The sequence below is a fragment of the Bos taurus genome, chromosome 22 (assembly GCF_002263795.3).
Source record: "Bos taurus isolate L1 Dominette 01449 registration number 42190680 breed Hereford chromosome 22, ARS-UCD2.0, whole genome shotgun sequence".
Classification (NCBI taxonomy): domain Eukaryota; kingdom Metazoa; phylum Chordata; class Mammalia; order Artiodactyla; family Bovidae; genus Bos; species Bos taurus.
The window spans coordinates 57,990,638-58,131,745 of record NC_037349.1 but is presented as its reverse complement, the minus strand read 5'-3'; the positions used below and the strand labels follow the sequence as shown (position 1 = coordinate 58,131,745).

Genomic DNA, 141,108 nt, shown 5'->3' with positions numbered 1-141,108 from the left:
TGGCCACCTCATGCGAAGAGTTGACTCATTGGAAAAGACTCTGATGCTGGGAGGGATTGGGAGCAGGAGGAGAAGGGGACGACAGAGGATGAGATGGCTGGATGGCATCACTGACTCGATGGACGTGAGTCTGAGTGAACTCTGGGAGTTGGTGATGGACAGGGAGGCCTGGCGTGCTGCGATTCATGGGGTCGCAAAGAGTCGAACACGACTGAGTGACTGAACTGAACTGAATGCGTGTATATGGAATTTAGAAAGATGGTAACGATAACCCTGTATGCAAGAGAGCAAAAGAGACACAGATGTATAGAACAGTCTTTTGGACTCTGTGGGAAAGGGTGAGGGTGGGATGATTTGGGAGAATGGCACTGAAACATGTATATTATCATATGTGAAATGAGTCGCCAGTCCAGGTTCGATGCATGATATAGGGTGCTCGGGGCTTGTGCACTGGGATGACCCAGAGGGATGGGATGGGGAGGCAGGTGGGAGGGGGAGTTCAGGATGGGGAACACATGTACACCCATGGCGGATTTATGTCAATGTATGGCAAAAACCAATACAATATTGTAAAGTAAAATAAATAAAACTGAAAAAAAACAAAAAGAAAAAAAAGACTTACTGTCTTAACAGCAGTCAAATTGCAATATAGCATTATTAACTATAGTCACCATGCTCTACATTATATCCCCAGGACTTATTTGTTTTATAACTGGAAGTTTATGCCCTTTGACCCCCTTCACCCACTTTGTCCCCCAACCCTCACTTCTAGTAATCACGTCTGTTCTCTGTAGAGAGCTGAGGTGTTGGGGGTTTTTTTGTTTCTTTCATTTTTCTTTTTTGGTTCCACATATAAGTGAAACTACACAGCATTTGTACAATCCTTCTCTGACTTATTTTACTTAGCATAACGCCATCAATGTCCATCTATGGCACAAAGACTAGATTTCATTCCTTATTATGACTGGATAATATTTCATTGTATATATTTCATATATATATCACATTTTAAAAATCTATTCATCCATAGATGGATACAGGTTTTTTCCCCATATCTTGGCTATTGTAAATAATGCTGCAGTGGACATGGACGTACAGATATCTTTTAAAATTACTGTTTTTTGTTTTCTTTGAGTGAATACCCAGAAGTGGAATTGCTGGATCATATGGTAGTTCTGTTTTTAATTTTTTGAGGGACCTCCTTACTGTTTTCCATAATGGCTGAATTTTTTTTTACCACTTGAGCCACCTGGGAAGCCACACTACCCTTACTAATGTACGAAATTCATCAGAATGTGTGCAAGCCCCTAAGTTCCTTATCATGCAAGAACTCATGCATGTGAGTACAAAATAGGTGAGATACATTTAAGTGGAAAAACCAGTCTGGGAAAATCATCTGGAAATGAAACCTCTTTGTTCATCACTAAATTTCTGTTGTGTACAAACCTAATTATTTTATTAATTTGGAAAATGTGAAACTCATATAAACATATTCAAAAGTTGGTATTGTTTGATACCAAACTAAAGATAAAAACTTATAAGACCATAAGCCTTCAGGATAAAGTTTATAATTTTTTCCATGTTAAATAATTCGGGTAACAGTGTAAAAATTCCATATATTTGAATGGAATAGGAATATACTAGGATATAACTTCAGTTATATTTTTCAGTTATAACTGGAAGTTATAACTTTCAGTATCTTACTTCACTTTTAAACAACAAATTTAAAAATATGTATTTTTATGAGGGTCATGTACCACATATCAAACTAGAATTGTTACATATTTTAAGAAGTAACATTATTTTATGTATCACTGCTGCTGCTGCTGCTAAGTCGCTTCAGTCGTGTCTGACTCCGTGCGATCCCATAGATGGCAGCCCACCAGGCTCCCCCATCCCTGGGATTCTCTAGGCAAGAGTACTGGAGTGGGGTGCCATTTCCTTCTCCAATGCGTGAAAGTGAAAAGTGAAAGTGAAGTCGCTCAGCCATGTTGGACTCTTAACAGACCCCATGGACTGCAGCCTACCAGGCCCCTCCACCTAGGGGATTCTCCAGGCAAGAGTACTGGAGTGGGGTGCCATTGCCAGAATTCTCCGTATGTATCATTAAGACTTTTAAAAAAAAATTTCCCAATCAAGCTGTGTCAGTTCAATGTTTGTAAGATCCAACATGAATCAGAGATGTTGAGATGTGGGTCATAAGTGAGTTGTAGAGCTGCTCATCTACATGGCAATTCAGTAATATTTCCTTACGTATAGAGAGAAAGAGCATTGAATTTGAACCCTAAACAAAATGAAGTCTGTCTCATTCTACCAAAAATCTGAAATAATGCTGAAATATGAATTGGACTTCTTTCTGTAATTTTGTGCTTTTCATTAAATCCAATTTTGAAGTCTGATCTTCTGATGTAACAAATGTCTAATATTTTCAGCATCTGTGTGGTGAAGGTTTGGCATCCATTGATCCTGTTTATCCCTTAAAATTGGTCACATTATCCTGATTCTTTGTATAGTGAATAACTTTAAATTGTATTTGGACATTTTGAATGTTGTATTATGTTTCAGCCCTGTTCTCTCCCTTTTGAGATCTTTTGCTGTGGAAGGCCGTTAGCCTGGTGTGGTTCAGCCTGTGTGTCTAGATCCGCTTCCGTGTGTTGGACCCACGAGCTCTTCTTGTGGGTGTAAGCTGGGTGTGTTCGGGGTTAGGCTGAGACACCTGCAGGCACACACGTGGAATTAGGACCCCTCTGTAGGTTTTCCCCTCTGGAATTCCCTCCCACACTCTCTGGCCCTCAAAGGCATCTCTTCTGGATCCTCCATCCAGATGGCTACAGTTCCTATTACTACTGCCAGGCCAATTCATGGGTGAAAAAAAAATCCATGAGAGAGAAGAAATAGGAACCTTATTTTTTAAATGTATTTTTAAAGTCTTTAGACCTCTGCTCATGTTTAAATTCCCATACTTGCTTCTTTAATGTTTTTATGCTTATGTTACATACTTGATCGTTACAGGATCTGTATTTTTAGAGATACATAGTTCTTTCCTCTTTAATTTCAACAGATACTTGATTTTTCAGTGTATGAAAAATTTAGGGGTTTTTTTGCTCATATATAGCTCATCTTCCTCTGGAGAATGTTTTATGATTGAATTGTTATTTGCTTCTTTCTTGCTCTGGAGGACTAACAACTAGAGAATATATATTCTTTATCGCATATGTTTGTTAATCTGAAGTCAAAACTAACATGAAGGAAATTCATAATCTCATAATTCTAGAAATTAAATGAAAAAGTAAACTGAAGTGAAAATGCAGTGGAAATGTTTCAATTGTGCTATGGTGAGACCCATTGCTCTTGCTGATTGCACATAAAATCTTTGGACAAAGTATAAAAGACAACTCTGAAGATCTCTGAAAAGTAAACAAAAGTGGGCCAGTTATGGAAGGAGCATTTTGGAGATGGACACTGCATGAGGGTGAGTTTCCCGTTTCTTTTCTCAGAAACCGTGTTGTTTTGACAAAGAGCAAACAGGAGGAGGGGCCTCTGAGAGTCGGAAGGAAATTGTGATTCCTGCTGCAGTGAGGATGAGCCTTGAGGACATTGTGCTGAGTGACATAAGAACAAATACTGAATGATTCCACTTACATGAGGACCTAGAATAGTGAGTGTCATAGAGACAGGAAGCACTGATAGGATGGTGGGTGCCAGGAGTTGGGGAAGTGGCTGGGAAGTTGTGTGTAATGGGGACAGAGCTTCAGTTATTCCAAGTGCAGAGAGTTCTTTCGATGGGTGGTGTGTATGCTTGCACAGCCTCTGTACTATACTATACATTTAAACATGGTGAACATGTTACATTTTTTGTTTTCTGTATTTTATCCCAGTTTTTAAAAAGTAAATGCATTGACCCTATGTTTATTTTACCTGACATTAAAGAGAAACTCCTCCTGCTCACTCTCTATGTGGTGTCTGTCTCACTCTGTATTAAGGTGTTCCTATCTTAGGATACAGCTAATATGGACTTCCAAAAATCATTCTCCATCTTTGCATTTATTTGGATGCTTTAGATGATTTTAACATTTTGGGATCTATCATGTTTTATGTTTTTTCTATTTTTCTCCTCTGTTTATTTTTCTCTCGCCTTTGCTTTCTTTTGAATTATTTGAATAATATATGCCTTTAATTTTTATTTTTTTGGGTGCACTGTGTGCATGTGGCATCTTAGTTCCCTGACCAGGAACCAAACCTCTGCCCCCTGCATGGAAAGCACAGAGTGCTAACCACTGGATCGCCAGGGAAGTCCCTATTTGAATAATATTAATATTCTGTTAACAAATGACATTTTGGCAATATGTCTTTGAACATTTTTATTTGCTGTAGCCCAGGGCATTACAATATGCATTTTTAATTTTTCCAGTCAGTTTAGAATTAACATAGTAGCACTTCGTGTAATTTCTCAGACCCTCAGTACCCTATAGGTTTATCACAGCACCATCGCTGTTACATTTATTACATATAATGAAACTCCCACTAGTCCATGTTACACGTTTTGCTTTAAACTGTTCTGTGTATTTGAATGAAAATCTGAGAAGAGATAAAAATAATCTTTCCTAGGCACCCAGCTGTTTACCATTTCTGGGCTCTCCTTTAATTTCTGAGGTACCGTGTTTCCCTTCGGCATGAAGTTGTTCAGCCTTCCTCCAGGAGCCAATTGGTTGGCAAATCCTCTCCAGTTGTACTTTGAGAATTAATTCATTTTACTGTTTTTCCTGAAATATATTGTTTCTGGGTATAAAACAGAGTTTTTGGTCTTCTTTTTTTCCCTTCTGGCTCTTAAAAATATCTTCCACTGTCTTTTGATGTCTGTTATTGCTGAGGAGAAATCTATGGTCATATGAATCATTGTTTCCCAATATGTATCTATGATTTTTATCTTTAGTTTAATCATGATCTGCCCAGGGATGGTTTTCTTTTAATTTTTCCTGTTTGAAGTTTGCTGAAATCCACGTTTGTAATCACATTTGGGTAGTTTTATGACGATCATCTATTTATTTTTTAAAATATAGTAAGTTATTTATTATGTTTACTCTTTACATTTTGGAAGTCTTCCAATATCTTTTCTTTTCTTTTGGTTTTATTGAGATATAATCAACACACAGCACTGTAAAAATTTAAGGTGTACAGCAAATGATTTCAGTTATATACATCATGAAATGATGACCACAGTAAGTTTAGTGAACATCCATCATTTCATACAGTACAAAGTTAAAGAAATGGAAAAAACGTTTCCCTTGTGATGGGAACTCTTCTTACTCTCTTAACAACTTTCCTATGTAACATGCAGCAGCTGCATCTCAGGTACTTCCCTGTCTTATAATTGAAATGTTGTACCTTTTAAGCACCATCACCCCGTTCACACTTCCTCTCCCCCCACTCTCCTCTGGGCACCACAGAGCTCCTCTCCTGTCCATGAGTCTGCTTGTTCAGTCCTGAAGTGCAGTCGGCCCGCAGCACTGTGTTAGTTCCAGACGCGCAGCACAAGGACTTGATATTCCCATACGTTTCAAAAGGATCACCACAGAAATCTCGTTACCATCTGTCAACATTCCAAGATGTCACGTAATTATTGACTATAATCCCTACACTGTGCATTTCATCCCTATGACTCATTTATTTTGTAACTGCAAGCTTGTACCTCTTATTTCCCTCACTATTTCTCTCTTTTCCCCCACCTCTTCCCCTCTGGCAAGCACCTGTTTGTTCCCTGTGTCTATGACTCTGCTTCTGTTTTGTTAGGTTTGTTCATCTGTTTTGTTTTTTAGGTTCCACGTATAACTAAAATCATACAGTATTTGATTTTCTCTGTCTGATTTATTTCACCTATACCCTCTTGGTACAACCATGCCTTGTAAATGGCAAGATTTCCACTGTTGTGTATATATAAACCACATGGACACTTAGGTTACTTCCATATCTTGGTTATTATAAAAATAACTGCACTGAACATAAAGTGCATATGTCTTTTCTAATTAGTCTTTGTGTCTTCTTTGGATAAATGTCTCAGAGTAGAATTGCTGGGTCCTATGGCAGTTGTCTTTTTAGTTTTTTGAGGAACCTGCATACTGTTTTCCACAGTGGCTACAGCAATTTACGTTCCCACCATGAGGGTTCCCTTTTCTACACATCATCACCAACACTTGTTTTTTGTGTTTTTCACAATAGCCAGGTGTGAGATGATATCTTATGGTTTTGATCTGCTTTTGTCTGACAATGAGGATGTTGAGCATCTTTCATTGTGCCTGTTGGCCATCTGTACGTCTTCTTTGGGAAAATGTCTATTCAGTTCCTCTGCCCACTTTTTAACTGGGTTGTTTATTTTTTGATGTTGAGTTGTATGAGTTCTTTGTATATTTTGGGTATTAACCTCTTATCTGATATGGCACTGGCAAATATTTCATCCTATTCAATAAACGGTCTTTTTGCACAGGGTATTTTTAGTTTGTAGTCCTCTTTGTTTACTTTTGCTTTAGTTTCCCTTAACTGAGGAGAAATGTAATTTTTTTTTTTCTGCTAAGGCCAATATCAAAGAGTATACTGCTTGTGTTTTCTTCTAGAAGTTTTGTGATTTCAGGTTTTATATTTAAGTCTATAATCCATTTTGAGTTTACTTTTGTATATGTTGTGAGAAAATGTTCCAGTTTCATTCTTTTACATGTAGCTGTCCAGTTTCCCCAGCACCATTTATTGAAGAGACTGTCTTTTCCCCATTGAGTATTCTTGCCTCCTTGTCCTAGGCTAATTGACTATAGGTATATGGGTTTATTTCTGAGCTCTCTACGATCTGTATGTCTGTTTTTCTACCTGTACCAGGCAGTTTTGATTACTACAGCTTTGTAGTATAGTCTGAAGTCAGGGGGCATGATATCTCCAGCTTTCTTCTTTTCCCCAAGTTTGCTTTGGCTATGTAGGGTCTTTTGTGGTTCAGTATACATTAAAATCCTAAAGGCTTACTTGTTTTAATTCTTCAAAAAATATCATGAGTATTTTGATAAGAATGGTATTAAATCTGTAGATTCTTTTGGGTAGTATGGACATTTTAACAATATTATTCCTTCCAATTTGTTAAGACAGAATATCTCTCCACTTCTTCGTATCATCTTCAGTTTCCTTCATCAGTGTTTTACAGTTGCCAAAGTATATGTGTTTCACCTCCTTAGTTAAGTTTATTCCTAGGTATTTTTTTCTTTTTGATGTAATTTTAAACAGCATTGTTTTCTTGCTTTCTCTTCCTATAGTTCATTATTGTGTATAGAAAAATAACAGATTTCTGTATGTTAATTTGTATCCTGCAACTTTACCAATTCTTTCATTAGTTGTAATAGTTTTTTGATGGAAACTCTAGTGTGTTCTCTAGATAGTATCATGTCATCAGAAAATAGTGGCTTTTTTCTTCTTCCCTTCTAATCTGAGCGCTTTTTATTTCTTGTCTGATTGCTGTGGCTAGGACTTCTAACACTATGTTAAATACAAGTGGCAGGTGTGGGCATCCTTGTCTTGTTTCTAATTTTAGAGAAAAAGATTTCAGCTTTTCACCATTGAGTATGCTGTTAACTATGGGTTTGTCATAACTTTTATTTTATTGACGTTTGTTCCCTCTATATCCAGTTTGATAGAGTTTATTATGAATGGATGTTGAATTTTGTCTACTGATTTTTCTGCATCTATTGAGATGATTGTGTGATTTGTTTTTCCTGTCCTTTTGTTAATATGGTGTCCTACATTGATTGATTTCTGGAATATCGAACCATCCTTACATCCCTGGGGAAAAAAATCCTACTTGATCATGGTGTGTGACTTTTTTTTTAATGTAATGTTGAATTTGGTTTGCTAATATTTTGTTGAGAATTTTTACGTCTATATTTACCAGAAATATTGGTCTATAATTTTCTTTCTTTTTTTTTAATCCCTTTGTCTGCTTTTGGTAACAAGGTAATAATCGTGGCCTCGTAGAATGAATTTGGGAGTGTTCCCTCCTCCCACATACTTTCGAATCATTTGAAAAGAATAGGTAGTAGCTCATTAAAAGTTCAGTGGAAGTTCCCTGTGAAGCATCCTGGTCTCAGACATTGTTAGTTTTTTGATTACTATAATTACTATCTAATATCAATCAGCCTTTTCAGATTGTCTATTTGTCCTGATTCAGTGTTGGGAGATTATCTGTTTCTAGGAATCTGTTTCTTTTTGGTTGTCCAACTTATTGTCATATGACTATTTATAGAGTTCTCTTATGACTCTTTGTGTCTCTGTGATATTAGTTATAACTTTTCCTTTATCATGTATTATTCCATTTATTTGTGTCCTCCCTCTTTTTTTTAAATGAAGGTGTCTAAAAACTTACCAATCCCAAAGAACAGCAATGCCAAAGAATGTTCAGACTACTGCACAATTACATTCATCTCACATACTAGTAAAGTAATGCTCAAAATTTTCCAAGCCAGGCTTCAGTAGAATGTGAACCATGAACTTCCAGATGTTCAAGCTGGTTTTAGAAAAGGCAGAGGAACCAGAGATCAAATTGCCAACATCTATTGGATCATCGAAAAAGCAAGAGAGTTCCAGAAAGACATCTGCTTCTGCTTTATTGATTATGCCAAAGCATTTGTCTGTGTAGATCACAACAAACTGTGGAAAATTCTTAAAGAGATGGTAATACCAGACCACCTTACCTGGCTCCTGAGAAATCTGTATGTAGGTCAAGAAGCAACAGTTAGAACTGGACATGGAACAACAGACTGGCTCCAAATCGGGAAAGGAAAACATCAAGGCTGTATACTGTCACCCTGCTTATTTAACTTATATGCAGAGCACATCATGTGAAATGCTGGGCTGAATGAAGCACAAGCTGGAATCAAGGTTGCCGGGAGAAATACCAATAACCTCAGATACACAGATGACACCACCTTTCTGGCAGAAAGTGAAGAGGAACTAAAGAGCTTCTTGATGAAAATGAAAGAAGAGAGTGAAAAAGCTGCCTTAAAGCTCAACATTCAAAAAACGAAGATCAGGGCATCCGGTCCTATTACTCCATGGCAAATAGATGGAGAGACAATGGAAACAGTGACAGACTTTATTTTGGGGGGCTTCAAAATCACTGCAGGTGGTGACTGCGACCATGAAATTTAAAGATGCTTGCTCCTTGTAAGAAGAGCTATGACCAACCTAAACAGCATATTGAAAAGCAGAGACATTACTTTGCCAACAAAGATTCATCTAGTCAAAGCTATGGTTTTTCCAGTAGTCATATATGGATGTGAGAGTTTGACTAAAAAGAAAGTTGAGCACCGAAGAATTGATGCTGTGGTGTTGGAGAAGACTCTTGAGAATCCCTTGGACAGCAAGGAGATCCAACCAGTCCATCCTAAAGGAAATCAGTCCTGAATATTCATTGGAAGGACTGATGCTGAAGCTGACTCTACAATATTTGGCGACCTGATATGAAGAACTGATTCATTAGAAAAGACCCCAGTGCTGGGAAAGATTGAAGGCAGGAGGAGAAGGGGATGATAGAGGATGAGAGGGTTGGATGGCATCACTGACTCAATGGACTTGAGTTTGAACAAGCTCTGGGAGTTGGTGATGAACAGGGAGGCTTGGTGTGCTGCAGTCCATGGGGTCACAAAGAGTCAGACATGACTGAGTGACTGAACTGAACTGAAAAGCTTACCAATTTTGTTTATCTTTTAAAAAAGAGCTTTTGGTTTCATTGAACTTTTCTCTCCTTTTTTTTTTCTGTCTCTATTTCTGCCTGATCTTTATGACTTCTTTCCTTGTGCTGTCTTTGGTCTTCTTTAACTTTGTTGTTTAACACCTTGTTTGATTTATCTGATATATAGTAAACTGTATGAATTTGAAGCATGCCAATGGATTCTATGGATGTGAGAATTGGACTGTGAAGAAAGCTGAACGCTGAAGAATTGATGTTTTTGAACTGTGGTGTTGGAGAAGACTCTTGAGAGTCCCTTGGACAGCAAGGAGATCCAACCAGTCCATCCTAAAGGAGACCAATCCTGGGTGTTCATTGGAAGGACTGATGCCGAGGCTGAAACTCCAATACTTTGGCCACCTCATACAAAGAGTTGACTCATTGGAAAAGACCCTGATGCTGGGAGGGATTGGGGGCAGGAGGAGAAGGGGACGACAGAGGATGAGACGGCTGGATGGCATCACCGACTCGATGCACATGAGTTTGCGTGAACTCCGGGAGTTGGTGATGGACAGGGCGGCCTGGCGTGCTGCGATTCATGGGGTCGCAAAGAGTTGGACACGACTGAGCGACTGAAATGAACTGAACTGAATGGATTCTTTTCAATGTGTATTAAACATGTAAAACAACTGTCACAATCCCCCAAATTTTCTTCACGCCATTTGTAAATCTTACTCTGCTTTTCTTTTTTCCCCTCATGCATTCCCAGACAGTCATTGATATCCTTTCTATCCCTTTACAGTTTGTTACTGGGTAAGAGGTTTAGATCTTAAGACTGGGATTCGAGTGAAACTCATGAATTATCTCAAACAGATATGCTGTTAAATGACCTTCCATGTGTTTGTGAGCTACATGTATCAAAGTGAAGAGACTTAACAGACAAAGCCTAAGCCATATATTTCAGTTAACCCAGAGAGCACAGGCTGCACACTGTGATTAATAATTTTGAAGTCAGTACCTTACATCATCTTTTAAACGGCTCATTCATTGCAGAATGGGCTTCCCAGGTGGCACCAGTGGTAAAGAATCTGCCTTCAGTGCAGTAGATCCATGTTCAATCCCTTGGTTAGGAAGATCCTCTGGCGAAGGAAATGGGTACCACTCTAGTATTCTTGTCTGGAGAATCACATGGACAGAGGAGCCTGGTGGGCTACAGTCCATGGGGTTGTAACAAGTCGGACATGACTTAGCAACTCTCACTTCCGTTGCAGAATAATTACATATTTAATGCCATTTCACCATATGTATTTTAAGACCTTGATTATTCGTTTTTCAGCACTGATTAGCACCAAAGGACTGATGCTAGCATAGCCGTTTCCCACGAGCATCTGGACACACATATGCACAGAGTCAATATCCCACAACTTTCTTGAGAACCAAGAGACAGTTATGTCCAAAAAGTACATGACCACAAAGAAACTCATGAGCAACAGAATGGTCTGAGTGGCCCTTTCTTCTGGGGGTGCTTTTGGAGAAAGCTTGGTGCTCTGAAGATGCTGGGTCTGCCTCTTATGCCTGTACAAGAGAGTCACCATGTATCCACTTGAGAGGGCCATGAGCCCCAACAAGCAGACGTCTTGGAAGGTCCTCAGTACAAAGTGTACGTACCTAAGGAAGTGAATCACGGGGCAAAGTGAGCAGGATTCAGTGACATGTAGAAGATGGGCTGAGGTCACACTGGGGGTGGCGACAGTGGACACTAAGAAGTAACCACTGATGAACATGTTGAAGACCCACAGGAAGAGAGTGCAGTACAGGTTGTGATGGGATGAGTGAGGTTTGAACTTTGCCAGACGGGAGTTTCTGGGGCTGAGGGTGATGGCCCGGAGGACACTCAGCAGGCAGGTGGCGCAAATGGAGAGGCCCCTCATCGAACTGTACAGGTGGACAACCAACTTACATTGGATGTCATCCCAGGTTTTCTGAGACCCAAAGGTGTCTGTAGCCATAAATGCCACGGTTAGTAGCATGACTATGTGGATTAGGGCCAAGTGACCAATGGTCAGGTCAGTGGACTTGGGTCTGTGCTCAAGAAGGAAGTTGTGGGCATGGAAGAGAAGAAGGATGGTGTTGGCCAAGATCCCAATGGCAACTTCGGAGAAAAAGGCATTTCTTATGTCAATGAAACTGGAAAGTCTATTTTTATTCATCTTTGTGGAGGAAAATAAGCATGTAGTGAGTACCTGTGGAGAAACTCAAGGAAAACTCTTTATCTTTAACTCTTTATAATATGACCAATATCAACAACCTCAGCTGGCACTATTGCCACTGTCTGAATAGGTGGCTTGGACTCCCCTGGTGGTCCATTGGCTAAGACTCTGAGCTCCCAAGGCAGGGGGCCCGGGTTCTATCCCTGGTCGGGGAACTAGACCCCACGTGCCACAACTAAGGCCAGGTGCAGCTCCATAAATGAGTGGACACTAAAAAGGAGCAGGTGGGCTGACCCCAGTCTACGCTTCACCACTATTCAGTGCACAAGACTGCTTTACCTATCCCCTGCCCCAACACCATCCCCAGTATTCCTCTAGCCTGACTACTTCCCAGTCTTCACTGGCTTGTGTATGTCATTGCTGGACTTGCATAGTACCTGAGACTTCCTCTATAGTGAGAAATAGTTTGCCTTTCATCTGCAGAAACGTGATGTAAGGCTACATGTGTAAAAAGAGCTCTATCGCTTTTGTTGAATTAGAATGAGGAGAAATGCCTACGGGTGGACCGCAGGTCCTCTTAAACAAAGGGTGTCAACTAGATGGCCACGCACAGAGTTGTTTTATCTCGGTTCTCTCTTTCCTCTAGCTTATTGATTGTCAGACCAAATATACAAAGACTAAATGTTGACAGGCACAGTCCCTGAGAGGCAGCTTGAGATTAAATGTGTGAGTGGACACCGAGTGCAAGTGTGGCTCCAGCAGCCACTTTACGTCTGAGCCTCAACTGTTTATCTCTTGTGTAGAACACGGTAAACACATTACCTCTATGCTAAAGATATTATGAAAATAAACAGATTAAGCGTGCATAATATAACAGAAGAGTGTATGATGCATATAAGTCTCTATAGAATTATAGAATTTAGTATTATCTAGTTCCTCATACATGTGACTTGGGAGAGTTGGTGCAGTTCTCTTAATAATTCCTTAGCCCTGCTCCTGCCTCAGGTGAGAGGGGAATCACTACGAAAACTGGGGACCATTTAAAAAATCTCTGTACATCGTGCCCTGATGGAGTGTTGCTCTTTTCTTGGAATCCTCCAAGGTAACTTCACATCCTACATATATTTCATTATCTAACCTGAAAACACTACTTTATGACTCTGAGTTGTCAGTCATTAGCAGGAACAGATTTCTTTTCTCTCCGCCCCTTGACGTGTGGTACCAGGGTGGTAAATATAACAGCAGTTTAAATAGATTATGGATTGTTTTCTTTGCAGGTTTTAATTAGAAAACTGGTGTTCACCCCACCCTGAAGGAGGTTTCTTTCATAGGGCTTCAGTACAGGACTTCAAGCCGGCAGGTGTCCTTCAAGCAAGCACTGCTATCTCGCTAGTCAGGAGGACCGAGCACACAGTTCATACTCAAGAGTTTGGTGATAGCCTATTGGGATATCTTATCTGTGCGATGCATGTATTTACTTTAAGTCAAGCCTTATAAATATGAGGTACCTAGCATCATAAAATGGCTTTAGACATTTTCACAGATCTGTTATCTGTAAATCAAGAGTATAGGGCTATGATATTTTCACAGGTACTTAGCAAGAAGTTCTATTGCTTAGTTGCTCTGAACATGCTGTGCTGTGCGTAGTTGCTCAGTCATGTCCAGCTCTTTGCGACCCTGTGGATAGTCCACTAGACTCCACTGTCCGTGGGATTCTCCAGGCAAGAATACTGGAGTGGGTTGTCATTCCTTTCTTCAGGGGATCTTCCCGACGCCGGGATCAAACCCAGATATCCCATGTTGCAGACAGATTCTTTACCAGCTGAGCCTCCAGGGAAGCCCATGAATACTGGAGTGGGTAGCCTATCGCTTCCCCTGAAGATCTTCCCGACTCAGGAATTGACCTGGAGTCTCCGGCATGGCAGGCAAATTCTTTACCAGCAGAGCTACCAGGGAAGCCCCAAATTATCTCTAGGTTACTTACAATACTTAAAACAATGTAATGCTGTGTAACTAGTTGCCAGCATGTGGCAAATTCAAGTGTTGGTTTTTGGAATTTTCTGGAATTACAAAAAATATTTTCCACCCTGGTTGGTTGACTCTGTGGATATGAAACCCACACATACAGAGAACTGACTGCATTATGAAGATATGTGGCCATTTCTGTGCTAACATAGTGTTTTTATTAGAAAACATCCTGGAGGATTTGAATATTTCATAGACACCAGGAGAAGAGAAGAAAGGACGTGTGCGCTTTTTCATCTGCAACAGGATCATAACAATGCACACTTATTAGGGTGGAGGTAATGTGTAAATAATGTTTAATGTCAGCACTTAGGAATTGGCCTGAGATGTGAAAGAGCATGTATATTGGTTTCTCATTATCTTATAGGTCAGCTTCATCTTTGCTGTTACATTTGTCATCCATAAATCAAGTTAAAATGGTCCAGAGGCATTTATAAGATGCAGTTGATCATGTACCACTCTAGTGGGTTTGGGGCTGCGGGTATATTGGGTATATTCTCCACCTACCTTGAAGCACAACTGTTGCTGGAAAACTGCGAAGAGAACTGCAGGGAACTGTCTAGCACTCTCAGGAAAGCCCAAGCATCAGCCAGATGTCAGTGCGGCGTGCAGAGCACTGGTGACGTGTGTAAACCCCAGAGGGACGAGGAAGACAAACATGGGGAGTATGTGAGTTGATGGATGGCAGCTATTTCCCAGAAAACATGGGCGAGAATTATCTATTGATTTTCCTAAGTGAAAGGATTGTGAAGTCCAATCTCAGGTGCTCATTTGAACCACAGTATTTATAGTGTAAATATGTTTTATCTATAGTGAGAAGAGTAATTATTTTTTCCAATTAAAGGAACAGTAAAACCCCAGAGGCTCTACATGTCACAAATATTAAGTTGTCAAACCTCGAGAATACAGAGTCCTGTGTGAGAGTTGGTTTCCCTAATCAACCAACGGCAAAATAAGAGCAGAAAGGCTTTCTTGCTAAACTGCTTTCACTTTCATTTATCATCACAGTCTTGGTATTTTAGTAACAAGAAGGGAGATTGGTTAACATCTATCTGTTTATTATTATAAATGCATGATAAGATATAGTTTGAAAAGTAAAATGTAGTTCTCACCACGGGAAAAAAAAATTCTGTAAACATTTACAGTGAGCATGTTAACGAGACTGATTGTGGTGGTCATTTTACCACACATACAACTATCAAATCATTATGTTGTGCATCTGAAATTACTGATATGATGTGTGTCAATTATGCCTCAACTGAAAAATCACAAAGAAAGGAAAAAGAAAATGCAAAACCCAAGCACAGAGATAAGGGTTATAATTTTCTTCCTAATGAAATTTGTTCTGGCATATCCATACCAATGGAAATCTTTTAATGAATATGAAATAATATATGGATTAAAGATAAACAAATGGACCCAAATAGTCTTTCTCCTCACAGATTTCTGGGAGATAATATCCTTAGACAAGCATAGGAAATCTCTATCATCATCATCACTTTATTTTCTTAATTTTTAATGTAATTGCAGCCTCATTTTCACTGTTCTGTGATTTGAGGTTTTGTAGCTGCTAAAACGTAGGTTTAAGTGCTGACACCATTAAAATTTGTGGTATTAAAACCAAGACAAAAAAGGTTTTCATGAAAAAATACTGTAGATATTTTATAGTTATGCAAAGTTAAAGTCTCTTTATGAAACAGTTTTTTGAACAAAGAACCTAATTTCCTCATAAGGAATCTAAATTTTTAAAACTATACCAACTACAGAAGACACAATAAATATAATAGTTTTAGTTGCTTTGTGGAGAGAACTAAATTGAGTATATTTAATTAAAAACCAGAGCTAAAATTTACCCTTTCATGATGAGTATACATATGAATTAGTAAAATTTCAGTCTAAAATGAGTAGATAATATAATCATATGTAACTTGAGAACTGATACAATTAATAAATGAAAGTAATTTTATTCAGAGAAATTGAATGGGTACCTAAAATTAATTGACTACTCATTTGAGAATCAAATAATTTTTATGAGTCATGAAATTAAATGATAAGCATATTTAGAATGTTCATATTGCCTTGTAGACAAAGCAGTCCTCTGAGCTATGGTAGATGGCTTAGCTGGATGCCTAATCTGAGGCTACCAAAAAGCCTCACCGTAGACCCCATTTCCTCCTTCCGTGCCCTGTCTAGACCCTACCCACGCACTATTCTGTGTGTGTGGAATAGAGAGGCACTTACCCAGATGGACGTGTGGGGTGACCTGTGCACGTGAGAAGGGCCCGCACAGTTTTAAGGCAAGGATGTCATTACCTCATCTCTCTGCAGGCCTGTAATTTTAGTGTCTGTAGAAATGTGACAAGATCTGGCTGGGGACAACAGAACCATCCTGTCCCCAGTGGAATGTTTTACTTGTCCCTTGACTTTATTTTCTCTTGGAAAATAACAAGCTGGGAAGATTTGAGCTCAAAACTTTTCCACCCATTCCCTTGCCATAGCTGTGTGGAGGGGCGAAAGGTCACAGTACCAAGTGCTCTCATTTTCGTCCTGAGATCACATTAGTGTTATCTCACTCCACACTCTGTCATGTCACTCTCGGGGGTGAAAGATTTCCGGTGCCTCACATGCGTTCACAGAGGCTGTGTGTGTGCTGTCCCCACAACATGTGATGGGCACCCTCTTCCTGGGGTTGGTTCTCAGGACAGCACGTGGTTTCTGGGTGTTATTGTCCTTCTATTCCATGATTCCTATCCTATCAGTTTCAGACTGAGTCGGTTGCTAAGTTGTGTCCAATTCTTGTGATCCCATGGACTGTAGTCCACCAGGGTCCTCTGTCCATGGAATTCTCCAGGCAAGAATATAGACTGGGTAGCTGTTTCCTTCTCCAGGGGATCTTCCCAACCCAGGCATCAAACTTGGGTCTCCTGCACTGCACGCAATTCTTTACCAACTGAGCCACCAGGGAAGCCCAGTTTCAGATTAAATAAGATATTAAAGTATCCCTATGGCCATAGGTGAAGACAGCAGACACCCCTTGGAGCCAATTTCTTTTCATTTTCCACAATTTCCTAAAGTAGCCCCGTAATGTGATATAAAGACTCATCCCCTATATGTTAATGGCCCTTTCTAAGATGGAATACACATTCTGAAAAGATCTGGGAATCTTTTGCATTCTGTGACCAAGGCACTGAGAAGCCCAGCTCCTGATTCTTCTAGGGCAACAAGCAAGAACTATATTGTTATGGCCCAGTGCGGAGCTGTCCGTAGATTCTGGCAGTAGAAGTGCCTCGGAATTCAGTGACATAGTTTGTAAAAGCAAAAATCCCACACAGTTGGATCTTGAGTGATTCTTAGCTTTTCTTTTCCAATTCATTAGAAAGGGAACCAGAAAAAAAGACCAGTTTCTGCCCATTCAAAGCAGTTAAAAAAGAAAATTAAAATGCTCAGGAAAAAAATTACTATATACCTACAGAATGTAGAGTCTGCCTGCAGTGTGCGAGACCCGGGTTCAATCCCTGGGTCGGGAAGATCCCCTGGAGAAGGAAATGGCACCCCACTCCAGTACTCTTGCCTGGAAAATCTCACGGATGGAGGAGCCTGGCAGGCTACAGTCCATGGGGTTGCAAAGAGTTGGGCATGACTGAGCGACTTCACTTTCACTTTACCTAGACTAAATACACACCACTGATATTTGATCAACTGAGTCTTCATAAAAAAGGACCCTAAACCATCTCATGTCTTCCAGTGCTATGGGCTAACCCACACCATGACGTGTGAGGTCCATCACATAGATCTGCACTTGCTGTCTCTGTTCAGAAATGTGGAAGCTTTATCTGTGGTTGCTAATCAGACATACTGAACAACAAGGAGAAACCATGAAAGGGAGTGGGAGTGGTAACCACACATACAAAAGCAGTGACGTTCTCTCCCCCAACCGTGTCAACCAGACACCACCTAGAAGACAGATCAGTCAGCTACGTTTGGCTTTTTCTTGTGCACCGTCAGTAAGGAAGTAATTAAAATCATGAGAAGCCTACTTTTTGCTTCTTTTCCAAAGTTTGAGCAAAAAAAAAAAAAAAAAGCTTGTCTCACTTTTTGACATTGACCAAGACAATTCCAAAGATCTGATCTAGAAATGAAAAAACTCATTCTCGGTTTTTTCTTTATTATTCTTGCGTTCCAGTGTTGATGTTATTTTAACAGTTTATCATACATGATTTAAAATGTAAAGCCTGCAGAATAATTCAATGAACGCTTATTAACAGCTTTGGTAGTTATGGTCTTTCTGTCATTCGCATCTTCGTCCACTGCACACCAGCCCATCATTCATCACCACTTACGGTTCATTTAGAGGTTTCAATTTATTGTTTAAATGTACAAACCTTACCCATACAATTTTGACAAATGGAGGCACTTGTGAAACCTCCAAGCAGACAATATAGAGTATCTCCACTTTCCCAGAAGACTTGCTCAGGTGCCTGCACAGTCAGCCCCTCCACATCCTACAGGCAACACTATGACTGTTTCATTTTCCCCTTAGGTCACCTCTGACTCCCTAGAACAGAGACATCAGGCAGTGTTTACTCGGAGAGTCTGGCTTCTTTTGTTTGGCATGACAATGCCTGAGGAAGTAGTTCTGTCACTTGGATTGTTGAGCAATATCCTGCTGAAGTGAAATAACAATTCACTTCTTCAAGGACACTTGGATTGTTTCCAACTGTTGTCTACTGTGAAATGCTGCCGTGAATGTACAAGTCTTTTTTTTTTTTCTTTTTGTGGATGTGTTTGCATTTTTTTCTGGGATAAATGCATATTAATATGTGGAATTGCTGAGCAAAAGGGTAGGTTTATGTTTGACTCAATAAGAAACTGCCGCAATCTTCCAGACTCATCGTATCATTTTACATTCCCACCAGCGATGCCTGAGACTCGCTGATTAACATCCTTGCCACATTTTTGGTTTTGGTCTATAATTTCATATATCCTACTGGATGCGTAAAAGAGTATTACTACCTTACCTTGTTTCTGATCTTAGAGGGAAGACCTCTTACCTTTAAGTATGATGTTAACGGTACATGTTTGGTAGCTGCTCTTTATCAGGAAAAGGAAATCCCCTTCTCATATTAGTTTATTGAGTTCTTTTTTTTTATTTTCCATCAAGACTGGGTGTTGGATTTTGTCAAATGTTTTTTCTGCATCTATTGATATAATTATTATATATGATGTTTTCTTTTTCTCAGTTGATATAATGGATTATGATCATTGATTTTTAAGTGTTGACCCACCCTAGGTGGGAATGAATCCACATAGTCCTGCGGTTTATATCTTTTTATGTGTTGGTGGATTTGACTTGCTAATATTTTGTTAAGGATTTTTGCATCTATACCCCTTCTCTATCCTTTGTCCTGTATTTTAGTTCTACAGTGTTATCAATCCCACAATGTATTGTTCCTTTTGCTTTAAACAGTCATTAGGTTTTTTTAAAATTAAGAGAAAAACAAGCATAGCTTTTTGTATTTTTTACATATTTGTCATTTTTATTCTTTATTTCTTCCTGTGGATCCATGTTTCAATCATTTATTTCTTAATTACATCCTCAAGAACCTTCTGTTGTATGTGTTTATATATCATTTATTTGTTTATGCTAGTGATTAGCTCTCTCAACTTTTATATTTCTAAAAAATATTGTTCTCATCTTCAAATATGATTTTCACTAGATATAGGAATCTGTAGGAAAACATTTTCATTGTCTTCTGATTGCACGATTTTTGATATGCTGATGTCTCTGATTTTTGTCTTTTTTCATCCATTTTAAAATGTCTCTCGTTTTGGCTACTTTAAGGTTTTTCTCTTTTATCTTTGTTTTTGAGCAGTTTCACTGTACTGTGCTGAGGTCTTGTTTTTTAATATTCATTATTTGTTTATTTATTTGGCTGCGTCGCGTCTCAGTCACGGCGTTCAGGGTCTTCACTGCATGCTTGTGGGCTCTCTAGTTGTGGCCTCGGAGTCAGTAGTTTTCCCATGTGGGCTTCGTTTTTCCACAGCATGCGGCATCCTGGCTCCCCAGCCAGATATCAAACCCGCGTCCCCTGCATTGCAAGGCAGATTCTTAACCACCGGACACCAGGGAAGTCCCTGAGGTCTTGTTTTCTTTCTGTTTTTCTTAGCATTTTTTCAGATTCTTGGTCTATGTCATATTTGGGAAGACTTTGACCTTTATTTTCTCCCAGTGTTTTCTTCTCATTTTCTTTTCTTTCAGAGACCCTGATAACACATATTAGAGAGTGCTTATTACCCTACTTAGGCTTATTTCATTAAAAAAGGCTTTTCCCTCCCTAAATGAGTTTGGATATCTGTTAATTGTTCTGAAGTTCCTTGAAGCTTTTCTCTGTGGTATCCAATCCTCCCATTTGAAATTCTAGATTGTAGACATTATATATTTATTTCTTACATTTCTATTTAGTTCCTTTTAGGTTTTAATGTCTCTACAGAAACAATCTTTTCATCTGTTATATCTGCTCTAACCTTCAAAGTATTGATAGTAGTTGTGTTAAAGAGTGTGTGTGCGTGCGTGCGTGCGCACTCAAGTTGCTTAGTCGTCTCCAACTCTGCGACCCCATGGACTGTAGCCTGCCAGGCTCCTCTGTCCGCAGAATTTTTCAGGCAAGAATACTGGACTGGGTTGCCATTTCCTACTCCAGGGACTCTTCCCAACCCAAGGATTGAACCCACATCTCTTACATCTCCTGCCTTGGCAGACAAATCTTTTACCACTGCGTCACCTGGGAAGCCCCACTTGTTTTAAAGCACTGTCTCCTAATTCTAATACCTAGAACATGGGTGGGTCTGCTTCCAGAGATTATGTTTTCTTTTGATTACAAGTTACGGGGCCCCATTTTGTCACATGTTTTATAGTTGTTTATATAATTTTGTGTAAACTACATTTGATATTGAAGCATAATTTGATATTGTGTACTTCAGAGAAAATGAAGGCTCTTGGCTGTCTCTGTTAGGAGGAGGCCCAGGTCATTCAGGTTCCTCATACAGTTGAGTTGAGGTGGGCGACACCTCAGCTTTAATTATGTTCAATATGCCTGTCATTACCTCAGCTCTCAACCTCTAGCTCTGCCTCTTTTATTCTATTTTTTCTTTTATTTCCTTTCAGTTCACTTTTAAGATTGACTCACAGCTTGGAACATAAACGAAGATTTTGAAATCACGAACTATATGAGTACTGATACTCAGAATCTGGTAATACATGCTCCACCTGAGAATTGACCTAAGGGTGAGGGTGTCCATCACATACTCTAGGTGGGGGACATGTAGAGCCACTGGAACTCGCTGGAGGGATCAGGTATCTCTCACCCCAGAGAAGGACATTACAGAGTTGAAATGGGATTATTTTAGTTTGATCTTGGCATCCAAATGGGAGAACTAGTATTTTCTACCATGACTGTTACCCTTCTGATCCTTCCACTCAGATGTGGCAAGGGAATTTACAGAAAAGTTTTGAGTACAGATCTTCCCAGATATTTATTTTCCTGGAGAGAATGAATTAAAATTAATAGACAAGTAAAATGTTCCATTGGGGACAGCATGGTTCTTTTGTCCCCAGCTGGATCTTGTCACCTTTCTAGACACTAAAATTACAGGCCTGCAGAGAGATGAGCTAATGACATCCTTGCCTTGAAATTGCTCCAGTCCATCTCACACACACAGATCACCCCACACGCCCATCTGAGCAAGTGCCTCTTTGTTCCACACACTTAGAACCAGTGCTGGATGCGCTTGTAGGCAGGCTGCAGAAAGAGGCAGATTTGGTCGAATAGAGATGTTTTTTCAGATGAGCCCTTCTACTCTAACCATCTCCCAGGTCAGAGGATGGCTTTCTCTTTAATGCAGTGGGGAAATGTTCCTGTCAGCGTAGTTAGTCCTTTAAGTTGGTGACTCATAAAAATAATGGGTCTTTTCATGTGAAATGCTAAATTAATTAATTGCTGATAGGTGTTTTTTCCCCGAATAAAATTACTTTTATTTAGTTGCTATTTCAGTTCTCAAGGAAGAGATTATACTGTTATGTTAGAGTATTACTAATATAATCATATTTTTCTTAAAGGAACAAATTTTTAGCTCTGACTGGGTTTTCATTAAATATGCTCAGTTTCATTTCTCTCATTTTCATAAATCAATTAGAGCTTTTAAAAATAAGTGCCCTCTGGGGTTTGGGTTATTTTTTTAAAAAAAGGAAACAAAAAACTAAGCATTTAGAAGAAAACCAGATTCTTTGTTTGAAACATCACTTTGTAAAGAGAGTTTAACCTCACATTCCTACAAAATATTTACCACTTTTTTCTCATGAAGATCTTTCTTGTCCCAGTTTTACCTTCATAAGTTTCAAATTAATGTAGATAGGACTATGCTCTAGCACTTAGGGAATTTCAAATCAGAGGACAGTGAAAATGAGGCTGGGATTACATGAAAAATAAAGAAAATATAGTGCTGATGGTAGGCATGTCCTCTGCTTGTCTACTGAAGACCTAAGTAGAGTCAACAGTATGTGGTGAGGAGAAAGACTTTGTGTCTACTTCTCTTTTCTTCATAGGTTATTCATTTTAAAAATATCTGTTCCCTTTCATTTCGGATATGCCAGAACCCATTTCATCAGAAGGAAAATTTGGAACAAAAACCATTTTCATCTGCCCTGACCTCTATGCTTGAGTTTTAGATTTTTTTTCCAAACTATGTCTTGTGAATTTATTATGAGAGAAATGGGAATTGATCTTTTTTTGTTACTGAAATACAAAGAAGAGGATGATAAAGTAAAAACTCTGAAGCAAGTAAACCAGACCCATTCTCATCTAGGGCTTTCTGGGTTTGTGATAAAGCACCTGTGGGGTTTTCCTTTGTGTTCGGGATAATGATTACTCTTGTTTTGCCTTTTCACAGAATAGATGTAAAAATATCGATGCTGTAAATACCCAAACAGCCATGGGTAAGCAACCACCCCGAGCTATACTTCACAATCCTTGAAATCTGTAAAAACAGTAGATAATTCTCACCTGTGTGTTTAGGAAACTGCTGCTGTTACACTCGACTGTACCTCAGGTTTCTGTTTTTCGCTCTCCTGAGGTTCATGTTTTCAGATGCTCTGTACCCATCACTGGCATCTGGACGGTGGTGATTGTGCTTCCTTGACTTTTCAGGCTCTTTCTCCATCGCTCTCTTCCCGGTTCTCCAGCTGAAAGGTGCCACAAGGTGGAACGTGTTTTCTAGCACACCCACAGTCCAAACCCACATACACGGCGTATGGTCACTCTCTCCTCCCAGATGCTTTCTGTTCATTCCTGCTTTATGACAGAGGATAGCAACGATGGGAGTGGAGGTCCTGCGTCACACAGCGGTACCAAGACGTGCTCTTTCGTGTGACTAGGGCACACTGCACATCGCTGAGCATAGACCATGCTGTTTATGCCTCATCTCCATCCCAAGCCATTACTCTGCTCGTGTAGAGCGAACAAGATGCTCTCTCCTTTCCTTCACCCTGTCGTCTGTCCACAAGGTCACCACAAGGTCACCACGCCCACGTTTACCTTGGGCTCTGGTGCGGGGTGTCCTCTTTCCACGCACACTCGTCACTTCTCTGACCCCTGGCTCGAGTGAAATGACCTTAACATTCTTCAGCAGTGTGTGGCCCGTTTTGATGGCACTGTGTACCACATGATTATCCATGATTCACATAATCGCACAGTGATACAATGTCTAAAGTGATTGCTTCCTTGACCGGGTGTTTGAAAGGCGCCTCAGCTATGAGCCCTGGTCTGCGCCATCAGTCACAGCAGCTCCTGGCGGTGATTTTCCCAGATGAAGCCGATGCTTCTCACTGACGTGCATCACTCCATGTATGTGTTGTTTTCTTTTCCTTGTTTTATCTTTCGTTTTTGTTTCCTAATTTTCCCACATAGCTTTTCTTTCCTCTTTCTCCGTGTAGCCTCTTAGAATATGACCTGTTTCCGAATTTTCGTTTATGTTATTGTGTGTGTGTGTGTGTGCCTGTGACTTAGGTCATTATGATCAAGCCCCTTTGAGGGCATCTCAGGTGTATAAATGAGATTTTTTGTGCTTGGTACATTAGTGAGCCAGATACCCTCTGAACATCAGTCACTGCTGAGAGGCTTACTTGAGGAGGGTCTCATGGATTATTACCCTACTGACGGGAAAAGTTTCCGCTCTGTCACTGCTCTCCTGAACAGTGATGTGCAGTTCAAGCAGTAAGCGTGATGAAGCATGGATGTGCGAGGACTCACACAGTAGGATTTATTTTAGCTTGTTTTAATGAAATATTCATATTTTCCAGAATATGTTTGCTAATGAAGCACAGAAATAGGCATATATCTTTCTTTTCTAAAAAAATGTTTATTTATTTGTCTGCGCTGGGTCTTAGCTGTGGCACTCGGGATCTTTCTTTATCATGTTCATGTAAAAATAAACAGATAAATGAATATTTGCAGTATGTTTCTCACTAATAGAGTTGTCTGTGAACCCTGAAGTCCGGGTGTAGTTGGATGATTAGAGTCATAATTCCCTTTGTCTCTCCTGGCACTCCATGCCAGCTAATGTAAATGGGTGCTTTTGATTGTGTTAATGTTTGTTACCTTCCTGGATCAATATTTTGGAGAAAGGAGATCAACTTTTCTGCTTCTACTATGGAATTTTCCTATAGAGAAATAAGATTTGCCAGTGGTTTTAATAGTGACTGTTGACTGTGAAAAGTAAAAAGTAAGGTAAAAATGAGCAACTGACGCCTATAAAGCATGACACTTAATTGTAGCGGTGCCGCTAGAGCCCAGCCCAGTAGTGGGGTACATTATCCACCGTGGATGGGCTGCGCAGGGGTGGGCTGGGGGAGAGAAACGTAACGGCATCCAGGTAGGCGCGAAGGCAGACTTGAGTATCAAGCCCATGGATGCGTGGACCCGAACACGGATGCATTTGGATCAGTCCACGTGTTTTCATGATGGTAATAGAGTTGGTTGAAAATGGTGAAGGTAATATTTGTGGTAAAGAGAATTTTTCTTGTTTTTCTCTTCAGATGTTTACTACAAATATATGTCCCCATAGAGATGGATAAAGATAAACCCTCCAGTTCTTTTGCTGTAAGAAATGCATTCTTCTGCGAGGTTGGTATTGGGATCTCAGCCGACACCATCCTTCTTCTCTTGCACGTCTACACCTTCCTTCTCGAGCACAGACCCGAGCCCACTGGATCTGACGATTAGTCACTTGGCCCTAATCCACATAGTCATGCTAGTAGCCGTGGGGTTCATAGGTACAGACATCTTTGGGTCTCAGAACGCTAGGGATGACATAAAATATAAATCAGTTTTCTACTCAAACAGGTTGACAAGGGGCCTCTCCATTTGTACCACCTGCCTGCTGAGCGTCTTCCAGGCTATCACCCTCAACCTCAGAAACTCCTGTTTGGCAAAATTCAAACTTGAACCATCAAATCACAACCTACGTTGCTTTCTCCTCCTCTGGGTCTTTAACATGTCCGTTAGTAGTCGCTATTTAGTCTCAACCATTGCCACTCCCAATGTGACCTCGGGCAGTTTTCTGGTTATCACTGAATCCTGCTCACTTTGGACCTTGAGTTACGTTCTCAGGTACATACATTTCTCCCCAGCGACCTTCTGGGACGTCTCTCTCATAGGGCTCATTGCAGTCTCAAGTGGATGCATGGTGACTCTCTTATACAGGCATAAGAGGCAGTCACAGCACCTTCACAGCACCAAGCTTTCTCCAAAAACATCCCCAGAAGAAGGGGCCACTGAGACCATTCTGTTGCTCATGAGTAAGTCTTTGTCGTCTTGTACTTTCTGGACTGCATGATCACTTCCTTCTCAGGAATGTTGAGGAAGAGTAACCCAGGTCTTCTTTTTGTCCAGATGCTGGTGGGCAATGGCTATGCCACCATCAGTCCTTTTGTGCTAATCCACACTAAAAACAAAGGATCGAGTTCTTAAAATTCATGAAGGGAAGGACAGTAGATGTCTAATTATTCACTGATAGATAGCTTCTCTTAAGTGAGCCAATTCACTAGTTTCGGAATGATTAATGGTGGTATAGAGGATTTGCTGTCTTGAATAATTTAAATATATGGAGTTATGCTTTTTCTCCTAAATGTATTTACTTGATATTTGTGGCTGACAAGTACCTAGTAGATAATGTAACTCTACAACTATCTAAGAAGACACGAACTTCTAATCAGTCTCCTGAGACAGAGCTCTTAACACAGTTTCAAACTCTAAAGTGAGATGAAATAGAACAATTACTATCTGGAGATGGACAAAGGGCCAAGAGAAAACAAAAAGAAAACATAACAAAGGGGCTCAAAAAATTTGGGGGTTGATTGTGGTTGTAGATACCGGAATAACCACCAATCTAAAATAAACATGACACCTGTTAAATAAAAAACACTCATAAAAATCCCAGACATGAAATTTTTAGAAATTGAAATTAAAAACTACTGTCCAGTTCTAGACCAGTGGAACCCATTCCTCTTGCTAATTGTGGCTGATATATTTGGACACAATATTTTTTCAAGACTGCCTGAGAACTCTGATACAGACACAAATACAAGCTGCTTGAGGAAGAAGTCATGTCTTGGAGACGCAGCCTACCTAGGCGTCAGCTTTCCACTTCTTTTCTCACATGGACTTCTAAAGAGCTCATGAATTGACACGACAACGATAACAGAAATAATATACTTCTGCCCAGAGGAAACAGGCCAAAGGGCCTGGGAGGGCCAGAGACGTGGAGGGAATGCCACAGGAGAGACAACCAGAGAAGGCCTTTCTAATTCTATGTATTCTTCAAGAGATGGGAATAGCAGACCACCTTACCTGTCTCCTGACAAATCTGTATGCCAATCAAAAGCAACAGTTAGAACTGGACATGGAACAACAGACTGATTCCAAATCGGGAAAGGAGTACATCAAGGCTGCATATTGTCACCCTTTTTATTTAGCTTATATGCAGAGTACATCATGCAAAATGCTGCGCTGGATGAAGCACAAGCTGGAATCAAGATTGACATGAGAAATACCAATAACCTCAGATATGCAGATGACACCACCCTTATGGCAAAAAGCGAAGATGAACTAGAGACTTTTGATAAAAATGAAAGAGGAGAGTGAAAAATCTGGCTTAAAACTCAACATTTGAAAGACGAAGATCATGGCATCAGCTCCCATCACTTCATAGCAAATAGATGAGGAAACAATGGAAACAGTGAGAGACTTCATTTTGGGGGGTTCCCAAATCACTGCAGCTGGTGATTGCAGCCATGAAATTAAAAGACAGTTGGTCTTTGAAGAAAAGCTATGACAAACCTAGACAGTGTATTAAAAAGCAGAGACATGACTTTGCTGACAAAGGTCCACCTCGTCAAAGCTATGGTTTTTCCAGTGGTCATGTATGGATGTGAAAGTTGGACCATAAAGAAAGCTGAGCATCGAAGAATTGATGCTTTTGAACTGTGGTGTTGAAGAAGACTCTTGAGAGTCCCTTGGACTGTAAGGAGATCCAACCAGTCCATCCTACAGGAAATCAGTCCTGAATATTCATTGGAAGGACCGATGCGGAAGCTGAAGCTCCAACACTTTGGCCACCTGATGCAAAAAACTGACTCATTAGAAAAGATGCTGATGCTGGGGAAGATTGAAGGCAGGAGAAGAAAGGAACGACAGAGGATGAGATGGTTGGATGGCATCACCAACTCAATATGAGTTTGAGTAAGCTCTGGGAGATGGTGAAGGACAGAGAAGCCTGGCGTGCTGCAGTCCATGGGGTTGCAAAGAGTTGGACACAACTGAGTGACTGAACTGAACTGAACTGAATGCTGTGTACACCCCTCACAAGTCTCGGAACAACTGGATACACACACTGGACAGACCTGAACCAACACAGCTGAGACTGGAATAGACCAAAAAGAAGATGAAGCAGAACTTTCAGTTTTCCTCTAAAAGAAAAGCATAAACATTCCCCAGAGGATTGTAACAGGACTGAAAACATAGTACAATATTCAGAAGTCCAAAATACAGTTCACAATTACTCACCATATAAAGAAATAGGAAAATGTGACCAATATACTAAGGCACAATAAATACGTAGATGCCAAACCCAAGATAGCACAGATATTGAAGTTATAGACTTAAAGAAGCTCTCAGGAGTTATAAGTAAAATAACACAATTTGTTCATGCATTCACTTCTTAAAGGACACTGTAATTTGAATATTGGTTCCTGTACACAAAATGCATCGTTTTCTCCTGAGAGACTTCAAAATATTTTCTTTGCCTTTAGTTTTAAGCAGTTTGTTGGTTAAGTATTCGTCCTGTATGGGATCCACTGAGCCTTCTAAACTGGCGCTCGCTAAAGGCGAGGGTGTGGGTGGGCAAAATGGGTGAAGGGGATCAAAAGACACAAATTTCCAGTTATGAAGCAGAGCATGAGGTGTGATGTAGAGTGCGGTTGCCGGGGTCCTGCCCCGGCTGATCCAGGGTATTCGAAGCGGGGACGGTGTCGGCGACCTATTTATTTAAATATTTTATCAAAGATATAAAGAGTAATAGGATGAGGATAGCTCAGTAGGAAAATTCAGTGGAGAAAAGAGGCTGAGTAGCTTGGTTTACGCGGGAGACCAATAAAACTTCAAGACAAGAAGTTTGCACCACTTACGTAGGCCGCAGGAGTCCTTCCGTTCTCCCGAAGGAGAGGAGACACTGAGGCCTCCCCGGTCGGATCTTAGAAGCCCAGGCATAATTACTAAGCATGGCGGGTTCCGCACTCCAGATGGAGACTCAACCAGAGTGAGAGAGAGAGCGACACGGGGAGACCAGTATTTCGAGAAACTGATCCCAATTCTTTATTTTCCATGGTCTACTTTTATACACTGAGATGTTATGCAAAAGTCACGTGGGGTCAGCAGTCCTGACTTTTATCAAAGTCAGGTGCTTCATACAAATGTATACAGAGGTCTTAGGGGTGTTACATCATCTTCTGGCCAGGGGGGCCTGCTGACAATTTATGACCCTCTCCTTGTGACAACAGTCAACCAGGACACTTATTTCTCCAGGGGTGATTATTCTTAAAACAGACGCCACCCAAATAAAGTTACATTCCTATAGGGTGAGGGTGTAGTGGGTTTTAGTTAAGGAAAGAATTTACTTAGCCTAAGGTCTAACGTGATTAATATCAAAGGTTAATACTTATTTCTTGTATATATTCATTAATGTGTGTAAGGGCAGGGGATGTGGAGACTTAGCAACAAACATTGGCTCAACAAATGAAAAACCCTTCACCAATACAGTTTCTAATCAGCCCATTATACTTATAGTTTTCTAACTTTTCTAAGGAACCTGTTTTTAGAAGGTTTAAAGCATCTCGTGCCTCTCACGGTTGGGAGGCTGTCAGCAATCACATGTGGCCGGACAAGCCTGTCAGGCAGGCTAGAGAACCTTCAGAGGAGTTTGTAGGTTAAAACACTCTTATCATGCCCAGGAATTATTATTAACTGGAGCTCTAGGTTAACTCCTTCTCCGAAAGAGGTGGTGGGGGACAGCCCCCCGTAAAGTCAGAGATGTAGGTGAGAGCACAAAGTAGTAAAGTAGGCAGGCTCTGGTTATGGGGGTAGATGCTCGAGGAGTTCCAGGGGGACTCCTGAGGCTCGATCCTGCCTTTGCGTATGTCGAGCCTCCTTCCTCATGACCTTTGTCACGGGCGGAGTACCTCACTCTGGCCCCCAACATGCGGTGACTGTGGTTAATAATACTGTATTACGTGTTTGATGACAGTTGCTGAGAGTAGATCTTAAAACTTAAAATCATGAGAAAAAAATGTGTAACAATTATGGGTATGGGTGTTAACTTACTGTGGCGATCATTTCACAGTATATGCGTATCTCAAGTCCTTGTGTTGTACACCTGAAACGAACATAATGTTGCATGTATGCGTGCTCAGTCACTCAGTCGTGTCCAGCTCTTTGCGACCCCATGGACTGTAGCCCACCAGACTTCTCTCTCCATGGGATTCTTCAGGCAACAACACAGGAGTGGGTTGCCATGCCCTCCTCCTGGGGATCTTCCTGACCCAGGGATCGAACCTGTGTCTCCTGGACAGGAGACACACTTCACTGCTCCTTCACTGCAGGCATATTCTTTACCACTGAGCCACCAGGGAAGTGCAACCTAATGTTATATGTCAATTATATCTCAATAAAAGATAACATATATTAAATATAGCAGATTTAGGAGAATTCCCGGCTTGGTCACACACAACTTGAGGACCAGCTCTTGCCCAGTGAACACAGGTGACTGTATAGAGCCTTGGTTACCTGCACAAACTCTGCCTTCCTTTTAGTTTCCCTTTGAGGTCTTGCTGGCCCTTTCCAATCATCAGGTCAACCAAACCCATTTTTACAGTTTACACTCTAGTTTTAGTCTAAGTAGTGTCTGTCTGGCTTCCCTGGTGGCTCAGACAGTAAAGCGTCTGCCTCCAATGCAAGAGACCTGGGTTTGATTCCTGGGTCGGGAAGATCCCCTAGAGAAGGAAATGGCAATCCACTCCAGCACTCTTGCCTGGAAAATCCCATGGATGGAGGAGAGGAGCCTGGTAGGCTATAGTCCATGGGGTTGCAAAGAGTCAGACACGACTGAGTGACTTCACTTTCACTTTCAGTGTCTGTCTCTTTGCAGCCCCATGGACTGTATGTAGCTCGCCAGAATCCTCTGTCCATAGGATTTCCCAGGCAACAATACTGGAGTGGGTTGCCATTTCTTCCTCTAGGGGATCTTCCTGACCATGGAATGGAACCCGAGTCTCTGCATTGGCAGGAGGGCTCTTCACCGCTGCACTACCTGGGGAGGTGGACTAGCCACTAGCTTCCCTTACGTTTTTTTGCCAGTGTTAACAGGTAAGTGAAAGTCGCTCAGTCGTGTCCGACTCGTTGTGACCCCATGCACTATACAGTCCATGGACTTCTCCAGGCCAGAATACTGGACTGGGTAGCCTGTCCCTTCTCCAGGAAATCTTCCCAACCCAGGGATCGAACCCAGGTCTCCTGCATTGCAGGCGGATTCCTTACCAGCTGAGCCACCAGGGAAGTAAAGATGCTGTCTTATGCTGCGACTATGCTGGTAAGGAGAGTCTCGGGTGACTGGCATCCAGTGTTGTCATACCCACTGTGGGCTAATTTGGAGTCTCCAGGAGCTGGTGAATTTCTTTCAAAGAACAAAGTTGGCTGATGTAGTTTCTATAATGGTTTTTCTCTTTAATAATGAGAATATATCAGCTAATTACCATAATCAACCTCCTTTATCTTCTGGAAGAAGGTAAAACAATTAAAGCTCTAGCTAAACCCTTAATTGGATCAAGTTAAACCCTTTCAGCTGGAGAAGGCAATGGCACCCTACTCCAGTACTCTTGCCTGGAAAATCCCATGGATGGAGGAGCCTGGTAGGCTGCCGTCCATGGGGTCGCACAGAGTCGGACACGACTGAAGTGACTTAGCAGCAGCAAACCCTTTCAGCAACAATGCTTCATGGAGGCTGTGCCTCCGTGGAATCCGCCTGGAGTCTGGGGCTGGGATTGCTCTGCTGGGTGGTAGCAGCCAGCACTGCCCACTCCCTTTGCAGCTGTCCACGCACCTTGCGATGCCTCAGGGTCTAAAATCACTTACTGGAGAATATTCCATGATTGGCACCTGATAAAAAACCCAGATTCATATGGCCTTGGAAACTGAGAACTATACACAAAAAAGTTTTCATCCACATGTTACTTCTTTATCATTTTCTGAGGATAAAAGACGTCTTTTACTTTGGGGACTCCCTCTTTCCCTGTGACATGACAGGTACTGTCAGACTTTTGATGCAACAGCAAGATTACCGGTCTGTGAAGAGATGAGCTAAAGCCATCTTTCCATATAAGCACACCCGGCAGCCTCAACACAGAGAGATCCAGCTGAGTCTCTCTTGATTTTTCAGATTTGGAAAATCTAAATGGAAGAGGAAGCAGAGGAGGCATCCTGAATTCTGACTTTCACTGAATCAGAACCTGGACATAGGTGTTTATCTCTAAATGCACCACAGAATGTCTTTGAACTTTGATAGCATTAGTATTTAGTGAAGCTTGTCTTAGATGAGTGACTCTTCTTGAATAAAGGCTTACATAAGTAAAACCATCTAAAAAGCCAGGAATTCCTAGGCTTACATTCATTTCTATGACTTAAAACTTTTCATATCCTGTTTTGGTAATTCACAAGTTCAGAGAGAAACCTGAATATTAAAAATGCTATTAATGTAATCTGATTTTCTGTATAGAATGTATTTCCATGAAACTGACATTGCATTCTCATAAAATGTTTTTGGCTACTCTATATTAGAATGATTTCACCTTCCTTTTCACTGGTTTAGTTGCTAAGTCATGTCCAACTCTTTGGAACCCCTTGGACTGTAGCCCACCAGGCTTTTCTGTCCATGAGATTTTCCAGGCAAGAATACTGGAGTGGGTTGCCATTGCCTTCTCCAGGGGATCTTCCTGACCATGGAATCAAACCTGGGTTTCCAGCACTGCAGGCAGATTCTTTACCGATTGAGTTACTGGGAAAGCCTTTTCACTACCACGTAGATATTTTTTTAAACTTAGGCCAGGTACATATTAAGCTTTTTTTAAACATCCCAGGATGTAAGGAGATGCTAAAATGGCAGATTAAGTTTAAATTTGTGGATAAAATAAAGCGTGGTGTTTTTCATGGCTCAGCATAGGGATATTATCATAGGTAAGTACAGGGGTCCATTTATCTAACTACACTTTATATGTCCTTGGGGAAATTTTTCCTTGATATCTGGGGCTTCCCAGCTGGTGCTAGTGGTAAAAAAATCCTCCTGCCAATGCAGGAGATGCAAGAGACTCAGGTTTGATCCCTGGGTTGGGAAGATTCCCTGGAGAAGGGAAGGGCACTCCACTCCAGTATTCTTGCCTGTAAAACCCCATGGACAGAGGAGCCTGGTGGGCTACAGTTCATGGGGTTGCAAAGAGTCAGACATGACTGGGTGACTGAGCATACATACATACAGCGTCTTCTCTTAGGTGATCTGTTAACTTTAGAGTTATTCTTTACTAACTTATAATCATGGAGGAGAGGATATTGAGTTTAACTCCAGATACTATTTTAAAAGATTTCATTACATTAAATTTATTAAAGCCTCTAGAAATAAGAAATTTCTTTGTTGTAGTCTCACTGAATTTTCTGTAATAAATAAGAAAATTTATCATAGTTTAGACAAGCTTATTTTATCTCTTGCTCAATAATAGTTTATCTTCTAAAGGATTTTTCACTGTTCCTTCCTCCCAAATTTTAAGTGATGATGTTCTCATTGAGAACTTTCTTCCCAAAATATTAGTTAAGTAGAATTTTAATCCAGTCATTGAATGATCACAGATTTCAAATTTGGGGTATATAAATCGGCAAATTAAGCATATTTTCCATTAAGTGATTTTGAAGGAGAAGAAAATGACTCAGTAGTCCCAGTTTTAAGTGGGTGGGGAAAGATATATGCCAAGACCCCCAGTGGATGCCTCAAACCATGAATGGTACTATTCCCTACCTATACTATGCTTTTTCCTATACAAACATAACTATGAAGATGTTAAATTTATAAATTAGACATAGTAAGAGAATATCCAATTTGCCAGAGTATCAGTACTCTTGCACTTTGGGGACATTGTTAAGTATTATATAAGGGTAGCTGCTGCTGCTGCTAAGTTGTTTCAGTCGTGTTTGACTCTGTGCGACCCCATAGACGGCAGCCCACCAGGCTCCCCCGTCCCTGAGATTCTTCAGGTAAGAACACTGGAGTGGGTTGCCATTTCCTTCTCCAATGCATGAAAGTGAAAAGTGAAAGTGAAAGTGAAGTCGCTCAGTCGTGTCCAACTCTTCGCGACCCCATGGACTGCAGCCTACCAGGCTCCTCCGTCCATGGGATTTTCCAGGGAAGAGGACTGGAGTGGGGTGCCGTCACCTTCTCCGATCTAAGGGTTACTTGAACACAAACATTGTGATACCGTGGATCTGATAATGGAGACTGCTAGGTAGCCAGCATGGATGTGCTGGGCAAAGGAATGATTCACGTTCTGGGCAGAAGGGAACAGGATGGTGCAAAATTTCATCATGCTATTCAGAACTGTGCACAACTTAAAACTTATGAATGAGTTTTTTATTTCTGGAATTTTTTAATGTAATATTTTTGGACTGAGATTGACAGTGGTAACTAAAAGCAAAAAGTGAAATTTCAGATAAGGGGGAGTCACCATAATGGTGTCATCATAATGGAGACTCCTCCCTTCTTGGTTCCAAATATCTGACCATATAAATTGACAGAGCGACTTTATAGGGAAATTCAGAAAATCAAATAAAATGGGAGTGTGTCCATTCTACAACTGAGTAGTTCTGTCTCTGGAGAGGCATCTGTGCACAGAGAGGCTGTACAAAGGTGTCCCCGCCAGCATGACCTTCAACAGGTCAGAAATAAGTTAGAAACCATCTAAAGCCATCGAGAGAATAAATGCATAAAAGTTTAAGAGATATATTAAGATTTTGATAAGATATACTTACCTTATGTTATAAGAATGCCATCAAAAGTCAGAGTGTTAGTCACTCAGCCATATTCCACTCTTTACGGCCCCACGGGCTGTAGCCCACCAGGCTACTCTGTCCATGGGATTTCCCAGGCCAGAATCCTGGAGCGGGTTGCCATATCCTTCCCAAGGGGATCTTCCCGACCCTGGAATTGAACCCAGGTCTCCTGCACTGCAGGCAGATTCTTTACCAACTGAACCACCAGAGAAGACCCGAAGAATGCCATATGTTACTCAAAATGACCTAGCAGTACACACACTTTAGAAATAATGTGAATGACAAAAGTTGGCTATAAGACATTGATTGTGTCTAGTGTGTTAGTGTCAAATTTTTTAAAATGTAGTATTGGTGACAGATGTGTTAAAAATACATTGGAAGGTGTACAGCCATGTCACAGCACCACTATTCACAGAAGCCAAAAGGCGGGAGCAGCCCAAATGTCCATGCGACAACGTGGATGGACCTGGAGGACATCATGCCAAGTGAGATAAGCCAGTCACAGAAAGACAAACATTACGTTTGACCCCACTTATGTGAGGTCCCTAGAGGAGTCAAAGTCATAGTCACAGACAGTGGGAGGGGCAAGGAGAGGAGCTGGTGTTTAATGGGGACAGGGTTTCAGTTTGGGAAAATGAAACGGTCCTGGAGATGAATAATGATGTTGGCTACACAATGTGAATGGATTTAATGCCACAGGCTTGAAAAAGGTTAAAATGACAAACTTTATGTTATGTTTATTTTTCCACAGCTTTTTAGGGACTTTCCTGGTGGTCCAGTGGTTAAGAGCTGCTTGCCAATCGATCCCTGGTCTGGGAAGATCCCGCATACCACGGAGCAACTAAGCCCGTGTGTCACAACTACTGAGCCACCTCTCCAGAGCCCCGGCCCTGCAAACCACTGAGCCCACGCGCTGACCTGCCAGAGCCTGTGTGCCTTGAGCCTGTGCTCCGCAACGAGAGAAGCCTCCATGACAAGAAGCCCTCGCGCCACAGCAAAGAATAGCCCCCGCTTGCTGCAGCTAGAGAAAGCCCATGTGCAGCGATGAAGACCCAGCACAGCCAAAAAAAATTCCAAAAATATCATAAAAAGGTAGATTGGAAAGAGAGCCTAAATTATATCTGAAACGCAGAGGACAGGAATGGGGACTAAAGGGATGTCAACCCGATCAGTATCTTTTTAAACAACTTTCCCATCAGCCTTGATTTGAAGCTTGGAGTGTTAATTATAGCTGAGCTCAGGCAGCCACCATGTGGGATGGAGCAATGTGGCCCTGAACCTGCACCAGCATGGTTAAACAGTGTTGCTTAGCCTATGCCTTTCTAACTTTTTCCATGGAAAGTTTCAGACGTGTAGGAAAGTAGAATGATTCAGGTACCAATTCATGGGGGCCCCGGCTCTGTTTTCTTCCTGCCCTGTTTCGATGAACTGAGTGTCCCCTTTCTCTGCTGTTCAGATGAGCAAAGGAGGAAGTCTGTCTGCTTAGCCCCCTGACAGCTGTCTTCCAGCAGCTCTTCACACCCAGCGGATCCTGAAAGTTATTGGTGAAACCATCCAGGCACGCATGACTTTTCTTTGGTTCTTCCAGGTCAGTGAGGAACCTTTTATTTTACATGAGGTCTATAGTTTCTAATCATGTGAGACAATACGGGTTACTAAAATATTACTAAGTTAAGATGTGTGCAGTCACATAACTTCCTGAGGACTTAAAATCCAGTGTCCTGCTAAAAAGCCTGGCTGGGGTACTTGCCTACGTCACAAAATAAAACCGACACAAACCACTGGGCAACTGGCACCTCCAAGTCAGCTGGTCTTGAGCTGCCGTTCTCCAGAAACCAGTTGTTGTAAAGCTGGTTTGCTGTTGCTGAGTTCTCTTAGCTTTTGCTTTTCTGTATAAACTTTTGATTTCTCTATCAAATCTGAACAGGAGTTTTATTGGGTAGAGTATTCTTGGTTGTAGGTTTTTCCCTTTCATCACTTTAAATATATTATGCCACTCCCTTCTATTGGATTTCCCTGGTAGCTCAGCGGGAAAGAGGAGAAGGCAATGGCACCCCACTCCAGTCCTCTTGCCTGGAAAATCCCATGGACAGAGGAGCCTGGTGGGCTGCAGTCCATGGGGTCTCGAAGAGTCGGACACGGCTGAGTGACTTCACTTTCACTTTTCACTTTCATGCATTGGAGAAAGAAATGGCAACCCACTCCAGTGTTCTTGCCTGGAGAGTCCCAGGGACAGGGGAGCCTGGTGGGCTGCTGTCTATGGGGTTGCACAGAGTCGGACACGACTGAAGCGGCTTAGCAGCAGCAGCAAAAAAGAATCTGCCTGCCAATGCAGGAGATGGGGTTTTGATCCCTGGGCCAGGAAGATCCCCTGGAGAAGGAAATGGCAACCCACTCCAGTATTCTTGCCTGGAGAATTCCATGGACAGAGGAGCCTGGCGGCTACAGTCCATGGGGTCACACAAAATTGGACACAACTGAGCAAGTAAACAACAACACTCCCTTCTATCCTGAGTTTCTGCTGAAAAACCAGTTGTTAACCTGATAGGTATTCTCTTGTATGTTCTTTCTCCTTTGTTGCTTTTAATATTTTTCTCTTTGTCGTTAATTTTTATTAATAGCAATTGATTACTATGTGTCTTGGAGTGTTCCTCCTTAGGTTTATCCTGCCTGGGATTATCTGTACTTCCTGGACTTGGGTGACTATTTCCTTTCCCTAATATTTCCTTTCCCAGTTAGGGAAGTTTCTAGCTATTATCTGTTTTGAGGTTTTTTTTTTGAGTTTTTTCTCAGGTTCTCTCTCTCTTCTTCTTCTGGGACCCCTATAATGTGAACACTGGTACGTTTAATGTTGTCCCAGAGGGCTCTTAAACTGTCATTTCATTTTTTTATTCTGTTCCGTAGCAGTGATTTCCATTATTGTCTTCCAGCTCACTTATCCATTCTGCTGCCTCATTAGTTCTATTGATTCCTGCTCCTGTATTTTTCATTGCAGTTATTGTTCAATTGTTTGTTCTTTAAATCTTCTAGCTCATTGTTAAACATTTCATGTATCTTCTTAGTCTGTGCTTCCATTCTTTTTGTGAGATCTTAGATCATCTTTACTATCATTACTCTGAATTCTCTTTCAGGTAGATTGCCTATCAGCCCTTTTTTAGCCGTTCTTCTGGGGTTTTATCGTGCTCTCACCTGACACCTATTCCTCCGCCGCCTTATCTGCGTTCTCCCTGCTGCAGCAGCAAGACAGTAGCTCCCCTTGCTCGTGTCTGCCCTCTGCTGGGTGAGGCTCGTCAGTGAGGCTTGTGCAGTCCTCCTGGTGGGAGGGACTGGTGCTTGCCCACTGGTGGGTAGAGCAGGGTCTTGACCCCCTGGTGGACAGGGTCACGTCAAGGATCGTTTAGAGGTGGCTGAGGGCTCAGGAAGACTTTAAGCATCTGTCTGCTGCCGGGTGCGGCTGCGATCCCACTCTGTTGGTTGTTTGGCCTGAGGCCACCCAGCACTTGAGCCTAAGGTCTGATGGGTGGGGTTAGGTCTCAGCGCCAAAATCTCCACGGCAGCTCACACCAGTGAGTACTCCCCAATACCTGTGTCACTAATGTCCTTGTCCCTGCAGTGAGCCACACCACCTCCCACCTCCCAGAAGACCCTCCGGGACCAGCAGGTAGGTCTTGCCCAGGCTCCTACAAAGTCAGTTTTTTCCCCCAGGTCCCAGTGTGCACCAGATTTGTGTGTGCCCTCCAAGAGTGGCATCTGTTACCTCCAGTCCTATGGAGTTCCTGTGATCAAGCCCTGCTGCTGCTGCTAAGTCACTTCAGTCATGTCCGACTCTGTGCGACCCCATAGACTGCAGCCCACCAGGCTCCCCCGTCCCTGGGATCCTCCAGGCAAGAACACTGGAGTGGGTTGCCATTTCCTTCTCCAATGCATGAAAAGTGAAAAGTGAAAGTGAAGTCACTCAGTCGTGTCCGACCCTCAGCGACCCCATGGACTGCAGCCCATCAGGCTCCTCTGTCCATGGGATTTAGGGCCCTCAAAGCCAAATGTTCTTGGGGCTCCTCCTCCCACTGCCAGACCCCCAGGCTCTCAGAACTCTGACTCCTGTGGGAGAACCTCTGCAATATGTTCTTTGCGTCTGTAGGTCACCTACTCAGTGGGTGTGCTGCTCGATTATGTTGTGAGCGCACCCCTCCCTCGCGTCTCGTAGTGGCTCCGTTTTCTCTGGACACAGACCATCCTTTTTCGTCGAAGGTTGTTCAGCGGTTCTTTGTGATCTTGGTGTTTTCATGAGAGAAGGTGAGGTCAGGTCCGTCTACTGGCCATTTTGTCCTAGCCCCCGGGATCTGCCTTTCTCCTTACTTTTCTGCTTTTAAGTAAATGCTGACCCCTGGCTGGACTGTATCTTCATGCAGCTAGGGACAAGATGGGTCACCTTCCCATGTCCCTAGGACATGGACCGTAGAGGTTCCCTGAATGCATGGAATGCATGGGATCCAAGACATGGTCACAGATCAGTGACGTCTTGGTCAAAATGTTTCCGGTATGTCTGTTAAACGCGCAAGGCTCTGCCTGCAGTTCAAAGAAGTCCCAGGGCTTCTCCAGGTGTCAAGGCTTCCAAACCTGGCCATTCCAGCTTCCGTGCCCTCGCCCTGAGCTGGGCCTGCAGGCTTACTCTCTGGTGTCAGAGGCAGCCTCCTGTGCTGTGTCTCCATGTCCCTTGGGCACTGTGGGCTGTGACTTAGTTCTGACAAATACAACAGAAACGTTGACAGCAATGCCCATGTGACAGCATCTGCTCACAGACAAAATCACCTGAGCTTTGTTTGAATGTAACACAGAAAACTTGACTCAAACTGATCTACCGGTATCTTCAGAGAATTTCAATTGAGTTTTTCACAATTCCTATTTCCTTGTATCAGAAATATTTTTAATTAGTAAAAACAGAGGACACACTCACAATCAGGTAAAAACCATGTTTTCCTTTTAATTGACACTGTGTCCTCTCTTGCCTCCCACTCTGGTAATGATTAGGTCCCCACCTCTCAGGAGCACTGCATCTGGACAGGCTGAGACAGAACCAGTGTGAACACGGTCCCAGAGCAGAGCTTTGGGAATAATAAGAACATCAAAAATCAGCCTTTCTTTTCACTTACAAAGGGATTCACTCAGAGGGTCCAAAGCTCTGCTTTCTAACTGCAGAAAACCTGGAGCTCAAGGCAAAACTGGAAACCAGAAGGAACCGGAAATGAAGCATAGCGCCTCCTCAAATACTCGAGGTCTGATCAACTCACCTCTGCTTACAAGGAATGGCCCCACCCCAGCATTTGAAGGGAAAACGTTTTGTTTCTATTTCACTTTCCAACTGGGTATAAAATCTACTAAAAGGAACACAAAGAGTCAAAACAAATCAGCTCACTCACAAGAGTCCCTCCCCGACAGAGACTTCTGGTTGCTGAGATGATTCAGCACGTTATTTCCAAGTGGCAAAATTCAGGACAATCTGTGAACTCAAAAGTGGCAGCTACATTCACCGACAGGTTCATGTGAGACACACATACACACAACCCCATCTTTCAGTGTAAATACGGCAAGGGGCCAAGACCCCCGATCAGCACAATAACTTATTTTGTACATTACAGTGCACAGAACAACGGAGGGAAAAGACACTTTCTTGGAGAGGTTCATCTGGGCTCTGAAGGCGGCTGGAGCCCAGGGCCCCGGCCGTCATTAGCTCGACGCCGCCGCCTCTTTGGTTGCGCTGGCCTCGGAGGCAGCTTCCGGTAAGGGGTCTGCTGGCTGCTCCTCCTCCTCCTCCTCCTCCTGGGGGTACAGGTCTGGGTACTTCTGCATGCACTCCTGCATGGCCCGGAACTGGTCCACACAGTCCGACCCCTTGACATCCTCCTTGCTGTAGTGGAAGCAGGAAAAGGCCGCCTTGAACTGTTCCCCGCACGGGCCACTGGCCATCCCCCCAAGGCACGGGCAGTTCCAGTTGATGTCTCCGTTTGGCAGGATCAGTCCTGGGACGGGAAGATGGGCAAGGAAGTGAGACAGGTTTCATAAAAAGCAAACCCAAGGCTGGGCCTCACAGGAATAATGGTAAGACAAACTGCTGCCTGGCTGGCACCGGCTGGTGGCCCTGCTTCCCCCTCGGGATGGGGTTTAAACTCCCGGCAGAAACCCACCGAGCGTTCTCGGCTCAGCTGAAGAGAAGTCACCATGGACGACTTTCTCCAGGTGCAGCTCCACTGGATGTGCTAAGCCACCCCTTAGGGCTGTGGCCGTGCCTGTGCTCAGGACTACACAGGGGAAATTGTTTAGTCCAAAGGCTTGGAGGAGTCCTGGCCTCCCCCTTCCACATGGACGGTCAGGACCCCCCACGCCCTCCCTTCAAGCCCCTCCTGTTCCTCAGCTGCTCTCAGCACAGCACGAGGACTGGAAAAAGCGAGGCTGGACGGTGTCCAAGGGGCGCTGGGCGTGTCAGAGCACTGAGGCGCCTCCATTTTGTCAAAGTGGAAAACTGTTCAAAACTCAGAAGCAACTCCTAGGTTTGGCCTGATGGCCTGGTCAGCGCACAGCCCCTCCCACCTGAGGGAGACGCACTCGTGTCCTGGGAGCAGTGCTGGCCGAGGTGAACACCCAGCTGCGGCCAGGAACATCGGACTACCACCCTCCGACCCCGGCCCCCACGCTCACCATGCTCCTCGTATGGATCATTGGGGTCGTCGGCCACCAGCTCTGCGTTGCTTGGAGTCTCATGGTCTTCTTTGGTCACAAATATGATTCGATCCTTCCCTAGAGTTTGGAGAACAGAGGGAGCCATGTTTCACCAGGAGCTGTGGCTCAGCCTGAACCCAAGCAGCCACAGAAGCCTTGTGTGAAGCTTGTCCCCTCTGAAACCCTGATGCGCTCCCCCGGGGACCCGCTGCCGACCTGGGGGACATCCAGCGGCACCAGCACACCATGAGCCTGTGGCTGGAGTGGGGAGAGGGAGACAGCACGTCTTGGTGCCACTGCGCATCCTCGGTGGAGACGAGACGCCCCAACCCCTCAACTGCAGCTGCTCTCAGCCCCCGAGTCTGATGACGTCTAACAGGCGGTCTTGCCCTGCTCTGAACTCCCATGGCTCCACAGCTTTGTTCATTCCTGTGGCCTGGGAGCACCTCGTCCAGGCCCCGAGGGACCTGCCAGCAGGCGCCCTCAGATGACACTCCGCCCGCCAGGCTCCTCCGGCAGAGGCTTGCGAAGAGCGCCAGGGTGACCGTATGGAGCTCAGAGAGGCGTGCAGGAGAGGGCAGTGCGAAGACAGAGGGAAGGTGCGGGGCGGTACACCATTTCAGAGGCGGGTGACAGCAATGACGGCTGACACTCCACACACACATGCCCACGGCCCGCTCCAGCACCCCACACTTGACCTCAGAGAAGGCGGCTTGTCCCACACGGCCTGAGGCCAGGCAGCCAGGGCACGCTGAAGAACCTAAAGACCTCGGTCATTCCGGCCAGAGTTCAGAACACTCGAAAGCAGTCCACAGAAGTGCTGTGCTAAGCAGAAGACATGAGCTGACACGACTGCTCAGCTCCGCTCTGACAGTTTTGTTTACCAAGATCTCAGCCAGGCCCAGCCCAGTGCGGAGGCTGGTGTTAGGCCCAGAGCCAAGGGGTCCAAGCCTGGGCAGTGACTTATCTTATATCTCCAGCCCCGGTGCTCGATGGCCATGCTGGCTGAACAGACCGGTTGACAGTCAGGGCTCGACACCATCTGCAGGAAGAGCGCGAGCGCGGCCCTGCGCGGGAGAGGTAGGGCCAGTTTGTGAGGCTCTGGCTCCCGGTGCCATCAGCATCCCAGAGGCTCAAGACTGGGGTTCAAATCGGGGCACAAGCACACAACAGCTGTGTGCGCTCAGGCACCTCCCAGCTCAGCCCACTTCTCTCCCTGGTTCGGGCAAGGGTCAAGAGACATCGGGAAAACAAGGAGGTGAACTGAGTTTCTACTTGCACCTGGAATTCTGCTCAAAACACAGTAACTCTTTCAGCGGCATCAAATGACAAACATCTCTGTGAAGAGCGAATGGGGCTGGAGATGTCAGTAAGGATTGGAAGTGGGAAAACGGGTAGAGCCGTGCTCTTCCCTCAAAGACTGAAGAAAGGTGCCCGCAGAGTCCCCAGAAGGGGCAGTCCCCAGCCAGAGCCTGGCAGGACTGGGAGTCAGGGCGCCGGAGGCTCTGAAAGCAGGAGCTCAGGGCTGGCTGAGGACAGAGGAAGCACAGAGCGGAGAGACACGCCGACGCCCGGATCTGCAGCTGTACTCTATGCAGTCACACTGACTGCCGTCCTTCTCTCCACCTCCCTCATCCGCCCGGCGGGCTCTGCCTTCAAGTCCATCCAGAAAGACCCGCATCCCTCACCTGTAGGACGCCACCCCCACCCCCGCTCCCTCCATTCAGCGTCTCCTTGCTTCTACCCGAAGACGCTGAGCACACGCCTACCTTGGGGACCTGCCAGGCCGTTCTGTCGTCCAGGAGCGTATTCAGATACCTCACAGCCACCTCTCCCTGACTTCAGACCTCCTGCTCAGATGGCATCTTCCTTCATCTCTCCCCATTGCCCTTAACCCGCCTTCTCTCACCCACAATTACATATCTGTTTACCATCCATCTCCCCGACTGAAATGTCAGCTCTCAGGGGCAAGGATGTATCTGTTCCATTCACTGCAGTACCTCAGAGCCTAGTACAGTGCCCGAGACATAGTGAGTAATCAGTATTTGTTGGAAAAGTGAATGGGGAAATGAACTCTGAATTCAGACATGAAGATCCCAGGCCCAGCTGAGTATGGAGGACAGATGGCTCTCACCATGAAGTAGGTTACAGGGAACAAAATCAAACCTTGTTTGGGTGGTCTCGTTTCCCCTAGAACACATCATCTCTTGCAACATCCAACCTGCCCCCTCCACTGCCTCCACCAGGCCACAAGGCAGACTACCCACCTGTGCCAGCTGCCTCTGCCATGTGATCAGGGCTGGCACATCACAGGTGCTCAGTAACTGTTTGCTGACGGAACAGGAAAGAGCAGCACCAGCATTAGAAAAGGGGGAACAAAGACAGGAGCAGTGTGGCCCTGGGCCAGGGAGCCGGCCTGAGTCCATGCTGCCTAACACCTTGAATGACCAGCTTCGGCCTCTGACCCCAAGGCAGGGGGCGGACCCCTGAAGTCAAGTGCATGGGCAAGTGATTCCCTTGTGTACCGGTTCACTGGGTAATGCTGCGGGGACACGGCCCATCTAATGCTCTCAGCCTGCTGCAACGCAAACAAGCCGAAAGAGGACAAAAATACACCAGGTATTTCAGAGAGTTTAGGATGTGGAAGACGCACAGGCCAAGGAAGACCTCACTGAGGAGGTGGCATCTGCATTGAATCTTAAAGGATGAGGAAGCAGCCGTGAGAAGAGCTGGGGGAGGGATGCACCAGGCAAAGGCAATAGCCAGAGGCCAGCCTGGCTGCACAGTGACTGGTGCGTAGAGACCAGCAGGAGCCAGGTCAGGCCTCAGTCACATAGGCCTTAATCAGGAAGGAGCTGGGATCAGTTCTCTAAGTCCCATGGGAAGCATAAAGAAGCCATGGATAGCAAAACAAGAAGTTCGGCACTGAGGGGACAGTGGCCTGGATAGATCAAAACTAGGCAAGGCCTAAAGTGAGTGCTTTTAATTCTTATCCCCAAAGAAAGAAAGAGATCTTTGATCCAGGAAAAGATATGGGTCTGAACACTTACCTCTGCTTCCCAGATAACATGTGACTCCTAGAAACCCACAAGAATGAGGATTATAGCCTCATTATACTCAAAAGACTAAAAAAAATCTGCTACATAAAGGAGTACATTAGACTCAGGACAATGAAATAAAAAACTAGAGACCTACTCTCTAACAAACTGGTGAGGGCAGAGGACTTCTGCTCATGGCAGAGTTCAATATCAGTCAATGGAAACTACTTCTCAGAGACATCACTGAGCATTATGGCTTTGCGACCCAGGGAAGGAGGGTTCCAGAGGCAGAATGGGGTACTGGGAAACTGTTGCGTGGTCGCTCAGTCGTGTCCAACTCTTTGTTTTGCAACCCCATGGACTGCTGCTCTGTCCATGGCATTTTCCAGGCAAGAACGCTGGAATGGGTTGCCATTTATTAGAATTCCATGGACTGTATACTCCCTGGGGTCACAAAGAGTCAGATAGGACTGAGCCACTTTCACTTTCCTCTTCCAGGGGATCTTCCCCACCCAGGGATCGAACTCCAGTCTCCCGCATTGGCATCTGAACCACCAGGGAAGGCCACTGGCAAAAAGGCTTAGCATTTTAAATTGAGTTGTGAGTTGAAGCTTGACACGCTTCTCCTAATTGAAACATGACCTTGGGCAGGTCACCTCCATCTCTGGGCTCAGGATTTCCTGAAATAACTGAGGGAGCTGGAGTATTCACTAGAGAATTTCCAGGGAGTTCCACTTCTCTGTGTAACTTCATAGTCTCAGATATCCTCCCTCCCCCTCACCTAACATGGCGAAGGTGCTTCATGAATATCTGCGGAATGAATGAAGACTAACTTCTCATTTTACAAGACTGGACAACTGGGCCTGGAGGGTTTGGGTGTCAGCTCAGGGACAGTTCGTGGTTGCGCGGGGAGACACTCGGACCGCGGCCTGGAGACTTCCTAGGTGAGAGACCGCAAGCGGGGACCAACTTTTGGCAAGCGGGGACCAACTTTTGTTTTTCTCTGCGGGATGTCTTCCCAGCGGAGGGCTCCCTGGAGTCCACTGGGCACCAGACGGGGAAGCTCTGGAATCAGACCGCGGGGCTCCAACCCCAGCTCCGCGAGTAGCCGGCCGCGTGGCTCAAGCAAGTCACCTCTGGGGTCTTGGTTTACTTTGGGTTAAGGGCAGGGCTTGATTTAGTAAAGTCGCTGCGAGACAGGCCACTCAAGGCTCCTGGCGCAGGGCCTGGCCCGTGCCCTCCGGCGGCACTCCCACCGCCAGCGTCGCGCCCACCGAGGGGCGACCTTCCGGGACAGTTAGAGGCGGTGCAAACGGGAACACGTGGTGTGTGGCGAGCGGCGTAGCAACATAATTAGTAATCAGCACATTTCCCGTTACCAGCCTCAGGCAGCGCACTCGTGCCGCCCTAACCCCCGGGCCTAGTTTACGAGTCTCCCCACGTGCTGTTCCCTCCGAGGTCCAGGTTCGAGTCTCTCGGCGACCCGGGACGGCCTTGCTCCTCCGCGGGCCTCGGTTTTCTCATCCGAAAAGTGGGGCTGGCGACCCCGCCGCCAACCCGCACCCTCCTCCCGAGAACTTGTGCCCCGCGCCCTCAGTGGGGGCGCTGCACGGACCGCGTGTCCCCTGCAGGGCCTCGGAGGCCGTCTCCACGCAGCCCGCCCTCCTACCTTCCTGCCGGCAGTAGGCCATGATGCAGCCCGGCGCTCCGACCTCGCGGCGATCGCGGCGGCGGCCTCACGCCGTGACCTCTCCGCGGCGGGGAGGGCGGCTCGGAGGCCCGCACGGGCCCGCCCCCCAGGCCTGCCCGCCGCGCGCCTGCCTCGGCGCTTCCAGTTCGGCGCTCTCAGCCGATAACTACATTTCCCGGCAGGCTGCGCGCCTCGCGGCCACGCCCCAGGCAGTAGGAACTACATTTCCCAGAATAGCTTGCAGTGCGCGGGCTCGTCAGTGAGGAGTCAGTGGGTTGCAACTTTCGCAAAGCACCCGAAAGGACTACGTTTCCCAGGAGGCAGTGCGGCACGGCGAGCGGGAGCCAAAAAAGCCTGGGCTTTCTGGACGGTAGCTCTGTGGCGTGTCCCGGGCTCTGGGCTTGTGCCGCTGTCTGCTGCTCTTCGGCTGGCGAGAGGTCGCGGACTCAGTGCTGCTGGCGTAAACCCTACTCCACGTTGAGCCGAGCGAGGCGGGCGGCGACCGGGCCCCACCATGGCCGCGAACGTGAGTGTCTCCTGGTCCGCCGGCCACACCCAGGCCTCCCGGTCCTCCGGCCCCCTCTTCCCGCGGGCGTGTCGCGGCCCCCTGCCCGGTGGTCCCCTCCGTCCAGCCCGCCGGCCTCACTCTCACGCCCGTGTCCGTGCCTTCCGGCAGCTGTGCCGTCTGTCTTGCTCAGCGCGGGCCGACTCCTTGGGTCCCGCGGTGTTGGGGACCGGGCCTCTGGTCCGTGGCTCCGCCTCGGGGTCCTCTGGCGCGGGGCCCCTCCCCGAAGCCCTTCTCTTCGTTCCCGGTTCCCTCCTGGACCTTCGGGGTTGTCACATGTGGGGACTTGGAGGGCCGGACGGGGCCGCAGAGAGGTGGCCAGTCCACGGGGGCGGTGGGGAAGCCGATCCGCCCGGGTGGAGCTGTCCAGCGACGTGCTGTTACGGGGCGGGCGGTGAGCTCCGTGCCCAGAGGGATATGTAAGACCGGGGCTGTTATGATACAGGAGCGCAGGCCAGGTGGGGAGCAGAGACTTCAGGGCGGCGGGCAGAGGGGGGCATTTCCCTACGGCCGGGCGCTCGTCCTCCTAGCAGGGGTTTAGTTGAAGAGCCCCTCGCTGAATGTGGTGCCCCTGGAAAGGCTGCTGGCCTACTGCCAGCAGCCAGCCTTTCTCAGGAACCTTTCTATTTAAGCCAAACATTCATTCAACAAACCGAGGGGCACCTCCCACCAGGGTGTTGCGCGAAGAAGGAGCTGGTGACTCAGGCTCTGCTCCTCTGTGAAAGTGTCTGGAGCCAGCTCGGAGCCCTGCCAGCCTGGGCACTCCCTCCCTCTTGCTTTGGTTGAGTGTCCTAGCCACTCTCCGCTGCTCTGTTACACCCTTCCAGGCTCCTCCTCTGTCCCTAAGCGTTCTCTCTGCTTCCCACACCCCCTGAGAAGCCAGGGCTTTCGTCACCCACGGCCCCAGTACACCTTGCCTGGTTTAGAGTTGTTTGGGAGGCTGAGAAGCCTTAAGTGGTGCACCTAGAGGTGGTCCCCCAGATGCAGGGTCTGCCGGGGGAGGCCTGGGCTGTGTCAGGAGACAGGTGTGCCCCAGACCACCACCACGATACCTTACAGATGGGGACTTCCCAGCAGGGGGACGCGCTTGCCCAGGGCCCCACAGCCAGCTTGGCGGGTCATGGGAAGGTGTGGCAGGCTTTGGAGTCAGGCCCACCTGGGGAAAGATCCAGATTCTTTCTCAGTAGCTATGTGACCTTAATTTCTTGGGATTTTTGTTTCCTCATGGGCCCAGTTACTGTGAAGTTTAAGGAAGACTCTGCTTTTAGCACAGTGCCTGGTGCACCGTAGGTCCTTAATTACATTAAAAAACAGTTTATCTTCAGTCCTGATGGGCAGAGAATCTTGGATACGTAGGGTCCTGATCTTTGCCAAAGAGTGTAGATGAATTTGGGTATCCTCTGCCACCAAACCTTCGTTGACTCACCCTGTAGTGGGTGCACGTTTACAGGGACTGGGAGGCCCGGTGCCAAAGAAAGATCAGATGGTGGGCTGGGGCAGGAAGGACACAGGGTTCTTAATCACCGTAAACTCCATCGAGTAATGGAGTTACTGTTGACATCTGTGCTTTATAAATGAGTAAACAGGATCAGAGGGGTAGAGCAGCTGACTCTGGGTTGCACAGGAAGTGATTTTCAGGACCTGAAAATCCTGGTAGGTCAGCCCCTATCCCGCCACACACTGCTCATTGCTTCTAAGCCTGGAGTAGGGGAGCGGGCAGGGAGGAAATCTTCCCTGTCCTTGTTTACTGGGAATTTGGTCTAGAATGCGGGCCGAGTGTGTCATGCCAGCCTGAGGATCACCTTCTTTCTTCTCTTGAAGGCCATCTTTGAGCCGCTTATCTTGATGTTGGCTGTTAGGGGTGGCTGAGGGGAGGCCCAGGAGGAAGCCAGGCCTTCCAGGGCCCAAGTTGGGGACTGGCTTCTTTTCCTGTGCTGCGTGCCTACTCGGGCTCCCAGTGTTCAGCTCCTGTTGTGGCCCCAGGCGTGAGGAAGGCAGTCCGGAGTAGAGTGGCAGAGAGTGGCCCCCAGTTGCCCAGACAGGAGTCCTGAGTCCGCCTCTTAGAGGCTGTGTGGTGTGGACTGGTGCTGTAACGGCCGACCCCTGTTTTCCCACCTGTGACGTGCGGTCGTGACGGTGCCCACCTCCTCGGGCTTGTGCAGAACTGGCGTCTGATAGACTGGAGTGCTTGCCATTGCCATCATCATAATGGCTGGTGGTCACCTATCTGCCTGCAGCAAACTGCTCCACTGACGTTTCCAAATGGCCTGGAAAGTCAAGACCATCGGTGATGTTTGTGTTAGAGGAAACTGGGTATAGAAACAGGGGTCGAAGTCGAGGTGCCTTTTCAAAATGAGAGACTTGAATCCATGAATTAATGTTCAATTTGGCTGAGCAGAGGTAAGTTAACAACGGATAAAGCACTTGCTGTCTGTCGTGGTTGCAAAGAATCATTTATTTGATGTCCTTTTCAATAGACAAAATTTCTGTTATAATCCGTGATCTGTAGGGTTTTCTGGAAGCTGTAAAAAAAAACTTATTACCAACTTTGTTTTTTTAAGTGTCTCAATAAGACCCTGACAATAATGTAATGTGTCCCTTGAGCCACCACAGGGGAAAGTTTCCAAAAATACTGTTTTCCCCATGACCCATTTTCTTGGGTGCACAGAGTTAAAGGAGATACTTGCTGGGGTGACGGCATCTGTGCTCCAGGTGTGAGCCTTGTGTGCTGTTTGTTTTTTAAATCAGGTCTAAACCGGATTTGGGTGGCGGGGTGTCAGTGTCTTGACCCTGTGGAAGGAACGCTTGCGCTGGGTTAGGAGCGTTCCCTGAGAGCCGCGGATGTTCTGGAGGGTGGACAGCATGGGGGTTTAACCCTGCCTTAGCGCGCCAATGCCTTTAGCTTCCATGGCCTTGACCTTAGAACGCCCAGTGTTGTCAGCAGTAAACTGTTTTGGCAGTTGTAGAACGATAACTCTTCCGTTTTTTTTTTTTTTTTTTTTTTATTAGGTTGTCCTGAAGAGGTTAAACACCTCACTGTTTCCATAGCATTCCAGAGTGGGGTGTCTGTCACTCCAGAGGCACAGCGACTGTCAATGTGAATATGTGTCACTGGGGTCGTTCGCTAGAGTTAAGGCAGTTCATTCAGCTTGTGCTTTGTTTCCCGTAAATAAAAGCTTTTAATGATGCCCACTGTGGGCGTTACTGCATATCCATCTTGGTAACGTCCCTGCTCCTCCCTTAAGTGGGACCAGCTGTAAATTAAATTAGAGATCAGCATTATCGATACGGGCTTCCTGGGAACAAGAAGGTGATCTAACCGGTTCACAAAATGCAGTCGTGGCTGTTTTCTAACTGTGGCACAGGCAGCAGAGCTGCAGGTCAGGGTTATTCCGTGGAACCCAGGTGGCACCAGGCAGTGACCCTCACGGGAAGCTGGGCAGCTCACTGCGCGGCGCTGCGGGTGGTGAGAGTGTGAAAGAAACTCAGCTGAGTGCGGCCGCGAACCGAGAGGGGAGCGCGTTCCTCGGGGCCTTCCAGGAGAGCTGTGGCCGAAATGGCCCTTGTACAGGAGGGAGTCCCTTGGCTGCCGAGTCTAGTTTGAGAGCCTAAAGCAAGTCATGAAACAGTTTTGTAAAAGCATCAGTTATGTATAGACGTAACTGTGTATAAATGACAGAAGACTTAAAATCTTGGTTAAAGACCTGATTACAGTACAGTTGTCAAGGAAACTGGCTATTTATGTAGCATACAACATTTTAAGAGAGTAGCCAGAATCATGACTGACACATACCAGAAGATTTCAAATTTTAGGAACTTCCTACAAGTTCTAGAATGTTTATATTAATATATTTATCCACACAATATGACCTAAGAATTTATCATTACTCAGTGTTTCCCATGTAATGTAACATACCAAATGAGCCCAATTAGCTTAATATTTCTCTTTGAGATGTTCAGGGGTTTTCTGAAGCATCCCAGAGTTAGCTGGAGGTCAAAAGAGCTTCATTAAGAATTTGATTTGATAAAACAAATAATTTCACAATTTGTATGGAAATACAAAAAACCTCGAATAGCCAAAGCTATCTTGAGAAAGAAGAAGGGAACTGGAGGAATCAACCTACCTGACTTCAGGCTCTACTACAAAGCCACAGTTATCAAGACAGTATGGTACAGGCACAAAGACAGAAATATTGATCAATGGAACAAAATAGAAAGCCCAGAGATAAATCCACGCACATATGGACACCTTATCTTTGACAAAGGAGGCAAGAATATACAATGGATTAAAGACAATCTCTTTAACAAGTGGTGCTGGGAAAACTGGTCAACCACTTGTAAAAGAATGAAACTAGAACACTTTCTAACACCATACACAAAAATAAACTCAAAATGGATTAAAGATCTCAACGTAAGACCAGAAACTATAAAACTCCTAGAGGAGAACATAGGCAAAACACTCTCTGACATACATCACAGCAGGATCCTCTATGACCCACCTCCCAGAATATTGAAAATAAAAGCAAAAATAAACAAATGGGACCTAATTAAACTTAAAAGCTTCTGCACATCAAAGGAAACTATTAGTAAGGTGAAAAGGCAGCCTTCAGAATGGGAGAAGATAATAGCAAATGAAGCAACGGACAAACGACTAATCTCAAAAATATACAAGCAACTCCTACAGCTCAACTCCAGAAAAATAAATGACCCAATCAAAAAATGGGCCAAAGAACTAAATAGACATTTCTCCAAGAAGACTTACAGATAGCTAACAGACACATGAAAAGATGCTCAACATCACTCATTATCAGAGAAATGCAAATCAAAACCACTATGAGGTACCATTTCATGCCAGTCAGAATGGCTGCAATCCATAAGTCTACAAGCAATAAATGCTGGAGAGAGTGTGGAGAAAAGGGAACTCTCTTACACTGTTGGTGGGAATGCAAACTAGTACAGCCACTATGGAGAACAGTGTGGAGATTCCTTAAAAAACTGGAAATAGAACTGCCTTATGACCCAGCAATCCCACTGCTGGGCATACACACTGAGGAAACCAGAAGGGAAAGAGACACGTGTACCCCAATGTTCATCGCAGCACTGTTTATAATAGCCAGGACATGGAAGCAACCTAGATGTCCATCAGCAGATGAATGGATAAGAAAGCTGTGGAACATATACACAATGGAGTATTACTCAGCCATTAAAAAGAATACATTTGAATCAGTTCTAATGAGATGGATGAAACTGGAACCTATTATACAGAGTGAAGTAAGCCAGAAAGAAAAACACCAATACAGTATATTAACGCATATATATGGAATTTAGAAAGATGGTAACAATAACCCTGTGTACGAGACAGCAAAAGAGACACTGCTGTATAGATCAGTCTTATGGACTGAGGGAGAGGGTGGGGAGATTTGGGAGAATAGCATTGAAACATGTATAATATCATGTATGAAACGAGTCGCCAGTCCAGGTTCGATGCATGATACTGGATGCTTGGGGCTGGTGCACTGGGACGACCCAGAGGGAGGGTATGGGGAGGGAGGAGGGTTCAGGATGGGGAACACAGGTATACCTGTGGCGGATTCATTTTGATATTTGGCAAAACTAATACAATATTGTAAAGTTTAAAAAAAAAATTTGATTTGAGGAAGTTTGTGAAAGATATGAAAAGGTTTTAAATGTTTGACTAAGTAGGATCATAAGTCACTGTGAAACTATTTATTCGCTTCAACCAAAGGGATAATAAAAAGATTTCAAAAGTAAATGACAGAGAGCTACATCAGATAAGTTAGAGGTAAAGAAACTCTCTAATCTTTACCAAAACCAGATCAGTGTTTCAAGAATGCTTTGTCCTCTTCACAGATAAAAAAGTTGGTTTTCACCATTTTACCTTTATTATTAAAATTCATTCGTTTAATTAAATTTAATCTGATCTTAGTAAGTCCTGGCCATGTACAAAAACTTTTTTCAGGGTTCCGTTTTTAAAATATATGTTACTTTATAGTTCAGTCTTTGAGTGAAGCGCAGATTATATTTATTAATAGTCTCAAACACATTTAGTCTCTGTGTGTGTGTGTGTGTGTGTTGCTCAGTCATGTCTGACTCTGCTACCCCATGGGCTGTAGCCCGCCAGTCTCCTCTGTCCATGGGATTTTCCAGGCAAGAACACTGGAGTGGGTTGCCATAAAAGTAAGTAATTAAAGACTTATTTAGCAGTTAATCTTCCAGTATTTTCTTATTAAGAAAACAATCTAGACATTCAGTGAATTCCATCATTTGGGCACCCCACTCCAGTACTCTTGCCTGGAAAATCCCATGGACAGAGGAGCCTGGTAGCCTATAGTCCATGGGGTCGTGAAGAGTCAGACATGACTGAGCGACTTCACTTTCATGCATTGGAGAAGGAAATGGCAACCCCCTCCAGTGTTCTTGCCTGGAGAATCCCAGGGACGGTGGAGCCTGGTGGGCTGCTGTCTATGGGGTCCCACAGAGTCGGACATGACTGACGCGACTTAGCAGCAGTAGCAGCAGCAGAACTCTAAAATTTCAAATCCCCCCAAACTGGGAGAAACTGTTTTTACATGTGAAAGTGAAAGTCACTTGGTTGTGTGTGACTCTGCGACCCCATGGACTATACGTTCCATGGGATTCTCCAGGCAGAACACTGGAGTGAGTAGCCTTTCCCTTCTCCAGGGGATCTTCCCAACTCAGGAATCAAACCAGGCTCTCCTGTATTGCAGGTGGATTCTTTACCAACTGAGCTACCAGGGAAGCCCTGTTTTTGGGTACATATATCCTAAAACAAAATTATTCTTAAAAGAATTCACCCCAAAACGTATTCATTATTTATGAAAATATTACCATACCAAGTTAATTTTCTTGTTGACACATTTTATAATCACAATAACATGAGCATGTTAACTTTCAGGAAACCTGGGTACAGCTAAAATATTACACTTAATGATGAGTGTAAATCCATGTCTGTATTAATTAGACCATCAATTTTAACTTGTTTTCTTCCATTAAAGATTAATCCTAGATTATGTGATCCTTTGACAGTTTGGGCTAGTTTAAGTAAAATATTTGATTTGTAAACATTTACTTTTAAATTAATTAAGTAGAACTCTTTTACATTAACGTTGATAGTAACCTCTGAAGTTAGAGATGGATCATACTTGTGTATACAGACGTACATATATCCAGATACACACAGAAATAGCTGTTCTGCTTGAGTTTTACAAAGATCTGTTTTCACACACACATACACACCCCCTTTTTTTCTTTTGAGTCTACTAATTAAGCCAAGTAGACTCTAAAACTGGAAAGAAGAAAAAAGGTCGATCTTCATCCCAGTCCCCGAGAAGAAAAGTGCTAGAGAATGCTCAGACTGTCGGATGGTCGCGCTCACTCCCCATGCTAGTAAGCGTGTGCTCAGAATCCTCTGAGCCAGGCCTCATCAGTACTTGAATTGAGAACTTCCAGATGTACCAGCTTAGAAAAGGCAGAAGAACCAGAGATCAAATTGCCAACATTCATTGGATCATAGAGAAAGCAAGGGAATTCCAGAAAAACACCGACTTCTGTTTCATTGACTACATTAAAGCCTTTGACTGTGTGGATCATAACAAACTGTGACAAACTCTGGAAAAAAATGGGAATAACAGGCCAGCTTACTCGTCTGTTGAGAAACTTGTACGCAGCTCAAGAAGCAACAGTTAGAACCTTATATGGAACAACTGACTGCTTCAAAATTGAGAAAGGAGTATGACAAGAATGTTTACTGGTACCATGCCTATTTAACTTAGGCACAGAGTACACCACACGAAATGCCGTGTGGTGTACTGGATGAGGGCTGGATGAGTTACAAGCCGGAATCAAGATTGCCAGAAGTATCAACAACCTCAGATACACAGATGATACCACTCTAATGGCAGAAAGCAAAGAGGAACGAAAGAGCCTTTTGATGAGGGTGAAAGAGGAGAGTGAAAAAGCTGGCTTAATACTTTGGCCACCTAATGCGAAGAACTGACTCATTGTAAAAGACCCTGGTGCTGGGAAAGATTGAAGGCAGGAGGAGAGGGGGACGACAGAGGATGAGATGGCTGGATGGCATCACCGACTCAATGGACATGAGTTTGAGTAAACTCCGGGAGTTGGTGATGGGCAGGAAGGCCTGGCGTGCTGCGGTTCACGGGGTCGCAAAGAGTCTGACACGACTGAGCAACTAAACTGACTGAAAGCTCAGTATTAAAGAAACTAAGATCATGGCATCTGTCCCATCACTTCATGGCAAATAGAGGGTAGGAAAGGTGGAAGCCGTGACAGATTTCCTCTTCTTGGGCTCTAAAATCACTGTGGATGGTGACTGCAGCATGAAATTAGAAGACAATTTCTTCTTGGAAGGAAAGCTGTGACAAACCTAGACAGTGTTTTAAAAAGCGAAGACGTCACTTTGCTGACAAAGGTCCATCTAGTCAAAGCTATGGTCTTTCTAGTAGTTATGTACAGATGTGAGAGTTGGACCATAAAGAAGGCAGAATGCCGAAGAATTGATGCCTTTGAAATGTGGTGCTGGAGAAAACTCTTTGAGAGTCCCTTGGACTGCAAGGAGATCAAACCAGTCCATCCGAAAGGAAATCAACCCTGAATACTCATCGGAAGGACTGATGTTGAAACGGAAACTCCAGTACTTTGGCCACCTGATGTGAAGAACTGACTCACTGGAAAAGACCCTGATGCTGGGAAAGATTGAAGGCGGGAGGAGAAGGGGGTGATAGAGAATGAGATGTCTAGATGGCATCACCGACTCAATGGAGATGAACTTGGGCAAACTCCAGGAGATGCTGAAGGACAGAGAGGCCTGGCATGCTAAGCCAAGACTGTAGACTCAAGGCAGTGTGGGCTGTGTTCACATTTCAGGAACATGATAAGGATTATAACTTCAGGCTTTCTCCTAGGAATGCTTCTGTTCCCTCAAGGTCTGAATTTGGAACAGATGTTTTACCAAGCCAGCTTTCTCTACGGTGTTGGAACATCTAAGAAGCTCCCTCCTGGCCATTCAAGAGTCATGTGTTTGCAGGCATTGGTTTTGTCATGATGCCAGCCAGGAGACCTTTCGGCCTTTGAGGGATGGTTTCCCGTTATTACTTTGGCAGCCCAGTTCAGATAGGATCTTGACAACTTTCTGAGGGCCCTGTGATGGAATGTTCCCCTGGGGTGGGCTTGGCTCTCCTGTGTCTCGGCTTCTCCCTCCAGCAGTTGAGCGTGCTGCAGGGGCTGGGAGTGCCGGGTGGCCAGCCGCCACGGCGCTGCCCAGCGAGCAGAACTGACTTAGTGGCTGTAGTGGGCCCTGTGGGGCCGCTGCACGTCTCAGGGACGGATGCTCAGGCACTTCTGCTGGGTCCTCCGCTGCCTGGGAGCTGCTTCTGGCTGAGGGAGCAAGTGTCCCTTAACTGTGGAGCTGCGCAGGCTCAATCTCTCATTCCACCAGCGGTTTGTTCACACCATATATGCAACAGTCTTTCCAATTTAAGTCAGTCTGTTAAGAAAGACCAGAGAGCCCCGTTCACTCCAAAGCACATCCCAGGTCTCTGCCTAGGAGACAGTCCAGTAACCCTTTTAAGACTCCAAGTCCCAAGAGGAACAGCTTGAGTAAAACTCAGAGTGGGGTTTAAAGCGATGATGTCCAGGTGTCAGGAGAACTCAGGAGAACTCTCGAAAGCACCGAAGGAACACAGAGAAGCTGGTGGTGCCCCAGGGGCCCGTGCTGGTACCAGGCCCCAGTTTGGGGTGGACTCCAAGTGTCCCCTGGTGGATGCATCTGACAGCCCCCCAACTACGCCAATCAAAAGTGGATGAAAATTTAGTTAATCAAATCAAGAAGAAAAAGGCATTTTATTTGAGCCAAACAGGATTGTAACCCTGGACACAGCCTCCCAGAAGCTCTGAGAACTCTCACCTGCTGGAAGGTGAAGACACAGTTGTGCGCATTGCTGGGACAGGGTCACGCACGAAAGGGGTACACTGATGGTTTACACACGGTTCACCAGGGACGCAGAGGCCAGGGAGGCACGCGTACAAAGCGAGCGGTCAGTCACCGTGGCCCCTCGCAGAGCTGCGAAAGAATGCTGCTCTTTTAAGAAGTTTCACTGCAGACGTCAGAAGAAAGGGGAGAAGGTCCTTATGGTTGAGCAGGCGCCCCCGTCTTTGATGCAGATGCAGACTGTGTGTTAGGGAGCGGGGAGACCCACACGGCACAGAGTTTTCTGTTCAGATTTTCATGTCCTGCCCTCAGATAGAAATTACGTGTCACCAGCTTGTAAATGAGTGTTCACAGAAGCATTGCTCATAATCGCTAGGAACCTGAAGTATCCAAGGTATCCATCGACTGGTGAGTAAATTGACAGATGGGGAATTCTACTCGGCCACAAGAAGGAGCGGACTCCTGATGCCATGACACAGGTGGCCCCAAGCGTCAGGCCAAGTCCGGGAACCTGGACAGAAGCAGCTCATGCTGTGTCACGATCCATTCGTACCGCGTTCGGGAAGAGGCAGGACTAAATCGCAGTGATACAGATTCAGATCGCTGTTACCTCTGGGCGGTGGGGAGACGGGGTACTGGCAGGGAGGGGGCACAGGGAGCTTTCAGGTGAGAGACATACTTTGTATGTTGACGGACACGGCTCTGCACTTGTCAAAACTGAACACTCAGTCTGTGCATTTGACTGAGTGTAAATGCACTTTGTTTTTTGAAAACCAGTTTCCTTTTTGTGTTTTTCAGTATTCCAGTACGAGTAACAAGAAAGATCACGTCAGAATCACAAACAAGTCCCAGCCGGGCTTCTTGGAGCGGCTGAGCGAGACCTCGGGTGGAATGTTTGTGGGGCTCATGACCTTCCTGGTCTCCTTCTACTTAATCTTCACCAATGAGGTATGATGTTCGGGGTCCCTCTGTGCAGAGTGAGGGTCCCTGCAGCATCTCAGTGCAGAGGCTGGATATGGTAATAAGGGTCAAGATTTTATGGGGAGGAGGGTTGAATCAGTCAATTCATTGTGTTGTGCTCCACTTCATGACGAACAGAGGCAGGAGGGGAAATGGATCAATTCACGTACCTGAAATGGGGTGAAAGAAAAGGTGAAAAGTGAAGTCGCTCAGTCGTGTTTGACTCTTTGCAGCCCCATGGACTGTACAGTCCATGGGATTCTCCTGGCCAGAATACTGGAGTGGGGAGCCTATCCCTTCTCGAGCAGATCTTCCCAACCTGTGAATTGAACCAGGGTCTCCTGCTTTACAGGCGGATTCTTTACCAACTGAGCTATTTAAACTCTGAAATGGGGACAGTCTCAGCCGCAGGCGTGGCTGGATCCAGGCATTCATGCTGGGCCCCTAGGAGCCTCCGTTTCTCCGTCTGTTGCCCATTTTTCTCTGTTGTTCAGCGGGCTCTTCCCCTGTGGTGGCAAAGGTGGCCCGGCAACTCCTGTGTCACATCCCAGCAGCTTAGCAACCCCAGAGAAAAGAGGATGCGTCTCTGTTTCTAAGTCAGTTTAGCCAAAGGCCCAGGGAGACTTCTGAGTGTCCTCAGTCCTCTCTGAACCACTCTGTGGGGCCAGTGAACACAGGATGCGGTTGGTGAGGCCTGGGTCACATTGAACAGCTGTGCCATCAGCCCTAGTGAAGCACATGGATGGAGGGGTGCAGGGCAGAGGCAGCCGCCGTTCTTCCTGGCGCAGCTGGTGCTGCGTGGGTGCGGGGAGGCCTGGAGAGCGGGCGTCCTGGGTTCTCCTTGCCCCGGGCAGCAGGTGTCCAGCAGCTGAAATCCTCTCTCTCCGGCGTGCACAGGGCCGCGCGTTGAAGACGGCGACCTCGCTGGCCGAGGGGCTGTCGCTGGTGGTGTCTCCCAGCAGCATCCACACTGTGGCTCCAGAGAACGAGGGGAGGCTGGTGCATGTCATCGGGGCCCTGCGGACGTCCAAGGTAGGCCGGTGGCACCCACTGACCGCGGGGGCTCGGGCACCTTGTGGGTGTCGTCTGGAGGCCTGGGCCTCAGAAACAGACTCCTGGTGTAAGTCGCGCTACACCACTCGGTGGCTGTGGACCCGTCTCTCCAGAGTCTCAGAGTCTTCCTCTGTCAAATGGGGAGAAACCTTGTAACAGCCTGAGTGAGCTCTGCAGATCAGCCCAGATTCAGGGTCTCCCGTCCTGGCACGATGGCCCTTGGCCAGAGCCTCACACAGAGGCGCTTTAACAGTGATGATGGGCCCGCGTGCCTGGGGCAGCGTCTCCTGTCTGAAGACCCTTCACGCTGCCCGGCCCTGCAACCCCGGGCTCGCACCCTGAGCCACGCGTGCAGCTTGGGTCACAGGCTCAGCTCTTGGGGCGGTGGCTCCGCTTGGCGCCCCACGAGCAGCGCAGAGTTCTCCGGGCTGGCCTGCCCTCTGGGCCTGTCTCTCCCCAGCCTGGCCTCCCTGAGCTGAGCGTTCTTGTCCTTTGTCTTCCTGGTCTGTTCCTCTGTGAAGCTCCTGTCTGATCCTAACTACGGGGTCCACCTCCCGGCCGTGAAGCTGCGGCGGCACGTGGAGATGTATCAGTGGGTGGAGACCGAGGAGTCCAGGTGAGGGGCCGGCTGGGGCTGCGGGAGGCACGGGGTTAGGGGGATGGGCAGCCGGCCTTCACTGCGGCACTGCTGAAGGCTACCATGGGAAGTCTTCCTTTCGGAGGAACATCAGATTGTCCCCCAGAGACTGGCCCGTGGTCTCGATTGGAGGCGGCAGGGGTCTCCTGCGGAGTGCCTGGGGGAAGAAAGTGGCTGGGCTAGCTCCCAGGGATCGCCGTGTGTCTGGGCTGGTGTGGACCAAGCCTGCGCCGTGTGGGGAGTCTGTCCTGGGAGCCCCGAGGCTGCTTCAGGCTGGATACGCCCAGAGCTGGGGCTGCCTCGGGGGTGGCGGGCTGACTCGGGCGCCTGTGTTTTCCCCGCAGGGAGTACACGGAGGACGGGCAGGTGAAGACGGAGAGGAAGTACTCCTACAGTGAGTCACGGGCCCTCCCTGCTCCCCGCAGCCTGTGTCTTTCCTTAGCCAGCATCAGGCTCCCCGCATGCTGGTCCTCGGAGCCCTGCTCCCCCGTCTATCCAGTGAGGCTCCAGGAGCTGCCAGGTGGTCCCAGGCTTGGATGAGAGGACGTGGGGCCGGCGGGCCTCAAACCTGAGGCTTACCGTGGTTTCCGCATGTTCTCTCTGCTCAAAACAGACACAGAATGGAGGTCAGAGATCGTCAACAGCAGAAACTTTGACCGAGAGATTGGCCACAAAAACCCCAGGTGAGAACCAGCCCCTGGCAGGTTCCCAGCCTCAGCGTCCTCATCTGAGTCATGGGGCTGAGTTACTTCTGTCTCGCGGGCTGATGAAATGTGGGCTAGGGTTCGGAGGCCCGCTCCGGCACTGTGAGCAGAGGCGGGGCCTGACCCCCCTGGCCCTAGGGGTGGTCAGTGGTGGGTGTGGGGAGACCATCCCCAGGGCTTTCAGGAGCGGCTGCATTTGACACCCTCGTTCAGGGGTCTGGCTGAGGACAGTTAGCTCAGGGGCAGGGGTCAGGGTGTTGAGACGGGCGTGACACTGGACAGGCCCCGTGTGGTCTGTGTGCTGTGACGAGCTGGGCAAGGCCAGGAAGGGCCTTGAACGTTCCCAGTGAGGCTTGGATGCTGGCGGGAAGGGTCTGGAGGGGAGGGTGTGAAGTCCATGGCAGGGCCGTCTGACGGCTGGGGGGCAGGGTGGGACAGGCTGGCAGGGGTCCAGGCAAGATCGTAAGAAGCTCTGGGCGACAGAAGCCAGCGGAAGCTGCCCTTCCTCGGCAGGGGATGGGGTCGGGGAGAGACAAGACTGCGGGGCCGGGCTGGGCTGGGCTGGCAGGAGCCCCCTGGGTGCGGACCCTGCCCAGCACCTCCCCGGGGACCCAGGCAGCTCCCCTGGCACCCCACATCGCCAACAGCTCCCCCTGTCTCCCCAGCGCGATGGCCGTGGAGTCGTTCACCGCAACAGCCCCCTTCGTCCAGATCGGCAGGTTTTTCCTCTCGGCGGGTAAGTCTAGGGCCATTAGATGAGCCACCGTGGACCCAGAACCCTGCACTTCCACCCGGTCGCCTCCTAGGAGCCGGGGCCCTGCACTCATTCCTTGGGTGGTTAAAGGGGTCTCCCGCTGCCCTGGGCAGGGGTCGGCCAGCACTTCTCCAGCGTCATACTTTTGGGCTGGGGCCAAAGGGCAGGTCTGTCCCCAGGAAGGGGGGTCTGTGTGGAACCCCCCGAAACCTGTTCAGGGAGCAGCTGCCAGGTGTGGGTCCTTGCCGGGCTGAGCAGGCGGGGCTGAGAGCCCCTCCTCAGGCAGCCCTGGAGGGCAGCGCACACAAGGCCCCGCCTCCACTCCTGAGCCCCACGGGCCCCCGGCCCTGAGCCAGACCCCGGAGGGCCTCCCACAGAGAGGAGCTTGCGGGGGTCAGTGTGGCTGTGAGACTGCCACCGACACTCCTGGGGCTGCCCCCGGGCCAGACCCCGGAGGGCCTCCCACAGAGAGGGGCTTGCAGGGGTCAGTGTGGCTGTGAGACTGCCACCGACACTCCTGGGGCCCGCCCCCGGGCCAGACCTGACGAGGGAGAGAGGACCCCTGGGGCCAATGCGTCGAGGGGCAGTGCAGAGACCGCGTGAGCAGGGCCTGGCCTGTCGGTGGTGTGCTCTGGCCCCCAGTCGGTGCCAGCCATGTCAGGCAGCCCGGCCTCATGCTGCAGGGCAGCAGGGAGCCAGGCCGGGACGCAGGTGACGGGACCTGGGGAGCAGTGGCCGCAGGGCTGAGGCCCTCCCGGGGCTGTGGTCACCGCCTGACGGGGTTGGCTTCCTGGAGGCGCTGGAGGCTGAAGGGGCTGGTCCTGTGGACGGACAGAGTTGGAGCAGGGACTCCGGGTGGGAGAGCGGGCATGCAGAGGCCCCGGGGGGACGAGCCGGCAGGTGGCCGCGCAGCCGGGCTTGTGGGGCGGGCTGGGAAGGCCATCAGGCTGCGTGTTTGCAGACGGGGCTGCAGTGGACACACTGTTTCTAACCACTGGCCTCTCAGGGCTCATCGATAAAGTGGACAACTTCAAGACGCTGAGCCTGTCTAAGCTGGAGGACCCGCATGTGGACATCATTCGCCGGGGGGACTATTTCTACCACAGTGAAAACCCCAAGTACCCCGAGGTACCCAGTGGGTTCGGGCGCTCCGATGGCAGAGGTCGGGGCCCCTGAGTCCCGCCCCTCCACAGTGTGGGAGAGTCCGAGCCGCGCTTCAGCTCCCATCGGGTTCCATGACTCACGGCTGCACTCGGCCGGCCGGCGCTGGCGAGGGTAGAGGGAGGGGCTGTCTGCGCACTGGGGCTGCCTGGGTGCAGGTGGGGGTGGTGTGACCCCCTCGTGGGCAGGTGGGCGCCCTGGGCCCCAGCTTGGACTCCCACCTCCCTCACTCGCCTCTCTTCCACCCCAGGTTGGAGATCTGCGTGTCTCCTTCTCCTACGCGGGCCTGAGCAGCGACGACCCCGACCTGGGCCCAGCTCATGTGGTAAGCGGCTCCCCAGGCAGACAACGGGGGCCTTCCTGGGTGCAGACCTGGGCCCAAGTGCATGCTTAGGGCATACCCCTCCCCCTCGTGTGTGTGCATTTCCATGGGCCCCAGGCGGGGGAGTGGTGAGGGTCTCAGCGTGGTGCTTGAAGAGGTTCTTCCAGCCCTGTGCAGGCGCTTTCCCCGACCACTGACCTCTGCCCTGTAAATGCTCTGTCCTGCGCTCCAGACCCTGTCACCCCAGCCCCGCCTCCACCCCCCGCCCCCGGGTCCTCCCCAGGGCTGTGAAGAGAGCAGGCCAGCGGGAGCGCCTCCCCCAGGCCCACGTGGCGGCAGGGGCTGGGGCGGCCTGCGGCTCCCCACTGCCTTGGCGCACAGCGAGGAGGGCGCTGGCCCCGCAGCTCTGAGGCGGAGTTCTCTGACCAGGTCACCGTGATTGCCCGGCAGCGGGGCGACCAGCTGGTCCCCTACTCCACCAAGTCGGGGGACACCCTGCTTCTCCTGCACCATGGGGACTTCTCGGCAGAGGTGAGCAGCCGCGGTGCGCCTGTGCGCCGCGCTTCAGTGCTCTGGTCACCAGCCTGCCCCCACGGTGGCAGAGCCAGGGCCGTGAGGCAGGAGAAGGCAATGGAAGGGGTGAGGGGTCCTTGTGTGTGCGGCCCGGCTGCCCTCCGAGAGAGGGAGCAGTGAGCAAAGCAGAGAATCCCCCGGACCCCCCAAGATGCTCGGAGGTAACAGACGTGGTAACAGGAGCCTCCTTCGGCAGTGGGTGGCGAGCGACGTCTTTGCTGAGTCCCAAGTGAAGAGCCGGGTGGGTCAGTCATGTCGCAACCCCGGGCCCCCCTTGCCGGGGCCGGGACGCCGAGTGGCCCTGTGCAGAGCGGGAGGCGAGCTGGGGGTGAGCTGGGGTGAAGGGTGAGCTGTGCAGGACCAGGTGAGTGAGAGTGGGCGCCCCCAGGGAGACCTGCACCCCATCCGAAACAGGGTCAGCCCCCACCCACACCCCGAGGACAGGGCGCAGAGAGGGGCGTCTAGTCCAGCGCCTGCTGGCGGGGCGGCGTGGGACTCCTCGGTGGGCTGTGACCACCTCCCCTCCCTGCTTGTCCTGCAGGAGGTGTTTCGGCGGGAACAGAAGAGCAACTCGCTGAAGACGTGGGGCCTGAGGGCGGCTGGCTGGGCTGCCATGTTCATGGGCCTCAACCTCATGACGCGGATCCTCTACACGCTGGGTAGGTGGGCAGACAGGGCCTCTTTGGCCCCCACCACCCACTGGGTGTGCTCAGCCCCCGCTGTGACCCCACTGGGTGTGCTCAGCCCCTGCTGTGACCTCAGGGCCTTGGGATGGGTGAGCCGGGGGTGGACGCTGGCCCCCAAGGCTGCGGTCTCCCTGCCCTGCCCACTGCGCATCCCCTCAGCCTTCACCCCTTCACCCACAGCTGTGGAGCCGTGCTTGGGGGTTGGCCGGCTGGGAGAGCTCCAGGTTCCTTTCCTGCCTAGCCTCAGGTTCCTCACACCTAACTTGCTGAGTTTAGTGAAGAGCTTGGCAAATAGGAAACACTCAAGAGCCGTCATCCTTCACACCCCACCCCCCAAACCCTGAACTAGACTTGACACAGCCGCAGCAGGTCTGGAATGCAGGGGAGGCTGTGCCAGGCTGCTCATGGCCCCAGGTTGGCCTGCTTGAGCCCAGGCGCTCGGCTCAGGACCCAACCCCAGGGTGGGTGACTGGCGCTGGGCTTGGGGGCTGTGCAGGAGGATGGGGCTTCTCAGGGGGCTGAGTCCCATCCAGTCAGGTGGTTATGGTTCCCAGAAACCCCTCCTCCGCTTAGCCTTTCCAGCTGGGAGAGTCTGGCTGCAGCCCCCAGACAATCAGCCCATTTTATAGGCGGGAAGACTGAGGAGCAGTGGGGGTGGGGGAGGCCGCTTCCCCCAGATGGCGGAACCGCACCCAGGAACGCAACCTGCATGGTCACTAGGCCCATCGTGGCCACGACCTCGGTTAGGCCCTTTCCTCTCGGGGCCCAGTCCCCCCTCATCAGGTCTGTCTCGGGGGCTGCCCTCTGACTGGTTCACTCCACGCCAGAGGCTGAGCCTCTAGGGTCAGGACAGAGTGAGCGCACAGAGGGACTCGGTGCAGGGGAGGGACGAGGGAAGCTGCTAGCGGGGTGCCCGTCCACCCCGCCCCACCCTCTGTTCCTGTGACAAGCACCTTCTGAGAGCCTGCTGCGTGACCATGGGCTGCGGGCCCTGGAGGCCATGCCGCCAGCAGGACGGGCAGGGTACCAGTCCTCTGGGCTTAGCGTGGTGGCCAAGAGCAGAGGCTCTGCACTCAGACAGCCTGGGTTTAAACTGTGGTTCTGGCACCTTCTGGCTGTGAACTTAACTGCCAGGCCTCGGCGATCTTGTGGGTGAACCGAGGTTAGGAACGGCACCGGTGTACAGGAGGGCAGGGTTGGATGAGGTTCGTGGTCCCCCAGCCAGCGCCCACACACGAGCCCTGCTTGTTGCGGGGGCTGTCGGGCCCACGTGGGGCTGGACCCAGATGGGCCCCAGGCGGCCTGCGGGCCCCTGCATCTCACAGGCACCAGACCCCGGCCTCCTGGGAACTGAGTGCAGGCCCCCGGTGCGTGCCGGCCACGGGAGGCCTGCCTCAGCAGTCCACAGGCAAGGACAGGGCGACTGCAGAAGGGCTGATGGAGCCCACGTTGGGTGGCGGCCTGTGGGGGTCTCCGGGTGGGCGGCTCCTCCGGTCCATTGAGCCCTCACAGGTCCTCCCTGGAGCTGGCACACAGGTGACCGGTCACAGCTTGGGTGAGCAACAGGCTCCTCCAGGAAGGGCTGGGCTCCGAACAGGCCCGCGGGGGGTTCAGCCCTGCTGCTTTGTCGGGTAGCAGAGAGGTGCTCGCCAGCATCGCTCATCTGCCCCAGGGCACACCGGGGCTGGGCTGAGCCAAGCCATGGCCGTGCGTGGGGCTCTTTGCGTGTGTCCCACCGCTGCCTCTCCCTCCACACCTGGTCCAGAGACAGGCGGGCTGCCGGCAGGGGGAGGGAGGAGCCGAGCCGGGGGCCTGGGAACCCTGACTGCCGCTCTCTCCCCACAGTGGACTGGTTCCCTGTCTTCCGAGACCTGGTCAACATCGGCGTGAAGGCCTTTGCCTTCTGCGTGGCCACCTCACTGACCTTGCTGACCGTGGCCGCCGGCTGGCTCTTCTATCGGCCCCTGTGGGCGCTCGGGATCGCTGGCCTGGCCCTGGTGCCCATCATCATTGCTCGGACTCGGGTGCCGGCCAAGAAGCTGGAGTGAGCGGGCGCAGTGCCCGCAGACACCCCCGCACCTCAGACCCAGGCCGCCCTCCCCTGAGCTGCCTGGGTCTCGGATTCCACACACACCCTGCCCCGGCCGTGCACACAGGCAGCGGGTTGGTGTCCGTCAGTTAGCCCTTCATGCCCCTTCTTGCAGTGGGCAGCTTTGCTGGCAGGAGGCAGCTCCTGTCTGGCAGCATGACCTCCGCCTTCCTGCTTGTCTCCTTTCCCTCTCTGGGCACCGCGTGGCCACCTGTGTCTCTTAGCTGATGTCTGTAAAGGTGGTGACACTCAGACCAGAGACGGTGCCAGGCCCCGCCACAGCCACCACCACACCAGGGTCCAGGACAAGGTGGCCCGGGCACCCCAAACCCACTCTGTGTGCGACTCAGCTGGGTGCTCAGAGGCCACGGGAGTCTGGATGAGGACCGTGGATGTCTGTCTGGCCTCCCACACATGTTGCAGTTTGGCAGAACCCTTTTGGTACACAGGATCTTCGAAGGTCTGGTTACTTAGTTTCTTATCGCTTCCTGTCTCTGCATGAAACTCCCTGACAAGGGGATTGTTTGGGGCGTTGTTAAGTGGGGGTTGTTTCAAATAAGACTTAAAAAACAAAACCCCTCCTGAACGATTCATATCTCAGACTGTTACACAAAAGCCCTCTGTGTTCTGTCTGTTGAAGTCAGTTCAGAGCATGGGAAGTTCGGTGGGGCTGTGACTTACCTGGTTGAGGAAGTTACCCATCCGTATTCTGGGTCCCTGGGAAGGTTTTCAAAGCTTCAGGTGCTTTGAAACCAGTGTTAGCAGAAGGCTTGTTTTCCCTCTGAGACGAGACGGGTGTCTCTGCGTCTGAAAGGCATTTCCTTTCTTTGGCATCAAAACGCACTGTTTTCTTGAAGATGATTTTGTTATTCAGCTGTCCCAAGTGTGTTGCTTCACGTTGACCCCCTTGCGCACACACACAGCTCGACCACAGTCGGGCTTCAGAGGCTGCGTGTCGGGAAGCTCTCGCCCAGCTCTGCTCACCACACACTTTGCCGTTAGCACCCGGCCCCAAGTGGCTGCTCCTGGGGGCCTTACGTGTTCAGTGTCCACAGCTTTATTCCCAACTCAAATCCACCCACACTTAGTTCACAGTTTCTAAGTTTCCTAACGGCTTTCACACCCTTCGAAAGATAAAGTGTGTGGTAACGTCGATGTCTTAAGAGATGGTACGTCCTTTGACTATTTGGAACTTGCTATGCCTTGCTGGGGTGGCTGCTTTAGTGAGTGAGTAATCTCTCTCAGTGTCCTGGGGGACTTGTGGTGTAAATTGAGATTTTTCATGTACAAAACAGCCAGCCCCAGGGATGAGTTATCTGGGTTTAAGGACTGAAATAGTGTTCACTATTGCTTGTTAAATCAATGGTTTATTCTATCAACTCCTAAAGGTGCGTTTGGAAAGCACAGCAACAAAATGATGGCCAAATACAAAATCCTTGACATCTGTGTGACTTTTTTCTAGTACAGATTTTAAGTTACTGCCAATTTCAAGTGTTCTTAAAGAACAAAAGAATGTTAATAAATATTTTGAGCATTTGGAAAATCATAATGAAACTTGTATTACCTTTGTATTTTTGACAAAAATTCAAAATAAACTTCTAAACATCTTTTGATATAGAACTTGCCATATTCCCCTTTTTGCATTCTTTCTGAAATTTCTATCTCATAAGAATTCAGCCATAGAGTTTATTTAGAACCTATGAATTTTTGCAACTTATATATTGCTTTTAGTAGTTAAACTTGGTTTAAATTTTTTTAAACGGCACCTCGATATTTGTAGCACTTGAAAACCTTTGTTCTGTGTGGACCGAGTGTGGCTCCCGGCACCCGTCTGTAGATGGTTCTAGGAGGTGGGAGGGAGTGAGCGGGACCCAGCGCAGAAGGCGTCCCCCGCCTTGGCAGATGAGCTGTGTGGCACCTGCCATGACGGTGACCTGAGCCTCAGCCTCCTCCTCTGTGACGTGGGGGGTGTGTCTACCCCACGGGTGCTGGTGGGCACGGAGCGAGAGGAAGCCCACAAGCCCGTTCTGAAGCAGCAGACGGTTGCCAAGCATCCATCCTGCAGTTTGAACGTCTTTTCCCCTTATTACAGGATTCGAGGCAGGTGAGTGCTAACTTTTCAGAACCCAAGGTTAGGCTCCATTTCCACAGTGTGTCCCCAGGAGCTGCCTGCTGTCTGCCTGAAGAACAGGTTATTCCTGCAGAAAGCGGGCAGTGCTTGACTCCACTCCCAGAAAACAGGGCGCTCACCTGCAGGAGGGTGAGACCGAGCTCTGACTCAGAAAGTGCCACAGCTAGTGGTTTCCATGGCAACTCCCCGTGTTTCTCAACAAGAGCCTTCCTGCCAGTTCCTGCCACATGAGTCACACTCCAGAGGGTTTTGTTTGTTTCCCTTGGATAAAACAGACTCTGATTTTTAATGGCTACTATCAAGATTAAGTAATACCTCCTCAACTAAACAGAAAAATATTCCTCTGTAACGCTATGTTCTCAGCCTGCGGGAAAACAAACTCCGATCTTTAATGTAGTCCTGATCTGTGTACCTGCTTCATGGACCAGACTTGTGGAGCTGTGAGCCACGCCAGTCAGCCCTAAAGGAAATCAACCCTGACTATTCATTAGAAGGACTGAGGCTGAAGCTCCAAGACTCTGGCCACCTGCTGCGAAGAGCCAACTCACTGGATAAGACCCTGATGCTGGGGAAGATTGAAGTCAAAAGAAGGGGGCAACGGAGGATGAGATGGTTAGATGGCATCACTGACTCAATGGACAAGGGTTTGAACAAGCTCCGGGAGACAGTGAAGGACAGGGGAGCCTGGCGTGCTGCAGTCTGTGGGGTCACAGAGTCAGACGACTGAGCGACTGAACACAACCGACCTGTGTACACAGCACTGTCACCCAGGTGTCCTTAGCTGATGCAAAATCTGAAAGATGTAGAGCCAAGCCTTTTTAGATAAATGCTTTATTTTTTTCTCAAAATGTTACAAAAGTTATTTCTCCTAAACATCTACAGTGTTCAGGGCTTTATACATGGATCCAATAATGAATAAAATCTGGTTAAACACTGATCCATTCTTCCTAACTTTTAAGTCACGCCCTCCTCCGGGGATCTTCTTGACCCGAGGACCAAACACGTGTCTCTCTCGTCTCTGCACTGCCAGGCGGGTTCTTTGCCACCAGTGCCACCGGGGAAGCCTCTTAGTAACATGCAAGTCTCGTTGTTTTTCCTGTTGTGGCTCTTCGTTCTAGTCCTCTGCTGCCCTGAAGTGTTCCTGGCAAAGCAGGCAGCAGTATCGCCTGAGGGGGCCTGCGCTGACCCGCTCCGCCTGCACACAGCGTCAGGGAGCTGCCTGAGGAGCAAGGGGGCCCCCGAGGCCGGGCCTGAGCCGTCTGCAGCGGCTCGAGTGCGGACGCAGGAGGACTCTGCCCGGGAGCAGAGTCTGGGGCAGAGCCGAGCCGCCAAGGAGGTGACTGGTCGCGTCACAGCTTCTCAAACGGGAACAGGTGGGCAGCCGCTTCCTTCTTCTCTCTCCTGGTCTTCCTGGGGCACTTTGGCTTCTCAGCCTCTCGGTTTTGGGGCCAGGAGGCCGCTAGGATCCTGGCCGCTTCTGCTTGAGAGCTGGTCCCCTCCTCCTCATCTGATGAGAGCCCGCCTCCCACATCCGTGTGGGGAGCGGCTGCCTCACTCTGGGGGGCCGGGCCAGGGCGGGGGAGACAGGAGAAGCGGTGGCGTCAGGAAGCCCACGCGTCCAGGAGCGTGGCCGTGGGATGCGGGGCCAAGGGACTGCCCGCAGAGCTGCCAAGGCCAAGGGACTGCCCGCGGAGCTGCGACCAAGGCCAAGGGACTGCCCGCGGGGCTGCCAAGGCCAAGGGACTGCCCGCAGGGAGCTGCCAAGGCCAAGGGACTGCCCGCAGGGAGCTGCGACCAAGGCCAAGGGACTGCCCTCGGGGCTGCCAAGGCCAAGGGACTGCCCGCACGGAGCTGTGACCAAAGCCAAGGGACTGCCCGCACGGAGCTGCGACCAGCCCAGCAGCTGACTGCCAGTGGCGCTCTGCACTGATTGCCTGGGTTTTGAACCAAAAAAGTGCCCAAATACTTAAAGCACTAACAGTCGGTGTCGGATGTTCCGAGGGAGCAGCCCTGGAGGCCTCGAGTCTGGGGAGGCAGGGGCAGAAAGCTCGGGCAGGAGGAAGGAGCCCGTGGGAACACAGAGCTGGGAGAGGGGGCATCAGGGATCTGAGGAGGGAGCAGATGCAGGTGGGGCGGGGGGGTGGTCAGATGCTGCCAGAGCACGTCTCCACGTCTGACCCGGCACTGACGCACCACTCCGTGTGACTGTGCCCCCACGGGAGCCCTTAGGGGCCACAGTGCTGCAGAAGGGCCTGAATGAGCACTGGGGGCGGGCGGGCCTGAGGGGGTGGTCGCAGCCCCAGGGGCAGTATGAGGCCAGGAGGTGCAGACACCTGTCCGCCCAAGTGGGCTCAGCACCGGGCCCAGCCCACGGCGGGCACCCTGTGTAGACAGGGCAGGGCCCACGGCCTGACTCCAGGACACCTTTCTCAACACGGACAGGACACGGCCCAGGAGACACAGGTCTGCGGCCCTCCCCCAGGCACGTCAGCCTCCGGGGACCACACTGACCTGGGCCCCGTAGCGAAGCTTCAGCCGCTCCCGGATCAGCAGCCCTTTGACCAGCAGCTTCCAGTTCCCCAGAGCCCGCTTCTCCCTCTTCTGCAGAGGCGGACAGAGAATGGGAGATGCTAAGCACGGCCATTCAGGAACAGATACAGGGGACACAGCGGGTCGGCAGAGCCGCTTGGTCTATGCCTCATGAAGCAATACACAGGAGAGGCACCAAAGCCAAACCCCTCTCCTTAACCGGTACCAGTTCTGAGGTGTTTTGGGGAGAATGGGGGGGCCCTGGACCACAGCAGATCCCTTTAGGAAGCAGTCGGAAGCGGAAAGCATGCGAGGCCCGGCTCCCCGCTCCTCACAGCCGTGGTGCAGGCGGCCCGGGGGGCAGCCCCGCCTTGTGTGCCCCCGGCCACCCGCTCACCTCCTTCTCCTTCTTCTCTATGAGCGCCTGCTCGTTCTCCCAGGCGGTCAGGAGCACGTCTCTGTACTCCTCGCAGACCACGTAGCCGTCGGTTCTGCGGGGTCAGCACACGTGGTCCTTAAGCCCGCGCCTGCTCTGGCCTCTCTGCTCCCCGCCGTGGGGACAGCCGGCCAGCCCTAAGCACTCGGGCCCTGAAGGACTTCCTGGCCGGTGGCCCACCGTCCTGGCCAGGGCTGTTGGCAGACACCACCCGGGCGGAAGGCGGGCCGATGGACCCTCCCCTCTCCTCCTCCACCGCGGGAACAGGCCGAGGCCACCAGCCAGGAAGCATGCTGCTCGGTCACCCTGAGCGCCCTCGGAACAGTGTTTAACCTGGCACCTCAGGGTGCCGGTTTCACCGGCTTTGCAGCCTCTGGACAGAAGCCCCAGAGGGAAAGTGTGAAAAGGTCAAGGATCAAGGCTGATCCTGCAAATCCAGAGGAAAACCCTGAAAGTAAGGGCCGGGGCCTCGCCCCCACGCGGCCTGCCGCCCTGCCTCCCCGCCGCGGTGGCGCGCCCCTCACACACATGGGATGGCAGTAGCCTTTGTGGAAGTCGAAGCCGGTGACGGCCTGCGCGCAGTCGATGTTCAGCTTCCGGGCCACGCGGTGCAGGTTGGGCAGGTTCAACTGGACGCAGCCCACGGGCATCATGCTGGGCAGGAACAGGTACACGTTCCCAAACTCGTTCCGGGGCACCTGCGGAGGGAGGCGCCCAGGTCCAGCCAGCCGCAGAGGGAGGCGGCCTGGTCCCGGCCCCCGCGGACACGGCCCTCCTTACCTTCCCGTCCACGGCCACCGGCGGCTGGTACTCCTCGGTCTGCCATCTGCCAAACAGGCCCAGGTCGTTGTAGTCGTGCAGCTGCGGCTCGGCCTGGCGGGCTCTCCGGGCCCGGTTGGAGTAGCCTTTCACCATCTACACCAGAGGGAGTAGCCACCGCTCACACCACGCGCTCCCAGCGCACTGGGTACTGAGCTCAGTACACCCTTTCCCGCAGGCCCAGAGGTGGGTGCGTCATTAGCATCAGCCCGTATTAAGAGGTGAGCAATCTAGGAGGTGTGAGTAGTTCACCCCCCGTCACGGCCTTAAACTGTGTCCTGTGTCCATCACTGAAGGGGACAGTGGACTCGAGATGTTTCCACGGCTGGTGAGCGACAGGCCTGCTTTGGGCCGTGACCCGCTCCCTGTGCCTCAATCCCTTCCCACGAACCAGAGGCCCCCTACCCGGCCCAGCTCCCCAGGTCTCAACAACCCAAAGGGCTCCTCCCAGGGATCTCTCAGAAGCGCCCGTGGCTCACGACTGCCCACACTGTTCTCTGCTGGCTGAACTGGGTCCCGTGTCCCATCCCAGCCTTGCGATCTGTGCTGAATTCACAGGTCTCTGGGCAGTCGACCGACCCGGTGTAGCACTGAGGCCAGGGCAGGGCCCTGGGGCCGCTGTCTCACTAGCCCAGGCCTCGGACAAGCTGCCCTTTCTCAGCTCCTGCTTTCCTGTCTGTAAAATTCATGTGTGATGCCAACTCCAAGGCTCAGCAGAGACCACAGAGAGCTGGTGTGGGCGTGTCCACACTAAGCGGGGCTATGGCCTCTCTGAACACGCAGGGGACACAGATCTGACCCCAGGGCCTCAGGCACACGCCGGGGGTCGGAGGGCTGCTTTCCCGCCCCGCTCTCCCGCGTGCCCACGGTCTTCCCCTGCCCCGGGGCGCGGCCGCCTCCCGTCCCGCGGCTCTCACCTTGTAGGGCACTTCTCCGAGCCGCACCACACGCGCCTGTTTCAGCCACGTGTCCCTGGAGTGCAGCGTGTGCACACAGTCCCTGAGGAGCGGGCGGGAGACAGAGGACCGCTCACACCCACCGAAGCACCGAGCGCCCCGCTGCCTCGCCCAGGGCCCTGGGGAGGCCCACGGCCTGCCATCTTGTGGGGGACGTGTCCACTCAGACCCCAACCCCAACGGCCGCACACAGCACCTCCTTCCACGGGGAGGTCCCGGCAGCTGGGTTGGGGGGGCAGAGAGCCCCAGCCGTGCAGGTCAGGTGTGTCCCCCCTGCCTTAGGGTTTAGTCGGCTGCTCAACCCCAGATAGAGAAAGAGAGGAACAAGTGTCTAGGTGGCGGCGGGGGCCCCTGACCAGGCAGGGGACAGGGAGCTCCCACACAGACCCTAACCCCTCAGGATTCACCCGCAGGAGGTAGCTCCCAGGCAGGGCACTTGAATCACCTACTCCTGTGCATTTCCCGAAGTTTCCTTTTTTGCCTTTCTTTTCCCATTTACCAAGAACATCGTCTATTTTTTGGTCTTGTAGGTCAATGTTCTTAAAAAGTTACTTATTTCCTATTACCATTTCTTAAATGTCTTCTTCTGGTTGTTATGTTTTACTCATGTTATTAAAACTTTGTTCAGTTATAACTACATGTATTTTACGCTCATTTTCCATGTTTATTTCTCCTTCCTCTTTGGCAATTTCTCTTTACTGCAGAAAAGACACACGTAACATACAATTTACCACCTGAACCATCTTCAGGCCTGTAGCTGTGGCACTGTTACGTAACCATCACCACCATCGTCGCCTGAACTTCTCATCCTCCCAGGCTGAAACTCTATACCTTTTAAAATATCCAGTGATTTTAATTTTCACTATAAACCCTTTACTCCTTCCTTTTATGTGTTCGTTTGACTTCAGTTTTGGGTTTTTTTTTTTTTTTTTTTTAATTGCCCATATAAACCTTACCCGCCCTACTTATTTTTCCTCCTATAAGATCGGCCTGCCCCCGATCTTTTAATCCCTGCGGTTTTAACTTTCAGGCTTTAAGCTGTTACACACTCCCCCACGTCCCACCCCCGCCGCTGCACACGGCACGCATGCGCAGTCAAACTCATCTCCCGGCCCTCGGAAGGCCGCGAGCCCCACTGGGCGGCTCCGCACCTGGAGTAGACGGCCTCCCCGCGGCAGTACCCGAGAACAGCGGCCGTCTCAGGGTAAATGGCCTCATACTTGAGGAGGTGCCTCTTGAGAGCGTAGAGAGGGTGGTTTTTATACGTGCCGATGACGGTGGGCAGAGGCTGGTCCAGGTGCTTCGCCTGAAACTGCAAAGGCCAGAGAGAGTCTGCCGAGTGTGCTACATGCGTGCTTAGTCCTGTCTGACTCTTTGCGACCCCACAGACTGTATGTAGCCCGACAGGGTCCTCTGTCCATGGGATTCTCCAGGCAAGAGCGAGCTCTGGGCGCGCCCCGCAACCGACAAGGCACCTCCTCAGCCCTCCGCACTCCTCCTGGGAGCGGAGTCCTGGGTCGCGGCAGGGATGCTGTGCGCGGGCGCACGCTGAGCGGGGGCTACACTGAGTGTCTTCCTCTTTTACTTGGGACGACTTACCTGACTTACATCAAGCTTCACATTTCTAACCGGGCAATGACTGCAAGAACACAGGCTTTGGAGCCAGAGCAACCTGGGTTCCAATACCAAGTCCGCTCCTCTCTCAGAGCCTCAATGTGCAGCTGGTGAAATCAAGGCTGCAATTACCCCAGCTTGATTTAATCAGAGCGCCCCAGCCGCTCTGACCATTAACTGAGGCAACACTCCGAACCCCTCAGCGCGGGCCCGGCGCTACGCCCGGTCCTTACCTCCTGATCCTCCCGCTGCTCCCTGTCCACCAGCGGGCTCCGGTAGGGGCGCAGGGTCTCCGCCCACCAGGCAGCGTCCACGCGGCTCTTGCGGGTCGCTGTCAGCCAGGCGGGGTCGTACCTCTGCGTGACGTCGCGCACGCAGCCGGCGCCGTCGATGCCCACGACGTAGGTCACGGGCTTGGTGGCGTACTGGTAGCAGGTCAGGGGCTGGCCCACCACGCCGTGCACGCAGTCCACACACACCCACTTCTCCTCGCGCTCCAAGAACACCTCCAGCCACTGGTCCACGCCGGCCGCTCCCTGTCTGCCTGCCTTCCCGCCGTCCCCCGACGGCTTCTTGCCTCCCTTCCGCTTACTGCCCGCAGCGCTCGCCGATGCTTCTACGAAGCCAGGGCGCAGACCGCGGCTTCCCTGCTGGGACTTGGACCTGCTCTTGGACCCCGCCTTCGTCCTCTGAGGGGCGGGGGCCCTCCGCGGCCTCGGCAGGCCGGGCTCGGAATCCTCGTCGGACGGGCGGCAGCTGTCCTCGCTGGAAGGCTCAAAGTCAGAGCCACTGCTGGCTGCATCACTCCCGCTCTCCTCCTTGTAGGACACCTTGGCGGCCACCCGCCGCCTCCGGGCCTGCGCTCGCCTCTGGGTCCCCCGCCTCTGCCCCCGAGCCTGGCCCGCGTCCTCCCCGCTGGACGGGGACTCCCCCCGCGGCCTCCTGCCTGCGGCCGCCTTGCCCCCCTTCCCTCTGGCACGGGCCCCACCAGCGCCCCCAGAAGACGCGTGCTCTCCTCCGCTTCCTCCGCTGGGCTTTCCAGGAGCGTGGCTGGCAGCTTCTGAGGAGCCCCCAGGGGCCTCTGTGGATCTTTCCTTGCAAGGTTTCTTTCCCTTAAACAGAACAGGAAATTTCTGCTTTTTATCTTTAGCTAATGATACGATAAAGATTCTGCCATCTAACAGGCCTAAGTCCCGCTGGAGCGCCAGCATACACGAGAGGTCCCCAGCTCAGTGACGGGCTGGCTGCCCTCCAGCGGGGGTGAGAAAGCGTTTACTAAATTCTACAGCACCCGAAAGGAGCCCACAGTCTGATTCTTCTCACTGTAAAGTGAGCACAGGATGTGGGAACAGACAAACTCGGGTTCACATTCCACTTCTGCATCTTAGTTTTATGTGATTTGGATAAATCATGTCACCGCTGAGTTTCAGTTTCCTCAGCAGGAGTACCCATCTTACACATAAGGCACTTTTCAAGGAAAATCGCATTATTAAGAATTCAGAAATTATTAAAACTTGACTTCTGGACCAAATTTCAGACAGTGCCAGCACCCCCAAGGAGCAGCGTTCACCCCCCTTCCTGGGTGACGGCAGAGTTCAGAGGCTCCCCATCCTCACCCCACACCACTGAGGAGGACGAGGACCTCTTTACTGTACCATCCACAGACGAGAAACGAGAGCACCAAGTAGCCCGGCCCGCAGGCCCCTCTGCACATGCAAAGCCCAGGCTGCTGGATGCCCGCCCTGCACACAGCTTCCCTGCACAGCGCCTGAGCCAGGCCCACTCGGAGGAAGCCTTTAAAAGCAGTCTCAGGAGCAGGTCTGTTTAAGTCTCAGGTAATTTCTCACTCCTCCCTGACCACCCAGCCTTTCCTCTGGAAGGCCCAGGAACGTCACCTTCTCTGCTGATAACTTCAGAGGAACTGGCTGCAGAGACAGTACGAGGCGGGTAGGGAGATGCAGGGCCCGGAGAAGCAGCAGAAATATCTACAATGAGAAAGAACAACATGCTCGTCCTTGGGAGGAAGGACTGGAGAAATCCCGTGTGGTGAGTGAACCCTGACGCAGGTAGGGAGGTGCAGGGCCTGGAGAAGCAGCAGAGGTATCTACAATGAGAAAGAGCAACATGCTTGTCCTCGGGAGAAGTAAGGACTGGAGTGATCCCGTGTGGTGAGTGACCCCTGAAGACACGGCAAGTCAAAGGAGCCGGACATGGAAGGTCGCACGGAGCTGTCCCTCGGCTACCTGCAAGGACCGCTCCCAGGACCCGCTTGCGCTCCAGAGCCTATGATGCCGCCCCACAACAGGGTACAGCAGCCGGCCCTCTGTACCCTCAGGTCCCGCCTCTGCGGGCTCAACCCTGTAGGGAGACGTCTGATCGGCAGTCAGTGAGTCTGTGAACGCAGAGGTGGCAGATATGAGCCTGACTGTACATGTGAAGTATCCAAACTATGAATCCACAGAGACAGACCCAGGCCGGCGGCTGCCAGCTACCGGGGAGCTGGGAGGCCGGGGAACGGAGTGGCTGTGCGGTGGGCACGGGGCCCCCTTCCGACAGGGAATGGAGTTGCTGTGCGGTGGGCACGGGGCTCCCTTCCGGGGCAGCAGACGGGATTTGGGAGTAGGCAGTGGTTATACAGCACTGTGAACGGAACTGCTCACTTCTTTTTCTTAAAAAACAGAACAAAACAACTATTGTTTTTGCTTAATAAAACTTCAGGAAGAAAAGGTGTACAGAGACACACAGGAACAGTCTGGGAGGGTGATACTGAAATACCACTGTTCTCCTCTGGCTGGTGGTCAAACAGCACAATTCCTGGCCAGATACTCAGACGTTTTCAAGCCACATCAGAAGAGAAAGTAAAGATGCTGGTCATATGGTCTCTAAAGATACAAAATGTCTGTCTCTTTCCCTGAACAGAATCTGAGGCTCCGACACAAGCACAGGCACTGACAGGAATCTTCGAGGATAAAACCACGAGGATAAAACCACGTTTCTACGTGTTTCGCTGAGATGGAGCTCTACCTGAGGGGATTGTGAGCGTGTGACAAAGCCTGTGTGCACAGAAGCTCTTCGCCATGGCTCCTGGACAGAACCTCCTCGCCGCACAGCCGTCTGCCAGGTCACTGCCCGATGTGGATGGTGAGGAAACCCCCTTGAAGGACTTCTGCAGCCAACATTACGCCTTTTTGTTTTTTTTTTTTAATGTTTATTTATTATGGCTGCACTGGTCTTACTTGTGGCATCTGGGATCTAGTTCCCAGACCAGGGTTCGAACCCAAGCCCCCTTCACTGGGAGCATGCAAGTCTTAGCCACTGGACCACCAGGGAAGTCCCTCCTTGGGACTTTTAGACACTACTTTCGAATACTGTACACAGCTGTAGGGCACCTGACCACGAACGAAGCGCTCTACCCCAGGACGCCGAGGGGAGACGGGAGAGGGGCAGCTTTCAGCGCTCAGGATGGCCCCAGTCCTGACTCCAGTGCTCAGACTGGCCCTAAGCAAGTGATTCCGCTTCTCTGAGCTCGGGTACCTGTTTTTATCTTATGAGAACTGAGCAAGGAAGTGTTTGTAAAACAGCCTGACTGGTGCGTGGCACGTGACCGCCGCTGTCGTTGGCTCACAGACCTACAGAGCACTGCTGCCAGGGGCGCCACTCACGTGGACCAGCTCCTCGTCGTCTCTTGCCGAGTAAATAGCAAATCTCCGCTCCAGCGTCGTCTGCAGGCCGTCCTGCTCGTTGGTCGAGAGTTCCGCGTTCACTGTAAACGTTCCGATGAACCTGGAGAGAAACCAGGTACTTCTCTGTGTGAGAGGCCAGAGCAAAGAGAAACCTCGTTCTCCTACGGCCAGAACCCACAATGGGGAGCCTCAAGAGGGGCTCAGGAGCCCCCCTCCCCGTGCTCCTCTTCCCAGCCTGTCTGGCCAACTCCTGAAGACCCAGCCCAGACCTTCCCCTCGAGGAGGGTCTGTGGGACGGACCTGCACCCAGCCTCTGAGACCCAAATCCTGCCCTACGCTCTGCAGGACAGGCCGCAGGGCCCTACCATTTCACCAGGTTGGACAGGTAGGAGACGTCCACGTCTCGGGGTGGCACTTTGGTGAAGCGCGTTGGGATGATGGAGAGGCCAATGGCTTGCAGGTCTGGCTGGTTGCAGATGCTGTTTCGGTAGAAGCCGTTTGCCAGCAGACACAGCAGGTGAACCTGAGAAGAGGGAAATGGGAAGCCTGAAGACCAGAGGGAGTTTGGCTGCCAAATTCAGTGACGTTTCGAGGACAGGAAATACCTGCCGTCATTTCTATATACAAAAACGTAGAACTCCTAACACTGCCGTTTCCCAAGGCTCTGTCTTTCACCCCCTCTTCTCTCTAGATGCTCCTTCCCTCAGAGAGACAAATCTCAAAGCTGCAAAATACAAACTTCCTTTCTCTAAGAGGTCTTGTCTTTTGGAGGTGCATCCTGAAGGATCTGTGGATGAAACGTTAGGAAGCCTGGGGTCTAAAGGACCGTCAGTACGGCCTCTCCCCGCGCCATCCTCCCCTGACCCGCCCCGACCCCTCTCTTAAATGAGGCCTTCCTCAGCTGCTGGGGCCCGCACTGATCTCCCCTCGCTCTGCTTCCTAGGTCTCCCTGTTCTGAGGTCTGTCCTGTTCCATCTGTGAGACAGAAAGCCTTGAACAGTAGAGGACAAGCTCTGTGCAAGTCTCTCTCCCCACAACGCCAGGCTCCTCTCAAGGCCTCAGTGTGTGTCCAGTAAGTACCAGCTGAAGTCAGGAGCCGCCGCGCCTTCAGCTGAGGCCAGACCCAGTGTTACCGGTCGGCTGAGCGGAGTGCTGAGCTGACACCTCATGTGCCCTCCCGGGCAGAGGTCACTGTCACCCCCTTATCACCCCACCTCGCTTCAGGAGAGCCGGAGGCGTGGCTGATGGAGCGCCAGTGCCCCACACACCACCCCCTCGTCGGAGCGGCCCGTCTGCCCCCCCACCGCCTGCCGCTCCTTACCTTGTGCGTGTCCTCGTGAACCTCCTTACTGAAACGTTTCATCATTCTCCGAAGATACGTCTCAAACTCCATTTTGATCTTTTCACTGCAACGCACATTGAACAATCCTGAAGTGGAGGGGGAGGCCTGACCCCACTCGCCCGTCCCCGCCGACACCTTTTGGGGGCAATGACTCAGGCCGCGCTACCCAGCAGACCTGCCGCTGGCCCGTCCTGCGCCTCCTCGCCCGCAAACCCTGGCTCAGGTCATTCCCTCCCCTGACCCGCACCTGCCAGGCCTCCAGAGCGGCTGCCCCAGGACCTCCCTTCTGCCCACCCCCCGACTGCCCACTTCCTGGGGCCACTGCCTTGGCGTTAAGTCAGCACACGTCGCTTGTCTGTGCAATGCTGTTCTGCTGTAAGATCCCTCTCGTCTCTGTCTCAAGCCCTTTTAAGAAAACCTCTTGAACGATTTCTTTTATCTACCTCCTTGACGCCTGATAAAGTGCCTATCACATGGGAGACTCAGGACCAGTTAACTACCAGGAGATGCACTGCATACAGCCAGGCCACCAGGGGCTGCAGAGGGACCGGAGACCCCTGGAAGGAGTGGGGGAGGCCCCCAACCACGGGGGCACTGCCACAGGCCCTGCTGCGATGCCGCGGGACACGAGCTGGGGTGTCCCATCAGCCTGACAGACACAGATCGGGGCTCCTCCACTCACAGCTGAAACGTTCCTCAGCCCTCACTCGCACGCTGTCCTGAAGAGTCAGTACGGTAACAGGCGCCCTGCACGGCCCCTGGCACGTCTGCGCTCGCCTGGACACAAAGGTTTCGCCTTCAAGTCCTCGAGGTGAGCCCAGGGCTCTCTCGCCTAAGGCTCCTGACAACCTGGACACTCAGCCCGCGTCTCCTATGTGCTTTCCAAAAGCTTTCCTGGGGAGCAGCTGCCGATGGTGAGACGTGACGGAAATCTAGAAGCAAGTGCTTGATCGTACCTTCTTTCTCTGGCCTTCACCTGCTCCGGTGTCTCAATCTCTATCTCCACTGGCTTCACGGGCAGAGCAGATGCAGAGAAGGCTCCGCTTTCCCCCACGTCACCCGGCACGGGCTCACTAACTTCTAGCAACAGTAATTTTTTAGATCAATGATAACAATTATTGTTATAAGAGGCAGTGTACTGAACAACAACAAGGTTCTGCTGGGGTGGAGGAAGTGAGGCAGGAAACTGTCGAGACCCCTGCTCCGAGTTCCTAGGAGAGGCCCTGAGCGCGCACGTCCAGGTGTCTCACTAACCTGCATGAGCGCCCAGAGCAACAGCCCTGGGGGAAGATCCACAGACACAGGGACGGGGGGTGAGTCAGACACAGACCCTGGGGCCATGAAGCCGGGGCGTGGGAGCCGTGTCTTGCTCTCCGTATTATTACAGTAAAGTCCGCCCACAGCTCACTTTGTAGAGGTATGACTTCAGACTCGACTGTAAACGTGTGCATGGTGAGGCATGCATCTTTTTCATCTCCTTCTCCGCTACACTGCTTGTAAACACTGCTGCTGCTGCTGCTAAGGCGCATCAGTTGTGTCTAACTCTTTTGTGACCCCACAGACAGCGGCCCACCAGGCTCTGCCGTCCCTGGCATTCTCCAGGCAAGAACACTGGAGTGGGGTGCCAATTCCTTCTCCAGTGCAGGAAAGTGAAAAGTTAAAGTGAAGCCGCTCAGTCGTGTCTGACTCTCTGCGACCCCATGGACTGCAGCCTACCAGGCTCCTCCGTCCGTGGGATTTTCCAGGCGAGAGTACTAGAGTCGGTCACCAGCCGAACTTAACTCTGCTGAACTGAATGTAACAGTGAACTTCATTAGCTAAGCCTTTCAAAGCAGCTCTGGACCTAGAAGCAGTGAGCACACCCGGTGTTGGGACCCTGGCTCCTGTGTGCCAGCTCCTACTAAAATGAACAGGGCCGATTCCAGCTCTGCCGCAGGGAGACCCTGGAACACCCGTACATCTGTTGCGCCAGAGAACAAAAACATTCTCAGGTCTACGGCCATACCACCCTGAACGCGCCCGATCTCGTCTGATCTCGGAAGCTAAGCAGGGTCGGGCCTGGTTAGTACTTGGATGGGAGACCGCCTGGGAATACCGGGTGCTAAAAAAAAAAAAAAACAACATTCTCAGAAACTACTGAGGCCACGTTAGACACCACAGCGCGGCTGCTTAAAGGGGCTCCTGCTCGCCAAATGTGGGGGCAATCTGAAGGTCAAAAGGCTAAAGAGGATAACTGCTGACGTAGTTGAATTTTAACGTCCACAGTGATACCCGAAAGAAATGACTAAATAAAAAGTCCTTAAAACGGAGACCTCTGCTTTACAAATCAGTCAGCTAATAATTATTTGCGAAACGACAATCAAAACATTGCCACCTTGCAATGCTCACTATAATAATCTTTGATTCAGTCAAGATCACACCGACACCATTAAGTAGAAAAGGACTGGTGCACAGGATCTTCACAGAGACTCAGAAGGAAAATGAGCCTTTACACTGGCACAGCCAGGCAGGGCCACAGACACGGTCGAGCTTAGCATCGCCCGCAGGACCACCCAACGCCAGGTGCCTCTTAGTGGACGCGCTACGAGGCGCAGAGCTCGGTGATGATACGGAGCATTATCATCGGCAGTATTCCTGCCAAAGAACGTTTACTCTAAAGGCAACCAGGTCTTTGGACTCACGGTTCATAGCACAGGCAGGAGGGCATTCAAACAAGCTAACCATCATGATAAACCAGAACATGAGACAGAACAAGAGGCCAGGACTCTGCCAAAATGAAAAAAAAAAAAAAAAGACAGTGCTATGAATTGGAGCAAACTCCAGGAGATACTCGAGGACATGAGACCCTGGCGAGCTGCTGTCCATGGGGTCACAGAGTCGGCAGGACTTAATGACTAAGAACAAAGAAAAGCAGAGCAGTGGGGCGGGGGCGGGGGGCTTCCCTGGTGTCCCAGTGGTTAGAGCTCCTCACTCCCATGCAGGGGGCACGGTTCAGTTCCTGGGCAGGGGACTAAGATCCTGCTGCTGTGGTGGGTGGAGCCTCTGCTCTAGATTAGAGAAACCAAATACCTTGATTAGATCCTGCACTGGGCGTGGGCAGGGCGGAAACAAGAAAAAAAGGCAGCTATAATGGATCATCTCACAGTAATCAGGGCCTTGATTAGGTGATGACAGTATTTCATCAGGTGGGACAATGCCTTACTCTCAGGAGATAAACGCTGAAGTATTACAGGTGAAGAGTCAGGATGTCTGTGACTTACTTTCGCGTAGTCCCACCAGCAGAGTTACAGAAAGAGAGACAGGGTCCCTACGGCCCAACAGTCAAGTCAGGGCATTGAGGCGAAGAGAGCCTGGATTCCAGGCTGCATTTCTTTGTAGGTTTGAACACTTTCAAAAGGAAAAGCTAGGAAAAGCCCTGCCAGGAAGGTGGGCTCAAGGACGGTGAGCCTGGCCGCTGTTTACTCGAGTACGGGATGCGCCAGGCCCGTCACGCTCTCCCACAGCCACCTGGCTCACAGGGGCTGCGCAGGGCTCACCGACCGTCCCGAGAGCAAGCTCAGCTCGCACCGCTGGACGCACTCGCGCACACCGCTGCGCGAGGGGCCAAGCTGGACCCGAGGCACGCGCGAGCACGCGCCTCTCTCACTGAGTGCCCCGCAGGGAGAGAAGGCACAACCCTCTGGGGCGCCCTGGTCGTGAACTGTTCCTTACACCAAAGCAAGTCCCTACTGCGACCTTATCTTTGTCTTCCTCGTTTTCCAAGAAAAGGACAGGGCTGCCGTGACATGACCCCGAACAGAACCAAGCAGGCAAACAGGATGAACCGTTCTGGGAGCAGAGGGGGTCATTTACCTTCCACTTCTTCCCAGTCCTCCTCACTGTCTTCCTCGTCGTCCCCCTCGCAGCTGCCTTTGTCCGCAGCGGCCTCTCTCTCCGGGGGCTGGCCCTTCCTGCGGGCGCTCGGCAAGTCCCTGCGCAGAGATCACAGAGGAAGGTGAAGAAAGCGCGCACGTCCCGGTGCCGTGGGGAAGCTAAGCTCCCCTTTCAAGGCTCCTTCTGTTTACTATGAATCTGCTGCCGTTAGTTGAAGATGGTTTGGGAGCTCTGAGCCTCACGCCCTGCATTATCCTGGGCCTCGGGTTCCCAGCAGGATGGGCTCTGATCGGGGGTCTAATACTAGACGTGTCTTCGGAAACAGGAGGAGCGTGATGAACCCGCACCCTGAGGCTGTGTGAAGGGGAACAGCTGTCTGCAAACAGACAGGAAAGGGAGACGAGACCACGAAGAGAATGCAGGGCCCAGAAGGAGAAGCCATGATGCCCGAGCGCACGTGTGCAGCCAGACGCCAGCAAGAAAGAGGGAAGGATTACACTCGCTGCCGCTCGCCGCCTCTGAGGGGCAAGATGAAAGGCGACTGAGGCTGGCAGAATTTAACTCCTAGGCACGTGGGGGTGTGTCATGAGGAACACGGACGGCGGGAGCGGAGGCACACAACTCTGCAGATGCGCAGCTGGCTACACCCCGGCTCAGGACTCAGTGCTTGTTCACACGCAACATGTTAGTATTCCTGCAAGTTCACACATAAAACATCTTTAGAGCCCCGAGTTACTTTTAGTTTTTGTAAGATTTGACACATGGTGTCCAGTGAGGATATTACCCAAGATTTTAGCACAAATACTTAAATTAACAAGCTTCAGACTGCAGCTCTAAAAAGACAAGGCATTCCCTTTGTAGCCTGCCGCTTCCTTTCAAAAGCACAGAAACAAAAATATCCCCTTAAGAGTAAACGTGGGAGAAATGTCACTTCCCAGCCTAGAGGCAAAAAGGGGAGCCGGGCTCTCCCTGGCAGCGTCCTGGCTGATCTGTACGTGGACTTCTCTGCAGAAAGAATCCAGCAGGTGGGAGCGGGAAGCGGGAAGCTCAGTGGCATTGCAAGGAAGAGTCTTAGGGAAGAGGAGGCGAATGACGGTGGTGAGTCCACGTGCCCCCGTGCTCCTTCCCACAGCTGCCCTGTCCTGGGCTACCTCCCAGCCGGGACTGGGGGACGCCGGGAGAGCCGACACCGAGAGGGCTGGTCTCTGACGCAAAGCGGGAACTGCGGCCTCTCCGTTGGTCCTCCAGCCTGCACCCCCACCCCTCCCCCAGCATTCCCCGGAGGCAGATGATCAAGTGATCACGAGGTCTACACGCATGGTTCACCACATTATCAATACACTCAGTCACTGTAAGAGGCCCTGCCCTAGATGCCAAGGGGCATACAGAGATGAGCCGGCGTGGTTCCGGCCGCCTGAGAGCTCACAGGCGTGTGCGGCATGGACACAAGCAAGTGTAACAGGCGTCTGTGCACTCACAGGAGGGTATGATGGAGACACAAGTAAGTGTAACAGCTGTCTGAGAGCTCACAGGGGTGTGTGGCTTGGACACAAGCAAGTGTAACAGCCGTCTGTGCACTCACAGGAAGGTATGATGGAGACACAAGTAAATATAACGGACGTCTGAGAGCTCACAGGGGTGTGTGGCTTGGACACAAGCAAGTGTAACACAAGGCAGGTGAGTTACACTCTTCAGAGATGCAGCAAGAAGCCAGAGGAGGAGAGGGAGCCGAGGGGCAGGTGAGTTCTGTTCTGCATCGTCAAGGTTGCAGAACGCTTCCAGGCTGCAGGCAGACTGTGAGCATGTGTCGAGTGAAAGGGGGCGTCCAGCTGGGCAGGAGCAGCGCGAACCCAAGGGGAGCAGGACAGGACGCAGCTGGGACGTCGGGGCAACGCCTCAAGTACCTAATGTCTGTGTGGTAGAAACAGCACCGGGCCAGGAGCTGAAGACCTGCGTCTCATCCTGGCTCCTGCCACCATCTAGCTGTGTAGCCACGAGTAACGCACTCTCTGCAAGCTGTGGTCCTCATCTGCAGAGGCTGGGAGGTGACCTACACAGTCACCACGACTCTTCCAGTCTTACCAGCAGCCCGAGCGCTACCTAGATGTGTTTAAAGATCCCACCTTTTCCACAGACCCCAGAGACGAGCAACAAGACCAGGTTTCCTTGGTCATACTTCCCTGATGGACCCGGTCAAGACGTTTTCTGCCATCTCACCTGAAATCTTCCCCATCGCTGAGGGCTTCATCCTTTATAACCTGGGGCTCTTCAGATTTCACGGAAACCTTGGCCGCCTTCCTTCTCACTGGACCATCTGCTGAGCCCCCAGCATCACCACAGCCTCTCTTCCGCTTTCCTCGGGAAACTTTTGTGGGAGGGCTCTTCTTTAGCGGTTTCTCATCTTCGAAGACATATAGATGACCACACGGAACACGAGAGGAGGGACATAGGAAAAGCGGAGACATTGCAGGTTCGTGTGCAGGGTCACAGAAGTCCTCCCTGGTAACCTCTCTCCAGACACCCATCAACATCCCACATTTGGTCAACAAGCAGCGTTCGGCCCCTTCCGCCTCCAGCTGGTCTGCACACTACACGCTTCCTTCATCAGTTACTCTGTTCTACCTCCTAAGGCTATAGAGACAGCAGCACACGACCCATAAAACCTAAACTGCAAACCTGAAATTTTACCTAATGTCCAGCAAGGAAAACGCATCAGTCCACTAGTTACCACTTTGCTCGTTACTTCCTGCTGAGACTAATTATTTTAGGGATAATCCACTCCTACTAAGTGCAGAGCTTCAAGTTTATACACGTCTGAGTGTGAAGGACAGGGAAGCCTGGTGTGCTGCAGTCCATGGGGCCGCAAAGAGTCAGACACGACTGAGCAACTGAACAACAATGATTTCCCCTAATCTAAGCTTCTGCTGTCTTTTAAAACCAAACGCTACTCAAAACACATACTTTATGAAATCTATCCAATCTAACCCAAATGTCACTCACACAAGCTTGTGTGTATAAGTCATTTCAGTCGTGTCCAACTCTGTGCAACCCCATGGACTATAGCTTGCCAGGCTCCTCTGTCCATGGCATTTTCCAAGCAAGAATACTGGAGTAGGTTGCCATGCCCTCCTCCAGGGGATCTTTTGAACCAGAAATTGAACCTGTGTCTCTTATGTCTCCTGCATTGGCAGGTGGGTTCTCTACCACTGGCTCCACCTGGGAAGCCCCTCAGCAGCCTTAAGGTTGGAATAAGTTAGCAGTAATTGAAAAACAACTGTTTTAATAACTAACCATTATTAATAATTAATAAATAAAATAATAACATGTTGTTACAAGGAAATATAAAACATCCATACACTATTCGTTTTAGTTCAACTAGGGTATGGTCTCTTAACATATAACTATATTACATATGTTATAATATATTAATACAACAGGGGAAAATATTTTTCTATTATAGTCAGGCAAATTCTCTTAAATCTGAAATAAATCATCTTTTTTCCTCTGCACAACTCTGCTTCAGTTAATATTGCAAAACAAAAATACCCTAACCTTTTTTGAGGTTCCAAAAGGAGCTGTGATATTAACCTAAAGTGTCAAATTAATTCATTCCTTTCATTTATGGTTTGAACTGCTGACTCCCTGGATACGTATTTTTAGTCCCCAAGAATACAATTTTGCATGGAAGAAAAAGACTCTCCCTTTTTGAGCTAAAAAAGAAACAACTAAATTTTAATACATTTCACCTTATTTAGCAGCGTTTGTTTTAATGCTGGCTAAAATCACTGATTCAGTTCTGTTTCTTCAGATTTCTTATTTCAAGGCCAAAAGTTTATTTATGACCTGACAATTTGGTAGGGCATACTGAAAACCAGGATTTCTAGATCTTACAATGGTTTTTAGCCCTCTGTTAATAAGATGCTAAATACTGTCTAGTCTAAACATGCAGGTGGGAAGTTGCTTCAGAAGTACTGTTTCTTCCTCTCTAAACTTGGTTGGTTAAAAGGCAGAGGTGTGCGTTTCTGTGCTTTGAATAGAGAAATAGAGAAGTTGAAAGTGAGAACAAGGGGAACAAACTGTGAGTCAAAAGACAGTTTATAGTATCAGTAGTCAAAGTATCCAAAAGTTTTAAAGTCTGGACGCCCATCCATTAAATGGACAGTAATTAAACGATTAATCACGGTACGGTCACACAGTGATATAACCTGGTCATCTTTTAAGACGGAGGAAAAAGACACTCGAGGCAACGCTAAGGGTGCAGTTGTTTGCAGAGTTTCTACCACAGACTAGAAAGAAACACAGGATTGTCTAGGGGCGGTGGTTTCTGGACGGTAGACACATGGTAACGTTCTTTTCCTAAATTCTTTGTGTGTTTTGTGTATGCGCCAGGGTATCAAGGAAGCTATTATCTAGACATTCCATGCAAATGGAAGCTAAAATATAGCTCAGACAGCAACAATCGTATCAGGCAAGATAGACCATAAAACAAAGTCTATAATAATAGACAAAGGCATTATATAACGATAAAGGGCTCAATACAAGAAAACGATACCACTGATAAACATATATGCACCTAACATAGAAGCATCTGAATATATGCAGAAAATATTAACACAAATAAAGGGAGAAGTTGACAGTAATACAATAATTGTAGGCGACTTCAACACCCCACCTACCGGACAGATCATTCAGAAAGAAAAATCAATAAGGTTAACGGTGCCTTAAATGACACATTGGACCAGATGAACTTAATAGGTAACTTCAAGACACTGTGTCCAAAACAGCAGAACACAGTCTTTTCAAGTGCGCATGGAACCTTTTCCAGGATCGATCGACCGCATGCTAGCCACAAAACGAGTCCCAACAAATCCAAGACTGAAAAGGTATTAAGGATCTTTTCCGATGACAGCAGCATGAAACCAGAAATCAATTACAGGAGAAAAATGAAGCACAAATCCACGAGACTAAACAGGATGCTACACAAAGCAACCAGCCAACGATGACTCATGATACCGTAGAGAAAATCAGGAAATGCCGCAGGACGGCGAAAATAAAAACACAAGTTTACAAAATCCACAGGACACAGCGAAAGCAGTTTTAAGAGGGAAGCTTAGAGCAATACAGCCCCACCTCCAGAAACAGGAGAAGTCTCCAACAACCTAACCTACCATCTAAAGGAACCAGAAGTATCAGTCATAAAAAAGAAATGCTGCCATTCGCAACAACATGGAGGATATTATGCTTGGTGATAAAGAGAAAGACAAACACCATGTTTTCCCTTGTATACAGAATCTAAAAAATAAATGAACAAATAAAACAAAAACAGACTCACAGATACAGAGAACAAATTAGTGGCCACCAGTGGGGAAAGGGGTAGGGGAGAGGCAAGATAGGGGAAGACGATTAAGAGGCACCAAGTGGCAGGCATACAGTCAGTAAATTACCAGGATGTCATGTGTAACACAGGGATATGGTCGATCCTTTGTAATAACTTTATATGGAGTATTAAGTGTGAAAGTGTTGGTCGCTCAGTCAGGTCCGATTTGTGACCCCATGGACTGTAGCCTGTCAGGCTTCTCTGTCCGTAGAATTCTCCAGGCAAGAATACTGGAGTGGGTGGCCATTGCATTCTCCAGGGGATCTTCCTGACCCAGGGATTGAACCCAGGTCTCCTGCATTGCAGGTGAACTCTTTACTGTTTGAGCCACCAGGGGAGCCCTTATATGGAATATAATCCAATATCCAATCATTGTTGTACATCTGAACTAATGCTAAAATAACTCAACTATAATTTAGAAAGCGGCCATGTTCCAAGACTCTGCAAGATCTAGAGCTGTCTGCTAGAGCCAGCCGTCCGTTCTGGACCCCTGGCCCCAAATCTGTGGATTTAACTAACCTCGGATTGAACTTTGCTTGAATCCACAGACGTGCAACCTGTGGACGGCTGACTGAGCTACACTGTTATGTAACCTGGTTCTTTGAGCAGGGCGGGAATTAACCACTGGGCTTGCTCAGCCAGCTACTAATTTAACAACAACCAAAAAACCCCACCTGCTTAGAACTGCCGGCAGCACCTCACAGCAGTAAGAATTAAATACAAACTCCTTAGTCTGGTCTCCAACCTAAGGGTCCCAGTTATTTCTCTCACCTCAATTCTAAAACATTCCTTTCTAAGAGTTTTAAACTTACTGATTCCTCTGCCCACATCCTACAAAAGGCCCCTCATTACAGTCAGTAATTGGCTGAAAGCACCGTGTCCTCGGACAGGACTCTTTGGCCACTGATTCTGACTCTGCGGCATCTTCCCTGTGCCCATGCCAGTTTTATTACAGAGACCTACTCTGCCTTCTTCATGGCTCCTGGCACCATGGGAATTTGCTTTTTAACTTGTTTGTCCAACCTCCCCTTCCCCAAAGATTACAAGCATCATGAGAGCAGAACCTTGCCTGTCCTGTTGACTGCTACCCTTCCAGTGCCGATAACTGGGCCTGAAAATAGCCAGGTGCTCAGTAAGTATCTGCTGAAGGAGCTAATGATGAAGGAGTAAATCGACGAAGGAATGTTGAGATCGAACATGTAGAAACTACAGGGGCCCTAATAGAAACAAAGCTATAATGGGAAGCCAAAGAGATGGCTGTTGAAAGCAGCGCAGCATCAGCTTTATTTGCATGCACTGTGGTGCTGTTATACACTACGCTGACCAGTCACCAAAGACGAGTCACCAAAGACGAGTCACCAAATCAATTTCAGCTGCAGCCAAAACCACAGCTCTTCCCGGAAGCTGCCTTGGAAACTTACTGCAGCACTCTGGCTCGCAGAGGGCAAATGCGGCTTGAGTGCCCCCCTTGCCTACACGTGGGCTGAGTGATAGAGTTAGCCCATCTGATCACCTCACCCAGACCAAGCCCGGAGCCTGATGTGCCATCTCACTGAAAACTCACAGCCACCCTGCAGAATCACAGAATTACGCAATCTAGAGTCATAGGGGGCCTTACTAGTGATTCGGCCCAATCGTCTACTCAGGTATATGAGGTACCCCAGAAATTCCTTCTACTGCATGCATTACAAAGTTATTTGCACTTAGTATATGCAGAGAAGTGGAGAGGACAAGATGAGATACAGCAAAAAGACAGACATGTTTTCATAAGCTTATCTGGTTAAGACAGGTCAAAAAGGAAGCAACTAAATCACCAAGATCCTCTGTGATGAGGTGTACCTGGGAAAGACCACCTTAGGCAAGACACTCAAGGAGTGCCTGGGTTGAGACCTGCAGGAAAAGAAGGCAGCCATGGCAAAAGCCGCGAAGAACATTCAAGGGAGAAGGAACATCAAAGGCAAAGGCTCAGGTGAGAAATAACGCGGGGTGCCTGAGGAACCCAAAGGAGGCCAAAAAGGAGATTGTCTGGGAGAGGAGAGAGCAGCAGCGAAATCATGTAGGGTCTTGTAGGCCGTTTGAGGAATCTAGATTTTATGCCAAGAGCAGTGGAAGCCAGAGCGTTTGAAGTAGGAGCGTGGCAAGATCTCATTTCTTTTTTTCTTAAGATCACTTGCTGCTGCATGGAGAACTCTAACCCTAACCCTAGGGTTAACGTTAGTAAACAGACGATTGCAGTCGTTCAACTGAAAAGTGAAGGTGGCTTGGGCAGGAGGTGTGGCCAGGAAAATAAAGAGAAGTGGAGAGATTTGAGACAGGGTTCTGAGGTGGAAATGACAGAGCTTGCTGAAGGCCTGGAGGTGTGCAGTGTAAAGAAGAGGGGTTTGTTCTAACAAGTGATGAAGTGATCAATGAGGGGGGGATAAGTGGGGAAGGGGCAGGTTTAGTTTGCCCAGGACAAATATAAGAAACCTATTCGATATGCACGTGGAGAAGTCGGCTGGGATCCGAAATCTGGGGGTCTAGGGGTGGGATTTAGCTGAAGGTACCGTTAAGGAAGCCTGGCGTGCTGCAGGCCGTGGGGTCGCAAAGTGTCGGGCAGGACGTAGCGACTGAACAACTACTGTTCAGGAGATCAGCACACTCCCGCACTCTTAAGTACGGGTCCGCTGGTCTCGTGGGGGCACAAAACCAGCGCCTTTTGCCTATTCGCCCTCTGCATCTGCCAGGAGACCGGACTTGACCCTGCGGGCGGCAGGGCGCAGGAAGAGACTGCGCAGGGGAGCTCGCGGTCCGGCCAGGATTGGCGGAACCGCTCAGTGCGCATCCTGCACGGAGGGCAAAGGCGCAGCGACGTCGGAGTGGCCCGGGGCGGGCGCACGCCGCCTGCCTCCCGCGGTCACCGGGACCCGGTCTCCTCCGCGCAGGTGGGCGCAGGATTGCCTACCCGCACCCGCGGGAGGCCGGCCTTGCCCTCCCCGCGCCCGGCCTGCCTCCTGCCCTCCTCCAGCCTCTCCCCTTCAAGCCCGGCTCGGCCTTGCTCTCACCCGCCTCCTCCTCCTTGCGCCGGGCTTTGGTTTCGCCCTTGGCCGTCTGGCCGCGGGGACCCCGGCCAGCCGCGCGTCTCCGCGCCATCTCTGCCCGGGCAAGACTCGCCTGGGAAGGGACGCACCGCGCCGGCGCCGGACGCTGCCCGCGAGCTGGCTCCGCCCCGAGGCGGGGCGACAGCGGCCCCGCCCCCTCGCGTAGGCCACACCCCACTCCGCCCCAGCCCCGGAGTACCAATGCCAGCTGCCGGAAGCGAGAAGCCGCAAGACCGATTCCTTTCTACTTCCGGTGCGTTGCGTTCTCGCGTTTCCAGAGACCTGAGGCGGGGGTGGGGTTCTCATAGTCTCGCGAGAGGCGGGAAAGAGCGCAGGGTTTGAAAGATGGCGGACGACGTGGACCAGGTGAGTGTCTTCTGAAGCGCCATCTCCGAAGCAGCTTACTTGTTCCCGGGCCTGGTTCTGCGCGGGTTTGCCTACCAGGGTTGCGTTTTCCAGTCTCACAGAAAGGTGGCCAGTTGTGCCGCCTCTTTCTGGGTCTTCACGGCCTCAAATCTGCCTTTTGGCTAACCGCGCCCCCTCCGAATTTTACGTCGGGCCTTGAGATCTTTTACTGTTCGAAACCCGCTGAAAACTAATTATTCCTCACTCTCGCCACTTCCTTTCTCTTGAGTATATTTGTTTGCCAGATACTATTTAAAATGCATCAAATTAATACGTTGGCCCTTTTTTACTCCTCGCAATAATCATGAAGGGAGGATGCTGCTAAGTCGTGTCCGACTCCTGCGAGCCCGTGGACTGCAGCCCGCCAGGCTCTTCTATCCGCGGGGTTTCTCAGGCAAGAGCACTGGAGTGGGTTGCCGTTTCCTCCTCCAAGGGGTTCTTCCCGACCCCGGGATCGAATCCGCGTCTCCTGAATTGCCAGGCGGATTCTTTACCCGTCATTTGTAAACAGGGAAACTGAGAATTAGAGATGGCACGGTTTTTAATCCCAGTTTCCAAGTGTCAGAATCAGGAGTTGAGCCCACACGCCCAGAGTCACAGGCAGTGCCTTCACCCATTATTCTATACTGGATGCTAAATACTGATATATTCATCTTACGGGCCAAATGGCGCCCTAAACTCAGCCTGCCCTGCGCTGCATTCATAATCCTCCTTCAAACATTGATCTCTGCTTAGCATTCTCTCGTATGTGGTAGTCATTAGTGTATGGTCTTCAGTCTACTAAATGATACTTGAAATAAATGTGAAGTCCCTGAGAGAGTGACTCCCTCCACCCTGAGATGGGGTCAGACAGTTCGGATTTTGAGGGAACAGAGTCATGTTATTTTGTCCTAACTCCTCTCTGTCTTCTTCGTAATCCAGCACTTAGTGTTGGGCACTGCTCTGCACCTTCATACACTGTCCTTCAAGCGTCACAACAGCGGTGTTAGGTAGGCGCTGTTGGTACACGCGTTGTGCAGATTAGGGGACTGGGGCGCCGGGGGGCTAAGCGCTCGCCCGCTGCCACACAGGGCGCGGGGGTCCCGATCCTTCACTCTAGTCCTGTAGCGCCACTCAGCCTGTTTCTTTCATCAGCAACAAACGACCAACACTGTGGAAGAGCCCTTGGATCTCATCCGGCTCAGCCTGGACGAGCGCATCTACGTGAAGATGAGGAACGACAGAGAGCTCCGAGGCAGGTTGCATGTGAGTGAACTGACCCCTGGAGACAGTTTCCCTCTCCCTCCTCCTCTAAAAGGGTGGAAACTGTCTGCTCTGGAAGAGTGTGCTGACTGTTGACCGGAAGGAGGTGGAGAGTCACCCATATTTCTAAAGGCCAAATGCGGTGGTGTTTTATTCATATTTTTAACATTTTTTCCTCTTAATGGAAATGGTGTATGTATTAAAGAACACTTTCATTTCTTTCATTTTTTCCTTTCTATTTTTTTGTCAATAACATTTACTTGCTCTCCATTCTTATTTAAGTGTTCTTTAAACTACTGACATATATATACATATTAACTTGTGTTTTGTTGTGAAAAATTTTAGATAGCACAGACACACGTAGAGTAAAAGTAGAATGCTATTTCTTCTACCAGTAGCCGTTCCTTCTGTTGGGTCTGTAATCTTCCAGGTCTTTTCTCTGTATTTACGTACATGAGCATGTGTCTGTGTGCAAATACTTGCACTGTATACACTGATGACTTTTCAGGATTCTTGACGCGGCAGTAGTGACACCAGAATCGTTTTCCATTTCTTGCTGCTAAAAGTAACGCTGCTTTTTATACGTAGACCTTTGTTTACATCTGCACATATAAATATTTCTGTAGGGTTGGTCCTTTGAGGTGGTTCCATTTATTCATAAAGAGAGTGTATTAAAAGATTTTGTCTCTTCTTGGTAACTTATTTCTTTGCTGAGTGTGTTCTTTTTATCATTGCCATTCTACCCTAAAGTACTAGTTTTTATCCAGCACTAAACCAGGTGCTGTTACTCTGAGTGTTTTGCCTGTAATATCTCATTTAATCTCTATAACACTCTGTGAGTGCAGATACTCATTATCCCCATTTTGCATTTGAAGAAGCTCAGGCTCAGAAAGGTAAAGTTACTTGATTAAGGTGACAGCCAGTAGAAAGGAGGGCCAAACTAGGAACCTAAGCCATCTGACTTCCACTGTCTCTTCAGTACCATGATTCTACCTAATATGAAACCTAAAGGTAAAGAACCTCCTGTGCTAAATCTTAAATTGCAGAAAGGAAGATGAGCCCCAGGACATGGAATAGTGGCAACTTTGCAGAGAAAAATAGAACTGAGCTTTTTTACCTGGGCCAGTGGCACATAGACAGGCCCTCCCGGACGGACATGTTGCCTTAACTCTTGGAGGCTTCTTCAGCCCCTGTGTGGACTCACTCCCCCCTGCACTGGATGCCCCCTCCCCGCCCCGCTTCTTCAGCCCCTGTGTGGACTCACTCCCCTCTGCACTGGATGCCCCCTCCCCGCCCCGCTTCTTCAGCCCCTGTGTGGACTCACTCCCCTCTGCACTGGATGCCCCCTCCCCGCCCCGCTTCTTCAGCCCCTGTGTGGACTCACTCCCCTCTGCACTGGATGCCCCCTCCCCGCCCCGCTTCTTCAGCCCCTGTGTGGACTCACTCCCCTCTGCACTGGATGCCCCCTCCCCGCCCCGCTTCTTCAGCCCCTGTGTGGACTCACTCCCCTCTGCACTGGATGCCCCCTCCCCGCCCCGCTTCTTCAGCCCCTGTGTGGACTCACTCCCCTCTGCACTGGATGCCCCCTCCCCGCCCCGCTTCTTCAGCCCCTGTGTGGACTCACTCCCCTCTGCACTGGATGCTCCCTCCCCGCCCCGCTTCTTCAGCCCCTGTGTGGACTCACTCCCCTCTGCACTGAATGACCTCGCCCCGCCCCACCCCGCCTTCTGTTTTGGGGCCTCGTCTGTGGATCTTTGCCCTTGTTGGTGTGCTTTGCCTGGCACTTCCCTGTGTTGCTAATTGGCTGCTCTTATTTTGATGTGAGCTGGTGAACCATTTAACACTTGACTAGAAGTAACTGAAGTGGGTTCTAAACAAGACCCTCTGCCCCCGCTCTGGAGGTTCACCATTTGGTCAGATGCCTGAGCTTTGGAGCGTAGATTGAGGGCATCCCTGAGTATCCGAGCTGCACTGTTTGCTGACTGTGCTGAGCAGTTAGTTCTGGCGAGGCTGTGAGATGCGCAGGTGCTGCTCCACGCGAGTTTACTCTGTGGTGTTGTCTGGGACAGGGAGGTTTGAGTGACAGCATCTTGTGCCTTTAAGAAACCAGTGCTGTCATCTTAGCAGTTACAGAATTTGTTTTCCTTTACTATACAAAACTTCAAATTATTTTGAGTAAATTCATCTTTGACCATAAACAGTTTTATATTTGTGTTAGGTCAATTAAGTAATCGTGGGAGATGGTCTGCAAAGAAACAGTGTATTAGCACAGCAGGGTTATTTTTTATTTGCATGTAAAGTTTGTGGTGTAAGTATTAATGTTATGTGTTACTTGTAATTGATCCATTTGCATATTGTAAGCCCTGTTTATTTTTTCCTAATTTGCTTATTAAATTTCTTGGTCCCTCACCTTCCCACTTCAGGCTTATGATCAGCATTTAAATATGATATTGGGAGATGTGGAAGAAACTGTGACAACTATAGAAATTGATGAAGAAACATATGAAGAGATATATAAAGTAAGTCATGCAGTTCTAGTCAACACGTTCAAAATGTCAATTCTCAGAATTCAACAACTTAATACTTATTTATGGAAAGCCTTTCATGTTTTGATACCTATTCATGGGCTCAGTAGAATGTAACAATTAAAAGCGAAGGCTTTGGAGTTGGACAGACCTGGGTTTCCAGTGTTGGCTTGGCCGCTTCCTACCTGGGATATGTTGGGCAGGAAGTACCTTTGCGACGTGACTTCCTCACTGCTGGGCAGGAACACTGGTCACTTCTGTTTGGCTTGCCAGGATGCATTGAGATACGGCTGTGAGTAACGTTAATACAGGACGATGTTTTGTTTGATGTGAATTTATCTATCAGTACTTGTGGGAAACTAAAACTGAGAAATTAAAAATATTACCTCATTAAAACCAGTAAACCTATGGCACGCTGACGTACGTAACATTCTCAGGATACTGACTGTATTTTCTGAGACAAAACATTTAGTGAGGAGTGTCTTTGTTTTATGTTTTGCAAATGCTTGTCTTAATAGACAACATTTAATTGCATCTTTTCTTCTGCATTTAATCTGTTGTGCTACGCTGTGGTTGAACATCACACAGATAGGTTAACTGGGATTGACAGAGTGTTTTTGTGGATGCTTGCCTTTGATGCTACACGCAAACTCAACGAGCAGTAGTTTCCTAAAGGTTAGTTGTAGTGTGGAATCTAAGACTACATCGGTGAACCTCCGTACTCTTGTTATATGTAGGTTCATTGGTACCTTGCACTTGGAATGGATCTTGTATATATGCATAATTTTGTTACATCAAACTCTGGTCATTTGGAAAGTATTAGTTCACTGAATTATGCAGATCTTCCATATATTGGCACATTTTATTCTTCAGTCTTGTAAGTATTGAGAAGCCATCTCTGACCCTCCTCTAGTATCGTGCTTTCCTGTGTAGGCTCAGGCCACAGGGCCGCTGGGATTCATGTCTTGACTCTGTTGCTTACCAGCTCTATAATTTTATCAGTTACCCAACTTGTCTGTGACTGAGTTTCCATGCCTGTAAAATAGGGATGGTAATACCGACTCATTTCATACTACGGTTGAGGATTCATTGAGAGATTCCTGTGAAAAGCCTTTAGACGGCGACAGGCACATAGTAAGTGCTCCGATGTTAGCCTTTGTTGGTTTTTGTGCTTCTGCTTTATCCCGGCTCTCCTCTTTTCAGGCACTCTTGACTCCTTGGCTAGTGTTCTTTTTCCTTCTGAACATGGATGGATTTTTTTGTTTTAATGTGTGTTTTTCCCTCACACGTGTTAACTGGTAGTCACTGTCTGCTATAAGCATCAGTCTGTGATGACAGTACAGCATAAAAGCTTGAGCTCTGGGTGAGCAGATCTTTGTTCACATCTTGGCTGCTGCTGATGAGTTTTGTAACCGTGGGCAAATTCTAGAAATTCTCTAAGCCTCGAGGACCTGCTCAGTAAAATGCCAGTACAGTAATTGTGCCTTCCAAGATGCACTGCATTTGGTGCTTGCGAAGCTGGCAGCAGGTGATGGGTGGTGGCCATTATGATTATGGATAAATCTGTGTCTTTTCTGAGCATCTCTCTTTTCTAATATTCTTGCTGCATAAATACCCACTTTGGATGTTATCTTAAACTCAGTACATCTAAAACTAGACTCCTGGTGTTCTTCACCTTCAAAATGAGGTCATTCTCAATTCCTTGTTTCTGATCGTGACTTTCTTAGTTATTTGGACCCTTTATCTCAGAGTTTTGTATAACAAGTCAGCCCAAACCTTAGTGTCTTAAAAGCACATCCACTTACCAGCTTGCAGTTTCTGGGGGTCAGGTGTTCAGACTCAGCTGGGTCTTCTGTGTTAGGGTCTCTCATGAGGTTGCACAGGGTCTGGGGTCTCATCTGAAGACTACAGTTGGGAAGGTTCCGCTGCTAAGCTCACTTTGATGGTTGTTGGGAGGATTAATTTCCTCAAGAGTTTTGAAATATGGGCAGACCCAGAGCTTGTTAGAAATGCAGGTTCACAGGCTCCACCCTGGCCTATGGAGTAAGGATCTCTGGGCATGGAGCCAGAAAATGGCCTTAAAAGCTGTTAAACAGGTGACCTTATGCACAGTAAAACTTGAGAACGCTGAGAGATACAAAGAGTTAGATCCATTCATGGCTGACAGATAGGTATACTTGATTTAACATACTAAATTTATAGGTATTACTTGAATTTACTGTTCAGGGTTCTCTTTTTATGTTCCAGTACCTAGGAAGCTCATAAAACATAGTTTTTACATGTTAAAAAAAGTTCTGGAACCCTAGCTATTACCAGTACTTTCTGCCTGGCACAGAAACAGTTCTGTCAGAGCTACATGGAGTCAGCTGTACAGATTCCTGTTAGCTAAGAAGGACAGGTTGTCACTGTCCCTCCCGCCTGCACTGCAGGAGAGCAGGGACAGGATGTCCGCCACCATAAACACTCGCTTTCAGAAAAGGGGAGGACCCTGAGCAGTCACTGGTCCTTCAGTGATGATCCCCTGGGAGGCGTGAGTAGTGAAAGTATGACCTGTGCGATATTTGGGACATACTTATACTAAAAAAACCTTACTCTTTCTTTGTTTAGAACTCTTTATTGGTTACCTGTATTTTTATTGTTAAATATGGGAGCTGCAGAGTGTTGACAGAAACACTGAAGTATGCTGGGATATTCAGTTTGTCAGAGGCTTTTGTTAGCCAGTCACCGGATCCTTTGTGAGTGCCATTTCTTTAGAACTTAGGACTTCTTGTGTTTCCCGTCTGTTTCTTTCCAGCCAGCTCTTTGGGCCCGTAACCCCGAAACCCTTCTCTCGGTGAAACTCGCAGAGGCCTTTGTGTCTCTAGTTACCCACCTCTAACGTGGGCTCCTCTACAAAGTAGTGTTGGCTGCCCCGGGTCACCTGCTAATGTAAACTTGGATGGGGAGGCAGCACCCTTATCTCGTCTTCCCCTTAGGGCTGAGTTTGTTTAACTGAGAGCATGGACAGGGCTGCTTTGTGCCTCGGAGCTGTTTTTCTTGCTTTTTGTCCACAGTTTGGAGTCTAAAAACAGTTGGCTTTTCTGACCTTATGAATTCTGTTTCTTATCATCGCTGCTTGAAAACCTGCTAGTTATCGCCTGAGCTCATCTCTTCCTTACACTGCCCTGCCCAGCGCATCAGATTAACAGCAACACTACCAATGTTTGGCTTTTTCCAACCTTTTCCCCAGAACCTAGGTTTGGGACGTCTTTAGGCTACTTTTTAGCTACTTTCTAGGCAACAGTTTTGGGACTGCCCTGGTGGCTCAGACGGTAAAGCGTCTGCCTACAGTGTGGGAGACCTGGGTTCGATCCCTGGGTCATGAAGATCCTTTGGAGAAGGAAATAGCAACCCATTCCAGTACTCTTGCCTGAAAAACCCCATGGACAGAGGAGCGTAGTAGGCTACAGTCCATGGGGTCGCAAAGAGTTGGACACAGTTGAGCCACTTCACTTCAGTTCACTTGAGGCAACAGTTTTACTGAGGCGTGAGAAGATTTCAGACCTTCCTTGTCTGTTTCCTTACTGCCTAAGACTCGTCCCCTGGCTCACACAAAAGATACCCATTCCATACGTGAGTGGATTAGCGCCACAGTGAAGCAGCAGGGGAGGATTTTATTTGTGCCCACAGTCTCTAGCGAGGCTTTAGCTCGGTGCACCAGCCCTGCTCGTGCTCAGTCAGGGACCCCGGCTTACTGGCTCTGCCGCCCCCAGCGTTCTCCGTAGTCTGAGTCCATGTCGGGGGGAGACCCCAGAGGGGCCTTTGTGGGAGGCTTAGGGTCAGCCGTCACTCCTGCTCACTTCTCACTGGTTAGAACCCGGGAGTGTGAGGAATGTCGAGCTGTGTGCCGGGAAGAGGGGGGACGGGCTGCCTGGATGGCTGCAGCCCCTCCCCCGGCTGTGTTCCAGGAAAAGAAACACTCCGGAGATGGTTCTTTGTGTCACAAAGGTAAGTGGCCAGGGTTTTAAAGCCATCTGTTTGTGTTACGATGAATCTGTGGGTTTTTGTTTCCAAATTTCTATCTCAGAAAATGAATACCACTACTACAAATTTGTACAAATGGGTTCTGTGTTTTGTTTTTTTTTCCCTCTTCCAGTCAACAAAACGGAATATTCCGATGCTCTTTGTACGGGGAGACGGTGTTGTGCTAGTTGCCCCGCCACTGAGAGTTGGCTGAAATGGAGAATTTATCCTGTGTGGAAGATGGCTATACTGTGATTGCCTCTTTGAATGTGGAAGATATTCAGGAGAGACCAATGTACATCTTGATACTAAGAAATAACCAAGAATTCTTCCACTCCTGAAATAAGTTGGTTTGTAGATAACTCACAAATTCTTCAGCTAAACGGCATTTTTATTTTTATCCAACCCTTCCAATAAATGCGATCATCAAGATACAGAGCTTTTTCAGGAATTGATTTGCTCCACTGTTTTTTTGCACAATTTCTGGGTTTCTTCTTTAAATTAAATGTGTCGTTTCCACTTTGGTTTTTAACGTGGTCTCCTGTCTTGTGAATTCTTTAAAAGAAGCACGTCTTCCGTTCAGTTGTCCACTTGTTCTGCGTCTGCTGTATTTGCAGCACCAAGTTGAGTCCCGGGAACTGCAGTTTTGTGGATCTGTGTCCCTCCCTGGACCCTTCGGAAAGGCACTTGTTGAGGCGCAGTGACTGCCAGGCAGTGAGGGCTGTGCTGGTGGTGGCATACGTGTATGGGATGCCGTGAGCACGCAGGGACCAGCGCCCGAGCCAGAACCACCTGGCTGGGCAGGTGTGGTGGTGATGCCGTCTCATCGGAAACACTAGCACTGCGGTGAACGGTGAAGCCGGGTGCTGTTCCTTCTGTCTGGCCTGATTTTCTAAGGTCGGGCTTCAGTGGTGGTTGATCCATTATCTAGCGCACTGTGCCAACATGCAGGGTTTTAAGCCATGTGCGAGAAAGATGCTTTCGTTAGACATTGTATAAAGTGGTTTCATTTTCTTTATTGTGCCTGTTCCTACAAGTTAATGGAGATGAGGAAAACAAGTGTGGGCAAGCCGACAGAGGCTTATCTATGTCAGAAGACAGGAGAAAACCTTCTGCATCTGCACACTTGGTCCAGGCTTCAGGGAGTCCCAAGAGGGAGCCTGCTTCCAGCAGCCTCTTCACTGTTGAAGAAGTGGGACTGTGTTTGTGATGGTGGCGAGCGGTCGATCCTCTGGATCATCCTTCCTGAACAGAACACTGTTTCGGAGCCGCTGTCGTCGGTCCGTGTGATAATTGCCATCTCTTGTCAGAGTGCACCGAGCAGAGGCATTTTGTGCCTGTCTTCTCTGGCATCCCCTGTGGCACGTCCTGCAGGACGTGACGAGAAGCTGAAGTTCCGTGAGCTCTCAGTTCTTGCCTGTGGGTCCCAGGCAGTTCCCGGGGGAGCGTGCGGGCAGCCCTGGCTCCTGATGTCCACCACAGGCTGGTGATGGCCACTCCGATTCTCTCCCTGTAGCATCTGGTATCTGTGCTTAATTCTTGAATGCTTTCTCTATTCTTTGCTTGGTCATCTTTCTGTGTTTTCTCCTAGAGTTGATAGGTTACATAGAACTGTTTTTGGCTGTGAGGACTACGTTCTGCACACACTATGTTTCTAAAAACCATGGACCTTACCATCTGACCCAGGTGCCATCGTGTGCACATAAAACCCAGCTGCTCTATACAAACATCTGCTTAGTCCTGGCTGCTAAGATAACAGGGGATAGGACTTCCTGGTGGTCCAGTGGCTGGGACTGCGATCTCAACGCAAGGGCTGTGGGTTCCATCCCTGATAGGGAGCTAGGTCCCACATCCCACAACTAAAGATCCTGCACACCACAGCGGAGACTGGAGATCTGAGTGCTCAACCAAGACCTGGCACAGCCAAGTAAATATTAAACAAGTGTACCTGCAGGATAGTCCTCAGCATGTCCCCAGACGGGTTTTGCGAGCCCTTACGGAGCTCAGGCTGCCTGCCTGGAGGGTTGGAGCTGGGGCCCAAGCCACAGTAGGGGCCATTCAGGCAGCTTCCTGCCAGGCTGCTTCTCCAGGCCTACAGGGGTGCTGCCCTCAGAGGGTGCAGTCAGAGGGCCCCAGAGCCGTGCCTTGGATTTCCAGGGCTGCACGGCACCCTGAGCTCCAGCCAGCTGGACGGCCCAATGTCACCGGAGCTGGTGACTGGTAGTTTCTGCAACGTGGTATCACATCACTCAAGGGGGAGCCTCTCAAGCAGATGCCATACCTGGATCCCCGTGTTGGTGGCTTATGGTCCCGACTTGTGGTTCCCCACGAACAAGGATGGACAGACAAAATGTGCGGGTACATACTCAGCATTGAGGTGACACGTGCCCCAATTGAAACCTGAGTAACTTGAGCTTCCCAAGTAAGACTAAAAGCATCAGCTGCAAATAGGCACTTTTCATACATTTTAAATAGTGGTTTTAAAGGTCTGCCCAAACTAGGCTGTTTTCACACATCCTTCTGTGACAGATGCAGGCACATTGTGGAGCTATTGCAGGTTTGGTTCCAGACCCCCACGATAAAGCCAGTATCACTGATGACAGATTACCATGACAGTGAAAAAGTTTGAACTGGTGCAGGAATTATGAAAATGTGACACAGAGACATGAAGTGAGCAAATGCTGTTGGAAAAAACGCTCCAGGAAACTTAATGCAGGGTTGCGCAAACATTCAATTTGTTAAAAAAAAATAAGCAATAAAGTGAAACACGATCAGCAAGGAATGCCTGTAATACATACCTACGTTTTAGCCTGCAGTCGGAGGGGAGGAATGTTCCACTGGGCGAGCGGTTGCCAGCTGTGAGCAATGCTCACCTGCACTGGATGGCAAGTCACTGGAAATTCCGGGAGTCACCCTGGCAGGCTCCAGAGGCTCAGTGATGCTTGTGTCCCTCGGCTCTGGTGAGCTTCGTGGATTTCATTCTTGGGCAGGCCCTTCCCAGTAGCAGATCCAGGATTACAGCCAGCTGCTTGCCAGCTGCTGAGCTTTCATTTTCGACTGGCTCACGTGCTGGTCCCTGCCTAGCCTTCTTGGCGAGGAGAACCCAATACATGTTAGGATCAGAAGAGCAATGGTCCCTGAATCGCTCACTCAACTATTACGTGATCCCACAGTTACAAGTGTTTTGCAAAAAAGCAGGAAAAAGAGAAAAGATAACGTGTAAAGGGCTTCCCTGTGGCTCAGCATCGAAGAATCTGCCTGCAGTGCAGGAGCCACAGGGGACTTGGGTTCCATCCCTGGGTTGGGAAGATCCCCTGGAAGAGGGCGTGGCAACCCGCTCCAGTATTGTTGCCTGGAGAATCCCATGGACAGAGGAGCCTGGGGGGCTACAGGCCATGGGGTCACACAGAGCCGTCCCAGCTGCAGTGAGTTGGCACGCGTGCACCATGTGCAGAGGCCTTCATGCTATTGCATCCGGGGAAAAGGGGGTCAGAGGACTGCCATTCAGCACAGAGATCTGAGAGGAAACCCAGCGGGGTAGCTGAACCAAACTTAAGATTCCTGAGGGGAAAACCAACTGAAGGGCCATCGGTTTCTAGAAAGGATTTATCAAGTTTGCAGGTGCTACACAGATAGAGAGCCTGAGGGCCCTGAGAATGTAAGGATAACAAATACGACCTTCGTCAGGCAAAGTGCCCCAGAGGTTACAAAATTAGAAGTTAGATGGTGTATGTGAGATGGACGCTTCTCAATTAGACGTTTTTAACGTGTTCAACAACAGGGACGAGGGCAGAAGCATGGAGGTGAGAGGATGCAGCTCTTCTGGCAGCAGCGCTGAAAGCGAGGAACCTAGAGGACGGCTTCCCAGGTGACTCAGCGGCAGAGAATCTCCCCGCCAGTGTAGGAGATGCAGCTTCGGTCCCAAAGTCGGGAAGATCCCCTGGAGAAAGGTGGCAGCTCACTCCAGTGTTCTTGCCTGGAAAATCCCATGGATGGAGGAGCCTCGCGGGCTACAGTCCGTGGGGTGCCAAGGAGTCGGACACGACTGAGTGAGCACACTGATTGGTTGGGCCTGAGCCACGTGCCCATCATAGAACTAAGGGTCAGATTATCCACCTAGGGATAATCTGGTCTGAGTGAGGAGAGGGGTACTTCTCTGAAAGGAACCAGGGGAAAGAGTGGGTGGGAGACAGAGTGCCTGTTATATAAGAATAACTTGCCATCTCCCCTAACTTACACAAAAATAGAGCCTTTGATTATTAATGAATTATTAGTGGCAAAGTTTTTGGAACAGACTTCATAGCAGAGATGTTATGATTGGAAGTCACTGCTCTGGAATCTATTAACAGGCCCTCGAGTACCCTGGGGGGGTCAGTGTGCATGCAGCTTAGGTGTTTCATGACTGGCTGGAGAAGGAAATGGCAGCCCACTCCAGTGTTCTTGCCTGGAGAATCCCAGGGACGGGGGAGCCTGGTGGGCTGCCGTCTGTGGGGTCGCACAGAGTCGGACACGACTGAAGCGACTCAGCAGCAGCAGCAGTGACAGTAGCTGGAGCCCTCTTCGGGGGCTGAGCTGGGGGCCTGCAACATGAGTGTATTCGGCTGAGAGTAAGCACTGGGGTCCTTGGAGCTCTGAGGAAGGCGGGTTATTTGCATGATGTGAGTGAGAATGAGTCCCACCCAACAAGCGGCTTCTTGTTAGCAGGTACCATCGTCTCAACCCCTGGGCCCAGGGCCTGGCCAAAAGCGTGTCCCCAGGAAATGCTGAATGACTGAGCAGTTAAACTATAAGAAAGCCAGTGACAACCCTACCATTGGAAAGAGTAAATGGTACTTTTTTTTCAGCTTTATTGAAGTGAAATTGATATAATTGTGAGGTATTTCAAGTGGGCATTGTAATGATTGGACGAATGTATACATTGTGAAGGGATCCCCACCTTCTGGTTATGAATGCATCCATCACCTCATGTTCGTCTGTGTGTGCGTGTGGGTGAGCACTTTCTCAGCAGATTTCAGTGTGGTCGGCTTAGTCACCATGGTTCACACTGAACTGTCAGATTCACTCATACCTGAGAGTCTACCCCTTCTCTGCCATCTGTGTCTCCCCACCCTCCAAACCTAGAGACCATTTTTCTAAGAGTTTGACCTTTTCCTTTTTTTTAGATTTCACATATGGTACATGCAGTGTCTGGCTTATTCCACTTAGCATAATGCCCTCAAGGTCTGTGTTGTTGCAAATGGCAGAATTTCTTCTTTCCTTGTGGCTGAGTAACAGTCCATCATATGCACATATGCGTGTTATCACTACTGCTTTATCCATTCAGGGCAAAGGGTTCCTTCACAGGTGAGCTTTGTGTACTGCTTTCCAGACACTTGTGATGTCCTGCCCACAAGTGGACAGTTGCCCTTCTAGCCATCTTGGCCCATTGCCATTTACCTGAGAACCACAGTAGACACCTCAGTTCAGTTCAGTTCAGTCGCTCAGTCATGTCTGACTCTTTGCGACCCCATGAATCACAGCACGCCAGGCCTCCCTGTCCATCACCAACTCCCGGACTTCACTCAGACTCACGTCCATCGAGTCAGTGATGCCATCCAGCCATCTCATCCTCTGTCGTCCCCTTCTCCTCCTGCCCCCAATCCCTCCCAGCATCAGGGTCTTTTCCAATGAGTCAACTCTTCACATGAGGTGGCCAAAGTATTGGAGTTTCAGCTTCAGCATCATTCCCTCCAAAGAAATCCCAGGGCTGATCTCCTTCAGAATGGACTGGTTGGATCTCCTTGCAGTCCAAGGGACTCTCAAGAGTCTTCTCCAACACCACAGTTTAAAAGCATCAATTCTTCGGCGCTCAGCCTTCTTCACAGTCCAACTCTCACATCCATACATGACCCCTGGAAAAACCATAGCCTTGACTAGACGGACCTTTCCTCACTAGTTACCAATTTACACAGAAAACTAACACCAAGAAAATAAAGAAGCCAAGTGTTTTAAATTCATTTTTAGATCCATTGCCCAAGTTTAGTACCTGGAACATGTAAATTTATTTTCTGGACTGCTTCTAGAGGTCTTCTGGATGTGGAAGTAGCATGCCCCACTGTAGTTTCTGACATTGATTGTTGTTGAGCCCCCAAGTCGTGTCCAATTCTTTTGCGACCCCAGGCTCCTCTGTCCATGGGATTTCCCAAGCAAGAATACTGGAGTGGGTTGCCATTTCATTCTCCAGGGGATCTTCCCACCCCAGGGACTGAACCCACGGCTCCTGCACTAGGAGGATAGGCAGTAGGCGGATTCTTTACTGCTGAGCCACCAGGGAAGCCCCAAGTCAGATAAACCCGGCTTCAAATCCCAGCTGTGCCACAGACCAGCTGGGCCAGTTACTCACACCATAACGTCAGCCTGTAAGGGCTGGAAAGCATTTCTGTAGGAAGCCGGGACAGAGCCTAGAATGTCACTGACACATCACGGACCTTGGGTTTGGATGTCCTGAAGGGGAGGCAGTCCTGGGAGGCCCGTTCAGTTTCCTCAGGTCACTCACTCACTCTCTTCCAACTATCCCCACTTTCTTTTTTCCTCCCCAGATAGATTTCAGGAGGACCATGAATGTGAAAAAATTGAACTCAATTAAAATTTATCCTCAAATGAGTTCTCAGTGCCAGGCTTTGTCAGTGGCGGTCTGACCACAAACTGCCCAGTGCCGGTGCTGTGCAGGACGTGGCGACGAGGTGCGGGGCTGAGCACACGGTGGCGGAAGTGGGTCCGGTCTGAGCTGTCTTCTGAGCAGCAGGAAGGGGCCTGAGTCCAGGGCCCTGGGAGCCCCGCCGAGCTCCCAGGCGGGAGCCGTTTCTGCCCGGTCAGGGGTCTGCAGGGAGGCCAGTGATTGGAGAAGGAGCGAGGCCGCACAGGGGCCCTGGCGTTAGTGACGAGGAGTCTGCACGGGCCCTCCTGGTCGCACGCCGACTCTTTTTCCTCCTTTTCGCTCCCCTTTCCCTGGTGCTCAGCACGTGTTTGTCGGTGGCTCCCCACGCATCCTGGCTCAGCGTGGTTTCGGTGGTCCGTAAGCCCGGCTATCCCGCCGTGCCCCGGTGAGGGCAGGGGAGCGGCCAGCGTGCAAAACCGGCGCGTGCCCGGCCCCAGTCCGTGACTGCACGGTGGCTCTGGGCATCTCACACCCGCGGGTGAGGCAGGCCCCGGGGCTGTGCCCCTGGCGTCGCCTCCACAAAGCGCCCTCCCTGCTCAGAGGGCGAGGGTCTCCCCCTGGGGCGGGGTCCTCCCCCTGGGGCGGGGTCGGCTCTCGCGTGCGAGTTCCGGCGACAGCGTCTCGGCGTCCAGCTTCCGGCCTCAGCGCCTCGCCTGGAGGGAGGGGCGAGGAGGGCCGCAGCCTGGGCTCGCGCTCCGCCCGGCTTCCGGCCCCGCGCTCGCCTCACGGCCGCCTCCGCTGTCGGCAGCAGGTGGCGCTGCGCTCCGTGCCTTTCTGCCGCCGCGGTCCTCGGTTCGCACCCAGCATCTTTTGGAATTGGCCAGCCACGGCTGCCATTCATTTCCTTAAACCCGGACAGCGTGTGGAGCTCCAGCCTAACAGTATCTGTCGCTACCAGGAGCAAAGAAGGAAAGAAAATCGCGAGCTATTAAGGCGCCAGGGAGCAAATCGTCGGGTAAAATGCCCTGCGTGCCCACATACTGCTGAGTTAAAACGAGACCCGTCGTCGGCCCGGCCGCATCCCAGACAAGATGCCTCGGGTCAGCACTCTGTCCTGTGCGCGTCTGTAGTCGAGCGAGGCGCCCTCGTCGGGGTTTGAGTCAGGAGGCTGCCACCGTTGAGGGGATGTTTTCACCTCGCGGCCTCGGGGCCTTCAGCTGTGCACTGTCCTTTCAGCTTAAGCCCTGTGTGTTGCGGGAAGGCCTGCGGTCATTCTGTTATTGATTAACAGAGCCTCGGCTTGGAGTTCTTGAAAAAATTCTCGGTGATGGTATTTGCAAGCCAGCAGTGTGTGCTCCGCGAAGAGGAGAGATTTGGAGCCCGGAGGTCTTGTTTGCCAGCATGACTGCCTAGTGGCCCAGCCTCTGAGCCTCAGTTTGCTCCTCCCTGACCTGAGGGTGGGAGCTGTGCTCACCTCACGAGGAGGCTGAGCCTTCAGCGACGTCCACGCAGGATCTGGCTCAGGGCCGGCCTGCAGTCGGAGCTCAGAGTATCTCGTTTCCCTAATTAAACCAGTGGTTCTATGCGGTGTGCTCCCTGACTCCTGACTGTCTTTCAGGCCTCTGTACTCGTCCAGAGTACAAAAGACCACTTGTAAACACTTCTTTTATAATAAGGATCAGAGCTCTTCTTTATGAGGTCATAGTTTCTACCTGGCTGACTCTACTACAACATTATTTAAAAAGTAATCATCACATTGATACCTGCCATGGTTTTTCCTTTAAGACTTTCCCAGGCTGAGGACTGCTAGCAAGTGGGTTGGATAAAAGTGCATCATGATGAGGATTTGGAAGTCAGATGAAGGGCAGGGGGCTTCCCCTGTGCAGAGTTTCGACCCCCCCCCCCACCCTTGGCTCTCGGCGGTGTTTTTCTCATACAGCTTTAGGATCCAGGGGAAACGAGTGGAACCAGCTCTTTGAACAAGGTCACCCAACAGCATCACGAGGTGATGACGTCACTGTCAGCTCTTGCCCAGGAAAAACCTAGGGCTCAAATAACTGAAGGAGAGGACAGGTCATCTCCATGGCAGGTTGGCAGAGCTGGTTGCAGGCCACCATCAAACATCAGGCCCGGAGTTAAAATGACCCGGGGCCACGCCTGTCTCTGCTCAGTCTGCCTTGGGTGGCCTCGCTGCCCTTGCTTCCTCAGGACAACTGAATATCACCAACGGGTGGCTTTTTTGGTTGTTCCATTTCCTAGAAGAAAGGTTACCAAGTGCCAGAATCAAAATAGAATGTGGATGGTGTCCCAGGAATCCTGTGCAATCCAAGCACACTCATATTGTCCCCTCCGGCCTGGAGGGGACGGAGCAGATAAGCGAAATCGCAAAGTTATTATCGCTCTGTTGGAAGTGACATCACGGAAGGCCTCTGGGCAGCCTCTCTCTCCCAGCTGGTCATGTTTCCACCAGGCTGTGTGTCAAGTGAATCCTAGTTTTAGCCCTAGAGGGACGCTGGTGCAAAGTCCCTTACCTAAGGAATCCTTTTGTTAAAATGAGCGGTTATGCCCAACTTTATCCATTTCCCAATTCATGATTTTTACATTTTTTTTCTCCTTGGCTTAAATTTTTTATTATTATTAATGGTATAATAGAGTTTTCCAAATGGTAGTGAAATACCCATGATAGCTTGCCTGAAGAACAAAAAACAAAAATTGAAGAATTCAGAGCTTTGTAGATTTGTCTTTCACATATATGGTGGATATTATCTCTTTTTTAACTGTAAAAACCCAGTGTAAAATTTACTCTCTTTAACCACTTCTAAGCGCACGGTTCAGCAGTGTTAGGTGTGTTCACAGTGTGCCACACACACCACGTTTCTTAAAGCAAGCACTCCTGAACGTCTCTATCAACAATTAGAGACATCCCCTCTCTGTAACGTTTTTCTCCCCTGACATAATGCCTAAGTTATAATCCTTTCCCAGGATTTCAAAGCCTCAAAAACTAGTTCTAGACAAAGTCCATGGGCAGCACTTAAAGTGTAGGGAGCACTGAGAGAGGGCTGTGGAGCTGTATCCTCGGTGCATCACAGTCCAGACGCACTTGGGTAGAAAGCCTCTGGACCTGCATAAGGAGAGCTGGCCTCGGGACTGGCCGGTGAGGCTCATGGTCAGGGCATTCAGGTCACAGCATCCTTGCCTAAAGCCTCCGGTGCCTTCCCATCTCACCAGAGTAACCTTTCGTGCCCAACCTGTCTCATCCCCTCCCCACCCCAGCCTGGCCCACCTCTCTGATCTCATTTCCTTCTGGCCTCCTCACTGGCCTCCTCGCTGGCCCTTGAAAATGGCAAGCTCATTCCCTCTCAAAGGCCTTTTCATTTACTCCTACCTCTTTCTAGAATAATCTCAACTTGTGCTGAGCAATAGAAACCCTTATGAAACTCATAGCATTCTCAATGCCCAAGCCACATTCTGTACCAATTAAATCATCATCTCTGGGGTGTAAAAAAAAAAAAAAAATTCCGCAAAAATTCCAATATAACCACGTTCCAAAAGCAGCGTCTTGGTTCAGTGGTTCTAAATCAGAAATAGTAGCATCACCTGGGAAGCCCAACCCTAGACTTACTGCCTTGGAAACTTTAAAAGTAGCCCCTGGGAATATGTGGTGCCTGCCGAAGCCTGAGAACCACTGCCCCACATGCTCCTGCTCGAGAGGTGGCCTGCGGGCCAGCAGCGCCAGCAGCCCTTGCAGGTTTGTTAGAACAGCAAAATCTGACACAAGCTGGTGAACCCAACCCACTGAACCGGAAGCTGCACCCAACATCCCAGCGCCTCCTGCACGTTCCCGTTGGAGAAGCTGTCTAGCTCCGCGCCACGGGAGACCGAAGAGCGGTAACGCCCCGGGAGACCCGAAGAGCGGTAACGCCCCGGGAGACCCGAAGAGCGGTAACGCCCCGGGAGACCCGAAGAGCGGTAACGCCCCGGGAGACCGAAGAGCGGTAACGCCCCGGGAGACCCGAAGAGCGGTAACGCCCCGGGAGACCCGAAGAGCGGTAACGCGCCGGGAGCGGGAGCCCCCCAGCACCTAGAGCTCAACTTCTGAATTTAACACCCAGAGACTTGGAGGAAAGGCTGCTCTGGCAGTAGTGGGTTGTAACCGGCTGGATAAAATCAAAGCCGATGAATTTGTTGTACTGCAAGGAAATAACAGGGTGAGATGGTTGGATGGCATCATGACTCAATGGACATGAGTTTGACAAACGCCAAGAGATAGTGAAGGACAGGGAAGCTTGGCATGCTGTAATTCGTGGGGTCGCAGAGTCAGATACGACCGAGTGACTGTACAACAAAGGAAATACATGGTTGTATAAATATGAAAGAGAAGGGAAAACTCTTCCTTGTAGTCGAATGCCAGCTAATAAGCATAGAAGGAAAGATGGAGTAAGAAAATCACCCACAAGTGCTAAAACTCATGGTGAAAATTTGAGGAACAGGATGCTTCTAGTCCAAAAGTGCCTCTCCACACATGATTTATTAATCGCAAAGTGGACAGTATAACTTTTTAGTGGAGAAACCTGTCAGCGACCCCCTTCATCGGGCAATCTTAGTTAGCATCGCCCACCCTGGGACAGCCCGGCACCACCCGCCTCCTGCTGCGAGGTGCCGAGGAGGGCGCAGTGTCCCTCCCATGGCAGTCTTTCCTCAGGAAGCATCAGGAAATCCAAATAAAGCAACAGGTCACAGAGTAACCAGCCTGCATGCTTAAAAAATGCCAAGGTCAAGAGACAAAGGATGGCCAGAGAACTGTTCCAGACTGAAGGAGACTAAAGACACGTCAGGGCCCCATGCAGTATGAGATCCCGGCCCCGGAAAAACGTATGTCGTTTTAAAAGAAGCAACTGACAAAACTTAAGTATGGACTGTGGTTGTGTAAGCGGGTGTTTTTATCTTAGAAACTGTAGGGTAATGGGGCAGGATATTACAGTATTTACTCTCAAATGGTCCGAAGAAAGTGTGTGTGCATGAGCGAGTGTGTATATGTGTGTAATGTGTGCTATATAGAGAGAGACAGAAGAGAGAGAAGAGGGCGAAACACGAACAGCTGGTGGTGACTCTGAAGACAGGAGCTCCTTGTACTGTTTCAGAACTTTTCTGTATGTTTAAAACTATATCAGAATAAAAGTCACATCCCCTGCCCTCAGGAAAAGACCCATGAGAACAAACGGAATAGAGCAAGGACGCAGCAGTGATCGGAGCGCCCAGGCTTCCGAGTCCAGCCTGCCGGCCTCCTCCATGGATCACTCCGTCCAGTGCAGCCCAGCCACCACTCTGTCAGTCAGACCCTCTCTACTGTTTCACTGCACTCCTACCCTCATAGCACTTCGTGGGCATGTAGAATTATCCTTGTTCACACGCCTGTCTACTCGTGTACTGTCTCTCCCCTCAGATGTGAGCTGCGTCAGCACAGAGACTGTATCTGCCTTGATATACCCCCAGCACAGAGCCTAACAGCTCAGAGGCACCTCCTGTGTGTGTTAAGTGAATGAACAGACACCAGACCTCAGTCCCCTCGACCTGAGAACGAGCGAGGCGCTGCTGTACAATGCAACAGCAGACCCTTTCCCAGCCCAGACACTGGCAGGAGTCTGACAACATGTGAACTGCTGTCTAAAGATAAAGAGCGTCTGAACTCTCCTAGGCTTGTAGTTGCAGGCCGTGTGTGCTAAGTCACATCAGTCCTGTCCGACTCTCTGCGACCCCGTGGGCTGTAGCCCGCCAGGCTCCTCTGTCCGTGGGATTGTCCAGGCAAGAATACTGGAGCGGGTTGCCATGCCCTCCTCCAGGGGATCTTCCCGACCTGGGGATCGAACCTGCGTCTCTTACGTCTCCCGCATTGGCTGACAGGTTCTTTACCATTAGCGCCACCTGGGAAGCCCTTTTATTTACAATCTCTCATTTAATCTTCACAATGACCCTTTTCCGTTCACCTGTTTAGCAGACAACATATCGAGTGCCTGTTCCTCACTAGGCACTAAGGAAACACTGATTATGACAGGCACAACCCTTACCCCGATGGAGCTAGCCTGATTAGCCAGAGCTGCTGAGAAAGCCAGGACCCAGAGAGGCTGCCCAGCTCGCTGAAGCCACACAGCAGGCTCAGGGCGGAGCTGGGAGGCGACCAGTGTCTCGCCCCAAGCCCATCTGCTCAGGCTCAAGGCGGAGCTGGGAAGGTAACCAGCGTCTCACCCCAAGCCCATCTGCTCTGCAGTGCTGGGACTTGGCCGCCCCCAAGGAGCTCCTGCTGCTGCGAGCCGGCCTCAGACGCCCCCAGGGCTCCCCCAGCCCCCCATCTCCCGTGACCTCGACTCTCACCCTCACGGTGCCCCTTTGCTCGGAAAGGAATAGAACGTGCTGTATCTCAGCCATCCTGATCGTGTGTTTGATTACTCCACGGCTTCTCGGTGCCGTTTGCTTCAGATAAGCTAGAGTCTGTTCTGCCTCACTGGGCAAAGGCTAAGTTCAGTGTAACCTAAGAAACAATCTAAGCAGGAGACACAATCAAACAAGCTTACCAGAAAAAATAACTGAAAAAGCAAAAACCAAGAAACCAAATAAAAACCCACCTCAGAAATGTTTAATGCAGAGACCAAGCATGAAGAATTAAAACAATGTAAGGGAGTGGGGAAACTTCCTAAAAGATGTTTGATTTTTCTTCAACCCATTGATCTTTCCCCTCCTTGAAAGCGTTCTCCACCAATTAATCACTCAACTTATTACCTGGCCCTGTTTCCCTGTTTATAATTTTGAGCCTCAGGAATCCCTGTGAAAAGACCACAATAAATCTCGCTGGTCAGCAAGACAAACATTTATCTTAAAGGATCAATTACTGCACTGGGAGGTCTCGGATTCCTGGGGTCTGGTGCATGCCTCCACCCTTGATTTGTTGGGTGACCTTCGCCTCTCTGTAACTGGGTTTCTGGAGCCGCACAAGGAAAGCTGTTACCCCCCTGAGTTGTGTTCTGAAATTTCCCTGGGTCCCCTGTTGGAGAATAGAAGAGGGTATTTGGCCAAGGACATGATTTATCTGTGCCCATGAATGCCTCTCCTCCTTCTGGAAGCCAGCTAATTATGTTCAGAGTTGGAATGCATTCTCTGTGGGCACCTAAAGTAGATTCCTTGCGGGAATGTCTGGCGAGTGGGTGCATAGAAGAGACGCATTAACAGAGTCTTGTCATTCTAGAGAAAAATGTCTGATCTCCTTTTCAGTGGCCACACAGTTCAGAGTTAGGGAGGGGGGTGAACAGGAAAACAGTGTTATTTTTTGGAACCACAATTTCACAGATGATTTACCCACAAGAAGCTTTTTGTCACCAAGGGGTGGCACTTATTTTTTTCAAGCAAGCCAGGCAGCTAACTGGCAACCAGGTGGGTGATGAGACGACCACCTCTGTGTTTAGTGAGTTCTCCATCACTGGAGGTAACTAAGGATAGGAGCCCTCCGCAGAGGGTGGAGCAGAGAAGGTTCAAGCACCAGAAGAGAGTTTCAGCTCAATGCCATTCATCCCCTCTAACCCTGAGATTTGGGAATTCTAGTCCCTTTCCGTGTCCCGTGCTCTTCTGAACAGACAGTCTGAGCTCCGCAGCCACATGTGGGACAAAGGGTGGTGAAGGGTAAGATCACAGGAAAATTTGAGATTCAAATCTCACAAAGAAAGATGACTTTATATCTGCTACAAACCATGAACCAGAACTAGGACTCCAGAAGGAGAGGGTGAGTAGGGCGTTGTGTGCTTGAGAGCACACCTTTCAGTAGAGAGTGTTTCCTGGACCGTGGACTGTGCAGCCTAAAAGGGACTCGAGGCAGCCTCTGGGATACCTCTGGATGTAGCTTTCAGCCATAGAAGCCCCATCTCTGATTACAGACAGAAGGCACCCCAGCCTCCGAGACCCAGAGACGGTGAGCACGGTGGTGGAGGCTGGGGATGGTGTCAGCTTTTAATCAGGCACTTATTTTAGAGTAAATAACAGCCACAATAATAACAGGAGCTGCCAGTTCTCTGCATCTCCTCTGATCATCTACCATGTGCAGGTATGAGGCATAATCTGCCTCACTTAGCTCTACAGTTCTTCGAGGTAGATGCCATATGCCTATTTCACAGATGAAGAAACACAGGCTTCCAGAGAGCAGAAGTGACTTGTCTCGCAAATGGTGATGCCAGTGTTCACGATCAAGTCTGTCCGACTCAGCATTCATGTTCTCTCCACTGTGTCAACAGTCTTGATTGAAGAGTAGGGATTATTAACCCCAATTTTGCAGATAGAAAAACTGAGCTCTGAAAGTGGAAATATCAGGGAAACTGAGTTTTGACTAATTCCCAATTTCTGCCACATGTCCTGTGAGAAGAACCTTGTAGAGCCGTAGAGCCAGGCAGCACCCGCAGGGCGGTTGGGATGATCCCTTCAGTCTGCAGAGGAGAACCCGGCTCGGACTGGGGTGGAGGCGAGCAACTCGAGGGCATGAGGCAGGATGGTGGCTGGCCAGGCAGGACGTGAAGGTGAATGGCCTTCGGGTGGAGTGGGATGGGCCTGCGCTGACCACCTCCTAGGTGCCTTTGGGCTGGCAGGGATGCCTGGCTTTGAGGCTGCGAGAGGTCTGTCTGTGACCTTGAAGAGCATCCATGGGGCGGGGGCCGTGGGGGCTGAACTTCTGGCAGGAAAGCTGGGTCCCTGTGTGAGGACATGGACCCGCAGACCGGGCCCCAGGGTCAAAGTGTCACCAGCCCGGTAGCTGTCCATGTTGCAAACCTGAGGAAAGGCAGGGGGCACGAGTGGGGCTTTCTTTGAGGAGGCAGGTCTTTATTCGCAGGTGCCCCAGCTCATTCTGCAGCTTCTTCAGAGGCTCTGGGGTAGTGTGAGGATTCCCCGCATCCACCTGAGCTCCCTTCTCCCCCTCTGGCTGCAAGGCCATGATCTGACTGCCCTCTTTAGAAGCCTTTCAGGTGCCAGGCCCTAGGCTTGCCACTCCACATGCAAAATCTGACACAGAGCTTTCCCAGCAATCCCGTGGCTGTACCCTAGTGAGCTACGGCTCAGAGACAGTGAGTGACTTGGCCAAGCTCACACAGCTGATGTCACAGAGCCAGGACGGCAGCTCTGTCAGGATAGGGATTTCCGACTCTTTCAATTCACTGCTGTATCCCTGGTGTGTGGCACAGAGCAGCCACCCGATGCATATTCCTTGAGTCAATGTCTGACTCCAGGGCGGTCCTGTTGTGCCACACCTCGCTGCCTCTCAAAAACACCATGATGAGAGAGTTCATTTGAGTGAAAGCAGATTTAAAGGCCGTCAGTCAAGAATGAATCCGTGAAGTCCGTTCCTTTGTGTGTTTTTTATACTCGGTAAATATGACAGTGAAGAAAGCTCCCTGGAGAGAGTGTAAGTTGCACTGTGTGTTTATAATTAGTAATCAGGGCTCTGAAGAATTCATCTCTTCCCCAAGCAGGCTCAGCAAGGTGCTTGTTGGTCCATTTTGCTTTTTGCTTCCCTGCAGACAACACGCGCGCTGACAGGCGGTTGCTTTTCCTCTCTGAGATGGTTCAAAGTCCTTTGATTTTATAGCTCAGAGTCTCTAAGTCACTTTCTTCAAGCCACAAATTTGTGACTTTCTATATTCCCAGACTCTGGTAGCGCAGAAAGGGTAGCCTATATATTCTCAAATTTCCAAAGAGGAAACTTGTAGCAAGGTCGGCTTACAATATAGTTCCCTCTGTTGACTGGCATGGTCCAAGTTCATTGAATGTTTTGTTTATTGGATCATAACCCTCCATTCACTCTTGGGCTCTCTCATTTTCAGCAACTAGAATTCTATAAATTACAACTGAGCTCCACCTAAACTTTCAGTTCAGTTCAGTTCAGTCGCTCTGCGACCCCAAGAATCGCAGCATGCCAGGCCTCCCTGTCCATCACCAACTCCCGGACTTCACTCAGACTCACGTCTATCGAGTCAGTGATGCCATCCAGCCATCTCATCCTCTGTCGTCCCCTTCTCCTCCTGCCCTCAATCCCTCCCAGCATCAGAGTCTTTTCCAATGAGTCAACTCTTTGCATGAGGTGGCCAAAGTACTGGAGTTTCAGCTTTAGCATCATTCCTTTCAAAGAAATCCCAGGGCTGATCTCTTTCAGAATGGACTGGTTGGATCTCCTTGCAGTCCAAGGGACTCTCAAGAGTCTTCTCCAACACCACAGGTCAAAAGCATCAATTCTTCGGTGCTCAGCCTTCTTCACAGTCCACCTCTCACATCCATACATGACCACTGGAAAAACCATAGCCTTGACTAGACGAACCTTTGTTGGCCAAGTAATGTCTCTGCTTTTGAATATGCTATCTAGGTTGGTCATAACTTTCCTTCCAAGGAGTAAGCGTCTTTTAATTTCATGGCTGCAGTCACCATCTGCAGTGATTTTGGAGGCCCCCCCAAATAAAGTCTGACACTGTTTCCACTGTTTCCCCATCTATTTCCCATGAAGTGATGGGACCAGATGCCATGATCTTCGTTTTCTGAATGTTGAGCTTTAAGCCAACTTTTTCACTCTCCACTTTCATCATGAGGCTTTTTAGTTCCTCTTCACTTTCTGCCATAAGGGTAGTGTCATCTGCATATCTGAGGTTGCTGACTACTAATTACTTCTCTTCTTTCATGCTTCAGCATGTCATTTAGCATATCACAGAGCCCTATGCCAAAACAGTGAATTTTGAATGAAAACTTCTCAGAGTTGAAAGGGATCCTGCACATCCCCTAATCTGATTTTTCCCAAATTCTGTTTCACAAAGCAACTTCCCCATAAGATAGCGTAGCCAGAAACATTTCCTCTGTCAAGTAAGGTTGGCAACTGCTGTGTCCTCTGCCCTCCTGCCCGAGAGTCACAATGTGTAGGGGCAGCTGAAGCTCCCAAGAAGACCAGCGGCACACACATTGCTGTTTAACTCTGTCCCGCCCGGCGTCCCCAGAATTACTGGACCGGGGCAGAGGGAAGGCTAGGGGGATTTTTTTTTTTTAACTTCTGAAAACTGCGTACTAGAAAACCCTTTGGGAAATGTCAGAGTCTAGTTAGACCACACACACACACACACACACTCCTGCAACCTTACAGATGTGGAAAGTGAGGTTCAGAGGAAGGAAGTGGCCTGAAGCCGGGCATGGTTGATGGCAGAGCTAGGCCTGGGACCCACATGCCTTAACTCCCAGGTTCATAGTTCATATCACCTATAATGCCCGGTAAGATTGGTGGAACAGAGATCGCCAGGTAATAATGTATGGATCGGCCCAGCTTTTATTGTACTAAATAAGCAAGTTTTAAAATGCTGTTGAAGGATGGTTGACTCACAGCACTGTGTCAGTTTCAGGAATACAGCAACGTGGTTGAGCCGTGTTGTATGGACACGTATGTTCGGGTTTCCCAGGCAGCACTGGTGGTAAAGAAACCACCTGCCCGTGCAGGACACGTAAGATCGCGGTTCCGTCCCTGGTCGGGAAGATCCCCTGGAGGTGGGCGTGGCACCCCCTCCAGCACTCTTGGCTGAAGAATCCCATGGACAGAGGAGCCTGGCGGGCTGCAGTCCACAGGGTTGCAGAGTCAGACACGATTGAGGTGATTGAGCACACACACACGCGCGCGTGTTCCTTCTTTCCCAGACTCTTTCCCCACGCAGGCTATCACACCACACTGAGTAGAGCTCCCTGTGCTCTACACTAGGACCTTGTCTGTTGTCTCCCGGGTAGAGTAGTGTGTGTGTGTGAATCCCAAATTCCCAACTCACCCCTCCCCGCCTCTCCCCTTTGGTAAATGCAGGTTTTTGGTATCTGTAAGTCTGTTTCTACTTTGTAAATAAGTTCATTTGTATTATTTTTTAGAAGTTAGATTATACATATGAGTGATATTGTGTGGCATTTGTCTTTCTCTGACTTACTTCCCTCAGTACGATAATCTCTAGGCCCATCCAAGTTGCTGCAGATGGCATTATTTCCTTCTTCTTATGGCTGAGTAATATTCCATTGTGTATATACATACATACATATATATACACCACATCTTCTTTATCCATTCCACTCTCGATGAACATGTCACTTGCTTCTGGGTCTCAGCTATTATAAATAGTGCTGCTCTGATAATTGGGGTGCGTGTGTCTTTTTGAATCATGGTTTTCTCTGAATACATGCCCAGATAAACTGGCTTTTTGAAGCTTATCATATTGAAAAAGATAGCTGTGGAACAAGGAAACTCTGTGTCCACCCCAGGTGACTTTCTTCCTTCTGGAGTACAGGTCCTCACATGGCTACTTTACCTCTTATCCAGCAGTAGATTATTTCTCATAAAGCAAACTGGAGTAGGGGGAAGATGGAGCGGGGCCAGCAGCCAGGCCATCGCCTGGCAGCGCCCGATTGTCATTGTTAGTGACAAGCATCACAGCCACTTACTGACCGGGGACAGGGCGCTTCGGCGTGAACCGAGCTCGGGAGCCACACACCCTAGGTATGAGTCCTGGCCCCGTCATGAAATGACTGAGTGATCTTGGGCAAGAAATTTAATCTCCCAGGGCCCTTGTTCCCCATATGAAAATGCAGATAATAATAGCACCTATATTTTCCTGGCACTGCAGTCTCAGAGGATTTTGTGTCACGGTTTCTTCACTGGGAACACTGAGTAACAAACACAGTAGTTCCTGTCTTAGAAGAAGGAGGGTTTCCAAAAGACGCACAGAGGCTCACGAGGCAGCTGTGTCATAAAGCCCGAGGCGCTGAGCAGGGAGCCCAGGAAGGGCCTGTAGGTTGGCGTGCAGCAGTCACAGGGAGGCGGGGTAGTGATCCCGGCAAAGACGAGAGGAGAGATGCTCCATGTGTGCAGGAGATAAAGGCATATTTTCTAACAATAATTGAGGCAAAGAACAGCTTTGGAAGACAAATAGATCATCTTAACCAGAATGTTTTCACTGACAGTTGACAAATAAACAGCTCCAACTGGCTCAGGAAATGGACAGGAGCAGGAGAGCTGACCAGACACGGCTGGTCCAGGGGCCAGAGCCGTGTCGGCAGGAGCCTGTCTCGCTCCATCCCTTGGCTCCGCGTCACTTCTGCTGACTCAGCTCTCAGCCCGGCCCGCCCTTCATGCTGGCTGGATGGCCGCAGCAGCACCCAGGGGACATTCCATGGCCTAGCCGTCCTGCCTCCTTCCCAAATTTTCACGCAAAGTTCCAGGACTCGTTATGCTGGGCCTGGCCCAGAGCACATGCCCGTTTCAGTCGCTGGGTCTCATTGCCCGAGTCGCTTGTTTCCTCCTGGAAGTGAAGCAGACGTGGGGCTGGGACCCTCGCCTTCCCCCTTTATTTCCTCCCATTTCTTTCCGTTTCCTGACCCTTGTCTGTGTCTTCAGTTGACCGACTGCTTCCCAGGCTTCACGACCACACCTCATCTGGCCCCAGAAAAGAAGTGGCCACCCTCCTAGAGGAGTCTTCTGGGTTGAGCTGGGCCTTTCTGTTGGCTGGAAGTAGATTTGGGGGACGCCAGTTCAGATAAACAGAGGCAGTGTGGTGTGTGACGCTAGCCCAGCAGAGGAGTTTTCCTCCTAGGTGCCCACTATGATTTAGCGTGGCTGCCTCGCAGAGGATGGTAGAGCTGAGCGCAGACTCAGAGGGGAAGGAAGCGTGACTGATTAACGTCTGCAGGGGCACTGGCGTGGGTGACGGCGGCAGACCTGCCGTGTGTGTCCCAAGCCTCTTAAAGACACAGCACGGGCCACGGAGCGTGACAGCCGTGTTCGTGGTCGCCGCCTCCTCTCAGTCTTGTGGTCACAGGGCAGTGACTCAGCCTCACAGGCGACAGTTCCCCGATTTGCACAGTGAGGACACTCACCCTCAAGAGCATCTGAAAGAATCCATGGAGAGTGTACACAGGTGATGCCATGTTGCACCATAAATGGAGCTTTGCTTTTTGATAGAAATGGAAAGCTACCTCATTTTTCCAGGGGTCCCTCCCCGAAGTGCTAACGTTGCCTTGCCTAGGATACCTCAGGCAGGAAGATTTTCAGGGGTTAGAACTTCTCTTTTGATAAATGCACTGTAGGTTCCTCACCCTCATCCCATCAGACCTTTATGGTACCTTGAATCCAGAGCCAGCTTCCGGCAGGGCAGCCAGCGTCTGCCTCTCATCCCCTCTCCTCCAGCAGGGCCACAGCCAGCACCACCACCTGAGCACTCACAGAGGGTCTGCCTGATCTCCACAAGACCCACACCAGCAAAGAAAGCCAAGTGGCAGTCTCACAGTCGTGTCCGACTCTGCAACCCTGTGGACTGTAGCCCGCCAGGCTCCTCTGTCCATGGAACTCTCCAGGCAAGAATACTGGAGTGGGTTGCCATTTCCTTATCCAGGTGATCTTTCTGACTCAGGGATTGAACCCAGGTCTCCCACATTGCAGGCAGATTCTTTACCACTGAGCCACCAGGGAAGTCCCACATCACCAAGGGACCCCCATAATGACAAAGGGTGTGTGACAATGGGCACATGATCCAGGACCCCCTGATCTCCGCAGGAAGGCATCACCAGAAGCTGCCCTGGGCCCTCTAGAATGTTGGAAGAGCCTCCTAGAAGCAAAGTTAAGACGCCAGCCTAGGGTGCTAGATCACAAGATTGGAGTGCAACCTAACAAAAGTGCTCTTTTATCATTATGTGATGTCTTTACCTCTTGTTATAATTTATGTCTTAACATCTATTTTGTCTGCTTCAGTATCTGGTTTCAGGTCAGTTCAGTTCAGTTCAGTCTCTCAGTCGTGTCCGACTCTTTGCGACCCCATGAATCGCAGCACGCCAGGCCTCCCTGTCCATCGCATGCAAGAGTCGTCTCTGACTCATGCAACCCCATGGGCTCCTCCATCCATGGGATTCTCCAGCCAAGAATACTGGAGTGGGTTGCCATTTCCTTCTCCAGGGGATCTTCCTGACCCAGGAATCAAACCTGAGTCTCCTGCATTGCAGGCAGATTCTTTACCAACTGAGCTACGAGGGAAGCCCATATCAACATAGCCACTCCGATTCTTCAAGTTACCATTTACATGGAATATCTTTTTCCATCCTTTCACTTTCAACCTATTTGTGTCTTTGGATCCAAAGTAGGTCTCTGTAGACAGCATGTAGATATTGTTATTGTCACAAATTACATCTTTATACACTGTGCTCCCATTAATATATTTAAAATTGTTGTTTTATGTAGTTGTGTTTTAAATTATACAGGAAATAAAGAGGAGTTACAGACCACAAATGCTTTAAAATTAACTTTTACATTTACTTATGAGATTACTTTTACTGCTGTTCTTTTTTTCTTCTGCAGATTCAAGTCACCATTTATTGTTCTTTCACTTAGCCTGAAGGATCTCCTTTAACATTTCTTGTAGGGTACGTCTACAGGCAATAAACTCTCTGTCTGTTTATCTGAAAGTCTTAATTTCTCTTTCATTTTTGAAGGGTAGTTCCCATGGGTATAGAAATCTTGCTTGACCATTTTATTCTTTCAGCACTTTGAATACATCTTCCCACTACCTTCTGGCCTTAATGATTCCTCAAGTGAAATTAGCAATTAATCTTATTTAGAATTTTGTACGTATTGACTCATCTCTTACTGCTGCCTTTAGGATTCTGCCCTTGGCTTTCAACAGTTTGGTTACAGTGTGTCTCAGTGAGGATCTTGAGATTCATTGAGATTCTTGGATGTTTATGAAACATATATTGGATGTATGTGAAACATGTATTCGTATGTTTCATCAAATCTGCAGCATTTTTGGCTGTTATTATTTCAGATATTCTTTCTGCTCCTTTCTCTCTCTGCTCTCCTTCTGGGATTTACATACGTATGTCTGTATGCTTAATGCTGTACTGTAAGTCTCTTAGGCTCTCTTCATTTTTCTTTCTTTTTTTTTTTTTCTGCTGCTCAGACTAGGTAATCTCATTCAATCACCCTATATCTCTAAGTTTGCTGAATCTTGCTTCTGCCTGCTCCAACATGCTATTTATCTCTGTAATAAAATTTCCATCGTAGTTATTGTACTTTTCAACTTCAGAATTTCTCTCTAGTTTCTTATATAGCTTCTGTCTCTGTATTGATAGCTTCTATTTATTGACACATTATTCTCAGTGTTTCCTTTAGTTTTTCTGAACATATTTTTAAATAGTTGACTTACAGTCTTTTTTTAAGTGAGTTCAATGTCTTGGCTTCCTGATGGAACATCTCTATTCATTTCTTTATTCCTGTGTATGAAGCATACTTTCTTGCATCTTTGCATGGCACCTAATTTTTTGTTGAAAAATGGACATTTTATAGATCGGTTGGTTCGTTTATGGCTGCACTGGATCCTGATTGTGTGTGAGTGCCTCTCTGGTCACAGTGAGCAGGGGCTGGGCTCTAGATGTGATGCGCAGGCCTCTGGTTGCGGAGCGTGGGCTCCGTGGCGTGCAGGCTTCAGTAACTGTGGCACACGGGCTTAGTTGTCCCGTGGCATGTGGGATCTTCCTGGACTGGGAATCAAACCCATGTCCCCTGCGTTAGCAGGTGGATTCTTCACCACTGAGCCACCAGAGAAGTCCCGAAAACTGGACATTTTTAGTGTAATGTGGCAACTCTAGGAATCGTACTCTCCTCCCTCTCTAGGGTTCACTGTTGCTGTTGTCGTCGTTGTTTGTGAGCTTGGCTCTCTTTTCTGACTAAGTTTGTAAAGTCTAGATCCCTTGTTTATACAGCCACTGAAGCCTCTGTTCTGCTAGACAATGCTCAGTAACGATTTGACAAATTTCAATAGCCCTACATGACAAAAAACATAAATTTGTATTTGTTGCTTATAACAACAAAATCTCCCAGTTTATGCAAGTAGACCTCATGCATGCGTTGGGCCCGTCTTCGATCTCAGCAGGTATTTCACAGTTGCGCCGTCTTCGATCTCAGCAGGTATTTCACAGTTGCGCCTTACGCTTCGCCTCCTGCTTGTGGGGGCTTCAGAGTCAGCCAGAGGTGAGGGGGAAAGAGGAGAGTGAAAGAGCTGAGGTAAAACTCAACACTCCAATAGCTAAGATCATGGCATCTGGTCCCATTCCTTCATGGCAAATAGATGGGGAAAAGTGGAAACAGTGACAGATTTTATATTCTTGGGCTACAAAATCGCTACAGACAATGAGGAGAGCCATGAAAATAAAAGATGCTTGCTCCTTGGAAGAAAAGCTATGACCAACCTTGACAGCCTATTAAAAAGCAGAGACATCACTTTGCCAACAAAGGTGAGTATAGTGAGAGCTCTGGTTTCCCAGTAGTCATGTGTGGATGTGAGAGTTGGACCATGAAGAAGGCTGAGCACCGAAGAACTGATGCTTTTTGGAAATGTGGTGCTGAAGAAGATGCTTGAGAGTCCCTTGGACAGCAAGGAGATCCAACCAGTCAATCCTAAAGGAAATCAACCCTGAATATTCATTGGAAGGACTGATGCTGAAGCTCCGATAATTTGGCCACCTGATGTGCAGAGCTGAATCATTGGAAAAGAGCTTGATTCTGGGAAATATTGAGGGCAGGAGGAGAAGGGTGACAGAGGATGAGATGGTTGGATGGCATTATCGACTCCATGACCGTGAGTTTGAGCAAACTCCGGAAGATAGTGAAAGACAGGGAAGCCTGCTGTGCTACAGTCTGTGAGGTCACAAAGAGGTGGACATGACTTGAGACTGAACAGCAGCAATGACAGTTCTCTCCTGAGCTTGCATCCATTCCTGGGCAGGCAGGTGACCTTCTAGATTCCCAGCTTTTAAAACCCTTCCCTAAAATGTCTCCGTCTGTAGTCTTTCCTCCTAAGCTTTTTGATTTGTCTATAGTTTGTCCCAAGTATTATCCTTTGCCTAAAGTGGCAGCAGTTAATACATTTACCTTTAAATGTTTTTGACAAATGCCCTGTGGATAACTGCCTCAGTCCTTGGAGAGTTTAGTGGTAGCTGGAATAAAGAATTGGTCCTTTAGGGAGCCACAAGACAGGTCAAAGCGAACAACCACAATTCTTTGGGAATTAGATTTATTCTGTTCCATTATATACTAGACACTATCCCAGGAACGAAGGTTGTTGTTTTCAAGGCCACTGCTGAGTCAGGGTAAGTCAGAACACTACAAGGCTCTATTATCAAGATTCTGGCGTTTTTTTTTCCCCTTGATTAAGCATTCTCCTGGTTGCTGTGAACTTTTCATTAGTTTCTCAAGTTCCAATACGTTTGGTTCTCTTGCCAATTTATTTGCTCCTTGTGTGGAATAATGAAATTTTATAGTTCCCTACTCTACCATTTTCACTCTGGAGTGCTGTCTTTTAAGATGCAGTGTGCAAAAAAAAAAAAAGGTTCAGTGTGCACTTTGAAACCTTGGCCAGTATATGAGAACCAAGTATTAGGAGTAGAAGAGGCCCTGTCTGTCCCCATTTCCTCAAGGAAGCTTCATGTCTTGCTTCTGACTGTTTTCCTTTCTTTTCAAGCATAAAATAGTGAGTGCTTGGATGGACATACTGGTTTGCTCATTGAGTGGCTGCCCATTGTACTTGGAATGAAAAATAAAACCCAAAGCCTTCTCTAACAGTCTGCAGGACCCTGCAAAACCTGGCCCCAGCCTCCCTCCAGCCTCTCAGAGGCCCCGTCCTCCCAGTCTTCCGCCAGTTTTCCGCCAGTTTTGTAGCTTCCATGCTGCATCTCACCTCAGAGCCTTTGCACGTGCGTTTCCACTGCAGTGGTCTTCCCACCGTTTGTTGCATGGTGGATTCTTACTTATATTTTAGCTTTAAAGCCACTTCCTGAGAAAGGCTTTCTCCAAGACTTCTAATATAATCGTTTTCCTCCATTATTCTCTTTCAGAGTACACTTTGTCTATTTTGTGCTTACAGTAAGTTGTCTTGGTACCTTTACTGTATATTATGCATATGATTAATATCTCTCTTTTGACAACCACACAGCAATGTTGCGATGGGCCCTGACTGTCTCCAGAGCAGATGGGTGGCAGTGGGGAGGGTCTGAGGGTTGGGTGGGAGTGAGGAGGCCTTGCTAGGAGCACTCTGAGCTGGAGCCTGGCTTCTCTCCTGGCCATGGGGGTGTGGGATCCGGGGGGCGGGGGAGCCGTATTTCTAGGAACTTTGAGAGCTGTTCTCTGTCTTGACCCGGTACCCTAGTGCTAACCCTAGATAGCAAGAGTCTATCCTGTCTCCAGGTGGTAGGGACCTCTGCTCCTCCTGACCTCAGAGCCAGGCCTCTGTACCTGTTACTTCACTGAGACCGTCCACCAGGGCCAGCAGGGGCTTCTGAGTCGCTGACTCCCATGGCCAATGGTCCCTCATTCTTTCCTGACCGCTCCGCAGCAGCGGACACGGCTTAGACTCTCTCCTTGAGGCATTCTCTCCCCTAGCTCCTCTGCTCCAGCCACACTCACTCCCTTGGTCATGTCATCACATCTCCTTTTAGAAGGTTTTGTTGTATCTCGTAGAAGGTTTTAAAGGCCTCCTGCAGGTCAGCAACCCCAAATCAACATTATCAGCTTGGGCCTCCTCTGCACGCTGTATTCAGGCTCACTCCCGCCTCAGGCCCTTGGCAGTGTTTCTGTCCTGCCTGCGCAACTCCCCACAGTGCCCCCAAAGCTTGCTCCTTTACTTCTTCAGATTTCTGCTCAAACGTCAGCTTCTCTGCAGTACCTCCCTTGGCTACCCTGTATCAACAACAACCCACGTCCTCTGAACTTGTTCCTTTAATCTGCTTTATTATTTTTTTTCAAAGCACCTATCATCATCTAAAATTCTATTTTCTCTACATTCTCTGTTCTTATTTGCTTATTACCCACCATCCCCGTGTGTTCTGTGAGAGTGGGCCCTGGACTTCTGGTTCGCCTCCACAGCTCCTCTGCCCAGAGCAGGACTGCTGCAGGAATGGGTGGGCGCACTCAGCACGCAGTTATAGATGGACCAGTGGGCACAGATAGGTGTCTTCCTTCCCCATGGGTCTCACGGATACACACTTGAGCAACTCATCTAGTCATTAGAGTTGTGAACTGGGAATTTTTTGTTTTTGTTTTCACCATTTATCATGAAGATACTCCAACATAGTTACTCTAAGTATGGGGCTATACAATCGTTAGCTTCATATCATTAATATTGCAGCTTATTTGGAGACAACTATGAAGTCTGTGTATACCATGATTAATTTTACTCATTAGAATAGAGGGCTTCACCGATAGCTCAGTTGGTAAAGAATCCACCTGCAATGCAATTCTATTTAGTACAACATTGTTTTATCATGATTATGCTGCTGCTGCTGCTGCTAAGTCGCTTCAGTCGTGTCTGACTCTGTGCAACCCCATAGATGGCAGCTCATCAGGCTCCTCCGTCCCTGGGATTCTCCAGGCAAGAACACTGGAGTGGGTTGCCATTTCCTTCTCCAATGCATGAAACTGGAAAGTGAAAGGGAAGTCGCTCAGTCGAGTCTGACTCTTAGAGACCCCATGGACTGCAGCCTACCAGGCTGCTCCGTCCATGGGAGTTTCCAAGCAAGAGTACTGGAGTGGGTTGCCAGTGCCTTCTCTGATCATGATTATATGTACCAATAAAATTTTTACACGTGTTACCACCTCAGAAACAGATGATTTTTTTTTCTCTAGCGTTGCACTTTAAATTTACAGTAGCCTTCACAATACTGTCACACATATCCCCTTTGGCTGAATGAACATCAATGAATTGGATTGGATTTTTAAAAAAACGAACATCAGAGGAAGTAACCAGTTTTCCGTTTGAATCATGCAGTGCCATTGACATAAAAACTATCGTCACTTAATAGTTCTCAGTGTGCTTCTTTTAAAGTCATTTTATTTTTATATGTACACAAGAAAACCTGAAAACGAGTGAAGTTATAACTTTTTAAAAATGAGGTCTGCATCTGTTTACTCCTTCATCTTTGGCCGCGCTGGGTCTCCGTTGCCGCGCGGGCTTCTCTCTGGCTGCCGAGCGTCCAGGCTCCTGCTCGTTGCGGTGCCCAGGCTCTCATTGCGGTGGCTTCTCTTGCGCGGAGCACGGGCCCCAGTGCGCAAGCGCGGTGGTTGTGGCCCGCGGCCTTGGTTGCTCCAAGGCGTGTGGGATCTTCCCGGACTGGTGGTCAGAGCCCTGTTCCTGCACTGGCGGGCGGGTTCTTTACCACTGAACCACCAGGGAAGTCCTGAATGAAATTATTTTTAAAATACAGACGCTTGATGGGAATGAAAAGTCCTGCTTCGAGTGGGGTTCTAGAGAAACAGCTCGCTCCTGACTTCCTGCTGACCTCTTTATGTTTTTAAAGGCAGAAAAGCAAGGCATTCACACCCTCAAACCTCCTGCTCCTCCTTGGAAGCCTGACACTGCTTGCAGAGGGCAGCGGGGCTCTTCTTCTGTGGACCCGAGTCTCTGACCTGACCTCGCTGCAGGACCTTGGACAAGACCTGTCCTCACGCTGGGTCTCCTCCCTCCGTGAAGCCTCCCTGGGCGTCCGGCTCTGGCCTTCTGTGGTTTGTTTCCACCAGGGGAGACGGCGTGGCGCTGGTGTCTGACCTCACTGGGAAAGCACGCCAGATAAGCAGGCCGGCTGTCTCCACAGCCTTCATCTGCACCTCTGCTCCTTCACATGAGCCATGCCAGAGCTCCTGGCACAGCGGCCCTCATTGATAAAGTGTCCCGAAAGTTCTCAATGAGCCCACACACTGTAACCGCAGCGATAACAGGCTATATCTGGCTCGCTCGGAACCCTGCCCGTGTTCCACACGGGGCCGTGGCCGCGGTTATCTGCTGAGCATGAATGGCCAGAGGCAGAACAAGCACGGGAGCCTGTGCCGGTGAGAAGGGGAAGTGATGAACTTAAGTGGCAGGCTCCAGCGCTGGTCCCAGCAAGGGAGAGGCAGAATGGATGTTGACAGCCGCCTCGGGGCTCACACCCAGCGTCAGCACCCTGCAGGAAACAGATGGCTTCAGGGCCGCTCTCAAGCCTTTCGACAGCTCGTGTTCTCTGAGAGTGTTGTCAGAGAGCGACAAGAACAGGCCCAGGAAGTCAGTGTTTCCTGGCCTTGGGGGTGCTCTGGTGGAGGAGGGTAACGGAGGGATGGTGCTTGTGGAAGAGGTGCAGGCGCCCGGGGTGGGGACACCACATCTGTCCCATTAGTGCTGCCTGCCGCCTCCTCCCTGCTCCGGGGGCTCGGGGCGCGGCTTACCCACCAGCAGTGAGGGGTGAGCAAGCGAGGCCAAGCCCGAGAAGGAGAGCCAGGACCCCAGAGTCAGGACGGGCCAAATCTGGAGACCGTCGGAAAGGGGGAGCTGCTCGGGGCAGGAGATTAGAATTCACAATAGGGCAGGAGAGGTCAAGTGAAAGCAAGTGGGAACCAAATAGGCGCAGCGGTCAGAGACGGGAAGTAGTTGCTCATAAGCCTGGCGGGCGTGATGCCCCGTACAGCGGCCCGGCTTTAATAACGCCCCAGAGTGGGCGCTCTGTTGACGCTGCGTGATGAGCATCAGTTCAGAAGAGCAGACGCGTCAGGGTCGTTCCCCAGCACACACCTGAAACGGAAGCGCCTCCGTCGTCTTCTCACACTGAGTACCTGTGTTGTGCAGCATCCGTGAGCCAGTCGGTGCTACCTTCAGCCACTTGATGTTACTCTCTAGGCCGACTGGAGAAGAAGCACTGAAGCGCAGCTCTCTAGTCTCTCACCTCAGTGCAGACAAGCATGTGCTACACCCAGCCTGTGAGGGCCGCCCCCACGGCCTCGTCTCTGCGCTCCAGTGTCGCTGAGCGAAGCAGCAGAGGACACGGTGAGGTCAGCACAGTGAGGTCTCACAGTGAGGTCTACACGGTGAGGTCTACACGGTGAGGTCTACACAGTGAGGTCAGCACAGTGAGGTCTCACAGTGAGGTCTACACAGTGAGGTCTACACAGTGAGGTCAGCACAGTGAGGTCTCACAGTGAGGTCTACACGGTGAGGTCTACACGGTGAGGTCAGCACAGTGAGGTCAGCACAGTGAGGTCTCACAGTGAGGTCTACACGGTGAGGTCTACACGGTGAGGTCTACACGGTGATGTCTACACAGTGAGGTCTACACGGTGCGGTCAACACAGTGAGGTCAGCACAGTGCGGTCTACACGGTGAGGTCTACACGGTGAGGTCAGCACAGTGAGGTCTCACAGTGAGGTCTACACAGAGAGGTCTACACGGTGCGGTCAACACAGTAAGGTCTACACAGTGAGGTCTACACGGTGAGGTCTACACAGTGAGGTCTACGCAGTGAGGTCAGCATGGTGAGGTCAACACGGTGAGGTCAGCACGGTGAGGTCTACACGGTGCGGTCAACACAGTGAGGTCTATGCAGTGTGGCTACACGGTGCCATCTGCACGGTGCCATCTACACAGCTACACAGGTGCTCACAGCGCCAGGCTGCCACTCTGCGTCCCCACTCCACCGCCAGGCCACACCGAGCGCTGAAAGCAGTGCGTTCCACACCCCACCCGCCTCCACTGCCAACCCCACCGGGCTTTGGCGTCAGTCTGAAGAGATCACATTCTCTCTTTCTGCCCGGAGTGCGTCACTGCGAGAGCCTGATCTGGGCCGGGTGACTGGAGGAAACTGGATGGGTTCCCAGCCTCTCATGAATCAGGTGTTCATAGCCTTGTCCTTTTGTTCAAAGTGAATTCCTGGAACATAACCTGTCTTCTGATCATGCAAAAACACCTCCACGGACACATGGTGTCCTTTGGGATCACGTCCGTGGACCCTCAGGGCAGCCTGTCTTCAGAACGAGAGTCGGGCAGGGAGAGGCAGGCAGCTGTCCGCTTGGGCGGGGCCTCGGGCAGCAGAGGAGCCTGGACTTTGAACAATGGGGGTCACTAGGGGGCTTCGAGCAGTGGCAGGGGGCGATCAGATAGTCGCTGTGGAAGACAGCGGTCAGCAGAGGGCTGTGGGGTCCGGGAAGGGAAGGGTGGGGGAAGCGGCCTGGGAGGCTGCTGGGCTCCCTGTCCATCCACTCACTCCTTCGTTCTCCACAGAGCGCTGCCCTCCAACCCTGTGTGCAGACCCACTGGGTTCCCTCCCCTCCCCCAGCTTATGGGAGAGGGACTACGGGAAGGTGAACAGAGGGAAGAGATCATCCCAGAGTTCCCGGACGGCCCAGTGGCCCAGGGCCTGAGCTCAGCCACAGCCTGAGCTCAGTCTTTGGTCAGGGAACATCCTGCAAGCCATGAAGTGCAGCCAAAAAATTAAATAAACAGATAAATAAAAATTAATTTGAAACAGAGAAGAGATTCATTCAGATGGTGGTGCCTGCTATGCAGAAAATAAGACAAGGTGTTCCGATAAAGAGCTAGCAGGGGGCTTCCGTGGTGGCTCAGTGGTAAAGAATCTGCCTGCGCATGCAGGAGACACAGGTTCGATCCCCGGTCTGGGAAGATCCCATGTGCCACCGAGCAGCTCAGCCCATGCGGCACAACCACTGAGCCTGTGCTCCAGAACCCGGGAGCCACAGCTGCTGAAGCCCTGCTCCACAAGAGAAGCCTGCTCAGTGAGAAGCCCATGCGCTGCAGCTAGAGAAAAGCCCACACAGCAGCAGAGACCCAGCGCGACCAACAATAAATACACGTTTTAAAAAGCGAGTAGGGAGGGAGCTGAGGTCACTTCGGAGGGCTGAAAGAATGGTCTTTGTGAGACCTCAGTAACGGGAATGGTGAGTCATGTAACAGTGGGAGGTGGGCCCGGGAGCGCTCTAGGCGGAGGAAGCAGCCAGCGCAAAGGCCTTGAGGCCGGAAGGTGCTTCGTGTCGTGCTGGGGGACCCAGCTGCCCCGCAGCTCCTTGCCGCCCATGGCGGGAGCTGGGTTTGACTCTGCGGGGATGTGGAGCCGTTACAGGGTTTTGAACAGAGGCACCAATGAGCCGCCGACCACAGCTTGAGGTCCAGGTGTCGCCTCTTTTTTGAAAATAAAGTTTTATTGGAACCCAGTCTCGCCCGTTCGTTTCCATGGCGTCTGTGGCCGCTCGCAGGTTGCATCAGCAGAGCCGCACGGTGGTTGGGACAGGCCGCCTGGCCCCAAGCCTTTGGGTGTTTCTCACACTTGGTCTCTGGCCTTCAAGGGTGACATGCCTTCTGCTGGTGCAGCTGATGCAGGCAGAGGCTGTTCTGGCCGCTGAGGGGGGTCGTGTCTTGGAGGAGAGCTACAAGCTGCCGCAGGGCTGAGGACGGTGAGGCCTTCCCCCAGCGCCTGTGGGTGCACGCGGCTCTAGCACGGAGACCGTGTGTGTGTGCAGGGCGAGCTGACTGGCGCACGGCGGCCAGCCGAGCCGGCCCTGCCTCACCAGGGAAGCTCGGCTGCTCGGGGCCCTCCGCCCAAACCACAGCTGCCTGTCTCTTGTCTGTGGCACCTCGTCAGCAATCTGGGGCTTCAAGCCGTGTGCGGGCCAAGCAGCTGCTCCCATTGCCTGCTCGCCCCCTCTCAGCAGCCCGTGGCGACTGCCAAATGTGCCCACACCACTCCCGACGACAGAAGAGACGCTGTGGGAATGGGGTCGCATTCCCAGACGGCAGGGCAGATTGGCTTTGTTTGGTTTCTGGAGAAAAACATCAAATAAGGAAAATAGTTGAATATCGTGTTAGAAACCTAAACAGCAGGGGTTTTTCATACCATGGGATCTTATTTTCATTCCTTTAGTTGTAACTGATAAATATTCACTGAATAATTGAGTTAGTACTTTTTTCAGAAGGAAAATCTTTTGTGTGAAAAAATTGATGCTGCGGGCAGGGACAAGAAGAGAAGACTTGAGGTGACGGATCAGCTGTCCCCAAGCAGCTGTCCATTGTGGGGGCGGGGGGGGGGTCAGAATGTACTTCAGATTTATCTAAACAAGCATTTATTGAGGTGGAGCTAGTGGTAAAGAACCCACCTGCCAATGCAGGAGACGTAAGAGATGTGGGTTCGATCCCTGGGTCAGGAAGGTCCCCTGGGGGAGGGCATGGAAACCCGCTCCAGTGTTCTTGCCCAGAGAATCCCCATGGACAGAGGAGCCTGGTGGTCTATGGTCCATGGGGTCGCAGAGAGTCAGATATGACTGAGGTGACTGGGCACACAGGCCCACTGTGCCAACAACCGTGGCTGGGCACTGGGGAACCCGAGGTCCCTGCTGTCTGGGGCCTCAATCTGGTACCTTTTGACAGTGACCATGTGACAGGCTGGCAGGGGTCTCACTGGCAGTAGCTCTTGCGTGCCCACAGCGTCCTCCTGCACGGCTCTATTTCCAGTTTTCATCGAGACTTGACAAGGAAATGTCAGCATTGGGTTATGAAACCAGATCCGCTTGCCCTGAGAGCCTTCTGCCACCCCTTGGACTGGAAAGACTAAACCAGTCAACGAAAGCTGCAGCAACGTCTCGTTTCCGCTCAAGAACAACAGGGGCTACTCGGGGACGTAAGACGCAGTGCAAACAGGCACTTACAGAGCCTTAGAGGATATGGTCAGCATCAGTCTCTCTCTGTGCCTTGGCTCCGCTTCCCTCGAGCGTGGCTTCCCTGGCAGGTGGGTGGACGGGTGGCTAAGGTGTCCCCATGGCTCCAGGCTAATGTCCTGTCTGCCTGGTAACCTCAACAGCAAGAGGGCCCCTGTTCTCAGTCGTTCTGGCAGCAGCCCAGGATTAGCTCTGACCAGCCGGGCATGGCCGAGCCAGTCCCTGGGCGTGGATGTGGACTCGCGCTGAATCAGCTGCCCCGGCCTGGAGGACTGGGGCCGGCCGGCCCTGGCCCCATCTCCTGAGTGCCCCCAGTGCCGCTCTTCCCACTGACACAGAGGCGCAGGCTCCTGGAGGTGTGTGGAAGGAAGGTCACGGCGGCCAGCAGAGCGGGAGGAGGGTGGAACCGGGGCTCAGCCACCCGGGTCGGTCACGCGCGTGAGCGCACACGCCCCTCCGTCTGAGCCCCATCGGTAAACTGGAGGCTCACAGCCTCTCCCTTGCTGGCGGGATGAAACTGGTGCTCATAAGGTGCCTGGCCCAGGAACCGAAGCCCCCCTCCCCAGGGAGGGATTTATGTGAGAGGGGATTGGGAGAGACAGGGCTAGTCTCAGGACCAGGATGCAGGATGAGGAAGGTGTAGGGGGGTGGCTAGTGATTCAGCCAGGCTGACAGCCACAAAGCCACGTCTGGCTGCACAACAGACATGGGGTCCCCACAGGCTCTGGGATGGGGCTGCTCGGACGGCTGCTCGTGAAGGCCCAGCCAAGCCTGTTTCCCTCTCTAGCTTCTCACGCTGCAGCCAGATCACCAGCAAGCACCCTTCCCAGAACCACCTGGATGAGCTGCTTGCAGAAATGCCTCCAGGAAAGGACAGTCAGCTCCGGCCCCTGGGCTTTGGTAAGGGTCTGCATTAGACCCGGCTGACCGGGAGGAAACGCATTCAGGGTCTTCTCTGCGGTGCCATCAGAAGGAAGGCCTGGCTGCCTGCAGGTGAGCCCAGCTGTGCCCACCGCCAGCCACCTGACCAGAGGCAGGAGGGCCCTTTCGTATCTGCGGAGCGGGGCGGCAGCGGTGAACACGGCGTCTGCCTCAAAGGTCGGCGGTAAGGATCACGCGGGTCCTTTTTGGCTCCGGCCGGTATCGGTCAGCAGCTGGTCACTCAGCTGTTTTACCCAGTGTGGGCTGAAGGTCTTGTCACCGAGCGGGCAACCATGACGGGCACGTGCCTTCTGTGGCCATCACGACAGTCCTGTGGGGAGGACACCGCTGCCCCTGTGCGGCGGGCAGGCGGGGAGCTGGGAGCCTGTGGCCCCTGAGACAGGAGGGCGCTGCAGGCGCGGCCCGCGCCTTAGACCCCGCCTGACCACTCTTCTTGGCTCACGCATGGCTGGCCTCCGCGGCAGGACTGAAGACATGGTCCTTTGTTCTAATTGGAGTCCTTATCTGAGGATCCAGGTGATCAATTTCTCTTAGAAGTCCGTGCCAGGGAGAAAAAAAAAAAATCTGTCCCTGATAATAAACTGGTGCAAGTCCTTTCATCAGAGAAAGCCAGGGGGTCGGAGCAAACACCTGGGCTGGATTTCCAGAGATGGTGACTTTTTATTATTTTCTTCACTGTATCTACCCCTGTTGTGTGAGTCACTCAGTCGTATCCGACTCTTTGTGACCCCGTGGACCATAGCCCTCCAGGCTTCTCTGTCCACAGGACTCTCCAGGCAAGAATACTGGAGTGGGTGGCCATGTCTTTCTCCAGGGGACTCTTCCCAACCCAGGGATAGAACCCAGGTCTCCTGCATCGCAGGCAGATTCTTTACCACTGTGGAACCGATGGAACATTAATTATGAGCAAGACATTGCATTGCGGGCACCGCATGCACACTATCCTGGCTACTCAAAGTGTGGTCACTGACCAGCAGCACCGGCATCAGCTGGGCGCCTGCCAGGAACAGCGGCGCGGCTCCTCCCGAGACCTGCTGAGTCCAGATCTGCATTTTAACAAGACGGCCGTGGGGCTCATAGGTACAGTGACTGGGGCATCCTGCACGTGGCGTAGCCCCCGCCCCATCCGGGAGGCACAGATAACGGTCCACAGAGTGGGATGAAGCCCCTGACTCAAATCACATCCCTGGGATTCCGCCTAACCCAGAGTTTGCATCTTCGCTGCTGCCCAGCCCTTCAAAAGTCGGAGGAAACATTGGGAGCGAAGCCGCGAAGGTGGGCAGGACTGAGAGCCTCGGGATGGCCAGATGGTCGATGTGTTTCTGGGCCAACTCAGCACTCTGGGCAGCTTTCCCAGAGGTTCAAGGAACTCAGAGCTGGCAGGACTCCTAGGTGCTCACGGCCAGGTGACAGTCGGCAGCCCTGGAACCAAACCCTGGTGTAGAGGGGAAGAAGCTTAGGAGTCAAATCAAAACCCACTGCCGAGCATCCTCAGGCCTGTTGATATAACCTCACTGAGCCTCAGTTTCCTCACTTACAATGGGGTCGAGTGTATCTGCTATGTTCTTTAGTTTCATCTTTTGAATAATTTCAAACTAACCAAAAGCTGCAAGAATAATTCATAGAACTCCCATATCCCTCTCACCCAGACCCATCGATGGTCACGTGATGCCCCATTTCCGTACCTGTTCTTTCTTCCTTTGTTTCTCTGTCTTTCTCCCTTCCTTCCTTTCTATATAGCACATATTATATATTTAATATATATCACTTTATACTTTATATGTGATTATTTACAAATTGCCATGTACAATTTTGTCTTCTTAACTATTTGAGAGTAAATCACAGACCTGATGCTCTTACCCCTAAATACTTCACTATTTCTAAGAATAAGAACACTCATTTACATAACTACAGTACAATCGACATCGAGACAATAATGTTATCTAATCTGCAAATGTTCAAATATCACCAGTTGTCCCAATAATATTTGTTTAGCAATTTTTTTTTTGGCCCAGAATCCAATCTGGAATCATGTACTGTATTTACTTTTCATGTCTCTTTAGTTCCCTTTGATCCAGAACAGTTTCTCAGCCTTTATTTTTCTTTCTTTTGTAAAAAACAGTTTTATTTATTTATTCATTTTTGGCTGCGCTTCTCTCTGCGGTGGCTTCTTTTGTTGCAGAGCACAGGCTCATAGCTGTGGGCTACAGGCTCAGTTGCTCTGCGGCACGTGGGATCTTCCCAGACCAGGGACCGAGCCTGCATCTTCTGCATTGGCAGGCGGAGGATTCTCTACCATGGAGCCACCAGGGAAGCCCCTATTTGTCTTTCCTGAGAGGAGTCCGGGCCAATATTTCACAAAGCGTCCCCCAGTTGGTCTGGTGTTTCCTCCTGATTGACTCAGATAATGCCTTCTAACAAAAACTCCTCTGCAGTGGAGTCCTGTCTTTCTCCAGAGACCTCATCAAGAAGCGCTGGATGTGAATTTGTCCCATTATTGGTGATGTTAACTTTTATCTCTTGGCTAGAATGGTGTCCAGGTTTCTCCAGTGTAAAATTACGATTTTCCCCTTTGTAATCAGTAAATAATTTGTACGGTGAGACTCCTCTTCCGTCATGGAAATACCCTCTACCTCATCAAATGTCCCCCCGACGAGGTTCAGTGTGCTTTGATGATTCTTGCTCAAATCGATTGTTCCTGCCATGGTTGCAAAGGGTATTTCCTCACTCCAGTCATCACTCTACATTTATTAGTTGGCATTCTACTGAAAGGATGTGGTTTCTTCTTGTGGGCCCTTTTCACTTAGAAAGTATTAATACCTATTTCAGCATCTCAGTGTAGGGCCGGCACTAACCACCTAGAGACTCCACTGTTAAAGGACACAGCCGTCAGCAAGGCTACCTTACTTCGGAGGCCAGCCGCACTTTGGGGTTCACCAGATCACCATTCTGACCAGCTAACTCGCTGCAAACTGGGGAGGCTCTCACGGTCCCCTTGGCTTGGTAACTTGCTCGGATGACCCCTATCCCTCAGGAGCGTGCCCTCCTTGTGATCACAGTCGGGTATAGAGCGTCTCAAGCAGGGCCAGCCCCACAGAGCGACATCTGGGAGCATCTTCTCCCGACAGGTCTCCAGGGGCGTCTGTTTGCTGCCAGGTCCCATGACGAGTGGGGAGAGACCTGCAGCCTGCCTGTGAGAGGCAGGGCAGACACCCCCAGGCAAGGTGATCGGCCTTGCAGAGATACAGCGTCACGAATGATGTGGTGGGTCCCCAGCAGGATCCGAACCCCGGGGCACAGGGTTGTGGACAGGGAGGCTACCCTGCTGGGCTGTGCCCCTAAGTGTGCTCCTCGTTCTCTGGGCCGTGTGGGAGCAGAGCCTGGGACAGGGAATGAGCAGAGGCTTCTGTACGTGGTGGGGGTGGATCACAGGGAGAGGCTGGAGACTGCAGGAGCAGGAGGCTTTCAGAGAAGAGGCAGGAGACGGAGGTATCCGCTGAGGTGGGAGCTGTGGGCGTGGGGAGCAGGCGTGGATCGGTGGGAGCAGAGAGGCTGTGGGGGGTGGGCGTCAGGGACCTCCATGAGGGCTCTGAGCACCCTCTCCCACTCCGGGTCCCACCAGTGAGAAGCCCAGTCGTTGGCACCAGTCTTAGAGGCCAGGGTGCCTCCTCTTCCTGCCCTACCTGGTTGCCAGTCTCCCCAAAGAGGGGAAGCCTAAAGAAATCCACACAAAGCCACATCGTAATTAAACTCGTGAAAACCAAAAACAAAGAAAAATTCTGAAACTAGATCAGATGCAGTGTAGCTGACTTACAGAGTTAATAATAACTCCGCTGTGCGCACACCCTTCATTAACGTGCTGTTTTTGCCAGGTTTTGGGTATCAGAATCATGCCGGTTGCATAAAAGGAATTTGGAAGCTTTCCTTATTACTCTACCCGTTGAAATGCTTTAAATAACATTGGCGTTATCATATCTCTATGGTTTTGGTTGGACCTCGTGATTTTTTTTTTCTTTTTTTTCGTTCTTTCCCCTCCCTTTTTAATAGCGTCTTTATTAAGCTGTTCCTGTGAAACCATCAGCACAAGCAACATGACAGACAGTCCCGTCCCCCCCGAAAGTTTCCTTGTGCCCCTTTACAGTCCATCTTCCCCCAAACCCTGCCCCCAGGCAACCCTGACCCACTTTCTGCTAGTTTAAATTAGTTTGCATGCGTTTGAATAAACTCCGGGAGTTGGTGAAGGACAGGGAGGCCTGGCATGGTGCAGCCCATGGGGTCACAAAGAGTCGGACACGACTGAGCAACGGAACAAGAAGACATTCAGGTACACGTCTGAGGTTGGGTCATACGGTAGGTGTGTATTTAACGTTTTAAGAAACTGCCGAACTGTCTTCCAAAGGGGCCGCTTCACGTTACATCCCCATCAGCAGCATGCAGGAGTTCCCATTGCTCCACACCGTCTCCAGCGTTACGTGTAGCCGGTCCTCCTCCGACTCTGAGCGGTTGCGGTTTGACAGCTCGCTGTTTCTTCTCCTGTCTTAGGCTGGGGTGCCTGACTTGGGTACTGCTGTTTCCCTGCAGAGCGGGGCGGGGAGTACGGACAGGGAAACGGGAGAGAAGCAGGAAGGAGCGAAAGCAAAGACAAGGTGTGCTGCTGAGCTGCTCACAGCTGCGCGAGAGAGCAGGGGTCACCGAGCCGTGGGAAGTCCCCGGAGAGCTGATGGGAGCCACAGCACCTGGGAGCCGGAGCGTGAGAGAGGAAGGCGGAGGAGCTGATCACGGAGCCCCTTCCATCGCCTGTCTCTCACGGGTCCAGATTTACCCCCTGCAGCCGGAACTCCCCTGAAAGTGTGTGCCGCCTTCGGACGACTGCTGGGAAAGCCAGAAGCATCACCCCAGGGCCCAGCGCTTCCTCTGAGTCTGTAAGCCAGAGCCTCTGTGCGTCCAGTCGGGCTGGACCAGGGCATGTGGTTCCCCCTTAATTACTGGAACCGTGATGATAATGATGTGACGGGACTGGTGCTGGTCCAAGCTTAGGCACTGCTGGGAACACAAGAAAAGGTGGTTACCCCGACCCCTGCCCTACAGGAGCTCACGGCGTGACGCCACCCAAGGGAGAAGAAAGACAATAAACCACTGCTTCCGATGACCTCTGGAGAAGGAAGCGGCAGCCCACTCCAGTGCCCTTGCCTGGAAAATCCCATGGACAGAGGAGCCCGGTAGGCCAAAGTCCACGGGGTCGCAAAGAGTCGGACACGACTAAGCGACTTCACTCACTCAGTCCACCGCAAAGGGCCATTAGCAGGTTATAAGCGGTGAATGATGGGAGTAGGGAAGACCCTGTGGGGAGCAGGAGGGTCAGAGGGCGGCGCTGCGAGGGAGGGACGCAGAGCGACACGTCCTGCCCTCCTCACCTCTCGGCACTGCTGAGGCTCCACAGGGCCGGTGTGGCTGCCCTGTGCCCGCCGATTCTCCCTCCTGGCTCTCACGCTGCACCCCAACGTGGGGTTCTCATGGTTCCTCGGATGCGCCCTGACCCACCTGTCTCCCCTTTGCACACACTGCCCTCTCGCTTGCCCTCCCTTCCCACGCCACGCTTGCTCATCCTTCCGATCTCTGTACCCCAGCTGACCCCAGGTCACCCCAATCACCTGCCCAAAGACCCCACGCCTCTGTCCTGTGGCAGACGCTTGGTCTGTCCCGACGCATGTAATGCACGAGCGATGACCTGGGGGCGCCCATCTCCGCCACCAGACTGTGAGCTCCACTGGGTCTGGCAGGTTCATCGCTGTGCCCCAGAGCATGGCCCAAGTGCCTGGTGAGTACCAGGCCTGGACAGGAGAGATGCCCGAGAGAAAAAACTCTGGGGCAGAATATCCACGGTCATCCAAAACCTCTCCATCCTGAAGTGACAGGGAGGACAGAGAGGTCAACCATCTTCCTTAGAACCCTTCCCTCGGGGACAAATTGGTCCCGCCCTGGAAGCCCCCAGGACCCCAGCCTGAGGACACATTTAATTCAACTGACAGATAATCCATCCCACCAGCCCTGGTGGCTGAGCGGAAGGTTCGTAAGGAGAGATGGACACTGACGTGGAACACTGCGTTCCCAACCTTAGAGGACACGGACTTCTGCAGGGTTTTCATCATCTATGTGAACAAGGAATGCTTTCCTAGTCTTGCTTCATAAACAAGTCTGTGATCAGAGGCAAACAAACAGCCCCTGTGTGGACATCTGACATCTGGAAGGCTTCATCTGGGCAGCCCCAGGGAGACTGCACAGAGACACAGCGGAGAGCTGGAAGCAACAAACGTCCTGTGGCCTTATTTTATTGCCCCGAGTAGGGCAGTCACTGGCATCCCTCTCCTCCCTCTCCCAGAAGCCCTCCTCTCACGTGGAGCTCCTGGCGTCCCCAGAGCGATCTGTGGGCTCCTGTGCCCGTCTGTCTCCCACTCCTGCCACTCACAAGTTCAGTGAGGGCAAGGGCAGAGCTCGCTCACCCATTGTTCTCCCCCGGAGCTCAGAGCCTGGCACAGAGTTGGCTCCATCGCTGTCTGCCGGTTGGATAAGCAAAGATGAAAGCGCTCTAACTGCGAAGGGAGAGAGCAAAGAGGCTGCGAGCGGCCTCGAGCGCCAGAAAGGTATAGCTGAGAGCCTAGTAGCGAGAAGCGGCGGAGGCTGCTGGGATCGTGAGCCTCTGGGTCAACCATACCTGAAGCCTTTGTCATCACTGGTGTTTTCAGCCCTTTGTATCAGAATATTTCCTTTGTCCTTTAACCCAGGTCCACACAAAGACTTTTACATAAAAGTTCATAGCATCTTTATTCGTAATAACTAAAAACTGAAGATAACCTAAGTGTCCATCAACAGGTGAATGAATAAACCAAGGGAGATATATACCCATGCAACAACTTTATTTGATAGACTGCTACTCGGCAACTCAGGAACAAAAGGAGCAAACGGATACACGCAAGAATACTGAAGAACTGCGTAAACATTATGCTGGGCTTGGTAACCCAGATTCAGAGGGTGATTTCATTTAAAGGAATCTGTAGAATGGCTTAACAAAACTGTGATGAAAGGATTCAGATCAGTGGCTGCTTTGGTGAAGGTGGGAGTTGACTGGAAAAGGACATGAAGGAACTTTCTGAGGAGCTGGAAATGTTTTATATCCCCATGTGGTTGGTAGTTACATGCATGTACACATATGTAAGAGCCAGGAAGCTGTACATTGAAAATATATTCATTTTACTGTGTGTAAATTATACCTTAAATTTTCTTATGAAGATTGGATTAGATTCTCTCTGAAATCTTTCTAATTCTCTTGAGTTTAGGGATTTCGGGGCAGAGTACAGCTAATTACTCATTTCTCTGGGCTCCTTAGGAGGCAGGGCCCTGTAGCTAGAAAGACAGAGACCCA

The 141,108-nt window shown here is 49.7% G+C and overlaps 5 protein-coding genes, 1 non-coding gene and 1 pseudogene across 9 annotated transcripts; 4 read left to right on the top strand and 3 right to left on the bottom strand.

Annotated features, from left to right (window-relative positions):
• Positions 1-10,854: 10,854 nt before the first annotated feature.
• Positions 10,855-11,907, bottom strand: LOC112443506 (vomeronasal type-1 receptor 90). The gene has a single exon (XM_024983324.2). The coding sequence runs from the start codon at positions 11,905-11,907 to the stop codon at positions 10,993-10,995; it is 915 nt and encodes a 304-aa protein (XP_024839092.1). The 3' UTR covers positions 10,855-10,992.
• Positions 11,908-24,643: 12,736 nt separating this feature from the next.
• Positions 24,644-26,210, top strand: LOC112443442 (vomeronasal type-1 receptor 90-like; annotated as a pseudogene).
• Positions 26,211-39,583: 13,373 nt separating this feature from the next.
• CHCHD4 (coiled-coil-helix-coiled-coil-helix domain containing 4) lies at positions 39,584-46,234 on the bottom strand. Of its 2 annotated transcripts, none has more exons than NM_001046159.2 (3): positions 46,044-46,234; positions 41,316-41,414; positions 39,584-40,639 (listed from the first exon to the last, which is right to left on the bottom strand). In NM_001046159.2, the coding sequence occupies exons 1-3, from the start codon at positions 46,063-46,065 to the stop codon at positions 40,347-40,349; spliced, it is 414 nt and encodes a 137-aa protein (NP_001039624.1). In that variant the 5' UTR covers positions 46,066-46,234; the 3' UTR covers positions 39,584-40,346. The 2 variants fall into 2 exon arrangements, with proteins under 2 accessions (NP_001039624.1, XP_015315183.1); XM_015459697.3 differs by having other exon boundaries at positions 41,553-46,147.
• Positions 46,235-46,389: 155 nt separating this feature from the next.
• TMEM43 (transmembrane protein 43) lies at positions 46,390-67,176 on the top strand. The gene is given in 12 exon segments (NM_001102480.1): positions 46,390-46,590; positions 57,419-57,568; positions 58,478-58,612; positions 59,155-59,249; positions 59,615-59,664; positions 59,884-59,953; positions 60,640-60,710; positions 61,735-61,856; positions 62,140-62,214; positions 62,641-62,742; positions 63,326-63,443; positions 65,316-67,176. Coding segments are annotated over 12 exon segments (1,203 nt in total). The 5' UTR covers positions 46,390-46,578; the 3' UTR covers positions 65,519-67,176.
• Positions 67,177-68,504: 1,328 nt separating this feature from the next.
• Positions 68,505-91,474, bottom strand: XPC (XPC complex subunit, DNA damage recognition and repair factor). Of its 3 annotated transcripts, none has more exons than NM_001205908.2 (16): positions 91,364-91,451; positions 85,160-85,355; positions 82,922-83,040; positions 80,026-80,149; positions 79,049-79,133; positions 78,093-78,250; positions 77,707-77,827; positions 75,940-76,029; positions 74,278-75,156; positions 73,582-73,742; positions 72,392-72,473; positions 71,436-71,570; positions 71,184-71,353; positions 70,617-70,710; positions 70,202-70,291; positions 68,505-69,246 (listed from the first exon to the last, which is right to left on the bottom strand). In NM_001205908.2, the coding sequence occupies exons 1-16, from the start codon at positions 91,449-91,451 to the stop codon at positions 69,040-69,042; spliced, it is 2,799 nt and encodes a 932-aa protein (NP_001192837.2). In that variant the 3' UTR covers positions 68,505-69,039. The 3 variants fall into 3 exon arrangements, with proteins under 3 accessions (NP_001192837.2, XP_005223198.2, XP_059735672.1); XM_005223141.5 differs by having other exon boundaries at positions 68,506-69,246; positions 85,160-85,343; positions 91,364-91,474; XM_059879689.1 differs by lacking the exons at positions 80,026-80,149; positions 85,160-85,355; positions 91,364-91,451 and having other exon boundaries at positions 68,506-69,246; positions 82,922-83,010.
• LOC112443528 (5S ribosomal RNA) lies at positions 81,061-81,179 on the top strand. The gene has a single exon (XR_003031942.1). It is a non-coding gene; the product is annotated as a 5S ribosomal RNA (ribosomal RNA).
• Positions 91,475-91,732: 258 nt separating the features above from the next.
• LSM3 (LSM3 homolog, U6 small nuclear RNA and mRNA degradation associated) lies at positions 91,733-100,105 on the top strand. Its single transcript, NM_001037487.2, has 4 exons — positions 91,733-91,765; positions 92,939-93,049; positions 95,470-95,565; positions 99,707-100,105. The coding sequence occupies exons 1-4, from the start codon at positions 91,745-91,747 to the stop codon at positions 99,785-99,787; spliced, it is 309 nt and encodes a 102-aa protein (NP_001032564.1). The 5' UTR covers positions 91,733-91,744; the 3' UTR covers positions 99,788-100,105.
• The last annotated feature ends 41,003 nt before the right edge of the window (positions 100,106-141,108 follow it).

Excerpts from the sequence above, each read along its gene's own strand:
- LOC112443506 (XM_024983324.2), bottom strand. The coding sequence starts at position 11,907 with ATGAATAAAAATAGACTTTCCAGTTTCATTGACATAAGAAATGCCTTT.
- CHCHD4 (XM_015459697.3), bottom strand. The coding sequence starts at position 41,640 with ATGCGCAGTGGCACCAAGACGTGCTGTCTCCCTCTCCCCACTCCAGCC. Across the intron at positions 41,415-41,552 it reads TGCCGCTGGATGTCCCCCAG|GGAAGGATCGAATCATATTT; the intron begins GTCGGCAGCGGG and ends TCCAAACTCTAG. Across the intron at positions 40,640-41,315 it reads TGATCCATACGAGGAGCATG|GACTGATCCTGCCAAACGGA; the intron begins GTGAGCGTGGGG and ends TTCCCGTCCCAG.
- XPC (NM_001205908.2), bottom strand. The coding sequence starts at position 91,451 with ATGGCGCGGAGACGCGCGGCTGGCCGGGGTCCCCGCGGCCAGACGGCC. Across the intron at positions 71,571-72,391 it reads TCGGAGAAGTGCCCTACAAG|ATGGTGAAAGGCTACTCCAA; the intron begins GTGAGAGCCGCG and ends CCTCTGGTGTAG. Across the intron at positions 70,292-70,616 it reads TAGAGAAGAAGGAGAAGGAG|AAGAGGGAGAAGCGGGCTCT; the intron begins GTGAGCGGGTGG and ends CCGCCTCTGCAG.
- LSM3 (NM_001037487.2), top strand. The coding sequence starts at position 91,745 with ATGGCGGACGACGTGGACCAG. Across the intron at positions 91,766-92,938 it reads TGGCGGACGACGTGGACCAG|CAACAAACGACCAACACTGT; the intron begins GTGAGTGTCTTC and ends TTCTTTCATCAG. Across the intron at positions 95,566-99,706 it reads CATATGAAGAGATATATAAA|TCAACAAAACGGAATATTCC; the intron begins GTAAGTCATGCA and ends TCCCTCTTCCAG.